The sequence below is a fragment of the Phytophthora infestans genome, genomic scaffold, assembly GCF_000142945.1.
Source record: "Phytophthora infestans T30-4 supercont1.2 genomic scaffold, whole genome shotgun sequence".
NCBI lineage: Eukaryota > Oomycota > Peronosporomycetes > Peronosporales > Peronosporaceae > Phytophthora > Phytophthora infestans.
In genome coordinates, this window is record NW_003303757.1 from 133,415 (window position 1) to 268,004 (window position 134,590).

Here is a 134,590-nt window from a genome sequence, read left to right on the forward strand (position 1 = left end):
ATCGAAGCGCTCAAGCTTAGGGAGCGCAAAGCACCCACATTTTGGAAATTGGGCAATGTCGGGTTCTAGCCCCCCCTCCCCGATATACTAGTAGCATCCTTTACATCGTCCAAAGGTGGCCCTTCACCGCGGGGCCCATCGGGAGGCTCGTTAAACGCAGCTTCGACTTCAGGCTTGTGTATATATTCGAAGTGCGTTCTTGAGGACCGTTAAGTATACCAGGAAGAACATCTTTCGTGAATCCGTACTCCCAGAACTTGTTCCGTAGTAGTTTGCTGCCAGCTCCGGTGATAGATGTTTCTGAATCTCTCGCCCTTGCGTACAAACCATTAAACGTGTAGCGTAGGTAAGAGCCACGCCAGTTAGACGGGTTTAAGCGAGGAGGTCGGCAGGGATGACGAGGCGTGGATAGCTTTGCTTTCTTTGAAGCGCTTTCTTACGGGTTCAGCGATTACGGGACGCGCCGGAGAAAAAGAGAAGAACACCCATTTTCTGCGTTGGAGCCTCGGCTTCCAGGCGATCACCGCCGCGATCCATTGCGAGCAGCAATTTCCCCAGCCAATCACTGCCTCGACATTCAGGCGATTGATAGCCTCACCACATAGGCTATTAAGGCAAAATCGAAGCGCTCAAGCTTTGGGAGCGCAAAGCACCCACATTTTGGAAATTGGGCAATGTCGGGTTCTAGCCCCCCCCCTCCCCGATATACTAGTAGCATCCTTTACATCGTCCAAAGGTGGCCCTTCACCGCGGGGCCCATCGGGAGGCTCGTTAAGCGCAGCTTCGACTTCTGGCTTGTGGATATATCCGAAGTGCGCTCTTAAGGACCGTTAAGCATACCAGGAAGAACATCTTTCGTGGCTCCGTACTCCCAGAACTTGTCCCGTAGTAGTTTTCTGCCAGCTCCGGTAATAGATGTCCCTGGACCTCTCGCCCTTGCTGACAAACCATTAAACGTGTAGCGTAGGTAAGAGCCACGCCAGTTAGGCGGGTTAAAGCGAGGAGGTCGGCAGGGATGACGAGGCGTGGATAGCTTTGCTTTCTTTGAAGCGCTTTCTTACGGGTTCAGCGATTACGGGACGCGCCAGAGAAATATAGAAGAACACCCATTTTCTGCGTTGGAGCCTCGGCTTTCAGGCGATCACCGGCTCGGCTTCCGGGCGACCGCCGCTCTGGCTTCCAGGCGATCACCGCCGCGATCCATTGCGAGCAGCAATTTCCCCAGCCAATCCCTGCCTCGACATTCAGGCGATTGATGATAGCCTCACCACATAGGCTATTAAGGCAAAATCAAAGCGCTCAAGCTTAGGGAGCGCAAAGCACCCACATTTTGGAAATTGGGCAATGTCGGGTTCTAGCCCCCCCCTCCCCGATATACTAGTAGCATCCTCTACATCGTCCGAAGGTGGCCCTTCACCGCGGAGCCCCTCTGGAGGCTCGTTAAGCGCAGCTTCGACTTCTGGCTTGTGGATATATCCGAAGTGCGCTCTTAAGGACCGTTAAGCATACCAGGAAGAGCATCTTTCGTGAATCCGTACTCCCCGAACTTGTTCCGTAGTAGTTTTCTGCCAGCTCCGGTAATAGATGTCCCTGGACCTCTCGCCCTTGCTGACAAACCATTAAACGTGTAGCGTAGGTAAGCGCCACGCCGGTTAGGCGGGTTAAAGCGAGGAGGTCGGGCAGGGGATGACGAGGCGTGGATAGCTTTGCTTTCTTTTGAAGCGCTTTCTTACGGGTTCAGCGATTACGGGACGTGCCGGGAGAATAATAGAAGAAAACCCATTTTCTGCGTTTGGAGCCTCAGCTTTCAGGGCGATCACCGGGTTCGGCTTTCCAGGCAATCACCGCCGCGATCCATTGCGTGCGGCATGTTCCCCAGCCAATCACTGCCTCGACATTCAGGCGATTGATAGCCTCACCACATCGGCTATTAAGGCAAAATCGAAGCGCTCAAGCTTAGGGAGCGTAAAGCACCCACATTTTGGAAATTGGGCAATGTCGGGTTCTAGCCCCCCCCCTCCCCGATATACTAGTAGCATCCTTTACATCGTCCAAAGGTGGCCCTTCACCGCGGGGCCCATCGGGAGGCTCGTTAAGCGCAGCTTCGACTTCTGGCTTGTGGATATATCCGAAGTGCGCTCTTAAGGACCGTTAAGCATACCAGGAAGAACATCTTTCGTGGCTCCGTACTCCCAGAACTTGTCCCGTAGTAGTTTTCTACCAGCTCCGGTAATAGATGTCCCTGGACCTCTCGCCCTTGCTGACAAACCATTAAACGTGTAGCGTAGGTAAGCGCCACGCCGGTTAGGCGGGTTAAAGCGAGGAGGTCGGCAGGGATGACGAGGCGTGGATAGCTTTGCTTTCTTTGAAGCGCTTTCTTACGGGTTTAGCGATTACGGGACGTGCCGGAGAAAAATAGAAGAACACCCATTTTCTGCGTTGGAGCCTCGGCTTTCAGGCGATCACCGGCTCGGCTTCCAGGCGACCGCCGCTCTGGCTTCCAGGCAATCACCGCCGCGATCCATTGCGTGCGGCGTGTTCCTTAGCCAATCCCTGCCTCGACATTCAGGCGATGGATGATAGCCTCACCACAAAGGCTATTAAGGCAAAATCAAAGCGCTCAAGCTAAGAGAGCGCAAAGCACCCACATTTTGGAAATTGGGCAATGTCGGGTTCTAGCCCCCCCCTCCCCGATATACTAGTAGCATCCTCTACATCGTCCGAAGGTGGCCCTTCACCGCGGGGCCCCTCTGGAGGCTCGTTAAGCGCAGCTCTGACTTCTGGCTTGTGGATGTATACGAAGTGCGCTCTTAAGGACCGTTAAGCATACCAGGAAGAGCATCTTTCGTGGCTCCGTACTCCCAGAACTTGTTCCGTAGTAGTTTTCTGCCAGCTCCGGTGATAGATGTTCCTGGACCTCTCGCCCTTTCTGACAAACCATTAAACGTGTAGCGTAGGTAAGAGCCACGCCAGTTAGGCGGGTTAAAGCGAGGAGGTGGGATGACGAGGCGTGGATAGCTTTGCTTTCTTTGAAGCGCTTTCTTACGGGTTCAGCGATTAAGGGACGCACCAGAGAAATATAGAAGAACACTAATTTTCTGCGTTGGAGCGTCGGCTTCCAGGCGATCACCGGCTCGGCTTCCGGGCGACCGCCGCTCTGGCTTCCAGGCAATCACCGCCGCGATCCATTGCGTGCGGCATGTTCCCCAGCCAATCACTGCCTCGACATTCAGGCGATTGATAGCCTCACCACATCGGCTATTAAGGCAAAATCGAAGCGCTCAAGCTTAGGGAGCGTAAAGCACCCACATTTTGGAAATTGGGCAATGTCGGGTTCTAGCCCCCCCCTCCTCGATATACTAGTAGCATCCTCTACATCGTCCAAAGGTGGTCCTTCACCGCGGGGCCCCTCTGGAGGCTTGTTAAACGCAGCTTCGACTTCTGGCTTGTGGATATATCCGAAGTGCGATCTTAAGGACCGTTAAGCATCTCAATAAGAGCATCTTTCGTGAATCCGTACTCCCAGAACTTGTCCCGTAGTAGTTTTCTGCCAGCTCCGGTAATAGATGTCCCTGGACCTCTCGCCCTTGCTGACAAACCGTTAAACGTGTAGCGTAGATAAGAGCCACGCCAGTTAGACGGGTTGAAGCGAGGAGGTCGGTCGGGATGACGAGGCGTGAATAGCTTTGCTTTCTTTGAAGCGCTTTCGTACGGGTTTAGCGATTACGGGACGTGCCGGAGAAAAATAGAAGAACACCCATTTTCTGCATTGGGGCCTCGGCTTCCAGGCGATCACCGGCTCGGCTTCCGGGCGACCGCCGCTCTGGCTTTCAGGCAATCACCGCCGCGATCCATTGCGAGCAGCGGTCTCCCCAGCCAATCCCTGCCTCTACATTCAGGCGATTGATAGGCTCACCACATAGGCTATTAAGGCAAAATCGAAGCGCTCAAGCTTAGGGAGCGCAAAGCACCCACATTTTGGAAATTGGGCAATGTCGGGTTCTAGCCCCCCCCCTCCCCGATATACTAGTAGCATCCTTTACATCGTCCAAAGGTGGCCCTTCCCCGCGGGGCCCATCGGGAGGCTCGTTAAGCGCAGCTTCGACTTCTGGCTTGTGGATATATCCGAAGTGCGCTCTTAAGGACCGTTAAGCATCTCAATAAGAGCATCTTTCGTGGCTCCGTACTCCCAGAACTTGTTCCGTAGTAGTTTTCTGCCAGCTCCGGTAATAGATGTCCCTGGACCTCTCGCCCTTGCTGACAAACCGTTAAACGTGTAGCGTAGGTAAGCGCCACGCCGGTTAGGCGGGTTATAGCGAGGAGGTCGGCAGGGATGACGAGGCGTGAATAGCTTTGCTTTCTTTTAAGCGCTTTCTTACGGGTTCAGCGATTACGGGACGTGCCGGAGAAAAATAGAAGAACACCCATTTTCTGCATTGGGGCCTCGGCTTCCAGGCGATCACCGGCTCGGCTTCCGGGCGACCGCCGCTCTGGCTTCCAGGCAATCACCGCCGCGATCCATTGCGAGCAGCGGTCTCCCCAGCCAATCACTGCCTCGACATTCAGGCGATTGATAGCCTCACCACATAGGCTATTAAGGCAAAATCGAAGCGCTCAAGCTTAGGGAGCGTAAAGCACCCACATTTTGGAAATTGGGCAATGTCGGGTTCGAGCCCCCCCTCCCCGATATACTAGTAGCATCCTCTACATCGTCCAAAGGTGGCCCTTCACCGCGGGGCCCCTCTGGAGGCTCGTTAAGCGCAGCTTCGACTTCTGGCTTGTGGATGTATCCGAAGTGCGCTCTTAAGGACCGTTAAGCATACCAGGAAGAGCATCTTTCGTGAATCCGTACTTCCAGAACTTATTCCGTAGTAGTTTTCTGCCAGCTCCGGTAATAGATGTCCCTGGACCTCTCGCCCTTGCGGACAAACCGTTAAACATGTAGCATAGATAAGAGCCACGCCAGTTAGGCGGGTTAAAGCGAGGAGGTCGGCAGGGATGACGAGGCGTGGATAGCTTTGCTTTCTTTGAAGCGCTTTCATACGGGTTCAGCGATTACGGGACGCGCCGGAGAAATATAGAAGAACACTCATTTTCTGCGTTGGAGCGTCGGCTTCCAGGCGATCACCGGCTCGGCTTCCGGGCGACCGCCGCTCTGGCTTCCAGGCAATCACCGCCGCGATCCATTGCGAGCAGCGGTCTCCCCAGCCAATCACTGCCTCGACATTTAGGCGATTGATAGCCTCACCACATAGGCTATTAAGGCAAAATCGAAGCGCTCAAGCTTAGGGAGCGCAAAGCACCCACATTTTGGAAATTGGGAAAAGTCGGGTTCTAGCCCCCCCTCCCCGATATACTAGTAGCATCCTCTACATCGTCCAAAGGTGGCCGTTCACCGCGAGGCCCCTCTGGAGGCTCGTTAAGCGCAGCTTTGATTTCTGGCTTGTGGATGTATCCGAAGTGCGCTCTTAAGGACCGTTAAGCATACCAGGAAGAGCATCTTTCGTGAATCCGTACTCCCAGAACTTGTTCCGTAATAGATTGCGGCCAGCTCCGGTTATAGATGTCCCTGGCCCTCTCGCCCTAGCGAACAAACGATTAAACGTGTAGCGTAGATAAGCGCCACGCCAGTTAGGAAATTGGGCAATGTCGGGTTCTAGCCCCCTTCCCCTCCCCGATATACTAGTAGCGTCCTCTACATCGTCCGAAGGTGGCCCTTCACCGCGGAGCCCCTCTGGAGGCTCGTTAAACGCAGCTTCGACTTCTGGCTTGTGGATATATCCAAAGTGCGATCTTAAGGACCGTTAAGCAACTCAATAAGAGCATCTTTCGTGAATCCGTACTCCCAGAACTTGTCCCGTAGTAGTTTTCTGCCAGCTCCGGTAATAGATGTCCCTGGACCTCTCGCCCTTGCTGACAAACCATTAAACGTGTAGCGTAGGTAAGAGCCACGCCAGTTAGGCGGGTTAAAGCGAGGAGGTCGGCAGGGATGACGAGGCGTGGATAGCTTTGCTTTCTTTGAAGCGCTTTCATACGGGTTTAGCGATTACGGGACGTGCCGGAGAAAAATAGAAGAAAACCCATTTTCTGCATTGGGGCCTCGGCTTCCAGGCGATCACCGGCTCGGCTTCCGGGCGACCGCCGCTCTGGCTTCCAGGCAATCACCGCCGCGATCCATTGCGAGCAGCAATTTCCCCAGCCAATCCCTGCCTCGACATTCAGGCGATTGATGATAGCCTCACCACATAGGCTATTAAGGCAAAATCAAAGCGCTCAAGCTTAGGGAGCGCAAAGCACCCACATTTTGGAAATTGGGCAATGTCGGGTTCTAGCCCCCCCCTCCCCGATATACTAGTAGCATCCTCTACATCGTCCGAAGGTGGCCCTTCACCGCGGAGCCCTCTGGAGGCTCGTTAAACGCAGCTTCGACTTCTGGCTTGTGGATGTATCCCAAAGTGCGATCTTAAGGACCGTTAAGCAACTCAATAAGAGCGTCTTTCGTGAATCCGTACTCCCAGAACTTGTTCCGTAATAGATTGCGGCCAGCTCCGGTTATAGATGTCCCTGGCCCTCTCGCCCTAGCGAACAAACGATTAAACGTGTAGCGTAGATAAGCGCCACGCCAGTTAGGAAATTGGGCAATGTCGGGTTCTAGCCCCCTTCCCCTCCCCGATATACTAGTAGCGTCCTCTACATCGTCCGAAGGTGGCCCTTCACCGCGGAGCCCCTCTGGAGGCTCGTTAAACGCAGCTTCGACTTCTGGCTTGTGGATGTATCCGAAGTGCGCTCTTAAGGACCGTTAAGCATACCAGGAAGAACATCTTTCGTGAATCCGTACTCCCAGAACTTGTTCCGTAGTAGTTTTCTGCCAGCTCCGGTAATAGATGTCCCTGGACCTCTCGCCCTTGCTGACAAACCATTAAACGTGTAGCGTAGGTAAGAGCCACGCCAGTTAGGCGGGTTAAAGCGAGGAGGTCGGCAGGGATGACGAGGCGTGGATAGCTTTGCTTTCTTTGAAGCGCTTTCTTACGGGTTCAGCGATTAAGGGACGCGCCAGAGAAATATAGATAAACACTCATTTTCTGCGTTGGAGAGTCGGCTTCCAGGCGATCACCGGCTCGGCTTCCGGGCGACCGCCGCTCTGGCTTCCAGGCAATCACCGCCGCGATCCATTGCGTGCGGCATGTTCCTCAGCCAATCACTGCCTCGACATTCAGGCGATTGATAGCCTCACCACATACGCTATTAAGGCAAAATCGAAGCGCTCAAGCTGAGGAAGCGCAAAGCACCCACATTTTGGAAATTGGGCAATGTCGGGTTCTAGCCCCCCCTCCCCGATATACTAGTAGCATCCTCTACATCGTCCAAAGGTGGCCCTTCACCGCGGGGCCCATCGGGAGGCTCGTTAAGCGCAGCTTCGACTTCTGGCTTGTGGATATATCCGAAGTGCGCTCTTGAGGACCGTTAAGTATACCAGGAAGAACATCTTTCGTGAATCCGTACTCCCAGAACTTGTTCCGTAGTAGTTTTCTGCCAGCTCCGGTAATAGATGTCCCTGGACCTCTCGCCCTTGCTGACAAACCATTAAACGTGTAGCGTAGGTAAGCGCCACGCCGGTTAGGCGGGTTATAGCGAGGAGGTCGGCAGGGATGACGAGGCGTGGATAGCTTTGCTTTCTTTGAAGCGCTTTCTTACGGGCTCAGCGATTACGGGACGTGCCGGAGAATAATAGAAGAAGACCCATTTTCTGCGTTGGAGCCTCGGCTTCCAGGCGATCACCGGCTCGGCTTCCAGGCGACCGCCGCTCTGGCTTCCAGGCGATCACCGCCGCGATCCATTGCGAGCAGCAATTTCCTCAACCAATCGCTGCCTCGACATTCAGGCGATTGATGAGAGCCTCACCACATAGGCTATTAAGGCAAAATCGAAGCGCTCATTCTTAGGGAGCGTAAAGCACCCACATTTTAGATATGCGGCAATGTCGTGGTTCGAGCCCCCCCCTCGCCGATATACTAGTAGCATCTTCTACATCGTCCGAAGGTGGCCCTTCACCGCGGGGCCCCTCTGGAGACTCGTTAAACGCAGCTTCGACTTCTGGCTTGTGGATATATCCAAAGTGCGATCTTAAGGACCGTTAAGCATACCAGGAAAAGCATCTTTCGTGAATCCGTACTCCCAGAACTTGTTCCGTAATAGATTGCGGCCGGCTCCGGTAATGGATGTCCCTGGACCTCTCGCCCTAGCGAACAAACGATTAAACGTGTAGCGTAGATAAGCGCCACGCCAGTTAGGCGGGTTGAAGCGAGGAGGTCGGCCAGGATGACGAGGCGTGAATAGCTTTGCTTTCTTTGAAGCGCTTTCTTACGGGCTCAGAGATTCCGGGACGTGCCGGAGAAATATAGAAGAACACTCATTTTCTGCGTTGGAGCCTTGGCTTCCAGGCGATCACCGGCTCGGCTTCCGGGCGACCGCCGATATGTCTTCCAGGCGACCACCGCCGCCATCCATTGCGAGCAGCGGTCTCCCCAGCAAATCACTGCCTCGACATTCAGGCGATTGATAGCCTCACCACATAGGCTATTAAGGCAAAATCGAAGGGCTCAAGCTTAGGGAGCGTAAAGCACCCACATTTTGGAAATTGGGCAATGTCGGGTTCTAGCCCCCCCCCTTCTCCGATATACTAGTAGCATCCTCTACATCGTCCGAAGGTGGCCCTTCACCGCGGAGCCCCTCTGGAGGCTCGTTAAACGCAGCTTCGACTTCTGGCTTGTGGATATATCCAAAGTGCGATCTTAAGGACCGTTAAGCATACCAGGAAGGGCATCTTTCGTGAATCCGTACTCCCAGAACTTGCTCCGTAGTAGTTTTCTGCCCGCTCCGGTGATATATGTCTCTAAATCTCTCGCCCTTGCGGACAAACCATTAAACGTGTAGCTTAGATAAGAGCCACGCCAGTTAGGCGGGTTAAAGCGAGGAGGCCGGCCGGGATGACGAGGCGTGAATAGCTTTGCTTTCTTTGAAGCTTTTTCTTACGGGCTCAGCGATTACGGGACGTGCCGGAGAAAAAAAGAAGAACATCCATTTTCTGCGTTGGAGCCTCGGCTTCCAGGCGATCACCGGCTCGGCTTCCGGGCGATCACCGCCGCCATCCATTGCGAGCAGCCATATCCTCAGTTAATCCCTGCCTCGACATTCAGGCGATTGATAGCCTCGCCACATACGCTACTAAGGCAAAATCGAAGGGCTCAAGCTCAGGGAGCGTAAAGCACCCACATTTTGGAAATTGGGCAATGTCGGGTTCTAGCCCCCCCCTCCTCGATATACTAGTAGCATCCCCTACATCGTCCGAAGGTGGCCCTTCACCGCGGGGCCCCTCTGGAGGCTCGTTAAACGCAGCTTCGACTTCTGGCTTGTGGATATATCCGAAGTGCGCTCTTAAGGACCGTTAAGAATACCAGGAAGAGCATCTTTCGTGAATCCGTACTCCCAGAACTTGTTCCGTAACAGATTGCGGCCAGCTCCGGTAATAGATGTCCCTGGACCTCTCGCCCTTGCGGACAAACGATTAAACGTGTAGCGTAGATAAGCGCCACACCAGTTAGGCGGGTTGAAGCGAGGAGGAAGGCCAGGATGACGAGGCGTGAATAGCTTTGCTTTCTTTGAAGCGCTTTCTTACGGGTTCAGAGATTCCGGGACTTGCCGGAGAAAAAAAGAAGAAAACCCATTTTCTGCGTTGGAGCCTCGGCTTCCAGGCGATCACCGGCTCGGCTTCCAGGCGACCACCGCTATGTCTTCCAGGCGACCACCGCCGCGATACATTGCGAGCAGCCTTATCCCCAGCCAATAATGGCCTCGACATTCAGGCGATTGATAGCCTCGCCACATACGCTACTAAGGCAAAATCGAAGGACTCGAGCTGAGGGAGCGCAAAGCACCCATATTCTGGAAATTGGGCAATGTCGAGTTCTACCCCCCCCTTCGGCCATGCAAACTAACTGCCGTAGTGAAGATTGCAAGCAGGGCCTGCCGCGGACAGTATCGTCGTGTGAAGAGCTGAGTGGAGCTACTTGTACGTCATATCGAGGATATAGCTACAATATGTAAAAAAGCGGCAAGACCATCGACGGGAAAAATAAGGCGTTTTGAGATCTTACATACCGGTATTAGGTGCCTAAGAGGCATCGTATATCTGAGACGCAGAAATTAAGTTTTGCGTGCCGAAAAACACGACGCCAAAGAATAAAAAACAAAAGAAGAATCAATTGGGGTTTAGAGGCAAGTAGGCAAGGGTTCCAAGGCTAGAGCGATAGAGAGAAGGACGGCCATGAAAAGCACCAAATGTCAATAAGTAGTTGCTGTACTTAGTAGCTATTTTATCAGGAGGCAGTCTAAACGAACGGATATGCCTGCACCTGAAGCTTCCTGATTATTTTCCATTTTAAAATCCACAACTCATGTTAGCGTTAACCGAATAGACGCGATAAAGAAAATAAAGATAAGTCGGCTGCCTCGCAGACGACCTTAAGCCAGTTGCTATCTACGAATAGCTTTCTCAGTACAAGGTACCCTTATATACTTCAAGTGTTTTAGTTGATCCGGTTTGTTTCGGCTTCGACACGCATCACCATATTTCAAATTTTCCTTTTGATTTGGCGTCACCCCTAATGGTAACCCCTACTGTTTGCACTTCATTTATAAATCCCAGGATCAAGTATAAACCAATAATCTAGATTCAGTCTGTGGATTTCCATTGCTTGGATGTCACGATAAAACTGACGTATGCTTTCGGCAGCCGTCGGCTGCCACATACGCTTATTCAGAGTTATCGTGTGGTCGTTACTATTGCAGCGGAAGCTGGCCATGTAGCGTTTACCGTATAAGTTGGCATTTCTCCAGAATATTTCGGCTGGCTCTTTAAGCTTTCTCCAACGATTTGATCGTAATATTTCTGTCGTCGACAACCACAACGTTGGCCAGCGCTAATTATGCTTCAATATCTTGTTCCAGCATCGCCCGAACGGATGGGTTTCCGCCCTAGATGTAATCGGTATAGTGCAGCTAAGCAGACACACACAAGTCGCGGTTTTGCTCAGAATCTAAGGGAGTACAGAGCTCGTTGCAGAGCTTAGCAGCGATAATGTCTGCTCTTGCCGGGGACCCAGGTATTCTACGCAGCACAACCGAGCATTTATTCAGCTTTCAAGTGCTCCCAACGAAGTCGCCAGCATCGTTTTAGGACTGCTTCTTGTCATTGTATTTTTTTCTCTCGCTAGACTCTATCGACTTTAGTAATGCAACAATTTCTGGGTGCTACCCTTCGTGAGAGTCTATTTGGATGAGATTTTAGTGGAGTAATGCCACAATTTCTGGAAGGCCTACCCTTCGTGAGAGTCTATTTGGATGAGGTTCTAGTGCTAGCAAACTCATTTGATGAGCATTTGCAACATTTAAAAGTCGTTCTCCCAAGACTGCATGAAGTTGAAATAGTGGTCCATCCAGAAAAAAGCAACTTGTGAATGACTGAAGTAAAGTATCTCGGATTTTTAATAAGCTCACGAGGAAAAGACCCTCTTCAAAAGAAGGTGGATGCAATTTTGAACAAAGATTGACTGAGGAGCATACGAGATCCCCGTCAGTTTATTGAAATAACTAGCTATTACAAGGGTATCTGGAGAGGGAGATCAGAAACACTAGCTCCGCTTACAGCGCTAACGTCTAGCAAGCGACCCTTTCAGTGGACAGCAAAATTCGATAAACCCTTACCCTATGACCGTTTGCACTACAGTACTCTGTATTCTTTTCTTCAACTTCAAGAGCGCCGATTTTCATCATCGTCGCCGTGCACTATGGCTAAGCACAATCAGCCCCGGGGTTTAAGAATAACAGGCGCGCCAAAAACCGTAAACCTTGCCGATGCCAAGCGGCGCAGAACACAGCACAGCTCACCCATGGACACGGGTACCTCAATCTAAACACCATAAGTACGGCATTCAATATGCCAGCTAGCACCAGTGGCGACAACACAACCACCACCGCAAACACCAATGTCAACAACAGCGGAGGTGAAGGAGGCTTGAGGTGCGCTTCATGCGAAGATGAAAAGGGACAGAAAGGTCCACCGTCAGTGGGGAGGCGATTGAAAACGATCCGTTCACGCTTTCCGACCGCAGAAGGGATTTTTCACTAAAACACACTTGGTCGCTCGTAATGATGAAATGACGTTCGATTTTGTTAGACTGTCGAATAGCTGTCACTTTATCGCTTTCGCCAACCATCCAGAAGTATTGGAAGTCGTGAAAGGGTCCATTATTGCTGATTGTCAGACGAAGCTGAATGAAAACCGCATTGGGAAGTTGAACGGCGAACAAATGACGAGTGAAGATTAGGCAGAGAAGTTAACTCAAATTGAGACACTCCGTGGACAACAGCTTGCAAAAAAAGAAAAAGAATTTACGAGTGCTGGAAAACAAATGCGCTACTTCAGAGAGTCTGGTGCGAGGTCTACAAGACCAATTGACGGAACTTGAAGTGTACATCCACCAGTTGCGTGAAAGTAGCAATCTCGATCTTCTACAAGCGGACCGAGCCACCAATCTCAACCAGGTGCCGGCTCGTTTTGAAGACAGATTGCGGAAACATCAGGTGTTTCTGAGACTCATGGAAGCAAAATTAATGATGCGATCAACCCGTTTAGACGCCAAGCAATTAAATCTACTAATACAAACGAACGAGTTAGCAAAAAAGCGCTTTCGGTTCAACCATCATATCAAATTCAACGAGATACTGAAGCAACGTTGTTAGGACACGTTAACACAAGCGCGAGATGAGAAAGAAGTTTGGGAGCTCCACCAGCGAGCAGTTCGAAAAAAATTGGACCGCCTCGTCAAGGCACTGGACAAGAAGAAAGCCTAAAACGGGTACGCCGGTAGTTGCGGATTAAATACACCAGCTCAGAGTTGCTGAAGGATCCCGCCTTGCGGCACAAGCGGCTCTCGAAGACGCTAGATGCACTAAATCGCAACAGGCAAACAAGATTAAGCTGGTGCAAACCCAGCTTGTATCCAACATGGTATGTGGATCGATGAAGCATCAAATCGAGCTGTTTGCTTGGCAGAAAGCAGATCCAAACTACGGTAAGAACGGCACAAACCTCTCTTCCATTACCGCATTCTATTTTTACAGCTGATACTTTACACAAGGACGATGTATCAACCAGAAGAAAGTATTTTTTTGCGGTGTAAATGATGAAACATTTTGAGGGAAAGTCAAGTGTTGAGCGATGACGCGCTGTTCGATTTTGTGCAAATCCGCAGTAAGCGATGTCACGGCCAAGAGGATTCCACTGCTGCCTGCATCGAGCACGAGGCATTTCAGTATATGTGCCGCAGGATTTATGATATTTTGAGCTTCTTGCAGGTGAGTAAGCATGTTATTTCGCTATATAATTGATTTTTCATAACACAGTGATTATTGTAACTATCACAGCATTTCGCCTTGAAATAATGAAACAACGCGATAGTAATAGTGTACGTACTTCTTTTTAGGGGTTTTAAATCTTAAAGACAACTTAACGGCAAGTAAACATTTTAGTAGTCTTCGTTATTCTTCATGATATATATTTCTTTCTCACTTTCACCCCACATATACATGTAGCTACTTGTAAACGTTTTACACATTAAATCCATACATTGGTCGAATAGTTTTGCTTCTCAACCGTAAACGCTGGATATAAACCAGCTAGGACTACTAAGTAGATTAGTGGATTTCAACGGCTGTGCTAGCCATCGCCACTCGTCCGTGTACTTATAACCAGACAACCAAAGCCCCGTTTTTCGCCATCGACTTACGCAAATTAGGCGCCGTAGTCGGTTAAGGATTCTCGCTGTCACTTCTACCGATCAAGCAGACTTTTTGCCACATCAGACTCACGTGGGCAAGCACAAAGTAGATGCTCATGTGCGAAGCAGCACTGGGAGTATAGGTTTTGTCAACACGATTAGATGTAGAGCTGCATCGCTATCTTAGGCAATGGAAATTCTTGATGCGAACGAAATGGCATGAAGTTTTCTGCATCCAGACCGATATCGCTGAATCATGCTGATATTATTAATGCCTCGTTCATGGTAGCCACTCGTAACCTGGAGGCCAGCCGTATTTTTAAATTTGTCTACGTGAACTGCCATCAGATGGGTTTTCATGATAGATTGTTAATATTCACAGTTGGATGTGAGAAACGGAATAGTGCACGCGAAGGGAAGCGAGCTGCGAATTATCATTTCTGAGGAATGTGTATGGATGTTGTAAGGCTTTTCAATGACGAAAATCAGCACGGTCATTCTCAGCGCGGTAGAGGGACAATCGTATCATAGCAATTAAACGCAATATTTCGTTCACGAGTCAGGTTGAAAATTATTTAGAAATACCAGGCTTATTATCTCAGTAAGTGTCAGTCCTGATAAGCTGACTGCTCATAATAGAGCGACACGGAATCTCGGGGCTGGGGAGCCCTTTACGACGAACGAGAGGTGTCACAACAACTCCATCTTGGCAAGTTTCCCCTTCCGTTTTCGGTAGTATATGCAAATGCAGGGGCCCTCGCAAATCGATCCACCGTTATAACGGATGCATGACAATACTTTTGGATCCACTGTAGACCGGATCCGTTGTATTATGACCCACGCTCGTACTCGCAGCAACGCAAAGACGATTACGCGCATTCGACGTAATATCCATGGATATTTATTATATTTCAAAGCACGCTTGAAATCACCACCGCAACGCGACGCCAAGCTCTTTCCTGATAGATATGGCTACAGCAATTGCTGATCGAATAGTTGGTCATCTGTGTCGTCTAGGACTGACTCATACATCGCTTACGCAGCGACCCCCAGTCTAACGCATCCCAACGTGTTTTCCAGTCACTTCGGTTTCAAATAATATAAACCATTGTCCGTTTCCTCCGTTGCACATCTGCATAACGATGCACTTAGTGAGATGCCTATCGTAGTATAGGCACATTATGGCGATTTAAATTCTCATAAAGACTTGTCACGCAATGGTAACCCAACGAATTCCTCAAACGATCCGTAAACGAACAAATGCATTAGCAGTTACACACAAAAAACATGCCACTCGAATCCCGCACGCACTTTACAAATTCTATCCGCTGGTAATATTTACATATCTCTGACATCGTGGCGCGTTTTCTTCGCTCCCAACGGGAGCATATAACCAAGTGCCTGCATACTCGAAAATATTTTTCCTCGCAATGATCTCTTCGCAGCTATTAAAAATCGATGTCACTAAAATCTCACACCGTCTCCAAGACTACTTCCGCTGATACAAATGTAAACGCCTTCATAATTGCATGTTTTCTTCTATATGTATGTATAAACACTATCTTATCGTGCACTTTTTCTTCTGTATACATGTATAAACTTTATCCTCGTTCGTCATTATCTCCGCCCCTAGCATCGTCACCTGAGACTCGTTCAGGTATGCTTGAGACGGCAAAGGCATTTCCCGCCAGCAGCTATGATCCTTTTCGACATCGAAGCTATCCTACTCACGTGTTCTCTAACTCGATCGCCATACTCTCAGCAATCCTAGTCACCGGGCTTGCTCGTCGACAGCAACGCACTGACCGCGATTCCAGCAGCTTGACACCGATTCCAACAACCATTATCACGACTACGACGGTTACACCTGCTCAACGTGCTTGGCTCAGAATATTTCATCATGCCCGGCTTCCGTATCGGCCCAGCGAAGTCAGCCCCTTGCTTTTCCCTACCGATGCCAGCATTCTCACCAACAACGTGCCTCATGTCGGTGTAGGCTACGTCTTCAAGGACCCTCAACCGTGGCCACACAAGGTGTGTCATCTAGATAACAATCTACATTGCCTCTCGCTCCCTTCCAAACTACGGAGAGAGCATCCAGTTGTCACTACCCGTATTACTGTGTTCGAGGGTCTGCATTCCAGATAACGGGACCCAACTAAAAAGTGACTGTGCGAATGCCGGAATGAGCCTGTGCGGCAAAACAACAGGCTCCGTTGGACCGAGCTGTGACAACCGCTTCGAGTCCCACTACACCCTCGACTTTAGTAAAACCCGAGTCGGCCTCCGTTTCGTTTGCAGCTCTTCCATTCCAAAAGGCACTTTCAGCATCGAGTATCTGGGTAAAGTTATGTGGGAATATGATGCGGTGCAACGAGACAGCCGGCGCTATCAAGTAGAGAAGAAAACTCAAGTTTTTTGGTGCGGCGCCTCGACCTTTTTCATCGACGCGGTTGACTATGGTAGCGAAAGTCGATACATCAACCATTCGTGCAAAACTTATTGTGAGCTGTACGACTGGGAGTGGGCTAACACAGTCACACTAGGTATTTTCGCAGCAGAAGACATCCCATCGGTTCAGCGCTGACATTTTGTTACTGCGACAGCAATTTGGAGCTCCTCACTTGCCAATGCGGTGGTACAAACTATGTGCCAGACGCCGGATAACTGAATTAGGCTCCGTTTGGGCTAGGTTGTACATGGTAGCTCTAGTTAAAGGATATCCAGCGCCACTAAACCCCTTCCATTTGGCTGATTTGCCGAGTTTTAAATGCATATGCAGGATGATTTGACTTGGTGTTTGTATTCCTTTGCTTGTTGCAGAGGTGGGCTACAAACCGTCTGGAAATATAACCTGTGCAAAATGCATATTAAACGGCATAGTTTGCAGCTATTTCACGGATCTAAACTGCATTATTCATGATACTGAGGTGTTATAGATGCTAGCCACCCATTATATGGTCATGCACCGCCAAGCGCGTATAGACGTGCGACTAGTAATAGAGAAAGTAACTCGTAAGTTTTTGGGGGATTTACAAAACTTCATACGATTAGGAAAAAAAAATGATTTCATAGCAGCCCGTCGCGATCGAACGATGTGTGGCCTTTGTCAATACGGAAGTCAAGTCTTCATAACATCGGGAGAGGGTACCCCGGCTCTGAAATTCTAACGCAAGAAAAGAAGTCTCCATATTGGGCTGCATTCGGATGCCATTGCCGCATCCCACAACACCTTGCCAGGGCTAGTACATGGCAGCAACGCGTCAAAAGAAATACGTAATTGAAAGCGTGCGTATTCAACCCGTATATGCACTTCGAAATGCGGAGTATCAATCCATTTCATGTCTTTGTCGTTCCAGAGCTCTTTCGTCACTCGCGGCGATAATAGGACGCTTTCGAGTACACCGGTCCTGGCCTGATGGACGCAGCTTTCCATTCTTCCTCTCCTTGTACCACACGTCAAAACAAGTCATCATTACGCGGCGGTTGCTTGTCTTTGTCGCAAGCACAGGTAAATGCACCCCTTGGCATCACAAACAAAGAAGTAGTATGCCGTTGTGCGTCTTCGTATCCTCGTTATTGAGCAGACTTTACATGCTCGTTGTCGACGATTGGGCTGAGTATCCACATTTTGCTACTCGTCTACTAGCGGTGATCAGTACCATCTTGCCAAGCAGCTTGTACATCAGAAGCTTTTATTGCTTCTCCAAACGTATTGCCCTCAACTACTTTCGACTCCTGTAGCAGGATTAGCTGCAAACGTAGTTTCTTGAAGAGCGGGACGTGCGTCAGAGGTTTCGATGACTTAAACTTGTGGAAAGCTTTGTGTATGATATATCAATTTACTATAGTCGTGTCAATCAACCCGAGTACGAGACCTATGTAGTGCTTGCGAAATACGATCGATGCAGTGGATAGCTCTACAAGCGCAGCTGGTCAAGCATATCGACGCCCCCCATAAAGCGGTGATAGTCTTTGATAGCCCTGGGGGTGATGACCTCGTTCTGCTCGCCACTTTTGTCTCTCCTTACTACGCTATCAAGTTCAGCACTGCCACCAGTAGCCACTTAATATATACGGCTTAGAATCCATCCACCAAATAGTTTTGAGTCCCGGGGCCTTTGTTGAATCCACAACCTTGCATACCTCTCGACATTCTAAGGTCTCGACTTCGACTTGCTCACTACTTATTGCAGTACCCAACGCGATTAGTCATGATTGTGCCAACACAAAAGAATTTCATAAGTAGCAGCCGGATAGTGAGGGCTCCCGACGTGTAGAAATGATCAATAATGAAGAGACGCTTGCCAGCGCCAGCAGGTTAATTTCCAAGAGCAGCTCGCAGATTGCGAGCAACTGCCGCAGGGCCCTCTTTCTTTTCATGTTTGTGCTGATCGTTTGAGGTTGCTTCTTTTCACAATACACTGCGAACCTGCATATATATATGAAAAGAAAGTTGCATAAGTCATCTGAGCTATGCAGCATAAGAAAAGTAAAGATTTCAATTAGTTGCCTGATGCAGTACGCTGTCTGTGTGCAGCGCAACATGAAGAGTTCGTGCCCCATTGGTGCGGTTTTGCCTTCATGTGCATCTTGTTCAGGCTGCTTTAAGAGGATGGCCTTGTCAAAGAAGAGTTCAGCAGGCGGGATATACCCTTCTCGAAACGTTTTCTGCAGGACCTCCACAATTTTCCTTATCTTCCAAGCTCGGTCCTTAACGGCACGCGGATTATCGTTGATATTGAAGTGCGGCTAGCGGCAGATTTCCATAAATCGGCCTCGCGACATCACAGAACCAAGGCATTCCACCCTCTGTGGTAGTTTTTCAATGACCTGCTAGCTCCTAACGATTTGGGGTGATAGTCCGAGCCATCAACATTCCGACAAAGCGGCACAGCTCACGACGTTTGATTGGAGCGACACCTAGTACACCCTGGTAAATGTCACGCCTTATTTTCTTCTTGAAGCTTAGGTTTGCACGACACCTCTTCTAGTGACGCTGATAAGCAGAGTCGGCACGCGCGGACAGCATGTCGCGCTGGTACTTGTTTGAGTAGACTCCGATATGCCAATATGTTGTCATAGTGTCACTGGCATGAAGAAGAAAAGGAAAGCCATTGGAGAGTCACCGCGAAGCAACGCATCCGACGTAGAGCCTGAATAGTCATTCAGCAAGCCAGGATAACTTCCAGTATTCTCGACTGGAATTTAGGGCTTTTGCGGCTCTTCGAAGACATCTGGTTCTTCAACGGATCCCCACCCCGCTGTAGCGAAGTTTTTCAAAGCTTCATTATTAAGGTAACCAGCCAGAACCGCATCTAACCCTCTAAACTCGCTCACAAATTCCTCTGTCAGCAAAAGGTTCACCACATCTTGCTCTTCGTCCTGTTCACTTTCGTCAATACCACTAGTAACTGAAGACGAGCCGTCAAGATTAAACTCCACTTCGATCACCACGTAGTCCTCGGCAGCTTTGTCCCCAGAATCCAGAGCTCCATAGTCCTCGATATTTTGGCACGCCATCGAATCATTCAGGTTGTCATCCGTATCAGCAAGAACGTCTAAGGCATGGACACAACACAAAATTAGCTTATTTTTCTTCTTTAGGTTTCGATAACGTGCTTTTGCACAATCAATATACTGCATATGCGGCTAACCTGCAGTTTCGTTTACCGATTGCTAGCAGTACCATCGGATTCACCAAAGGACCAGCGCTCCCCTCCCCACTACTCGACGTATCTGTAGGCGGATCGCATTTATCATCATCGGAATCATCGTTGGCATCTACTTGTCCCGTGCATTAACCGTTAGACTGCATTTTGACGACTTCATCTGCACTAGAATGTACCCGTTTGGCTAGATGAACCCGTTTGGCTGGATGAATCTTCACCATCGGAGTCAGGCGGCACGCGAGCTGCTGAAAACAGAATAGTGAATACAATTACGCTACATACCATAACGTGCATTTGTAGTATACTCACATCGTCGACAAGAACGGTGTTTTGGAGGGAGAAGGGGGGGGTGCTTTCCTGGTTTCCGGGGTCGTGTAGTGGTCGACGTCGAGCGCTGTATCGGTGTACCGGATTGGATGAACGAAGGCTGAGTCAAAACAGACTGAGACGCTGTGGACTGGGGTGCAGCAGACTGGTAAGACGCATTCTGAAGAACCGAGGCCTGGGGCCGGCTTAAAGCAGGCTGGAATGACACACGCGGAGGCGAGGCACGGTGGGGCGCAGTAGGGGTGATTTTGGACTGGACTGTCGAGGAGTGTGTCCCTCCCGTGTTTGCAGGACGGCGTGATTCTTGACATGAATCAGAATAGGCAATACTTATGCACTTTTACTTCTCATCAACATGTAGCATCGAACTTACCCGCAGCGAAATACCCCACCAGTTCTTCCGCGTTCAAAACGTAAGTGACTTCTTTTGTGCCGTCTGGGCTTCCACCCTGACGCACGTACTTCCATTTGCTGTCCAGTTGAGCCAAATTACGACTTGGGGGATGGACAAAAACCATCCGTCCTTCTTCACCTCACGGCACGCCACTCGAAATGGCACAGCTTCGTGGCTCACCTCCCCGTGGATAGCAACCATCGCGTGGTATCCTTTCAGCTTCTCTCCCCGCGGCGCAAAGTCTCGAATGAGTGGATGGCTGGGCAGGGGGAAACGGTACCTGCATAACATAATAGTAGTCTGATGTGTACTACGTAACCCTTCCTTCCTTTATCTCTACTTTGAAAATTATTAACTGCATCGTCGCTTGCTATGAGTACTGTCTACAACGGTGCATGCGCATAGCGTGGACGCACATAGGTTTATATTTATATTAATGTTTGTAAATATCGTGATTAGCAATAAAAAAAAGGGAATGCAAACTTAAAAATATTTTTTATATCCTGCATTATGCAGGCTAATCGTTTTGCCTATAGTGCATTGTACAGGCCTCCGCTATGAAGAGGTTAACCCCTTTAGCAGACTTCGTGTGAAGTAAGCATTTAACAAGCTCTATATGTGGGATGAATGTGAGATACGAGTAAGACCAAATACATTGTGAAGCTCTAAATGTGGGATGAAAATGGGATACCAGTAAGACCTAGCATATTGGGAAGAATAGCGAAGTCAAGTAAAGTACTTCGGTTGTTCTTTATCGCATTTTTTTTATTTCGATCAGCGCATTACTGATCCTGCCAAGTGTCTGTCTCCTATCGACTTGTGCCTGTCGCTTATCAACTCGTGCTAGCGTCTCCTGTAAAAATATTGATCGAGCCTCATCTTCGAAACAATCAGATCATTGACCAACAACGCCTCTGTGCTTGTCGACGCTGTGGTATCACACATAAAACATAGAAACATTTAAAACGCTAGAGAGGTACCAATAGTGTACTATTTGAAGTTTGTAGCCCAAGTTGAGCTTCGGAAAGACTTTTATAGTGAATACGAATGATCTCGTCATAGCAAGTTGCACCGCAATAGTCATATTTAGTGTTGTTAGATCATTGGACAAAAGGTAGTACATTGTTACCTCTAACAAAGTCATAGTGGATACTTAAGCATTTTTCGCGCAAATCATTGTATTGTATCACTGCATTTACCTTCAATTCTTAGATGACATTGATTCAGTGTGTGTTGCCTGCTGAACTTAAAGGAGAAAGTAGCGGTTTCCACAACAAATGAGGGGCAACTTCAACTTTATTAGTAGAACGCTTAATCGCTAGACCATCAGCTCGACTAGAGCAGGGGACGAGGAGAGGCGGGTCTTCGCTGGATGTCTTGCTGTAGGAGCTCATTCTCGAGTGCAAATTGACAGGCGAGGATGACTGGCGAGTGGAGCTCCGGTAGATTGAGCAAACTGAAGTGGAAAACACAATTTCTCCCGCACGCCTTACAGGCTTTGCGGTCAAAACATACCTTTTCACAACAAATGAGGGGCAACTTCAACTTCATTAGTAGAACGCTTAATCGCTAGACCATCAGCTCGACTAGAGCAGGGGATGAGGAGAGCTGCGCCCCCAATTTGATGGTCGTGCTTTCTGCGTTCACTAACGGAGGGTTGAGTCGCCCTTCGGGCCCTTTACCATCTTGAACGCTAGCTTGGAAACCGATTCACTATAGAGGTGTGTGTAGGACTTGAATGCATCGGACTTCCATCGGCCATGAAACTGGATGGTCATGGCGTCCGTTCCAGCTCGGTACATGTGCGTTGCGCCACCAGATCGAAGAGAGTGCGAGCTGTAGGAGCTAGCATCTTCGCCAATTCTTGATGCCGCCTTTTTGATTGTGTTCGACACATCGGCCGTAGACACGCAGGCGGGTAAACCCGAGCTGTCAAGGAACACGGCAGCCGGGATGTTTCCGGGAGATCCCCTCGCGCTCGTAGAAGTAGCATTGCTCCAAGCACTGGGCAGACGTATTCGTGGCCGGAACGTTCAAGCATCCGCGTTGTTAGTGGCCCGTTCTGGTTGGTTTTGGATCCTCGTAGCCGAATCGTGACGGAATGCGCTTCTGCTGGGTTACTTGTGTCGAAACCGTGGATGTCTGCTACCGAAATAAATCCGAGCCATTTGAAGGTAGTTCGTGTGATCGCTGCAATCTCGGATCTCCCCAGTAAGAAGAAGAAGGACATACACAGGACCCCCCCACAGAGCTTGAGCCGCAGCGTCGTCGAGCTGTAACGAGTTAAAGCATGCCTCCAGAAGATGAATTGAAACGGGGGCCTTACGCTGACGGAAGGGGTCGATGCGGCGGATGCCTTTGAGCAGCATGCTGATATGTGGGTGGCCGATTGGAAAGTCATGACCTTCGGCCGCGAAGAAGTGCTTAATCCCATGAAGAGTGGAGAGGATGGTGGAGCTCTGAATCGGTTTTCCAGACCCATAACCATGCTGGAATCCATCAACCACGAAAATAGAGATGATGCGTACTTGGTCGCTGACGTGCAGGTGCGTGAGTCGGGGATGGATACCTCGTCGAGCGGTCCAATTGGTCCATTTCGTCATGGCAGCGGCGTACTTGAAGAACGTGGAGTCGGCAACGGAGTGAGCTCGGCGATACGTAGCCAAAGCTTGGTCAGATCCTCGGAAGTAATGGTTGGTGATATCTGTGCCCGTGGGTATCGGGATGCCAGCTTGGTTTGCCATGCCACCGCGGACGTGTTGACGATCCGGAAATGGATGTGCAGCGGCCGGGGCATCGTGGTTGTTTGCTGGGCCCAGCGCTCCCCCCACGCATGAACGGCGAAAGCACACGAGAGGAGCTCGCGGAAGTTGATATCGAAGCCATTGCCGCCCGACGACTTGAACTCAGACACTAGGTGCGCCTCGGCGGGGCTGAATTGATACGTGAGGGCGGAACGAAAGGTTACATCCAGCGCACAGAGACCAAAATCGGATGCATCCGTTTCAACGGTGATGTCAGAGCAGGGTAAGGCGTGGAAATACTCCATGGCAACGCCGTTCAAACGGGGGGAGTGTAGTATGAGCCACCACTTGAGATCAGACTTCATTTCTGCCGAGATGGATACCGATTGGAAACGATGGAGCCGGGCCATACGGACGCGTAGCCGTTGGAGAAAAGGTTTGGCTGGCCGGATGCACGTTGCCACGTGACGGAGGCTGCCAAGGAGGGAGCGATACGACGGCCGAGAGAGTTGCGCAGAGTGAAACGCCGAGGCCACAAGCCGACGCGCTTTAGCAAGTTTGGAATCTGGCATTGATACGATTCTGGCGGCGCAGTCAAATCTCAGTCCGAGGACCTTTTGGCTGCTGGGCCAGTTGGTGAACTTGTCTTCGTTATCAGCGGTCGCGCCCAAAATTGCTGTCATTGCGTAGCGCAGCGATCGCTCGGCGTCGCTGCAATTGGAGCCGACGTCTGCGGCGACGTTAACGTGGTCATCGACCCAGTGGTAGTTAAAGAAACCCGTCGGGTTGGCTTTGTTTGTGTGTGCACCATGTACATACGAAATTGCTCCACCCACAATTTCGTAGGAACCAGGGGACCCGGTCCATCCAAACGGGGCACAGAGCTTGATTATCAGCGCGTCCTCCTCGTCGACGACGCCAGCAAACCATTGTACGCTGTCGCTGTGCAAACTGATATTTCGAAAGGCGTAAGCGACGTCGCCGGCCATAATCATCACCTCGTGACTGGGATGGCTCTCAGCCACGCGGAGGACTTCTTTAGCGACAGCATCACAGTGGGTGTACTCCGGTGTTGGTATGGCGGCTGCATCGGTATGGTCGTTAATCAAGGCTCCCTCAGGAAATGAAAGGTCATGAATGGTCCGACCAGTTGAGGCCGGGTCGCCACCGGACTTATCCACAACGCCAAACGGGCTAACGACGATCTCCGGCCAGAGATCGAGAATATCCTTGTCGAGAACCAGGCACCGCCATGCATCTTGTTCCTTGCGGATGTTTTTCCGGAGGACGTTGATCCTTTCACGAGCAGATCCATGGTTTGTAGGGCGAAACTACCGGGCGCGTAAATGAATCTCGGATGTGAACACGGACGCCTTCTGCCACAATCTGTTGAAGTCGCTGTAGCTGCGGATAACCGGCACACGCTTTCTCAATTATAACCGGGCTCATGTGCTTGTTCGGGCGGTAGTTTTCCGTGGTTTGACCTCGAATCATTTCGACAAATTCAGGCAGCGTCGGCCTTGTTTGGCGGACAAATCGGGACAATGTCTTCTGAAGTGGTCGATTTAGAAGATACACGGCACCGTCGTTGGACGCGCAGGTGAGGGGATATGCCTTGGTCGGGAACTGCAGGCCGACCGCGCGCAGGCGGGCAGAGATCGTGGTGATACGGGTCCATTCAATCAGCTGCTGTCGTTCGTGTGCAATGTTCTTCATCCGCTGCGCCTTGGCTCTCGTGATGACCGGCCGGAGAATTCGTTGACTCCTCCCTTTCGGAAGAGGGCTGGCCTTGGAGCTAAGCTTTCCGTCTGACTGTTGGGCCTTTTTTAGAAGATGCATTGGTCAAACAGAGCTTGTGCCACCCGAGGGTCTCCTACAAGCAACGTTGCTGAAGGGGGGCTGTATAGCCGGAGACTGTATGGTCAATTGGTGCTGTCTAGCGCGGAATGGCTGTATAGCCACAGGTAGCTGTATAGCTGAAAGTTGCAGGCCGGTCGACAACGGGCGCAAGGCTGCCGTGGGATCTGCCTGCTTGGTATCCGTCGTCCTGGCTGGAACTAAGCCAGTACACGATGAGGGTCGACTTGACTGAGCAGTTGGACCGGAGGAAGTCTTCCGGTCAGATGTGTGGGTGCTCGGTACCAACGCAGCAGCAGAAAGTAATGTATTTGTCTGCTTAACTGGGTTTTCTTTCCGAAAGGGACTCGAGCTGTCGACCTCTCGGCACCATCAGCGGCGATGGTTGATGGAGCGCGCGCCGTAGGTCTCGTTGACCCACTCTTGAACAGGGGCAGGGATACCGTCCTGCCAGTTGTGGGCGCGGCGAGGGTTTCCGCAGCGGTCGCGCGTTCCTCCGGAGCATGGTAGACCAGCGAGGTTGCGTAAGCAGGGCTCTTGTCCGCGACGATTGACGGAAAGCATGCGTCGGATGTCTTCCGGCACCGCCGGGCCTCTAGCTTGGTCGCGCGAATTGCGTCGGTCGGCGTCGGCGCGACGCTGTGGCAGCTGCGGCTCTGTTTGGGTCAGAGTGCTCACCAGAGCCAGTGTCCACTCGCTGGAACGGTAGTCAATGGCCCAAAGGGCCTCACAGTAGCCGTGCCACCACTGAGGGGAGTCCGACTGCAGATGCCCAATGGCATTGCCCAGGAACTTATTCGCGTAGCGTAGAGTCATCACCACTCGCTGCGGCGTATTGCCTGGGTCCGCCGATTTGTTTTTGGAGACAAAGACTCGAAGGCGCGAAGTGATCTTGCGTACGTGATCGTACCGAAATTCGTTTCCGAAGCTGGCCAGGCCGTGGATTCCGTCGAGAATATCATCGTACGAGGCGCAAGTAGTCGTCGCTGGAGGCAATTGAGCTGAAGGGCTAAAGTCGCTACCAATGTTGCCGTTGTTCGAACCAATCACAAGAGATTCCATTTCTGATACCTCCCTGAAATGCAAGAGGGTGAGACCACGGGAGCCCAGGCGACCGCTAAATAATGCCATGAGCACAGCCGGGTTGACCAGGAACTTGATACACTCCGCTTCTCTAATCCACAGGACGAAAGACATAGCAGATAGGGGCTTACCTTCTTGAGAGAGGAGATTCTTGAACATCCGACCGCCGGCAAGCAGGTGCGCTTGTGGCGGGTTGTATTCTCCTTTGGCCTTCTTGGGTCGTTCTGGGAAGCTGGTGCATGAGCGGTAGCACACGGCCCTTGGTGGTAACTCGCCCCGAGCGTTAGGGGCGGTTCTGACCGAGCTGGCCGGCAGCACGCATTGCGAAGTACCCTGAGCGTCCAGCATGCGGAGCAACCGAGCATTCTCCTCCCTCGGTGCAGCCATTGCAGCGGATTCACCTTCCGAAAGTGCGACGGCGGGTGCAGCGGCTGCACGCGCAACGGCAGCTGAGGAGCCGCTCGATCCATAAGCACTCATGAACTCTTCGAGATTGAAGCCGCTCCTGGACGACGGTGCCGCATTCGGACGCGCCAGAACCGTGGTCGGGAGGGGCGATGACCGGCCGGCCTGGCTGTCTTCAGCTGTGGAGTAAGGAGTTGCTGCAGCCGTTGGGTCCACTGCAGCCTTGCGTGGCGCTGACACTGCCACTTGCTCGACCGCTGACAATTCTTTCTGCGTGGCCGTCGCCGCCGGCGGTAATCTGGCCTCCGTCATCAGTGTCGACACAGGCGTCGGAGCCTTCTCCTCGAGGTCCAAGTCGTCGATCGTCGGGGCCGTGGTGCGTGCCGACTTCCGCCGAGGGGCTGTGACGGCACCAGACTTTGCGCTGCGCTTCGTGGGCTTTTTGATTGTCTTCTGGAGCGTTGGAGCGGACGGCGTCTTCGCCTTGGCCGCATGCTTACTGGCCCGGAGTGGAGGAGGGTTCGTCGTTGACCGGGCAGACGATGCGGTCCATGGCTCGTCTCCACCTGTCACGTCGACGACTTGAGCCATTTCGCTGTTCGCGATCGTCGCGGCCGTTGCCGTTGCCTGGGGCGTTGATGGTGCGCTGGTCGCAGAGCTGCTGTTCTCCTGATTGGTGTTCATGGTGGAGTAGGAAAACCCCTCTTCGCTGGATGTCTTGCTGTAGGAGCTAATTCTCGAGTGAATAATGACAGGCGAGGATGACTGGCGAGTGGAGCTCCGGTAGATTGAGCAAACTGAAGTGGAAAACACAATTTCTCCCGCACGCCTTACAGGCATTGCGGTCGAAACATACCTGCTTCTGATGAGGTATTAATCGCGTAACCCAGAGAAAATTATGGTCATATTCTTAAAGGCAACGCTTGTCCCATGCGACTTTTGCTCACATAGAGATCAATCTTACATAAATATAGAAGCGTGTAGCCCCCTTATTCTGGGAAAGCAGTGCAGTGTGCTGCTGGGACAGCTCAAACACATTAATTCGGATGAAGCCGGTAACTGAAGCCGGTAGCCGGAACCGGTACATTAATGAATCTGATTCCCTCGGCAGAAGCGTCTGTGAAACGATGCCATTAGATTCCCGCTATTGGTATGTCTAATGCACGGCTGAGAAACATGTCAAAAACATGCCTAAAAAATATTATGAAACAGTATCCAAAAAGCGGTAGATACATGAGTGTGCCGTACTATTCAAATGTTGTAAGCATAAACTTAAATATCAAAAAAAAACGAATTAGGGTATATTGGCTTGCCTATCTTACTCAGTCTATTCATGTGCTCTTAGAAAAGCCTGCTTCGCAGTCGCGTAAGTATTATAGATGATTAAAAACCTACAAAATGTTAATATTATGAAAATTAGACTTGCTAACTTAGCACAACCTAATCATGTTCCTAAACAAATTTATAAGAATAAAGTTTTACATCACCACGGTAGCAAAATAATATGCCGTAGTGAGTCCAAAAGTTAGGACTTCTTGTGCGTAAGCATCTCCTGCGCTTGCCTCGCAGCCGCTGTATCTGCCGCGTCGAAGCTACTTTATAAATATGACTTTCAATCAGTTTTCAAAATATGCATTTGACACTTTTACATGCCCGAGTAGTTTTAAAGATGGTGCGCAAGCGACCCAATTGAAGAATGAACCCGACGACAGTTGTACAAGATTACAGACAGTCCCATCGGTAGCCATTCCTATACTTTGATAAAGTATGGTTTCCACAACCCTTTGGGGTCAAACGAACAAATACATTAATGAGAGCTTATGTGATGAACACATCAGCTCGAGCCAAAAAGAAACGAGACGAGTTGACAGGTCTTTCTTGTCTGCTTGCAGCTTGTTCTTCCACATGTAAAGTGAGGGAACGCCACGTGTGGATGGCAGCAAGCGAGGAGAAGTACATACCAGTATGTAGTCGGTATACCGGTCTTGATAAAATGAATTGGAAAACACATTTTCTTTGCTTCGCCTTGCTTCACTATGGAATACACATTTCCACAATGTTTTGGGGTCACAGGAGCAAAACAATAATGAGAGCTTATGCGATCAGCTCGAGCCGAAAACGGGACGAGGAGAGCGGTGCCCCCAATTATGGTCATGCAGTCTGCCCCACTAATGTAGAGTCGTATTCCCCGTTGGACCTGCCACCATGCTCGCCGATAGCGTGGTGACCAACTCCTTGCAGAGCCTGGAGTAGGTCTTGTATGCGTCAGAAACTCAGCGACCGTGGATCTGGATTGTAAGTGAATCTGCACTAGAGCGGTACATGTGTGCGGCACCTCCAGCGCGAAGAGAATGCGAGATGAGTCGGCGGGGTTCTTTGCTGGCGTGAGCTGCAGCGCGCTTGATGGCTCTGAACACGTCTTCGGTCGATATACATGCTAGTCGCTCACAGCGGGACACGTACACAGCGGCTGGAAAGCTGACAGGGAGGCTCTTCCTGGCTTGAAGAAAAATGAGAGCCCCAAAGATGGGACAAAGAATTGATGGCCAGAGCGAGAAAGCATTCCTGTTGTTGAAGTTTCAACTTGGAGCCGATTAGACGCATCCATACGGCCTGGGCCAATGCAGAGTAGGTTGCCCCGAATAATCCACGACCGCAATGTCTTGAGCTCGTAGCGAGAATCACGTGAAGGACCCACCTCGACTGACCACGACCTTCGAACGTCTTAGTAGAAAGAAGAACGCCAAGCACACCTCCCCAAGGGCTTGGTCGCTAGGATGAACTATCGACAGGCTTCGAAAGCAAGCTTGCGGATTTGTGGGTGTTCGATCGGAAAATCATAGGCAGATGCAGCAAAACCATGGCGATCCGATTCGGATGGGGCCACCGAATACAAAGCAAACTGGAAGACCGAGTTCCGATATGTACTGCACTTTGCTAGGGAGTCGGGCGTCATAGAGATAGGGATAAATCTCTCTGCGGATAGTCCAGCTGCTTCACTAGCTCAGAACCACGCGGAATTGATCAAACGTGGAGTCGGTAACGGAGAGTTCGCGGAGATATGTTGCCAGATGCTCATTAGGCCCTGGAGAATTACCGTTGAGGACGCCTGTGACCAGCCAGGGGTTCACGGAGCGAATTAAAGATGCAAGCGATGGGTTAGCTGTGATACGACAGCCGCTGTCGGCGTGGGTATCGTCGGTTCCGGAGATGGGATCCTGAGAAGCGAAGCCGGTATGTCGTTTCTTACCAGCTGAGCAGGCGAAAAAGACCTTGTGTCTGAGGGGTGCGTGAGACCAGCTTTGTTTGCCCTTGTGACGGCAGATAGGTTGTCGATACGGAAATGCACTTGTCTTGGCCTGCCGCCAATTTGGCTGTCCGAGACCCAGCGTTCTTCCCATGCGTGTGCATCAAACGCACACGATAGGAGCTCGCGGAAAATGATGTCGAACCCGTTGGGCGCTCCGGATTAAATCCGCGACCAGCTCGAGCTCGAATGGAGTGAATACATAAGCCAGTGCCGACTTTACAAGCACGTCGAGCGCGCATTGCCTAAAACCAGATGCATCCATTTCTATCACAATATCTGGCGGAGGAAGAGCGTTGAAGAATTCTAAAAATATACAACGCTCAAGTTGGAATTGTATAGACAAAACCACCACCACTGTAAGTCCTCTCGCATCGCGTCTGCCACGCCGACGTTCTGGAAACGGTGGAAGCTGGGACTCTTGTCGGAGTCGTTGCACGAACGGTCTCGCTGCTCGATTGCATGTCGCTACGTGACGTAAGCTTCTCATGCGGAATCGATATCCTTTCCTAGTCAGCGACATCAGATAGTAGACAGAGGCGACAATCTTGAGCTTTTTTACCTTGGTAGAGGGAAGCGCCACCAATTCATCGACGAAACCGAACTAGATCCCAAGAACGCGCTGTCGCGTCTTCCAATCGGTAAACCTCTCGATGCTTATGGCATCCGCACCCAGAATGGCTGCCATTGCGTAGCGGAGAGAGCGGTCCATGACGCTGTGTGAAATACCGATAAGGTCCATGTCGAGAACCAGGCACCTCTAGGCATCTTGCTCCTTTGGGGAATTCTTGCGCAGAATGTTGATCCTGTCTCGAGCGGAGCCAAGATTCGTTAGCCGAGATAGCTGCCGAGGCGGAGTCTCGTTAAGGTGAACTTCGACGCCTTCCCAAGTGATCTTCTCTCGCTGGTCCAAGTGTTTGTATTCCTTGTACAGTTCGTCAGGGATCACCGGAGCTAAGTTATTGTTTGGACGATAGTCGCCTTCTTCCTGCCGTCGGACTAGCTCCAAGAAAGCTGGTAACGATGACGCCGATTGGCGTGCGAGCTCTGACAGCGCGCGTTGTAATGGCTCGTTGAGCAGGTGCACAGGGCAGTCCGGTCCCTCTCGCGCTGTAGGGTAATCAATTTCTGGTGCCTAAATGCCCAGTCTGGCCATGATTCTTGTGAGCTCAGCCCCTTGAGCTTCTCGATTTAGGTTTCGTCGCCGACGTGCATCTCATGCAACCGGTATGCGGTTTGCTTCGATACGACAGGACGAGCATCGATGGCCCTGGGTCGGGGGCTAGGTACCGTATATCCGTGATGGCCTGCGATGCATATATCTCGGGACCGCCCGCTTGATTAAGCTGACTTGAGGTCGGCCTTGATAAGATACGAAGGGTGTTGAAGGTGATTTTGGGCTTGGAATTCATTGCGTTATCGTACCGGCTACGTCATGTTATCTCGTTGATAGCACATACCTTATCCGATACTGACTGAGTAGCATCTGGGCACCGTGTATTCGCGGGCGAGCGTATAGTCAGTTCCGACTGTATAGGCTAAGGCTGGGTAGCCGTGGGTGACTGCATGGTCGCTCCGGACAGCATAGTCAATGAGGCTGTACGGCCGTGGGCGACGGTATGGTCGTCCCGGACGGTTTTGTCAATGGAGGCAGTATAGCCCAAAACCGCTTCTGTTTTGCGGTAGTACCGCTGAAACTGGCGATGCCAGGCGGCTGGGGATCGGACATTTTGGCCGGCGGGGAATGGGTTTGAAACGCAAAGCAGCAGTCTTCGGAGAAAATGTTCTCACTTGCGCGGCGAAATCCCGGATTATAGTCGCGCTTCGTCTTCTTTTACCCTTCTGGGAAGCTTGCACTCGACAGGAACCGTACGTCTAGCGGAGAAAGCACTTTCTTCGAGTTCGATGCCGTCTTCACGCATGAATGGATCCGAGAATGTTTCCACTGGAGGGGACTGTTCAAGAGTGTGCAACGATATGTCGGTGAATGCGTGGTTAGTGAGACAGGCAAAGACAGGCCCACAATCGAGGGGGGGATCTCCAGGTAACGTCCAGGCGACTTATCCGCTCCAAATCATAGCAATGGGTCACATCCCCTCTCTGCTAAAGTCATTCAAGGGGAACACCGAGTTGTTGATCTGGCTGGATATGCTCATCGGATACGTGATAGCCAAGGCTAGCGCATCCAGAACTGCACAGACCATCGCCGAAGCGTACGAGGAGTGTGTCTTTCGCAGATTTGGAGCTAGTGAGATGATTCGTCATGATCGGGAGCCAGGTTTTATTTCCGATTCCTTTCGAGCCTTCAACAGGATCCTTGGGCAAAGACAGTGGGCAACTATGGCATATCGTCCTCAAGCCAATGGAGCTGCCGAACGCATGGTACAGACGATCACAAGGGCGCTCAAGATGTAATTCGAGGATCTGGATCAGCGGGAATGGGATGAGTACGCAGAACGACTTACCTTCGCAATGAATACCGCACAGGACAGGATCCGGGGCGATACCCCGTTCTACTTGGTACATGGATGGGATCCTAGGTCCACTTTGGAAGCGGTCATTCCGGTGGGCAGTGCCAAGAGGTGAAACCGAGACCCAAGACGATGGCGATACCAGGTCCAGAAATACTACCGGCAAGCCAGATCCCAAGTGAACGAGCGGTTGCGAAGTACGATACAGGATCGAGCGGATCGACACAACGAAGATGCCCGTCCACATAAAATCCAGGTTGGATCGCAAGTATGGCTATACTTGGATCGGGTAAGGTGTAACGGGGTACGTATCCCTCAGTGTACCCCAAGTTACATGGAGTGTGACACGTCACACTTCGGGATATTTGGTACAAGGTACCAAGGTCGTCCAAAGCCAACCATTGGCTGACGACATTGCTTTTCTATAGGTGACTAATAGTTTGTATACTTAACCCAAGCTTAGCCTACCTATAAATATACTCAGCTTACAACCTACCTAAAATTGGTTACCTCGCTCCCTTTAGGTAAAGGGACCTGTGAGCTGCCGTTCACTGAGAGTTTGTAAACTCTCGGAAGCCAACTTTCTCTAGCCCAAGGTGCTGTGTGACCCCGTCACACTCGGTAGCACTTGTAGTCAATCCACGCCAACGCGGGCAGACTACCTGAACCTCTCTGAAGCTCGTTGCCATGGATAGGAACGACTTCTCCCATCTGACCGACTCACAGGTCGAGTCGGTTCGGAAGATGGCAGGCATCTTCGTGATGCAGGCCCTGCAGAGCCTGGTGGCGTCAGCACCGGCCGAGCAGCTCGAGCGCGTCAATGCGTTTGACGCTTACGAGCAGGGGCTCATCGCGCATGTGCAGGAGAACCTGCAGGCTCCGGCGGCGGAAACAAATCCGCCACACCCGAAGCCAATACGGCTGAAGGTTAAGCCGTATGAAGGGAAGGAAGGTGAGAGACACTTCAGGGTCCGAGAGGTAGAGCTCGCGATGGACGCGGCTCTGGTCTCGGTCGAGCAACTTCGTGTTGTTTTCGCACTCTCCAACCTACGCGGTCGTGCTAAGAGTTTGGTGTACACGCGGGAGGCAACATCCCCTGGATGTTTCACATCCTAGGCTCAGCTGTGCGAACAGCTCCGAGCCGCGTTCCTCCCGGCGAGCTACGAGTACCGCCAGCACTCGCACTTCCTCTCGTGCAAGCAAGGGAGGCGTGAGCTGCATGAGTACGTCCAAGAGATATGGGAGCTCACGGCGTCTTTAGTGGGAAACCCACTCAACGAACACATCAAGATGACTGTGTTCATGGACGGCCTTCGAGTGGGCCCAGCGCGCACTCAGCTGTTCCGGGTGCAGTCAAGCACCCTTGAAGGGGCGATTCAATGGCTCTTCAGGAAGAATACAGCCATCGCCAGGCGCGCACGCCGGCCTCAGCATGGCCTGGGAGTTCTTTGTCGAATCCCGGTCGAGCGAACCCCAACGGACCAGTTCCCATGGAACTCGGGTCCGCCGAGCAGCGCGGCATTCGCTGCTTCGGCTGCGGGGAGATGGGCCACTTCAAACACGACTGTGCCGCGGAAAGACTCCGCAGACGGACTTTCCCCAAGCCCGTCCTCAATACTCGCCGGCATAAGCCAGGATCCCGGGGAGGGGAACGCCGGAAACCAGTAGTGGCGGGGGCCCTACTGGGGAGGAACTAAGTCTTCGTGAGAGGTACGCGGGTGGCGCGTACCACGGGGACTTAGTCTCTGGGAGGCTTCGCACTCTCGAATCGGCGAAGAGCAGCGGCGGGTTGCTCATAGTACACGGATGTGTACGAGGATACGATTACCCCTTTAGAATCTTGATCGATTCTGGGGCGTCGAAGAATTTCGCACGCCGCCAGACGGTTGCTCGTAATAGCAACAAGTTGTCCGATGCTTTGAGAGAAAGCAAGGGCAACGGGACGGTCTGGTCGACGGGAAGGTCGTCACTGTCACCAGCGTCCAAGTGGATCTGGCCGTCAAGTTTGGAGACTTTGACAGCCTCGAACAGCTCACTGTTCTCGACATGGATCCCTACTATATGATCTTGGCCATGCCCTGGCTTGAGGAGCACGAGGCAAGGCAATCGGTGCCAGCCGCCCTGTGAAGTCCGACAGAGCATTGATGAGTCATGTTCCCACCTCTGTCAGGACCCGGGGTGCCCGCAAGGGCTGCCAGGGTACCGAAGCATCCAGCAGATGCTTGGGTGTGGTCGACGTATATGACGGCTCCGAGGACGCTTCGATGGTGGCGGCGCCCAGAGGAGGCGCTAGCCAAGTGGGTAACTTAGGTCCACAAGCGGGTAACATAGTTCCGCAGACAGCTGCAGCTGTCACGAACGCTGGTAATAGCGTGTTCAAGGTGGGTAACAGAGCTCCACACACAGTCGTCCAGACCTTAACTGAAGAGAAAGACGTCGGACACGCTTACTGTGTGGGTAATACAGTACCACACGAAGCCTCGAGTGTCTCGGATGTCGGTGCTCCGACATCCCCAGACGCAAGTAACAAAGCTCCACGTCACGGTCGCCGTCGAATCTGAACCTCGTTCAGATCGACGTCGCTTCAAGCAACTCGGAGTCCGAGCCCAGGCCCCTCCGACACGGCCGGTGGGCGAGTGTTATCACATCTTCGATGGCGAGTCCGGTTTACCCGTCAAGGCATCTGGTGTCCACTTGGAAGTGTTGCCAGAGGTTGCAGAGATACTGAACCTCGAGGAAATGACGGTCGAGTCTTTCCTGGCCAATCTTAGGTCTGGGAAGGTTTCCGAGATGGTGTTCATAAGACCTGAGACCACTCAGGAGGAGCTGAACTCCTCCTCTGTCTTGGACGAGGACGTCCTGGAAGACCTGAACAAGAAGCGTCAGACGCGCTTGGGTTCCAAGATCTTTAAGAACCCCAAGGATCCGGTGTATCCTTTGGTGACGGAGTATGCGGACGTGGTGAGCAAACACCCACCGACCCAACTCCCACCAGATCGAGGTGTGCGACATAAGATCGATCTCGTGCCTGGAACAGAGTACTGTGTCACGAGACAATGGTCGTTTCCACGCGAACAGTGCGAGGTCATCGATGCCTTCTTCGCTGCGAAAGCGAAGGCAAAGGCATGGTGCGGGAGTCGAAGTCCCCGCACTCGACGCCAACTTTCTGCGTTCGGAAGCCGAACGGAAAGTGGCGTCTAGTTCATGTTTATACCAAGCTGAACAACGCGACGGTGCCGGCCCAAACACGAATCCCGCGAAAGGATGTGTTGTTGAACAACATGGCTGGAAGTGTACTGTACAGTGCGTTGGATTTGGTAGACGGATACTACCAGATCCTGATGCGAGAGAGCGACATCCCGCTCACCGCGGTGAGCCTTCCAATCGGCATGCTTTGGGAGTGGCCCGTCATGCCGCAGGGATTGTCTAATGCCCCGGCGACGCTCAACCGCCTGGTGATGCAATTGTTCAGACCACTACGTGCCTTCGAACAGACGTACTTCGACGACATCTTCGTCCATAGCCGTGCCGAGGGAGGCAAGGCGGGCATGGAGGTGCATCTGGGGCACCTCCGTCGAGTGTTGGATGTGATGCGAGCGAACAAGCGCTACGTTAACACCGACAAGTGTGTCTTCGCGTCACCAGAGATAAAGGTTCTCGGTTTCTTCGTAAGCAACGTGGGCGTTCGGGCTGACCCAGACAAAGTCAAAGGACATAGCAGCATGGCCAACGCCCCGATCTTAAAAGGATGTTCGAAATTGGCTGGGCTTGACTAGCTACCTGCACAAGTACAGCGCAGGGTACGCGGGCTTCGCTAAGCCCTTGTTGGGCCTTCTTCAGAAGGACGCCGACAGGCATTGGGAGCAGGAGCACCAGGATGCATGTGACAGCATTAAGGCCGGTCTCCAAGAGGCATCTGTCCTGGCCCTGCCGGACGAGACGAAGTCGTTCAGCGTCGTCTGCGATGTCTCCGACTATGCCAGGGGTTGGGCACTGCTGCAGGCCGACACGGGTGGACATGAACGAGTCATCTCGTTCCGGTCCAGGCAGCTCAAAGCCGCCGAACGGAACTACCCTACCCACAACAAGGAGCTCTTTGCAATGAAGTATGCCTTTATGAAGTTTCGAGTTCACCTTCTGGGCTAACGGCCCTTCGTGATCTACACAGACCACGCATCCTTGAGGACGGCGACAAATTCGCCTCACCTCTCCCAACGTGGCTGCCCTTCTTTGCGGAGTACAACTTCCGCGTCGAGTACAAGCCGGGCAAGCTCAACGTGCTTGCAGACGCCCTCTCTCGGCGTCCAGACTACGAGTCGGCCCACATCACACGGGTGACAACGGATCTATATGATCGGATACGTAGGGCGTATCGGGACAATGAGGCTGTCGCACCTATCGTCAAGTTCATCGCAACAGGAACGAGCGCGGAGTCCGACTGGCTTTCGTCGCGACAGCGCTCCCGGCTCCACCGATATGAGTTGAAGGATGACCTTTTCTATTACCAGGTGGAGCCCAATGAACCTCCACGGGTGGTCGTACCCAACGACGAGGATCTGAAGTTCGACATCCTCGCGGAGGCGCACGACGCGCCCTCCAGCGGCCACTTGGGCCGCGAGGAGACTTTCCTGTCGGTCTCGCAGGACTTCTGGCGGACCCACATGTACAAGTGGGTCGCCCGATACGTGAAGACATGTGAAACATGTCAGCGGGTCAAACCCGCAGGGCACGCTTCGGCTCCACTACAGAGCCTGCCTGTACCGGCTGACTGTTGGAAGTCGATGAGTCTTGACTTCATTTTTGGGCTTCCCGCGACGGATACGGCAACACGGAATTTTGGTGTTCGAGTGTCGGCTGAGCAAGATGGTACATCTCGCTCCAGTGTCCGTTACCGTCACAGGCGAACAAACCGCGAAGTTGTTCGTCGATGGCGTGTTCCGCTATCACGGTCTCCCGGGGACGATTGTCTCGGACCGAGACCCGCGGATCACGGCTGCATTTTTGAAAACGCTGTTTCCTTTACTGGGAGCTCGTCTACAGATGTCCACTGCGGACCATCCACAGACAGACGGCCAGACAGAGCGCGTCAATCGAGTGCTCGAGGACAATCTGCGCAGTGTGCGCGAGGAAATACCACGTACGTGGTAGACGCAGCTTCCAGCTGTTGGGTTTGCGCTCAACAACGCGGTGCACGCGTCCACGGGGCTCACGTCGCTCTACTTGAACGGCTTTCGTCACCGCAGAGGGCATCTCACTCTTGGAGGAGACACTGACTCCTCTATTCTAAGTGGGGGAGAGGCTCGGAAAGCTCTTTCCTTCCAGGTCTCAGATGTGAGACCAGTTTCGCTGCGGAAACAGGTGGAATCCTTTGTGGATACCAAGCTGAGCGTTATCAGCAGGGTCCGCGATGCCATGGCAGCGGCCCAGGACAGACAAAAGGAATACTCTGACAAACATGGAAGAGGAAACTTTAGTGTATTTAAGGTGGGGGCTTAGTGCTACTAGACACTAGGAGCCTACCGCTAGACACTGTCAGCTCTGTCGGCAGCAACAAGCTGAACCACCGCTTCATTGGACCATTCGCAGTCCTGGTCAGGCCTGGTGCGTCGTACACCATCGAACTGCCTAAGTCAATGACGACACACCCGACGTTCTACGCTGGACGTCTTAAGCGGTACTATGATCCGCAGGGGGTTGCTGACTCGCAGACCCACCTTGGCTCAGCTCCTCGAAGCGAGGGCCGGTCACATACTTCGACGAGGGCGTCGGAGCTGGCACCCAAGCCTCGGGCGGAACAGCAAGGGACCGTACGCTGGAGGGCCCCCGTACGAACGGACCCAGGAGCCATACGCCGAGTACGCCGGTACGACGTCGTACGGGAGTGCGCCAATTGCATCTCCGGACGTGACAGCAGAGCCTCGATACGTCGGATCATGCAGAAGGCTTCGTCAAGATCGGACGAAGAGGCCCGCCGGTCCACCCGCAGATGCAGGATCGAGACCTCACGGTCCAACAGGCCCAGGCGACCCGCAAGACGAGCGAGCTCGCCCTGATTCCCGGCCTGGGCGGCAGCATCCCCGCCAGTCCCAAGGCCAAGTGCAATCCCAAGCACGAGGACGTGTTGACGAAGGCGGTCAACCTCAGGGCCCTGGATCGGACCCGCAGGAGAAGCACTCGGACGAGAGTAGCGTTCGGGAGGCGCCGAGTACTCGTACTCGTACGAGGGCACCTCCGCCCCTGCTTGACCGGAATAAAGAAGTCCAATAACACGTGGAGCTGATTCTCCAGGAGCAACGGCGTCGCGGTAAGCGACAGCTCCTCGTGAAGTGGAGGGGTTATGTTCACTCCGAGAACTGGTGGGAGCCGATTGAATGGCTCCTGATTGGCTGCCCGAAGGCTGTCGCAATCTGGGAACAGAAGCGGCGGCAGCTTCATAAGTAGTCCGGGGTTTCTTGCTCGAACGGGGAACGGACGTTGACGACACTCCGTACCCGCGCTCATCGTGAGCGCTACACTGCGCGACAAAATCTTTCGGACACTTACATTTTTATCTATAGCTTGGCTTCTAGAACGAGTTGAGACGTGCAATTTAGATATGTTTAGCCAATCCAATAGGTCTATAGCTGGCATGTGACACGGAGCTAGATTTCCGAGTATGTCGGTAGGCTGGCATACAAGGAACTAAGATTGGGCTGCGACACGATTTTCGGACACACTTTTATCTTATTTTTAGTAAGGGCAAGAATGATTGTCCTAAGCGGTCATCCAATCAATCTCCCTTCTGGCTTCATATTAGTATGGGACGCGGACCACCCATCACCGACGAAGAGCGAGGGAGGATCAAGGGCGTCCACGAAGCAAACGTGGGGGTGAGAGAGATAGCTCGCCGCCTCAAGAGGTCGCCGGACGGCGTGAGCTACGTACAGTACTGCGCACTGAAGACAAGCGCGCGGCAAAGCCGGGTAGGTCGAAGAGCCTCACCGACCGCCAGATTCGGCATGTCGTACGTGGGGCTGCCACGGGAAACTATTCGGCAGCGCAGCTGAAGGCTAGAATGCTCTGTTCGTACCGTTCAGAGGCTGTTGTCTAAGGTTGATTTTTTAGTCTACTCATAGATGGATAGAGCGCTCCCACTCACACAGGAGTACATGGATGCACGCTTAGAGTTCGTGGAAAGGCTTTCGTCTGCAGCCCAGAAAGAAATTGTTTGGCCTATGATTATTTTTTCTGACGAGAAAAAAATCAATCTAGATGGACCTGATGGCTATAAACACTGTTGGAGGGACCTGAGACGTCCTGCTCGGCGTTATTTGACGCGCCAAAATGGAGGAGGGTCGCTAATGGTGTGGGGCGCTTTTGGCGCTAAGGGAAAGTCGGAATTGGTTGTTCTGGAGGGGCGCCAGAAATCGTCGAACTACCTCTACACGGTGTCTGAGTATATGCTTCCGTTCGCGCACGCTAAATACGGTACAGACTTTGTGTACATGCAAGACAATGCGTCTATTCACGCTTCCTACGAATCCAAGGCGCTCTTCAAAGAGCAAAGGGTGACGGTGCTCGACTGGCCCCAGACCTGAACCTAATCGAGAACGTGTGGGCAATCCTCGCAAGAAAGGTGTACAGTAATAATTAGCAGAATGCGTCTGTACCTGAGCTAACAGTTGCTGTGAGGGCTGCATGGGATTAGGTTACGATGGACGAGTTGATGAAGTTGATGGACTCGATGCCATCGCGATGCTTTGAAGTAGCACAAAAGAACGGTTATAAGACGCATTACTGATAGTTTTTCGCTTAGGACAATCGTTCTTGCCCTTACTAAAAAATAAGATAAAAGTGTGTCCGAAAATCGTGTCGCAGCCCAATGTTTAGTTCCTTGTATGCCAGCCTACCGACATACTCGGAAATCTAGCTCCGTGTCACATGCCAGCTATAGACATATTGGATTGGCTGAACATATCTAAATAGCACGTCTCAACTCGTTCTAGAAGCCAAGTTATAGATAAAAATGTAAGTGTCCAAAAGATTTTGTCGCGCAGTGTAGAAGCCACGCGCTTCAGAATGTCCCTTGGCAGCATGCGCTTGCTGACCGAGTGGGCGAACCGAACACGAAGATCCCGCTGGTCCAGGATGCAGGACAGTAGCTGATCTTCATGGAGTTCCCGTAACTCCGATGGTGAGTACTTGAGAGACTCCACCCAAGCCCAGAACATGTCCTCACATGAGTTCCAGTTAGGACGGTTCTCGGGAAGAACCCAGGGATAGCCCCAGAGAGGGTAGAGACCACCCCGGTTCTCGGGCTTCTTACGACAGGTCGTGAAGTCCTTAAGAGGGATACGGTGTGGCGCAAGAAGCACACACATCGAGCCGCCTCCAAGTTGTCGACAAACAACTGCATCTTCTGGACCAGGGTACATTCGTAAACGTCCCTAGAGGTGTGTCCACCAACAAGGCCACGAGAAGCGACGAGAATCTCCAGGAAGGGGTCAGCCCCAGAGCTCTTCTCGGGGGGCCAATACCCTCTTGAGTTGATGGCAGCTACCTGGCTGACTAGTGCTACCAACGGACCCCCACGCGTACGTTGGGCAGCTTGGTAGTCCTCCTGCTGCTGGTCGAGGTCGTTAGTGATCTCCCGGGGCTCAGGAATAGCACCCTCATCCGCTTTCACCTCCCCTTCGTCCTCTTCATCCGAGGAGCCGAAGAGGTTCCGATTGGAGTACCCAGTCTCCTTCTCCTCGTGGAGTGGAGACTTCGAAGCCGTACGTTCTTAGAAGGCTTGGCGCCTTCGGCTTTAGCGGCCTTAGCACGCGCAAGACCCGGCAAGCGAGTGATGGCGAGGCTTCTTCTCCTCGTCGTCGCCAGCTTTAGGAGTGCCATTAGCCTTGACGGCCGGGCTCTCAGAGCGCACCGACGTCCTGGGGCAGTGGTCGCCGTGATCACTAGCGAGCGACTGCACGCTGTCGTCTTCGTGCTCGCTGGACACTGGGCTGTGCCCTCCCGTAGGGCCCACGAAAGCATCGTGCGTGCTCCCGTACTTGACTTCTTCCTCACTGCCCGAGTCGAACTCACGTTCAGCGAACCGAGGGCTCGGGCGGTTGTCTGGAGTGGCCGAGGGTGACGGACTGCGGCGCTTGCTCGCACGCTTGCCCACAGCCGCGTCACCAGCTGAGCCGCTCGCCTCGGAGGCTACCTTAGTAGCCCCCTGGCGTGCGGACATTTGCCGCGAGGCTAAGTGCTCTTGGCTTGCACCTTTCTGGCAGCAGCCTTGGAGTGTACTTTCGTCATGCTCTTCGCAGTGCCACGGGACATGCCAGAGGTCGAAGCGGGGACCGAGAAGAAGAGCGCTCAACCGCTGCTCGAGGCTCTAACTGTGAAGTGAGCCTCCGCCGCTCTTGCGCGGCCAAGTCGATGTATTTCGACTTTGAGAATGAAAGTTTGTGACGTACACTTCTTCATTCTGATTGGTCCGTAAACCGAACCTAAGTGGGGGGTAACGGGGTACGTAGCCCTAAGTGTACCCCAAGTTACATGGAGTGTGACACGTCACACTTCGGGATATTTGGTACAAGGTACCAAGGTCGTCCAAAGCCAACCATTGGCTGATGACATTGCTTTTCTATAGGTGACTTATAGTTTGTATACTTAACTCAAGCTTAGCCTACCTATAAATATACTCAGCTTACAGCCTACCTAAATTGGTCACCCAGCTCCCTTTAGGTAAAATGACCTGTGAACTGCCGTTCACTGAGAGTTTGTAAACTCTCGGAAGCCAACTTCCTCTAGCGCAAGGTGCTGTGTGACCCCGTCACATGAGGGAAGGATATGCCCGTAAGTGGTCCATCTGTGGCACGGACTGTTCCGAGTAAGCGAAAAGATAGGGGAATACGCAGTGAAGTTGGAGACGGCAGGCACCGAATATCGCGTGCTCCCTGTAGTACACGTGTCCAAGCTAAAACTGGTCAGAGAATATCCGGAGCGGCCTAAGATCCATCTTTCAGTGGATGAGTCCAACCGAGTGGATTTCGACGAAGTCTTCCTACCAGAAGATAGCTGGAACGTGGATCTGTAAGCGGATGAGTTCGAATTCGAGAAGATCGCCGACATGAGATCAGGGAAACGGACCAGATTCGGACGAGTTTACCGTGAATTTCTGGTATATTGGCGAGAATACGACGAGCCCAGCTGGGTAGACGAGGCAGATCTGAACTGTGGGGCATTACTCTATGATTTCTTGCGGGGTCGTACGAGTCGGTATCGATTTGGCGTGATGCAGGCTCACGAAGAGGATGAGGGGGAGGGTCCATGGATTAGAGCTAGTCATGTCGGTGGGAAAGTGAAGAAAGACTCACATGTAGGGTGTGGACCAGGAGGAGGAGAATCACTGATGTGAGCTGGTCATATTAGAAGGGAAGAGAAGAGTCCACAGAAAGGGTGTGGATCAGGAGGAAGGGGTGGATGTCTTATGCATAAAGAGTGGCGTTTAACGTACAAGGATTCCCGGACCAAATTCGGTTTCAAGTGCTCGGACCATATTGGTCTGATTATGACTCGACTTTATGAGGTGGATCCGGCTCGGATCCGTGCTTGGATCCGGTTTAGATCCCAGGGTGAATCCGGCTCGGACTCAGAAGTTGGCCCAGATCCAGATATGGATTTAGCTTGGACCCCAAGGTGGATCTAGCCCAGATCCAGGTGTACGCCGAGGGTCTGACATGGCCTCTATCAGACAAACGAATGTTAGGGAAGACGCAATCAAGTAGCGAGAAGTGGATTAGGAGAGCTTATACAAACAGACTAGATCGATCCAGTTTCCAGCCGCTAATTGCTACTACGAGACGGATCCACGAAGACTGGAACTGACGGCGTGACATGGAGGAGTGGAATTGATCAGGTAGTCTTGGACTGAACGTTGAAGAACTTTTCACCAGACGTGGGATCCGGTGTGCTGGATGTTGGCTGGGATCCACCCGAAATTGGTTGCGCCAAGGTTCTGTTTCGTCAAACTCTCGCAAAGCCTCCAATAAGCGCGCTGGTTCGGGGAGGTGAAGGTTGGGATCTTCCAAGTTAGCTCGGCAAAATATTCAAAGAGGCGATTAACATTTAACATCATCTTCTGGATTGTGTCACTCACATAACCCAACTTCACACTCAAGAATCTTGAGCATATCTTGTGTCAAGATATGCTGATCAATCAGGAGTGTATGTTGCAACTTGCGAGGGATGAAAACAATTTGCAAGTTTGGAGCGGCCTGGGTACAGCCTTTAAAACGATCAAACGGGGTGCAGCAAGGTGCTGTCTCTATGGAATGGCCTCCAGCCCATTTTCACCAGGTTGAAGTGACAATCACTCTGTTGTTGAAGTTGACAATACCAATCCTAACTGTGATTGTCCTTGTAGATTGACTGGTCCACGTTAATCAATACGCTCTTCTGGAACTTCAACGGTGCCGTTGGCATGTGGTGAAGTGAGGAACCCCGGACAAACATACCCCCGGGCAATGTTAATTTCAGTGCTGTTGATCGCCCTCACGTACCTGATGCCGCTGTTCGGTGCGATTGTGTTCAACTCGCCGAATTGGACGACATGGGACGACGGATCATTCTCGAGCATCGCGTCGGCCATTGGAAGCACTGTCCTTTCGACGTGGATCATGTTGGCTTCTTTTGGGAGTAATGCAGGCATGTACATCGCGGAGCTGTTTTGCGAATCGTTCCAGATCATGGGAATGGCTCAAAATGAGCTTGCGCCGGCGATTTTTAAAGCGTAAGTTCTGGTATCTATTATATTGTGCTCAATTTACTAATACGTGTTGTCCATCTACTGCAGACGCAACAAGCGATTCAACACGCCGCACAATGCCGTATTTGCGAGTCTCATCGTCATCTTGATACTTATCGAGCTCGACTTCAGCGACGTCGTGAACATGACCAATGCGCTATCAGCCTACTACCAGATGCTGATTTTTGCAGCATTTATCAAGCTGCGCTACACACATGCGGAACTCAAGCGTCCATACAAAGGTACGCTAACGGTGTTGTTTGGAAATAGTGCTTGTGTATAACATGACTATTAATGTAAAACAGTTCCTGGAAGCATCCCTTTGCTATTGCTTGGTCTCTTGATCTCGACGGCCTTGCTGGTATACATTGTTGTCGACGTATGCTTCACTCTGGCACCGGCGATGATCGTAACACTGGCGGGGTTTGCGTATGCAAATTGGAAAAGATTCACTCGCGTGCAATTCGAGAACCTGAGCATGAATGGAAAGTAAACACTGAGCGTACCGGTCAATGTAAATAAGTGTAATAGGAAGCAAAACAATTCACGGCAACAAAAAATGAAATTTGGTTACGAAAACTTGAAAAACCGGCTCAACCGAAGACGTATCAATCGTGTCACTATCATGGCCGGATGCCGCTTCTCATGAAGCTCGATGAAACTCAGCCCTTTACACTTAAAGTAGTCTCATGACGCCATCACGCAGCAACTGCCGCATCGACCATCCCGTTGGACGGTTGTGTCCATCGTCAGAGTGGCGCCAGGACCCAAAAGATCCATCCCGAGTGCGCCTTGCTGAACGCCTCGAGTTGCGCCGATGCAAATTGTTGCAGTCCGTAGCGGTCTTCACTCGGGAATGCACATCCTGTGCCCCCAGACTCCACTCGTCGATGAGAAGCCAATTGCCGCCCCACGATGAGATTTGGTCGCCATAGCGACGCACAGCTTGCATCACCTTGTTTCACGGTTCTGACCTTCGTAGCCCCAAATAAAGTATGGGTGCCCACTCGTGCCACACGTTAAAGTACTTAGGATAGCGCATGAAATCCTCCATAAACGGAGGACTCTGCTCCGTAAGCAACGGCGCCACAGTCAGCACGCAGTCGTTGCCAGTTGCACGGATCTCCGAGTACGCGCGCTCATAGTAAGCACGAAGAACATGCTGCTTCGTTGGGTGCTCTGGCTCGTTCAACAGACCAATGCCGAGGAACGAGGGGCAGAAACGGTATCGCGAAGCCAGGAACTTGGCTAGATAAACCGTGTTGTCCACATTCTCCGGGTACTGACTCCAGAATTTGACCCCGCTTTCCACTGCAGCGCTGTGGTCGCGCCCGTTCTGGGACCCTTTGGCCGCGTGGATGTCTACGATCACGGCCATGTCGTATTTCACACACCAATGGTTCACCAGTTCGTCCAAGCAGCGTAAGGAATGAGGAGCGAACACCGTCCAATCTTGCTTGTTCGGGAAGTCTGTGGGGTCGAAACCCATGATCCAGTAGCCCACAGGCACTCGCACCGTATTGAGACCAAACCTCTTCATCTCGGCGATGTCGTACTCGGTGATCCACGTACGTCGGTGCTCATCGAAGCGTCGAACACCTTCTTCATGACCTAGAAACTTCATCGTGGCGAACTCTCCTTGATTCTTGATCGCATCAGGCACGCCATGCCACAGACACGAGTCCCAAGTCATCCAGTGCTCAGCGACGAGCCAACCGCCGAGGTTGACACCGCGGCACGGGATCTCGCCGCGGCGCAGTCGCGCTTGGAGCGAGTCGGACGCTACGCAGGACATCTTAAAAGATCGGATGCTTAAATGCCGACGAGTTTCAAAGTGAGCTGAGAAATTGATTGAACTGCCAAGCCTGTTTTTGCATCGGGGACAAGCGACGGCAACGTGAGTTTACCCACGTGCGTCGGTAGGGACCAAAAGGTGTCTCAAGGTCAGACACAACGCCAGGTTAGCAACTAAATAAAGGTTGATACCATCGCAATAGAACTTACCGAGTGATGAAGTGGTTGATCGGTTTAGGAACTGCGGGTCCGAAGGTCTTTTGCATTTGCAAGAATAGCGCGTTCGCAATCTCCTCGTCAGTGAACGAAGCCGAAACGGCGCTCGCATTATCACCGATAAGGACACCTTCCAGGATAGGCACCCCTTTGGCGAGGTGGTGGCTGAACACTAACGGGAAGAAAATGCGGCGACCATCGCTCGTGTTCTTTTGCTGAATCTGGCCCATGAATGTAGCGTGCTTGGGCCAGAAGACCTCGGGGAATTGCACCAGCACCTTCATATACTGGCCCACCTTCGACCGCTTGAGAGCTTCGGTTTTGACGGCGGGCAACTCCGGCTGGAAGTGCAGTTTGCCGCTCTGAAGGTGGCCCAGTGAAGTGGTAACAACGACGCGGTCGGCCATCACGCGGCGTCCGTCGGTGCACTCGATGAGCACTCCATCTGGACTTTCATAGTTAATTGACGTTACCGACACGTTCGTGTGAATAACGTCACGGATCGGATCAGCGAGGTGCTCAATGAAACCTGACGGGACGATGCAATGAGCACCAGGGTCGTCGCCCATAAGGTCGGTACCGATAAATATGTCGAGGTTGAGGTCGTCAGTGGTGAGACCGAACCAAGCCTCCATTAACCGAAGGAACAGGTCGATTTTCTTTCGCGCCTTGCCATCGGTCACGGCCTCGACCAGCTCTTGGTCAGAGACGAGAAGGTGCTCCATAACGGCAGACAATGTCTTCTCTCGGTGATCATCACCCAGGTCCGACCTTACCAGCGTCTGAAGCTTGCGCATTAGTAGATCTTGAAGGTCCCACGCGTCCTTCGCGTGCTGCTCGCTCAATTGGTGACTGTCATTGAAAAGCAGGAAGCTCGAGCACGAGCCAGGATGAAGCCATGGATTCCTCGAGCTGATCTCTTTGAATGAGATGCCGAATTGCTTGGCAAGCGCGGCGAACGGGCTGCCCTCCGTTCCATGGATCCAGGCGGCCCCCACCTCCACGTTCACAGTGAGCGAGTCGCTGAAGGACTTCGTTTGCACGCGCCCGCCAATGCGGGACTGTGCCTCCAGTACGCACACGTCGCTTGAATCGAAGTGACCCGATGAAAGGAGTTTGTTTGCGGCACCTACGCCGGCAAGCCCGGCGCCGATCGCTACCACGCGATAGTTATTATCGAGTGTGGTCTTTGTCGTTTCAAGAGTGAGGTTGGGGAATTTTGTTGCTTGGCAATTTGCAGAGTGAGCTTCGCTTTGCTATCATAACTTTGGGTTTCCGGACGATCGTTCGAAGTCCCACAGCATGTGTTACACAAGTTGTGTAACACAACGATCAAGATGACGAGCTCGATGTCACGGACAACGCACGTCATGTGGCGAAATCGAGGCCTCTCTTCACATCTTGAAGTGCATTTTGACCGAGCACCCAGCCTCTGTGTTTGCAAGCGACTACCGTACAAAGTCTCCGTCACGTTCCTTAGTCGGCCGCTGCAGTTTCCGAACGATGAACATGATACCACCTCGCATTGCATGATGCCGCGAAACATCATCAAAATGGTACGGCTTTCGCCATGAGCCCCGCCAAAGTGTTTCCTTACGAAAGCACGAGCAGTTAAAGCTTACGTTACGCAAAGATGACCACCGGATACTTCTATCGTCAACAAGTCCGTGACATCAACCGTCGCCCCCCCCCATTCTACTTGTAGTACATGTATTAATACCTTTAACAGAGTTAAAAAGGAGTACAGTAGAAGTTCCACCGGGAAGGCTACAGCGGGAAAAATACGATCGACGCGAGCATTTCCCTTAACATAAGCTGCCGAAACTGGCGCGCCATCTTTTTCCTTCTACATGTACACTTCACTTCACTTTGAATATATTACAACTTAAAAAAAGCAGTTATTAAAACTTAACATGCTTCGTTCTTCAACTGTTCACCAATGCAGACTTAGCCCAGAATTGACGCTGCAGCTCTTACACCTGCATGGTGAAGTAAACAATCATTAGATCTCAAACAAAACACTTCGTGCAGACGACTAGTACGCACCGGAGAGGTACGCCGCTTGCAGTTCGCCCTGGTACTTGTAGTCCGTGGCCTCACCGGCGAACAGCACGGTTCGCCACAGTCTGGCGTAGGATCGCTGGGTCCTCATCCGTACTGTCCACTGTAAGAGAGCTGTAAGCACCAATCGACCACGGATCCTGATCCCATCTGCAGCTCAACCAAGAGGGTAGTGTTAGAAATCACAGAGCCACACGCAGATAAAGACACACCTTACCTTGTAATGAAGTGGTCCACTGGACCTGGGATGCTCGGACCAAACGTGTCTTGCAGCTGTAGAAAAAGCGCATGCGCAATCTCCTCGTCCGTAAATGTAGCAGAGACTTTGCTGGCGTTCTCGCCGACCAAAACTCCTTCGATGATAGGCACACCCTTCGCAAAATGATAGTTAAAAACTACCGGAAAGTAGATACGGCGATCCGAGTCGACTTCATCAGCCGACGATTCCTTGATCTGTGCGATGAAAGTACAGTCCTCAGGCCAGAACACTTCCGGGAACTGTACGAGGATCTTCATGTATTGACCCATCTTGGAGCGCTCGATGGCGCCAAGTTTTGGTGCCGGCAGCTCGGGCTGGAAGTGCAGCTTGCCGGACTTTAGGAGCCCGAGCGATGAAGTCACAACCACGTGGTCAGCCGACACACAATTGCCATCACTGCACTTGATCACAACGCCGTGTGCACCTTCATAGTTGATGGAGGTGACGACCACGTTCGTGTGGATCGAGTCCTTCACAGGCTCCACCAAGTGGTCAATGAAGCGCTCCATTCCTTCAGGAACGATGCAATGAGCACCAGCGTCATCACTGTGTGTATCAATACCGCAAAATTTAGTTAGCATTAAAAGAAGCAATAAAAAATAAAAATTGTGCACATACCCGATCAGTTCAATGTCGATGAACTCGTCGAGCTGCACTTCGTCGCCATCCACCCCCATCCAGAGCTCAATCAACTTCAGACATATCTCCAATCTCGCGCGTGCATTCGGGGCCTTCATCACGTTACGGAGTTCCTCGTGCGACTCGATAAGGTGGCCGACGATACCCCAAAGTGCCTTCTCCTGGTGATCAGTAGCGTCCGGCGACGTTGCCAGCGCCTGCAGCTTGTGCATAAGAAGATCTTGCCACTTCCACGTCTCGTCGACTTGTTCTTGCGGTAGTTGCTCGTTGCCGTCGAAGAAAATAAAGTTCTTGCACGCACCAGGATGCAGCCACGGATTCCGCGGAGCGACCTCTTTAAGCGCGATGCCAAATTTTGTCGCCATATCGGAGAACGGGTTGCCTTCGGTGCCGTGGATCTACGCGGTGCCCACCTCCACATTGACAGGCAAAGAATCACTGAATGGCTGCGTCTTGATACGCCCACCGATGCGCGACTGCGCTTCAAGCACACAAATGTCGTTGGCTGCGAATTTGGGTGGAAATTTTGAGTCGGTACTTTTATATTTTGAATCGGATACTTGCGAAATTATATGCTCGATCGGACTTATGAGTTGGTTACCCTGGTTACTAGTAACCTGCTCAACCGGCAAAAGTGACCAACATAGTTCGAAAAAGAGGGTAGAACCGGCAAAAGTGACCAACATAGTTCGAAAAAGAGGGTAGTACGGTATATTCGTTTTCAATCGGCTAGTTCTGAATGTTGGGGTTGGTAACCTCCTGGTTACTAGTAATGTAACGGGGTACGTAGCCCTAAGTGTACCCTGGTTACATGAAGTGTGACACTTCACACTTCAGGAGTATGACACGTCATACTCCGAGATATTTGGTACAAGGTACCAAGGTCGTTCAAAGCCAACCATTGGTTAAATGACATTGCATTTCTATAGGTAACTAACAGTTTGTATTAAACCCAAACTTAACCTACCTATAAATATACTCAGTTTACAATCTACCTTATTTGGGTCACTTCGCTCTCTTTAATAAAAGAGGGGACCTGTGAACTGCCGTTCACTGAGAGTTTGTATACTCTCGGAAGATAACTTCCTCTTGCGCAAGGTGCTGTGTGACCCCGTCACAAGTAACCTGCTGAACCTGCAAAAGTGGCCGATCCAAAACAAAAAAACCGTCAGTAAAATCATTCTGAAGCGGTTAGTTGTGCATTTTTGAGCGGGCACTTATGTATTCTGATCTGGGTTCCTCATGTAGTGACGACTAACCTGTTGAACCAGCAAAACGACCGATTATAAAAGCAAATGCAGTCAGTAAAAAACAATTCAACCTACCAGTTGTGCAAGTTTAGTCGGTTTACCTTCGGTATCGTGCTGGACCCCTCCTGAACTGTCGGATCTGCAACGCCGGCGAACATTAATGCAAACAAGGCAGAAAAAACATTTCTAAGCTCTCAGTTGCGCAAGTTTGTATACCTTCGTCGGACCGCTAGACGATCTGAAATTTGTTGAACGTGTAAAAATAATGTGGCCGATCAAAACGTCAGATTAAGTCAATACCAAGGAAGTAGAGAAAATCACCACGAACCTTTAAATGTGGCGGCTGGTAGCCATGGTAATGTCCGTCACGAGCTCATCCACTTCAACGTCATGACTATCAGCATCGGTAAACGTGATCGTCCAAGTAACTGGCTTATTGTCAGCCTGAACGGAGGTCACTACACCACTGAAGCAGCTGATCTGGAACTCCTTTGGTGATTCAGGTAACGACGTTTTAAAGCGATGCAAGGCTTTGTATCCGATAGCCTCGCTTGGGTATTTTTCCAGATGTCGTTTCAGCCGAGCCGTCGGTCCAGTCGAACGTGTGTCGTCACCTTCAGCAGCTTCGAGACTATCTCGAACAAGGCAGCTGAGCTCCTTGCGTGGCCGTCCAGGGCGACGGCGGTGGGGGATTCCAGCTTGAATTTCGTCAATATTTAGGTGTTGCTTGATAGCCGCTGCTGCCAGTACATGCGAGCACACCCAACCCGACATGACGTAAGCCTTGCACTCACAGGAATATTTTTTACGGAAGAGTTGAGCCGTGTCGCTGTTCACCTTTGGCAAAGCTCGCAGCTTTTCAAACTTGATCTTGGCGCTTACACGGACACGATATAGTGATTGGTCTTGTGCCTTGTCGTACCTTCAAGCAAAATCTCAGTTTGTAAAAGTTTCCGTACTAGAAGTAGAACTTAAAAGCTTGAGTACCTTTTTGTCAGAGCTTTGGTTACACGCTGATCAAAATGATCCTTTCGGTTGATGTAGAAAGTCTGAAGACATTGTGTTTGCACAACGTAGAACTTCGTGGTATCCAGTGTAATTGCTTTGGCCTTCGTAAGCTGTGAGTGAAGCAAAGGTGCTTCAGCAAAAGGCCGTATTTCCTCTGGTGCCCTGTGCGCACAGCAGAAATGAAGAATTTGGCCCATCGAGAACTCCAAGAAGTAGACCATAGCGGCACGAAGGTAAAGGCCCATATGAGCCCTTATACTCTTGTGAAATGACTCAATTCCCTGTTGCTGTGGCAGGGATCCAGGTAGTGTCGAAGCTCCAACGAACCAGGAATCAAATGGAGCCGTCAGATAGGTGTCTGTGAACCAATCGGCATACCGGGCTTCTCCTTTGTTGCGCCATTTTGTCATCAGCTTTGCCGAAAGAGCTTTAAAGTGCTTGTAACTTGTGCATTTGTAAAGGCTGTTGATGTCTGTTTTCACAACAGACACAAGAAATTCTTTATCTGATAGCATGCTCTTCTTTTTGGTGGCGAGGCACTTCCGGCTTACATGAGGCCAACACGTGACAAAGACCATCTCGGGCCATGCTTTTCCAAGAGCTGCTGCAATGCAGACAGCATGGTCTGCGACCCCCACGGTCGGCTTTAACTCCATACCCAGGCAGTTATAGACGCAGCGATTCACAGACTCGAATAACGCTTCATACGCCAACTCGCACTCCGTACGAACAAATCCAAACGCACAGGGGTAAAATCGCTGGTGGAACTGGCGTTCCTTTTCATCGTAAATCACACCAACTACACCGAGATTAATCAAAGTCCAACCAGCGTCTGTTAACCGATAAGTGCCGTCGCAAGAGATCGAAACTAGGTCTCCGTAAGCAGCAGCCGTAAGAAAATTACGCAAAAGCTCCTTGCAGCTCAGGACCATACCAAAAGAAGCCTATTTTGTTTTGTTCACCTCCTTGGACTCAAAAACCTGAAGTACCACAAGTTCTCGTTCGCCAACAGCGTCAAATTCGTCTTTTGTCGTGCACAATCGTGACGCTGCCCATTCGAACAGCTCGGTGTGTGTGCCCAGTTGTTTCCATTTGCCCGTGAGCTGCTTTTTTTCCATCCGGCTTTACGATTGCGGACTTGGCCGATATCAGGCAGCAGTTTTTCCTTTTCACTGTCATCTCCATAAATGCGGGTCAACTGGTCAAGAGCGCCAAGTGGCGTCTGTCCACTTGCAAACATCAACTCAAGCTCTTTATCGAAGCACTTGTGAATACCCCTCGAGGCTTGAACTTCTTCTGCTCCTCCGTCGTGATCACCACAAAGTTCACACACGAACTCCATCTGATGCGGGCGAATGCGAACGAAAGCATTGCAATTCTCGTGGCTTTTACATCTGTAGGTTTTGGAATCACCATACATTGTCCGAGAATGACCAGCAATGACAAAATTGAACTCCAAATTCTTGCGAAATGAGTTGGCTTCATCGAAAGTACAGCACGTCTTCAGCAGTGACCACTTTCGGTTGGGAATGCCACGGCGAGACCGCTTTGGACGCTCTGCGTGACTATTGCCGATATCCTGAGCTGTGTCGTCTTCACGTGCAGTCTGCAGATCGTCGCTGTCGTGGTAGGTCTGAGCAAGAGCAAGACCAGTCAGATCCTGTTGCCTTTCTCCGAGCTGGCATTCTGTGAGGTGCGTGACTGGTGATGCTACTGCCGCTGGGGCGCTCGAGTCGTCGCTGCTTGAAGCGTCTTCGCCTCCTTCGCGCATTACATTGTCGCTAGCAGCAGCCAGCCGAGCGCGCTTTCTCATCTGCACCATTGTGGTTGTACTGGCGATTTGTAGACTGAAAGGCAACACATAAGAAAGGAGGAATGACATAATCATTCAAACCAACGCAAATGGTAACAACAGGTGGGGCGACATCAATATAATGCGGGCAAGAGTGATGGTCGTTGAAGTGCGACATGAACAGCAAGTGGTCCTCAAGTCCAGGAGACGGTCAACTTATCGTCGTACAGCTTCATACCGGCGAACATTAACTTGTGCCATCCACTCCTTCTTCTATTTACCGACGTACGCAAACCTACCTCCAGCTCTGTGCACGTAAACCAAGGTAGTCTTCTCAACTTGAAACTGTCACCAAACTCGCGCTACGCGCAGACCCAAAAACCCTTAGTTGCTCGCTGAGCTCGCTTCGACAAAACCCTAAGCCCGCTCCGGCTTCGCCTTCGCTTGTCCACTTGTACAACTGGGTTTAACCCCGCGTGCTACGCACACGGATCTTAAACGCCAGCAGGATGTTCATGTCGTGTAAACCAAGGTAGTCTTCTCCACTTGAAACTGTCACCAAACTCGCGCTACGCGCGGACCCAAAAACCCTTAGTTGCTCGCTGAGCTCGCTTCGACAAAACCCTAAGCCCGCTCCGGCTTCGCCTTCGCTTGTCCACTTGTACAACTGGGTTTAACCCCGCGTGCTACGCACACGGATCTTAAACGCCAGCAGGATGTTCATGTCGTGGCCTGCTACGGCTTCGCCTTCGCTCGTAATTCGCTGCTCGCGGTGGTCTTCTTCACATGAAGCTGTCACCATACTCGCGCTTCGTATCCTAGGTTACACGTGAGGGGTACAGGGATATCTCTAGAATTAAAAAATATATAAATATATATCACATATTGCAAACATAGCCATAACTGACAAGTAAAGATTCAAAAGTGCCCGATTGGTTACTTATTTTTTTCAGTGTCCGATTCAAAATACAAAAGTACCCTTGTCAAAATTAAGTCTCTGCGAATTTGTTGGAAGCCAGCAGCGCGTTGGCAGCACTTACACCAGCCATTCCAGCGCCAATGACCACCACGCGGTACGATCGCTCCAGTGCAATTGCAGACTTGACGGCCATGGCGAACTGGCGGGGGTTTGTGGTGCCCTTCAAATGCGAATGACACTGTGCCATTGACGGAATAAGCTTAATAAAGCCCCTTTCTCTAATAATTGTAGGTCTGATCCATAGGTCTGATCCTTACAAATCTCTTGATCATATTCGTGAAAATATCAGAAGCCTAAAATGTTTCTGATATTTTGAGGTAGTCGAAATACTTTTTAATTTAGGCGGTTTAATTCATAATTAGTACTATTATTTTAATACACATTCAAGTAGTATTATCACACAATAGTACTACTTGATTATTAGAATTATTTTAGTTAAAATAAATGAAACGCAAAAAATACAGTATTCATTAAAGTATTCTACTAGTTTTGTCAATCCATCCAACGTACCGGTCACCAAAATGCCAGCCAAGCACGCCTTCGTGGCGCTGCAGGACCGCTTCGTGAGCTCACTGGTGATTGCCTGCTGCCCCACCATGGACTTAGTGGCCGTATTGACACTCGACCACCATCTCCTCGTTCATGTACGTCTCCATCATCCTCCTTCTTTCACTAAAAAGTAACCTTACTTGTTCTTTTCACGGTAGCGCACAACGTCATGGCAGAAACTGCTGCACGTCAAACCATCAGACGTCGGACTGGAAATGGTGACACTGGCGTGGAAACCTGACGGTCTTCAACTCGCAGTTGGCTGTGACGAAGGAGATGTGGCAATTTTTGAGATCGAATCGGGAGAAATAATACCGGAAAGACGGAGCAATTTACGTCACGAAATCTGCATCACCGCGATGCACTGGGCCCAGCTTAGCGAGGTAGGAGCTTCAGTGTGTACTTCTAACAACAAACGACGGCGTCATAAGCGCTACGGGGCATTGGGTGAACATTGGAATGCTCCAGGTTTGATTTCCCAGTCGAAACTTCAGTTTCAGCATCGGTCAAGTAGATTTTTAAGAGGTTTCAAAGAAGAAGGCCTCGTTGATGACTCGGTGCTACTTACTGGCGATGAACGAGGATTTATCGCACTGTGGTGGATGGGAAGAGTGTTGCTGACTCGTATTGACGTGAGTAAACATTTTACGGAGGAAGAGTTTGAGACGATGGAGTCGATGGGCTATGAACGTGGCGATACCAGTGGCTTCCGGATTGAGCGAGCAGACCTTGCGCCGGATTTTTCTCTTCTTTTCGTTCTGGTTGTTTTCTCTAGTAAGAAAAGTAGCCACAGTGTTGACAACACAATTAAAGTGCAGGAAGACACGAAGGTGCATCGGCTACTGACTTTGGATATGACAACTGTTCAGTACATCCATGAGGACGTGACTTTGGTGGCGAACACTATCGACCGCGCACACGAGATACTTGATCGGATTGCTACAACTGGCAGACAAATGACGACGGAATGGAAGAATGCTACTCGTATTTTTGAACTGAAGATGGGACTCATCGGGTCACTGTACGAGAAGTACGCGTGCGAGGATCCACCGCAAGTAGACATGCTGTCGGTGGTAGTGACTGGCATTACAGCACCTGCGTTGGCCCAGTACTTTGCTCAAGATATCGAGGAAATGGTACGTTCATTCTCTATGGTAAGCTAGCGAAGTATTGACAATGTGTGTGTCGCTGCATCGTGCTGCTAGAGCGTACATCGCATGCAGAAGGCCTTGTTCAGTGGATGCGACACGCTTCGAGCACTCGTTGACGAAAAACTGAAGCCAGACTTGGTCAGCTTTTTATTTCTCGTGTCGGAGTTACGTGGCCATGTCAAGTGGAATCCCCAGACTTACTCAAAGACAATGGGGATCACAGTAGCGGTCCTCGACGAGCTTGTCAAAACAACGCAAGATACTCTCGTGGCTATGGAGACACTTACGTTGGCGCTACACGAGACTCGTCAGGACTTTTCGTTATTTTTCCAGTGGATCCTCGAACGTATACGCATTCATTCGAACTCATCTCGATCTGGAGGGGCAATCGGTCGGGACGCCGGTGACGCTAAAGGCACAAAGTCGCTTCTGAACTTGCGAAGACTATGCGATTTCTTACAGCACGCAGCAGAAGTTGCCAAGCAGTTCAAAAAGCAGCAACCGGGCCACAATATTTACCGAGTTGAGACTACTTTCGGGAATCCAGTGTCGCATCAACTTACTATGGGGCCAGGTTTGTTGAATGAGAGCTCGAAGAATCAGTCGGAAGGCTGTCTTGATCTCATTAAGAGCCTGCAAGAAAGGTGGACGGCCATACTCGACGCAGTAGGTGGAACGCTGGCACAGTCCATTGGGCGTAAAGAAAGTGGGTGTTTCACTGTCGGCGATAGCGTGGAGGAGTGCCATGTTCGCTTTCGACAACTTGTTAACACGAAGAGGTCAGAGGATATTGATGCTATTGGCGTTCAAAGCGAGGATGAGGACAGCGATGAGGCGGTTGATTGGGATGCCTTGAAACACTTTGGATCAGTTCAAGATGGTCCTGCCAATTGTAGTATGATACTGATTGGGTTTCGATTACAATCGGGTGTTCTACGGCTGCTGCGCACATGCCAAGACACGGATTCTACACAGCTACGACGAGATCATACCTCTCGTTTGCATTGGGAGGCTGCAACTGTGAACTTTTCACACGAATCTTCTTCAAGTCCACTAATCTGTCAGGGTTTCGACTTTTACGGGGATATGTCAACGAATAAAGTCGAACAACTTGCGTTCGTACTGGGTCGTGCTGGGGAAGGCCAAGTGCACCAAGGTACTCGCTGTCGTATCACATAAACTTAACTGTGTTGTCGACTGAACTGACAATTTTCTGATGTAGAATGGCTTTACCTCCAGCAGTACGACCGCATTGAGTTCACAAAGCTTAACCCTTCCACCTCGTTCGAGGTAAACACGCTTTTTCTGATGTTCGAATGGGGATGATGTACTGATGTAATCCGCAAATGCTTGTTGTTGTCTCCAGGCGGCCGTAGCTGACCCGATCCACACCTTCAGACTGGATCAACTCCGTGGAAGAGTGATCGCCTCGTTACCAACAGCCAACCACGCCAGCAAAAACGCAACGTCCGTCATAGCGACTGCTTCTCGAGGAGTTTTGTGCGTCGTCATCCCACCCAGTCGCTTGAGTGTCTACGATGCAGAAGACAGTGAAGACGAGGAAGACGGCGACGACGACGACGACGATTAGATTTAAAAGCATCTTACAGAAATCTCTGAAGCCCTCAGTTTGTCACTCTCGGCTTCTGTGTTCGACGTGATGCAGTACGTTGGATGTCGAATCCTTCCCCGCTTAGTAGCTCGTCAACAAGCGCCGTCACGTCACTTTTGCGCATAGATAAATATCGTTCCGACGGTCGTCGCTGGTAGCCGCCAATATCTCGCATGGAGACACTGGACCTGTGACTATTGTGGAAAGCGTCCATCTTAGCAGCCCCCTCAGGTCGCAGTCGAAGTGTAGTCGTTTGGTCGGCTCCTGACGGATGTACAGTAGACAACGACGTGGCACTGTTCGGCCGTCGAGCAGCACGAGTAGCTGGGACGAACACTGTACCGGCGGTAAATGAACTCAGCTCACTTGGTAGCGGTCGAGTCGGCTCCACTACACCTGGTAGCAAAATAGTCCTTGATAGTCCTTTTTGAGGCGACGGGTTTGAGCGCCGTGCCAATTTTAGTGCGCGTTCATCGGAGACGTGTTCCAGCACTTGAACAGTTGTTTCTTCTCCCTCTATATCGACAGAACCAGGTTTCGTGTGAGTAGCCAACGCTGCTGTGGCTGCAGCTTGGACTATATTTCCCAAGGAGTATCCCGTTGGCGCCGCAAACGATGAGTGTTTCCTTTTAGGCATGGATGCTCCACTTACACTTGCTCGGATGGTGTCGTGATCACAACTACGGCGTGCAATATTGATCTCTGCCACCCGGTCTCTGTCTAAGGCTGTGAGGCAGATAGGATCGTTGTTTTGCCATCCAGGGACTATTTTCTGCTGTCGTGTGATCGACTGAATGATCAGCGATCGAATTTCGTCCATAACTCGCGGATATTGGGTCTCGAACTCGTCCAGACACTCGCGTGGCAGTAAATACGTCCCTGTAGCGCGCATCGCAAATAAATTGTATCGTGCTACGGTTTCCGTCAAAGTTTCCTTATACCCGAAAAATTCGCCTTCAAATATCTTCGCAATTGTGCCCTGATGATCCGCAAAAATAGGGTCCGCCGATGAATTACTTCTACCGCTTGTCATAGTGGCATGTGTGTTTGGTATTGGCGCGAAATGCCGCGTTTTCGCTATAACAGCGCCCGTCATGATGAAGTAGATTCCACTTACGGGGTTATCCTGGTAGATCAAAATGTCCCCCTCAAGAAAAAATTGCGGTACCAATCGTGGCAAAATTAATGTCAAAAACCATTTTGGCTTCTTGTCGAAAAACCGAATTTTCGACACGACGCCTCCGTTAAGTAGCAAAATGAGTTCGCTGCGTAAGGAATAACTGAGGGCATCAAATAGTGAGTTTTCGACAAAAAACGTTTTCTCAGCATCCACAAATCTCAAGTGTTCCTGACAAGCCACGATAAATTCGGACGACACTCCGCGTTCTTTGATATACGCATTCACTCGTTGGACCATCTCGTGCTCTCGATTCATTAAGCTTTTCGAGTTACTTGCCACTTCAATGACCGTACCCACCACATAGGCAAACAACGTAGTGCCTCCGATAAGAACAAGAATGCAGAAGCCCTTCTCAAAGTCATTCACAGGGTAGATATCGCCAAATCCGACAGTGGTCATTGTCGTAATTGCCCAGTAAATACTGGCAATATACTTGGAGAGAATGGACTCTGGGTCTTCAAAATTGAGATTTCGATTCCCCCACCACGCATCGTCTACAGCACGATCGGCTGAAATGTAGTACCAGAAGCAGCCTACGTAATGGGCAATGATCATCACTGGGGCGAGTAATTTCAAGAGTCGAACGGTATCAACGTTAATATCAAACTCGGCCATCCATTGCGAGTTCATTTTGAGTAGCTTTGATAGTCGCATAAGTCGAAGCAGTTTGATAAGTTTAAGAGTACGAATGAGACGCAAGGACCGAAAGATGTTGCCTGTCGCCGCCGCCTCCACGAGGAAGTCGAAAGGGATTGTAGACGCGATATCGACGAAAAACGTGGTTTTCAGATAATGCCGACGAATTTCGTAGCGATCGACTATTTCAACTCCCGTGTCGTCGACGTATGTGGTGCAAAAGCTGAGAATGACGTCTATCACGAACAAAACGTCCGACATTCGATCAGTAGCGTAAAAGACGAGTACGTCCTGCACGTCGAAAGCGATTCGAAACGGCACCGTGATTGCCGTAATAGAAACCATGATACCCATTACAATATCCCAAGTAATTCTCAACTTGGAGTAGTGCCGAATTACCGACCAGTGTGTCACAACTTCATCACCAACAACGCTCATGTCCATTCGAGTAACAACGTCCGCTGGCATTGTGTGGGTATTTGCCGCTGAAATGGATTTGCGATGTCGTTTATGTAAATATGGCTCTCCTCCTCTTGATAAAGACTCTCGTCGGACCGCACGTATGGAACGTTGTCGTAGAAGAGCACGCTTTCCTCGTCTTGCGGACTCTTCGTATCGCTCTCCTAAAATTACAGCCAGATCTTCGAGATACTTGTGCGCTACGGGACATTTGTTAATCGCTTCGAGTAAATCAGTGCTGTACATTGAATACAACTCTGTCTTCGAGACAGAGCGGTACGTGTGGGTATATCGTCTCCGAGCGTTTACAAGATACTCAATGCCACAAATCTCGCCGGGTGAGAGAGACCCTACAACCAGATTAGATTGCACTGTTTCCACTGTGCCGGCAGTCAGGAAGTACAGTTCTTCCCACACGCTTTCCGCGTCGACAAGCACTTGACCTGGCCCCAAAACGATGGGTCGAAGTCGAGGTATTGCGAATACGAAAAACTCCACCGAAGTCATACCGAAAAACGGAAACTTTTTCACAAACGTCTCCATCGAGGCAGCTAGAATTTCGTACTGTAGACTTCTAGGAAATTGGTTCAGCAGGTAATTTTCATCAAACACGGTGCGATGACTCCAGTGAAATTCGAATTGCGAGATAACGCGTTGCCGAAGACGACGTGGGATACTGCGTTTGATCAGAAACTCTTTGGTGTCTTGGAGTTTTTGCTTCAACATGATGCCACGAGGATTGTAGTTTTCGGTGAGCATTTGAATGTTTGCGATGATCATACCAACGCAAATCGAGCCGAGACAAGCCACGAAAATCGAGTACAGCCGCTCTCCATCGGTGACCCCATAGATATCTCCATAACCCACGGACATCATTGTGTTTGACACCCAATAGAAGCTAACGAGATATGGGTTTTTGAAGCCTTCTGGCTCGATATTCGTGACCCAATTCTTTCCTGAAGGATCCCAAGTGTAGAACATATACCACCCACAAGCCACTAGATGGATGATGAAGATGATCGTGAGTAAACTTTTGATTGTTTGCAGCACGTGCGCGTTGAGCGCATCCACCTGAACTGCTTCCATGGTCCGTTTTAATCGTAATAATCGCATGAGTTTTAGCAGTCGAAACAATCGAAACACGCGGATGAGCTTTAGTGTGAGCAGTGAAGATGACGCGGTGGTTACCACCTGCAAAAATTGATCTAGAGGAACTGTCGATGCCACATCGAAAAGGAACCAACTGCGAAGATAGCGTGCCCGAATTCTGCGTAGTTCATAAACCAAGATGTCTTCGTCGTAATAGCCGGTAAAGAAATTGAATATTACATCCACGGCGAAGCTGCTATCGAAGCAATAGTTCAGAACTTGTTCCCACCCCTAGAAACGCAGCACAATATGATTTAGGATACACATCATAAATGCATTTTAGAAAAAAAAAATCTTACCGCAAGCTCGATACCGAAGCCAATTCGATAGGGTATAAGGACGACGCTATAAGCAATAATGAACCCAATCCAGAGATCCCATCTTACTTTCCACGTGGCGCGAGGCTGGATAAACCACCGACTGTACTTTACTTTTTCCGTCTGCACTACCGGTACGAGGTCATTTCGTCGAGCTCGTCGTGGTGCGGTAAATAACGTTGAATCCGGTAATGATTTCCGCTGATGCAGCTTCCGTTTTCGCGGTAATCCTTTGACGACGGAGATCGCGTTGCCATGGGCGAAACTTGCCATTGTAGCTGCTCGATGGAAAGTGTGTGAGCCAAACGAGGATTTTCTTTGTGGACTGCTGGTGTCTGTTGATGATGTTGTACCAGTACGTGAGCCTTCGATACTCGATCGTGTAGGTGAGTTTGCAAGCGGACCCAGCTGCTCCGTCGCAGAGTCTTGGACTTTCTTTTGCCAGGGATGGATCAATGTGCGTGTCATGACCGAGGGTCCGCCCTTGAACTTGTCTAGCTGGCGGCACGCCAAGACCCTCTCACGACACAATCAAACAGCATACAGCAGTCCAAGATACCAGCATCCACTGATACGTTCGATCACGTGCTGCCCACGCCTCGTCCGTCTGCCAACTTGAGCGCAACGGGATGCAGGTAAATGGAAAGACAGACCTTCGGTGGGCTGTTGCTCAGGAAAGACCTGGCAAATGTTCGTTTCGTGTTGCAAGCGTGGCAAGTTTAGACCCCAGCAATCCGCCACTATTTTTACCATAGTTTTTGTCATCCTACCCACAGCTAAAAAAGTGAGCAAAACACACTTTGTCAATGTGAAAAAGTGAGTGAGTATTGTCGTTCTCAGTGTCATCGCATGACTCATTTTCTTCCTCTCTAAAAAGGCATCTTCATACCCATATTCTGAGCCATCTTGGCCATGTCGCCTAGTGCGCTGGGGTCCATTCCTTGCATCTGCTTCATCATCCGCATCATGTTCTGCGGACCGCCCATCTGCGCCATCATCTTAGGGTCCATGACCTTCGAGAGTTGTTGCATGACCGCGTTCGGGTTGCGGGCCATTTGCTTGCCGAGTGCGGCGTCGCCCGTCTTCATGAGGCCACTCTTGCCCATACGACTCACAACAGTCGCAAACTGCTTGTGACACTTAAGCAGAAACTCTACCTCATACAACTGACAACCTGAGCCACGCGCCACTCGCGTCTGGCGCGACTCAGACAGCGGTACAGCACCATCGAGCTCGGCATCCGTCATACTGTCCATCATAAAGAGGAATCGTCGGAGTCGCTTAGAGGCCTCTTCCTCTCCTCCTCCCATGTTCATCATCTCACTCATGCCCTGTGGTAAGCCAGGGATCATAGACATGACTTTGCTAAGCGGTCCCATCTTCATCACACTCTGGAACTGCTTGTACATGTCCCGCAGAGTGAAGACTCCTTTCTGGAACTTCTCGACCATTTCTTCTTGGTTGTCGAGCATGCCACTGGTCTTGACCTCTTCCATGAGTCCACGGATGTCTCCCATACCCATAAGACGACTCACAAAGCTCTGTGCGTTGAACGACTCAAAGTCTGCGAAGTGTTCTCCCGTACCATAGAAAATAATAGGCGAGCCTGTAGCAGCGACAGCACTGAGTGCACCGCCGCCCTTAGCGTGACCATCTAGCTTGGTAATGATCACACTACCGACATCCACCGTCTCACGGAAGGCGCTGGCCTGGTCGAACACGGCCTGGCCGATAGTGGAGTCCATTACGAACACGACGTCATCGGGCTGTACGGCAGCTGATACCTCTCTCATCTCGGCAAACAGATCAGTCTCTTGTTTGTGACGACCACTGGTATCCACGAGGATGAGCTCGTAGTTCTCAGCTCTGAACTGAGCCACACCTTCCTCTGCGATGCGGACCGGGTCGGCCTCTGTGTAGCTACCGTAGAAAGGGATGCGTAGTTTGGTGGAATTCTGCTTGAGCTGGTCAAACGCACCGGCACGGAAAGTATCGGCACAGACCATACAGGTTTTCCAGCCTTTGCGCTGGTAAAAGTGCGCGAACTTGGCGATACTTGTGGTCTTACCGCTTCCCTGAAGTCCGACGAACATGATAACGTTGCTTTGGCCCTTTTTCATCTTGTAAGGCTGCGCCTCAGGCTCCAGCATCTGCACGATTTGGTCCACTACCGACTTCTGGATGAGGCGACGGCGATTCACGCCCGAGCTCGCGTCCTCGAGGTTCACGGCCAGCTTGACATTGTCTCGTAGTTGGCGCACGAGTTTCACCTGCACGTCTGACTCGAGCAGCGCGCCGCAGATTTCCTTAAGCAGCGCGTTGAACACCTCGTCATCCACTACAGTCGTGCGGTTAAGTTTGGCCAGCGCCCCCTGTAGCTTCGATCCCAGCTCCGCTAACACCATGGTCGCCCCTGCTCTGCCTTCTTGTTGTCAAGAGGTACTTTCACTTGTATTTTGTATCGATCAGGACGGGTTTGTTAATATTAGATAGTGTATGCTTGTTGCCAAGTGAACCCGCAGCCCATTGTGAGCCCGCGGGTTTAGAAAATTACTTACCGGTACCGTACCGGTAGGTGATCTTCTAAACTGCGTCAACTGACCTTCATTCTTCAATTTGCGAAGTGGATGAGCAAGTGGGTGCGCTCGTTTCTGTCGCTTCCTGTGCGTACACGCTTCCTGCCCCCGTCCGCATCCAGTAGGAGCTCTCCAGCTTTTGTTTCCGCCTTCGCGTCCAGCAACATGTCCAGCAGCAATGACGTCGTGAAACTCTCTAATGAGGAGTGGAAGCAGCGTCTGACACCCATGCAGTTCCAGGTGCTGCGTCTCAAAGGCACGGAACGCGCAGGCACTGGAGAGTACAACAAGAACAAGGAAACTGGAGTGTATGTATGTGCCGGCTGCAAGACGCCTGTGTACACATCCACCACCAAATTTGATTCGGGGTGTGGCTGGCCTGCGTTCTACGACGCCATTCCCGGCGCTATCAAGGTGCGTTGCAGTTTGTGGACTTTAGAGAAAAGTAAAGTGGCTTATTCTGATGTGAGCGCTTAATTGGGTGCTGTAGGCTGTGCCTGATGCCGATGGACGTCGCACAGAGATTATGTGTGCCAAATGTGACGGGTGAGTAGAAATAGATGGTGCTTTTGGCCATAGTTTTAAGTGACGAGTTGTGTTGACGTTTTGATGCAGTCATATGGGTCACGTGTTTAAGGGCGAAGGCTTCAAGACTCCTACCGACGAGCGTCACTGTGTCAACAGTGTGTCGCTCGTGTTCCACGCCAGTGAAGTTCCTCCTCAGTAAGAGATCAGGAAACTTACGGGCTTGGTTACGTGTTGCTAGCTGGTTGTACGAGCTTGGAAGTAAAGTAGTGGCTAGCAGGGTTGAGTTCGTAATGATAGCAAAGCATAACACACTCCAAAGTAAAGTAAACGAATCGGTATTGGGTAAGATCTCTACTATAGCAAACTGTCGTCTTCTTGGTCACTGGAGTCGCCGAAGCAGCTGTCTGCAGTGAGATGCTCGAGCTCTGCTGGATGCAAAACGTAGCGTTGCTTCCGTGCGGGTGTTGTGGGTAGTAACCAGTCTCTTGTGGTGTCTCCAAACACGTCATTAAAGTTTTTCCGCCATCCTTGATTGAACGGGAAAGCACGGCCGTACTGGTGGCACTCGATCGTGGTGGCTCCGTGCACCAGGAGGTACGAGTGAACTGCTATGAATCCCAACAAACTGATAGCCAACGCACCGCCCAATACGAACCCGACAACTGCCATGGCAGAGAAGTTGGACGCTCCACGAGGTGCGTCTTCACTGAAGAGTGCCGCTTGAAAAGGCCCCGATAGCGCCCTCACACACATTGACAGTGCTAAGAACGCGTACACGACGAAATGAAAGAAGAATTTGTAGTTGCCTTCGCCGACGCAATTCGCGACCCATGGGCAGTGGTGATCTGCCCTCCATACATGCGACGTGGAATCAATACCAGGATGCAGAGAGGGACTAAAAAAGGATGATACTCACCCATTTTCAGCACACAACGATTACAGAAGCTGCAGTGGTGTGCTCGGAAAGGTTTGAGCAGTTTGCACCTCCGACAGGTGTTTATTATCGGTGGACTTTTGCTTCCTGCTTCCATCACTTGTTGCATGGCGTCTTTGATGTGTTGAACAACTGTAGGCGTGACATATCCAGGGTCTGCAAATTCCAGCAGCATCAGCTCAGAGTCACCTCTCTCTCATCTTTTGTTGCCACATCCGTACCTGTGAACACCACCTTATAATACGCCACCAGCATGCATCCAACCACAAAGTGGAAGATTATTGCTTCCAGTATCCGCAGCGGTACGAAGAACCCCACCGACCTCTGGAACTCTTTTACCCAGTGCTCCGTCATAAACACATAGTATTCCAACGTTATGATCGCTGCTACCATCAACACAGGCAGCACTGACACCGAACGAAGCAGCGCACTACACAACACACCGTCGTTAGCGTCCGTCTATATTAGCACACCTGCAGGGCTACGCACTTGTCGTGAACACGCAGCATTCGCTCTTTCGATATCGTCGTAGCCTGTGTTCCAGACTGGTTGAACCTGTCATAGATCATACACGTGGCAAGCCAGGCGCCGACGTCGGACGTTATTACCGTATTAGCTTTCGAGCATTAGCGATCCCCCGCAACGGCCATGGGGAACACCGTGACGCTGCACAGCGCGTGCGAGTATGGGGACCTAGCGGAGGTGCATCGTCTGCTCGAGACAGCGACAGCCGAGGAGCTCGAAGCCACGGACGACAGCGGACGCACACCATTGCTCCTGGCCGTCGCCAGCTTGAAGCATCTGCGCGAGCATCACGAGCTGGTGGACGACTTCGACGACCTGCATGGATTTGGGGACAGTGACGAGGAAATAGAGACCACCGCTCGAACTCAAGAACATAATGTGGCTGAAAGTAGCAACAGCGAGACCGAGGAGGCCGTGAATGAGGTCAGAGATGACGCAGATCTGGAGCTCATGCCTAAAGAAGCCGAGATCCTGCATCTGCTGCTGCAGCGGAGAGTTAACGTGGATCATAAGGATGAGAACGGTTGGACAGCGCTACACCACGCGTGCTACGTGCAGAACGCAGTGGCCATCAAGATGCTGATCCATGCAGGGGCGAAACCAATGAGAGAAAGTTACGGCTTGTTACCGCAGGATTTACTACAAAGAGGACACATGTCTGAGTGGGTCGCTCAAGCACAGGAGCTGAAAGAAGCTCTGGACCAGATCACAAACAAGACCGCCTACGCGATCAAACTCCTGGCATTTCGACCAAGCGGAATAGTGCAGCTGGATATGGGCGGACAGGTCGAGAAAGGGTCGTTTGTTACATGTAAGGACATTGATGTTATCAGATTGAAGAGGTTATTGCTAATTTGAAGCTTTTTTTTGGTATGCAGTGGAGTACGACGTACCGGAGAGGCATTCTGTGAAAGATTATATTCAGGTGCTCATTTCGGAAGAAGATTCGGCGGAGATTGAGACAGGGTCGTATCATTATGTACCCGTAGGAGCACACGGCCAACTTACTATTAGCACCAAGGATATTCCACCAGCGAGTACAGTTCGTTTCGTGTACGTGAAGAGCGACATCAACACAATGTCCCGAGAAGTGGTCGCCAGTGGCTGCAATGCGGTGGTACAGGCTTCGGTGGGCGAGATTTTCCAGTACGAATTGTTCCTATATGAACGTGTGGTTGAGGTGGAAAGCATCCCGGAGTTTGAGTTTATAGACCAGCCTTTGATTGTGCTCAAGCGGATCGGTATTGTCGTTGGAGAGGACATTGACTGGGTCACTATCCGCCCAGACAATCATATCGTGGCAGTAAATGACATTCGCATCGATGCGATGGAGTTTGCAGAGGCTGTGCGTGTATTGCAGGAGAATAATGGGCGACAATGCACCAAGCTCTTGATGCAGAATTACTCGGCATGTGGTGACTTCATTCCAGAGAAAATTCTGGGGGTGGGAGTCGTTGGCAAGTACGCTTACTTGCATCCTGTTGACGAGGATCAAGATGGTGAGGGTGACGAACAGACATACGAAGAATGGGTGCGGAATAGCCAGAGTGAGAATGGCGATGGCAATGGTGAAAGTGACTTGAGCCTGGGTCCGGTTAGTGCACAATTGTCAGCGATCCAGATGTCGACAGATACAGCAGAGGCGCCAGCACCGCCTTTCGTATTGTCACCGATGCTTCATGCAGAGGAGCGTCGGGTGGTTAGCAAGGTGGTTGCTGATGAACGTGATGACCCAGCGACGATGGACAGGGAAGAAAAGATATCCGCTTCTTCAACTATAGAAACGGTCGTGCCGCTCCACAACTCGTTACAACTCGTAAGTGAAAATCTGTTGTGGGACTAAATTGTGTTGGTTGACTCACGTTTTGTTAATCGCTTGTGTTTGAAGGTGGCACAACTTCAACACGGTATTTCGATTGGTCATGCGAATAGATGAACACGTTACTGGCATGCCGCAGAAGATTGGTCGAGGGGAGTTTAATGAAGCAGTTGTAGACACAGTGAAGAGTGGTGCGTTAAGCTAACCGTTGTTCGAGAGTGAACCCCAAGTTGAGGGAGGTTTGCTCGACATTTTGAAGACACACGCGACAAGAGCTGGATCAGAAGAACGCGAAGAAAGTTAAAACCAACAGGTGATTTATTGGCATATGATACGATAATTATTTGTTGCGGACTTTGAAGTCAGCGGCGATGATACTTATCTTTTGTGAGACGTTGCTTAATTTAGTAGAGCGCGCAAGATTAGAGATAAGCCTGTTGCTGTATCTGACGTACATGTAAACAGGATTATTAGTGCATTTATGATTTCCTAAAATGGCAGACATTTGCTTGATTCCCATGTCCAGCATCTTGCGCTGATGAACATAACCTTTCTACGCCAGGAAATAGAGAAAGTGAAGGCATTAGTTGTTGTCTCTATCGCTGCAAGAAGCATGCATCAGTTTTTTTTCTCGTGAGGTCGAGTTTTCTTTGGCCGGTCCGAATGCTTGTACATAATGTGTAAATAGTATTTTCTAAACACCTAAGTGTTCAGTCAACAGAATGCAGCGTAGTTGGTGATCACAATGCACTGCTTGACGGCAGAGAACAAAAATCATGTTTTACATGTGTGAAACGAATGGCAACCAGGGCAAGCACGGTTCTCTTACAATAAACTTATATAATCGCAAAAAAAGCGGTAGGAAACGACATAAAGTCGGCTTCTACAGCCAACAAATTATACTTCCAAATTACACAATCAGACGTTTAGAAATTCTATATTCTTGAAAGCGAAGATGTCATGGAAAGCTTGTTTTTCAGTAATTCTGACAAATAGGGAACACTGTCAGGTTGAAACTCTCATGGCTTTTACAATGTGTCCATCCTGAGTACAAGATCCTTAAAATAGGACTGGGTTTTACGTGGGCGTCAGAAATCGTTGGGTTCTTATTATCGCCAAGTACAGTACCAGTATTATTAAAACGGAACTGTTGGAGGCCAGTATTATAGTTATGGAAGGGCGCAGTCATGGAAGTCCATGAGTTGTAAATAAAATTCATTACCTTCGGCTAGGTACAATCGATGGCCCCCAACCTCCAATCTCCTATTATCACTTGTCCCGTTTCCTGGTCAAATGGATGTAGGACTCGGCGGCGGCGACGCAGACGCGGCCACAGCGCGCGCAGCCAGACGTAGTACATCTCTACAGGGTCGGGGATCCGGCCTCTCGGACACGCTGGGTGTTGATGCAGCACTTTTGGAAGTCGACGAGCAGCCAAATGACGATAGCATTGAGCACAGTAGTAAAAAAGATGACAGCGGCACTGATCCCGTTAGCCAGGACGATGATGACGGACGTGACAGTTCCGGCACCACTGATGACAGAGAGGAGGAGGATAGAGAAGCAGGACGTCACTCGGTATCAGATGTTAGCGGTGCATAGGTTGAGGTGAGAAGTGACGTCGGTCTTGTGGCTGTGGATCCGCCGGAGTTTAGGCACAGTAGCTGGGAGTCCTGGCAGGCATATTTCGCTCTATATTGCCAGAGGATGATGCAGGTGCTTCTGGTCAAGGAAACGATGTCGCGAGCGGAGAGGAACAAGCGTCTGAAAAGGACTAAGAAGGGCGAAGACGACTCGCAAATGGTGCCGGAAACAACGGACCCTTATCAGCGCACGTACATCTGTACGCACGGTTGGAAGAAGCGCAAGTCGCGTAGCGAAGGTAGACGTCCGAGACAGCACATTCGTCACACGAATTGCCCCATTCGGTTCATTTTACAATGGAATTTGGCTCGTGGTGAGCTCTAAGTGAAGAATGGCAATTACTCACACAGCCAAAGGGTTTCTGTCATTACGTATGCTACGTATCCCACGTCTAGGGGCATCGCAGATCCATTGGTTGGTGCCCATGTGGATGGAATGCTAGCAGTTGGTGCAAAGCGGTCGCGCATCTACGACTACCTTCTAGATCACGATAAAAACGTAATCCGTCCGACGTTGACAACTTAGTGCGCAGCCACTCATCTTCCGTTTCGACATTGGACGACAACGACGCCACCGCTCGGGAAATCGACTTTTCGCAGCAGCAGATCTAGAGAATGTGTCGTCCGTGGCTGAGACGGATGAAGGAGAAAGCGGAGCGATCTCTATTGCTACCACTCACATGAGACGCGTGTACGGTCGATTTAGCGAGCTTCTTTTGGTCGACTGCAGCCACAAAACGAACAGTTTAGTTTTCTAAGTTTACATGATCAATCCTGGATTCTTACAGAATTAAACATGATTTTTTTCAGATACAACTATCAGTTGCTGACGTTCATGACGATGAACGAGTTTGGAGAAGGAGCCGTGGTGCAACAATCTTTGATCGAGGCGAACGGGGATTGGCACATGGAGCAAGCCATCTCTCATTTCAAGCGACTGCAACCTACACGTATAACATCGCTACGTGTTATTATCGTGGACAAGGACCTCAGCGAGATTCGAGTTCTGGAGACCAACTTTCCCGACGCTCGCGTCTTGATTTGTCACTTTCACGTGATAAAGTATTTGAAAGAGATGCGTGCTAAGCCTGAGTTCGGAAAGTTGTCGGCGGAAGATGCGAGCCATATAGACGGAGCGGTGCATCAAATGGTGTACGCATTATCCGAAGAGAAGTATAAGGACGCTTATGATTCGCTCAAGGGAATCTGTGATCGAAGTTTTATGCGTATTTTGAAAAGAACTGGGACGCTTGTCAGGATCGTTGGGTGTTATATCTACGGTCTACGCTTCCTCACTTTAAAAACCACACGAATAACTGCCTGGAGAGCTTTTTCGGGAAGCTGAAGGAGAGTGTAGACGGATCTATGAGCAGGGCTCAGTGTATTAGGACTCTGGTTGCTTTTGATCGTCGAAAAGAGAACGATTACCAGTACCGCGTATCTCGCATTGGTCAATTCGTGAACAGCAACTACGATGAAGAGATGTGTAACGTTCTGCGCTTCACAACTTATAATGTGGCTCGACAAATCGATTTTCAATATATTGCAGCAATGAACAAGGCTTTGATGTACCAGGACGTCATTGACAAGGCTGACGCTTTGTTGGTCATTGTGCGCGGCATTTTTTCGGAACACAAACTACGTCTCGACACTTAGGTCTGCGATTGTGAGATCGCTATCGCCATGTGCCTACCCTGCCGTCACGCCATTGCCTATCGCAAGAAACATGATGTATCTGGAACGCTAATTCCGTGGAATCGTATTGACGACAAGTATGTACTATGATCCGAGGCTGCTTGTGGTTTCCCAGGATTTTAAAGATAAACAGGATTTGTCCAGGATTCATTATAATATGGATATTGTATCTTGTTTCTAACTTGTGCATGTTGAACGAATACATAGGTATACAACAATAGCAAACCGCAATTTAAAGAGGGTCAAACAATTCACTTACGAAAGATTTTCAGGCGAATCACAAGGCGCATCAGCTCAAAGGGTGCGAACGCATTCGGACAGGTATCGAGAGGCAGTACGTGCGACTCATTTGATCGCAAATGAGCTGGCAGACATCGAAAACAATGACGAATTTGACGAGATGCTACGGTGTGTTACAAATCAGTGGAGAAATGTTCGCCTGCGGAAATTGGCGGAAACAGATATTGTCACGCAAGAAATGGAACATGCAGATGAAGTAGCGTCTCAAAGCTCAATTCAAGACAGTAATGATGACGTGAAACGAGAATTTGGGATAAGTAGCAGTGTATCCGAGGAAACCGACGATAACGACGAAGAGGAGAACGTATCATTTGGAGAAAATTGAGGAGTTAAGATAAAGCTGAACCCTTAAGTCAAAAAGGTTGGAGCTCCCAGAAAATTGAAGAAGAAGATGCTAGCAGATGAAAAAAACGACTGGAAGTGGTATGAAGCGGCAGAAGAAGGCAGAAAAATGGTGGTGAAGTAACGCTGACGACGCTATGTAACGCACTCGATCGAGAGCAGCCTGGGCTAGTTGAAACGGAGAGGCGGTTATCTGGTGTTCATGTCAAATATGGAGACTTTGAAAAGAAGCCAAAACGCAAAGTTTTAAAGAATCCTGTGGTGATCCAGGATCCATTCTACATTCTTCCTGCAAAGCTTCTAGAGGCATGTACGAAGCTACTTCCTGTTGGCAACACCGCGGCCGATGCAATTTCAATTGACCACTCTCAACAAAGTCAGTCTCAAGGTGTTTCTCGCACTGAAGGTCAAGGAAAAGTGGAGACACTGATCATCAAAGACGTGGGTACCTTCTCACGTAAACAGATCAAAACTTTTATGAGAGTCCAGAATATAAAGACTCCGGTACAGCTTAGTCTAGACCTGCACAAGTGACTTAGGCAGGATGGACTACCAGCACTACCTGCCGAATACCACGATCTAGCGATCAAAGCAGCTGAAGACGTGGTTAAGACCTACCCACATAAACGCATAGAGACTCTCCCTAACTACCCGGACTTTCGGTACGCGATGCTGTATCGAGCGGCGCCTCCAGTTTGGCTAAACAATGCTACGATAAGGGCGTTGTGCTTGCGACTCTGTGGAGATTACCCCACGTGCAGATTCGCCGGGTTCCAGTCCGCCATAACGAGGTCCAAACGTACGCGGAATTGAGACGATTAAGTTGTAGACGCTGATATACGCGATCCGGTTCTCCATCAAGCGGGCGAACAATCTATGGAGACGATTTTGCTGCCCCTGAACTTCATGAGCTTCCATTGGTGCTGTGTTACGGTAATGGAGAGTCAAAAACGGATATTTTACTATGATCCACTAAATCAAGGCCCCTACATGAATGCTGCCAAGGCTGTGGCGACCCACCTCAAATTAGCTGGGCTGCAAGGGTACGATTTTATTTCGCAGAACAACCCTATGCAGTTTGATCTGTTCAGCTGCGGAGTCTATGTGTGCTGGATGTTCATTCGGCAGGTGTGTAAGAGTGTACATCCGGACATGAGCAAGACTGCGCTTACTCGCCGACGATTTGAATTGTTCTACTACCTACTGACGGCCCGTCTACTCCCTGTGGAAGCCTCTACTTCGATGCCATATGCTGAAGATGATGGTACGGAGGAGAAATTGTCACCTCCGCGCAGCGACGACAAGAGTGATGGCGACGAAGAACTTCCCCCAACTCAAGTGAAGCAGTAGGTCGGCGGACCATATTGTGCTGAAACTTTGGAAGCGTACGGAAGTTTAACAGCTACTAATACATATTTCTTCTTCTTCACAAATGTTGTTTCTTCTTTGTTTCACCTCCTCGAGAAAGAAGATCTTCAAAGAGTCACTTCCGTCGTCTCCATACGCAATCTGATAGCTGCAGTCTTCGCATGGTTGCTACGTTATTTACACAGGATTAGTCCTGTAACGAAGTACACTTCCAAGATTAATCCTGGAAATTTTTAAGCCACACATTACGTATCTTACGGCTCTTGCTACTGCTATCGAAAAACATTGAAGTCAAAGCCATGTGTTTTATCTTGCTCATATTATGTAGTTCTATCCATGCTATGCAGCACTCACCGCTAAGAGTGCATGTCTAAATTTCGAGATTTATCTTCCATCGCGGTTTTGGTCGATGTAGTTCGTGCACATACCCAAGTATCGAAGGCGAAGATACGGCATCAGCTTGTAAAGGCCCTTGTGCCACGGAGTACGAGCAAGTGTCAGCTCCAGTACGATCAAGCACCACAGTCCACAGTTGTCGCTGTCTTCTTGAAGACACGAGGTAAACTTGCAGTAGTTAAGCTCGGCGTTCATCGGTAGCAGCGGCTCTACAACCTCCTTGATGGTATTCTCCAGCCTTTTGTAGTTTTATGTGCCTTGCTGGGGATCAAACAGTCAGCAGGCTCGGATCTATGTGGTAGACTAACCAGTGCGCTCCCCCGAAGTTTATCATATCGATTATATCCGTGTTTGCTTGCGAGAAAGCATTGTACGCGCTCGCCACTTTGCGCTTCCTATCAGGCTCCCTTTGTTCCACAAATGATGGACTAACAACGCCAGTATTTCCATCCTTGACAGCGCGACTGTGCATGGATGTTAGTATAGATGCTGTAGAGAGCCAATGACAGTAGCAAAAGCTAAGCAGTCGAAAGCCATCGATGGCCTCGGTACCAACAACCGACAAGCACAAATTTAAAGCCTTCACTAGATCCTGTAGCGTTTCCTATCAGCGTACTGCTCTCGCTTCTTTCTAACGAAGTCGGTCACCTCCGTTTGAGTCATAGATGCATGAATGAGCTCAAATGTAGCGAGCTGTGTAGCCGCATGCAAGGCTCGAGAGTCTTTTGCCTCCGTTCGTCGTGCTGTTCGCTCAATCTCTCGTCGCTGGGCTCGAAGCCCAAGTAAGCGCACAACACCCCAGCAGCGCCTCTCCACCGCAAGATCCTTCGCTCTCGTCGCTCTAAGCTCACGGGTAAGCACAACAACATGTTCATTCAGGGCTCAGCACCACTCGAACCAAGCACGGATGCTCCACCTACCGATTACGGGTCAATTTGGGGGTGACGGGAAAATTCTAAAACTCTGAAAACAGGCTTCTCATCTCGAATTTGCTCACTTGTCTCATAAACACACTGGTGCTACCGCAAAACACACTCCTCCTACCGCATTGCGGTAGGAACAGAACTTCTCGTATCTTACTCGTCCTCAACAAATTTGGGGGTAAATCCCTACGTTTCCACTCGTAGCGCACCTATGAATGTGTAAAGCGTTTCTCTAGCTGCCACCGCCAGCTCGCCAGTCTATAAGATTGCAACAAATTCGGGTATCAGAATGCGAAAGAATTTAACACTAAGTAGTACTTGAAATATTACACATGTATTAATTGAAATTTTAATTTCAACCGAGTACAGTACAGTACAGTACTGCATCCCGTTTTCGCAGGGGTGAACCATATAGGATTTGCAAATAAATCAGATTTTAGCATACAAAGTTAAGTTCATTTGGATTCAGGATCATATCATCCGGAAGTTTATCAAGGGTCCAGGGGCGCGAAAACGGGGTGCAGCACTGTACATGTATTTTATTGTGCGATAAGGTATGAGAAAGCAAAAGTACATGTACCGGTATGGCCTTTGTGAGCATCACCAGTACTGGCAACCAGTGGCGCGAAAACGGGGTGCAGCACTGTACATGTATTTTATTGTGCGATAAGGTATGAGAAAGCAAAAGTACATGTACCGGTATGGCCTTTGTGAGCATCACCAGTACTGGCAACCAGTGGCGCGAAAACGGGGTGCAGCACTGTACATGTATTTTATTGTGCGATAAGGTATGAGAAAGCAAAAGTACATGTACCGGTATGGCCTTTGTGAGCATCACCAGTACTGGCAACCAGTGGCCCATACTTTTAAGTACTGTGATACTACTGTACATGTAGTAGTATCTGTATAACAGCAGTAGAAGTACGATAGGCAGTACTACAGTAAATATATACTGCATATTATGCAGATTCAGGTCATTCCATTGAGGCCAAAAGTAAAATGCAAAATTGGAACGATGCATTTCAAGATGTTTCGTTTTTATCCTATCAATGACTCACGTCCAACACGTTTCTAATCTCGTTTAAATGTTGCACTCAACCGCAGCAAGTTTTCTACTTTGCGATCTCATCGCCATGAACCTCTTATATGCTGCGTGCGCCGCAGGATTGCGCCCTTCTCTCGTATTCTCCATTGCTTCTTTTGGCTCATTGTCTTCGAGGCACCATCTCGTGAACATTTCTCGGATGTGGTGGTGAAGATGGACAAATTCTTCGAGTTCTTCGGGCCATTCAAGAAAACCAAGTTGGGCTCTCAGGTTGCGCTTGCCTGTAGTGCCGCCTGTAACCAGCTCGGAGTCCCTGTCTTTGGAAGGGTTTGCCGAAATAACAGCGTCGCTCGCAAGAAAGGCTGCCGTAGCAACGGCGAAGACGTGGCACACACGCATAATAGTCCCGGGCAACTTGAGAGAACTGCGTTCTGCGAGGAAGATATCGGAATGAAGGCAGTTTGGTTACCCGCCATCCCATCCACACACGGTTGTCTTCATGCACCGTGAGAGCAGCCGCAAACAGCACATCCCAAGCTGAGCGATGAGCAACGGCAGGCGATGCGCTCTCCTTACAAAAAAACACATCAACCTGAGACGGGCTGCACTTTACGGTACGGGAGATTAATCCCAAATCGTAAACAGCACGAAACCATTTATTAATCTTCTACATGTACTTCGTATTAATTTACGATTTTACGATTTCATCGTCTTCTGGCCTTCTTGTTATCTTGCTCAGAGTTTCTATATGTATAGTACCGGTACTTACAATGTCATGACATGACAGACATTGTCCTGTACGACACCAGTAGCAAATGTACTGCAACTACATTGTAGGCGCAGTATACTCGAGAAAAAAACGTAATCCACCCTTTCATTCTTCACTACCATGGTACAGTATCCATACTCGCTGACATGTAGATGAAGGAATCTTTGAGCCAATATTCATATCCATAAACCGGTATGCGATTCTGAGGCTTGGTGTTCTTCTTAATACCGGTACTTCGAATATTACTCATGTTTTGTGCCGTTTAGGTTGATACGAGATTTTAAATCCACAGAACGGCATATGTATTCACTAAGGTCTTTCTAAGTACGAAGTAGGATTTCATTTAAGTTGGAATTCGTACTTGGATACGAAGTGGCGGAATTAACAATGTAAGTACCGGAGTTGTAATTGTTAAATACTTATAAGATTGTAGCATTTGATTCCGGCTTTTATCATAATTTGTGGCTCTCCCGAGCAGGTGGTACCGTAAACTGGCAAAGTTCCCTCCTCTACCTGCTCATGAGCACTTCGCTCTTGCTCCAGTCTCGTCGAGCGGCGTTGCTCTCGGCTCGTCGTTCATTGCCGCTATTGCAATCTGCGCGATGGATGCACGAGCCCAGCGCCGCGCTCGATTCTGCGAAACTCATTGGGAACAACAGCGAAGCCTCGTCCCCAGCACCACGGAGGGCATCCAAGCGCACCAGTGAGCGGCGGAAGCGGTCGACGCCAGCAGCGCGAGCAGCTGCACCTTCCAAAGCTTCTGCTTCAACAAGTTCCAGCTGTACAGAAGGTGCGGACAAGGAGGAAGGCAAGAAGCGCCCTCTCGTGTCGTCCTTCAAAGATGGCAAGCCTTGGATCACAGTCATGGGACTCGGTGGTGCAGGTAGCAACGCTGTCAACAACATGATCGCGTCGCAATTGGAAGGTGTGGAGTTCATTGTAGCCAACACAGACTGTCAGGCTCTGGGACGCTCGCTGGCGCCGCACAAGATCACGCTGGGCAAAGATATCACCAAGGGACTAGGAGCTGGATCCAAACCTGAGCTGGGTAAACGCTCTGCGGAACAGCAGAAAGTGGATATCCAACGGATGTTACAGGACAGCAACATGCTGTTTATCACGGGCGGAATGGGCGGCGGAACCTGCACAGGAGCCGCACCTGTCGTGGCCAGTGTAGCCAGGGAGCTGGGGATCCTAACGGTCGGAGTAGTAAGCACACCGTTCCGATCCGAAGGACCCAATCGCACTCGTCTGGCCAATGCTGGAGTAAAAGAACTGGCCAAGTACGTCGACACCTTAATTGTCGTGCCCAACCAGAACTTGCTGGCTTTGGCAGACAAGAGCACGACCATGTTGGAAGCCTTCCGGTATGCCGACGACGTGCTGCTTGAAGGAGTTAAAGGTGTCACGGACTTGATCGTTCGCCCGGGACTTATCAATTTGGACTTTGCCGACATCAAGACGATTCTGTCGAATGCAGGTCGTGCCATAATGGGATCAGGCATCTCGAGTGAAGAAGGTCGCGCTCGGAAAGCAGCCGAACAGGCTCTAGTGAACCCTTTGCTTGGCGACTTGCCTACGGAATCTGCACACGGACTTTTAGTCACTATTCGCGGTGGTGAGGACATGACTCTGTTCGAAGTGGATGAAATCATGGAGATCATTCGCAGTCGTGTACACGACGAAGCCAACATCATCTTCGGTACATGCTATGACCAGTCTCTAGAGGGCTCTGTGTACGTGTCCATTATCGTCAGTGGTATCCAGACGGACGTCATCTCCCCACCTATCGGAGGTGCCCATGTCCCTCTACAGGAAACCCACAAACGCGTAGAAACTGGCGAGTTCATCATCAAGCCCAAGCCGGATAATGATGACAAGCCAGTTGAACAACGTAAGGGATTGTTCGGTCGCTTTTTCTCACTTTAAAGATTAAGTTTTCAAAGAATAAAAATTGAGCACTTCGATTTTTAAAAAAGGTGGAAAAGAGCATCAAAACGAGCTCTAATCGTGATGTTATTTATTCTCCTCAGTTCGAGAGCTCGGCAATTGCGCCTTGAAGTTGGGTGCGAGCGTATTGCAACAGCTCCACGTCGCGGTTTTCCACCGACAGCTTGAGATTGCCGTCCGCTTCATCCTTCTCGTACCCGAGACTCTTCAGGAAAGCCACACCGCCAACAAGGCTGGCAACACGCTTACGGAACGCCGCGTTCTCTAAATTGATAATGCGGAACTTCTCCTCCTCGGGCTTCTCAACCAGGTTCTTCACATACACATTCAGCGTCTTGAGAGCCGTGAGACCATCGTTACCGACGCGGTATTTCTTCAAGATCCCCACGTTCTTCACGATCTGCTCCTTGGGGGTCAAGACGGGACTCTTCTTCTTCTCTTCCTCCACCTTCTTCGAGCTCACATCGATGGGTGCTACGTCGATAGGTGGACCACCCAACCGACCGCCACGAGCTTGACGTTCACGTTTGTCCATCTCGAGCTGCTTACGCAGACGCTCACGCTCACGCTTGGCGTCTTCCTTGTCCTTCTTCATCTTCTCCGCAGCGATCTTGCGCTGGATGGCTTCGATCTCTTCGCGGGACTCCTGCATGCCCTGTCCCTCGGTACGACGCTTCAACTCATTGGTACGTTGATCCAGCTTCTCCTGCTCCTCCCGTTCCGCACGCTTCTTCTCAATACGAGCCTTCAACTCCTCCACTTTGGCAGCCTTCTCCTCTGGAGTCAACTCACGTGTCGGAGCCGTCTTGGACAAATCCACAAACTTGATTGGCTCATCGATATCCGCATCGTCCTGATGGTCGCCTAGCCAGTTGATAGCCAGCTCAAGACCCTGGTTATCCGTTGCAAGCAATGCCTTGCGGGAGCGAAGATCGTCGAAGCCCATTTCTTTCAGTTGCGTCAGTAGCTCTTCGTTTACAGGCGGAGGCCCCAGTTCACCACTTTCTTCCTTCATTTCCTCGTCGTCGTCTTTAGGACGGCAAATACCGGTAGCTGGATCGCACACCGTGTTGGAATCTGGTACCGCCGGCTTAGCTGCGACCGGAGCGGCAGGAGCTGCCACAGGAGCGTTAGGCACCAAGCTCACGTTGTTGAACCGCTTCAGTCTGGCCTCACGAGCCTCGGCGGCTGACAGGGGCGCGGCTGGGCTGCCGGAACTGGCACCTAGTGTCATACCGGGAGAAGCGAAAGGATTGAAAGCAGACTGGCGCCACTGCTCGATCTTTGCACGAAGCTGGTTCGGGTCGGCGCCTACGAGCTCGTCCACTTTGCTCTGGTTCACGTAGAAGTGGAAGGTGGGGAACCCGCGGACGCCCAAAGTGCCGATGAGCGAGCGGTTCTGCGCCTCGTCCACTTCGAGAAATACCACGTCATGGTACTGGTCGCTCAACTGATGGTACACGGGCTTGATGTGCTGGCACGGGCCGCACCAGACGGCTGAGAAGTCCACCACTACCAGCTTTCCACCTGCGTGTTGCATCTGCGCGTTCCAGTCCGAGTCGCCGTGCACCGAAATTACGCCCATGATCACTCTTCTCGCAAGCTTCTCAAAGATCCCGGGCAAAATATCGTTTAAGCGTGAAAAGTTTACATAATTTCACATTTTATTGTGAAAATGTTAAAACTTACTTCGAAGAACACTTTTTAAAAAAAACTTTACATTTTGATAAGAATATAAAATTAAAAACCAAACTTTGCGGACAGAGCCACAAATACTGCAAAGATCATCCTGTTCCAGTTGTGAGCAGCTTTCACAATAGTGAAAAATTTCATACTGTGAATTAGGCATATCCGTTGCGCACGATTTTCGTCAGAACGCGCTTCTTCGTGTTGAGGCAAATCGATCAGAGCTTTGATCTTGGCCAGAGTTACCTTTTTTAGCGAGCGAGACTTGTTGTGTAACGGGGTACGTAGCACTAAGTGTACCCTGGTTACATGAAGTGTGACACTTCACACTTCAGGAGTATGACATGTCATACTCCGGGATATTTGGTACAAGGTACCAAGGTCATTCAAAACCAACCATTGGTTAAATGACATTGCATTTCTATAGGTAACTGATAGTTTGTATTAACCTCAAACTTAACCTACCTATAAATATACTTAGTTTACAATCTACCTTATTTAGGTCACTTCGCTCTCTTTAATTAAAGAGGGGACCTGTGAACTGCCGTTCACTGAGAGTTTGTATACTCTCGGAAGATAACTTCCTCTAGCGCAAGGTGCTGTGTGACCCCGTCACACTTGGTAGCACTTGTAGTCAATCCACGCCATCGCGGGTAGACTACCTGAACCTCCGAAGTTCGTTGCCATGGATAGGAACGACTTCTCCCATATGAACGACTCTCAGTTCGAGTCGGTTCGGAAGATGGCAGGCATCTTCGGGATGGAGGCCCTGTAGAGCCTGGTGGTATCAACACCGGCTGAGCAGCTCGAGCGCGTCAATGCATTCGACGCGTACGAGCAGGGCCTTATCGCGCATGTGCGGGAGAACCTGCAGGCTCCGGCGGCGGAAGCAAACCCGCCTCACCCGAAGCCAATACGGCTGAAGGTAAAGCCGTATGAAGGGAAGGAAGGCGAGAACCTTCACTTCTGGGTCCGAGAAGTAGAGCTCGCGATGGACGCGGCTCTGATCTCGACCGAGCAACTGCGTGTTGCTTTTGCACTCTCCAACCTTAGCGGTCGTGCTAAGAGTTGGGTGTACACTCGGGAAGCGACATCCCCTGGATGTTTCACATCCTGGGCTCAGCTGTGCGAACAGCTCCGAGCCGCGTTCCTCCCGGCGAACTACGAGTACCGCCAGCGTTCGCGCTTCCTCGCGTGTAAACAAGGAAGACGCGAACTGCACGAGTATGTGCAGAGATACGGGAGCTCACGGCGTCCCTAGTGGGAAACCCACTCAATGAACACATCAAGATGACTGTGTTCATGGACGGCCTTCGAGTGGGCCCCGCACGCACTCAGCTGTTCCGGGTGCAGGCAAGCACCCTTGAAGAGGCGATTCAAGTGGCTCTTCAAGAAGAATACAGCCATCGCCAGGCGCGTACGCCGGCCTCAGCGTGGCCTGGGAGTTCCTTGTCGGCTCCCGGTCGAACAAGCCCCAACGGACCAGTTCCCATGGAACTCGGGTCCGCCGAACAGCGTGACATCCGCTGCTTCGGCTGTGGGAAGATGGGCCACTTCAAGCGCGACTGTCCCGCGGAAAGACTCCGCAGACGGTCCTTCCCCAAGCCCGTCCTCAAGGGTCGCTGGCAGAAGCCAGGATCCCGGGGACAGGGGAACGCAGGGAACCAGTAGGGGCGGGGCGCCCTACTGGGGAAGAACTAAGTCTTCGTGATGGGTCCGCGGGTGGCGCGTACCACGGGGACTTAGCCCCTGAGAGTCTTCGCACTCTCGAATCGGCGAAGAGCAGCGGCGGGTTGCTCGTAGTACACGGATGTGTACGGGGGTACGATCACCCCTTTAGAATCTTGATTGACTCTGGGGCGTCGAAGAATTTCGCACGCCGCCAGACGGTTGCTCGTAACAGCAACAAGTTGTCCGAAGCTTTGCGAGAAAGCAAGGGCAACGGGACGGTGTCAGTGCGACTGGCCGACGGGAAGGTCGTCACTGTCCCCAACGTCCAAGTGGATCTGGCTGTCAAGTTTGAAGACTTTGACAGCCTCGAACAGTTCACTGTTCTCGATATGGATCCATATGATATGATCCTGGGCATGCCCTGGCTTGAGAAGCACGAGCCCTGGATCGACTGGCGAGGCAAGGAAATCGGTGCCAGCCGCCCTGCGCAGTCCGACAGAGCATTGGTGAGTCATGTTCCCACCTCTGTCAGGACCCGGGGCGCCCGCGAGGGCTGCCAGGGTACCAAAGCATCCGGCAGATGCTTGGGAGTCGTCGACGTATATGACGACTCCGAGGATGTTTTGATGGTGGCCGCGCCCAGAAGAGGCGCCGGCCAAGTGGGTAACTTAGGTCCACAGGCGGGTAACTTAGTTCCGCAGACAGCTGCAGCTGTCATGAACACTGAGAACAGCGTGTTCAGAGTGGGTAACAGAGTTCCACTCACGGTCGCCCAGACCATAACTGAAGAGGAAGACGTCGGATACGCTTCCTGTGTGAGTAACACAGTGCCACACGCGGTCGCCCAGACCTTAACTGAAGAGGAAGGCGTTGAACACGCTTCCTGTGTGGGTAACACAGTGCCACACGCGGTCGCCCAGACCTTAACTGAAGAGGAAGGCGTTGAACACGCTTCCTGTGTGGGTACAACAGTACCACACGAGGCCACGAGTGCCTCGGATGTCGTAGCGACGACATCCCTAGACGTGGGCAGCAAATCTCCCCGTCACAGAAGCCGTCGGCAAAGACGCCGCCGCCGCCTCAAGTCGGATCCGAACTTCGTTCCGATCGACGTCGCTTCAAGCGACTCGGAGTCCAGGGCCCGGGCTCCTCCGACAAGGCCGGTGGAAGAGTGTTATCACATCTTCGATAGCGAGACGGGTTTACCCGTCAAGGCATCTGGTGTCCACTTGGAACCGTTGCCAGAGGTTGCAGAGATACTGAACCTCGAGGAAATGACGGCTGAGTCTTTCCTGGCCAACCTCAAGGCTGGAGAGATCGCTGAGATGGTACTCATGAGACCTGAGACCACTCAGGAGGAGCTGAACTCCTCCTCTGTCTTGGACGAGAACGTCCTGGAAGACATGAACAAGCAGCGTCAGGCGCGCTTGGGCTCTGAGATTCTCAAGAACCCCAAGGATCCGGTGTATCCTTTGGTGACGGAGTATGCGGACGTGGTGAATAAACACCCACCGACCCAACTCCCACCGGATCGAGGCGTACGGCACGAGATTGATCTCGTGCCCGGCACAAAGTATTGTGTCACGAGGCAATGGCCTCTCCCGCGCGAACAGTGCGAGGTCATTGATGCCTTCTTCGCCGCGAAAGCGAAGGCAGGCATGGTGCGGGAGTCGAAATCCCCGCACTCGACGCCGACTTTCTGCGTTCGTAAGCCGAACGGAAAGTGGCGTCTGGTTCACGCTTATAACAAGCTGAACAACGCAACGGTGCCGGCCCAAACACCGATCCCACGAAAGGATGTGTTGTTGAACAACATGGCCGGGAGCGTACTGTACAGTGCGCTGGATTTGGTAGACGGATACTACCAAATCCTGATGCGAGAGAGTGACATCCCGCTCACCGCGGTAAGCACTCCAAGCGGCATGCTTTGGGAGTGGCTCGTCATGCCGCAGGGCTTGTCTAACGCCCCGGCGACGTTCAATCGCCTGGTGACGCAATTGTTCCGCCCTTTGCGTACCTTCGTACAGACGTACTTCGACGACATTTTCGTCCATAGCCGTGCCGAGGGAGGCAAGACGGCCATGGAGGTGCATCTAGGACACCTCCGTCGAGTGTTGGACGTGATGCGAGCGAACAAGCTCTACGCCAACATCGACAAGTGCGTTTTCGCGTCACCAGAGATCAAAGTTCTCGGTTGCTTCGTAAGCAACGTGGGCGTTCGGGCTGACCCAGACAAGGTCAAGGCCATAGCAGCATGGCCGACGCCCCGATCCCAGAAGGATCTTCGAAAGTGGTTGGGTTTGGCCAACTACCTTCACAAGTACAGCGCTGGGTACGCGGGCTTCGCTAAGCCCTTGTCGAGCCTCCTTCAGAAGGACGTCGACTGGCGCTGAGAGCAAGAGCACCAGGATGCTTTTGACAGCATCAAGGCCAGTCTCCAAGAGGCCCCTGTCCTGGCTCTGCCGGACGAGACGAAGCCGTTTAGCGTCGTCTGCGATGCCTCCGATTACGCCATCGGGTGTGCATTGCTGCAGGACGACACGGCTGGACAGGAACGAGTCATCTCATTCCAGTCCAGGCAGCTCAAAGCCGCCGAGCGGAACTACCCTGTCCATGACAAGGAGCTCCTGGCAATGAAATATGCCCTTGTGAAGTTCCGTGTTCACCTTCTGGGCTCTACGCCCTTTGTGATCTACACAGACCACGCGTCCTTGAGGACGGCGACTAACTCGCCTCACCTCTCCCAACGGATGGCGAGGTGGCTGTCCTTCTTCGCGGAATATAACTTCCGCGTCGAGTACAAGCCGGGCAAGCTCAACGTGCTTGCGGACGCCCTCTCTAGGCGTCCCGACTATGAGTTGGCCCACATCACGCGGGTGACAACGGATCTATATGATCGGATACGCATGGCGTATCGGGACGATGAGGCTGTCGCGCCTATCGTCAAGTTCCTTAAGGCCGGAACGAGCGCGAAGTCCGACTGGCTCTCGTCGCGACAGCGCTCACGGCTCCACCGATATGAGTTGAAGGAGGGCCTCCTCTATTATCGGGTGGAGCCCACTGATCCTCCACGGGTGGTCGTACCCAACGACGAGGATCTGAAGTTCGACATCCTCGCGGAGGCGCATGACGCGCCCTCCAGCGGCCACTTGGGCCGCGAGAAGACCTTTCTGTCGGTCTCTCAGTCCTTCTGGTGGACCCACATGTACAAGTGGGTCGCCCGGTACGTCAAGACATGTGAAACATGTCAGCGGGTTAAACCCGCAGGGCACTCTTCGGCTCCACTACACAGCCTGCCCGTACCGGCTGATTGTTGGAAGTCGATGAGTCTTGACTTCATCTTTGGGCTTCCCGCCGACGGACACGGCAACACCGGAATTTTGGTGTTCGTGTGTCGGCTGAGCAAGATGGTACATCTTGCTCCAGTTCCCGTCACTGTGACGGGCGAACAAACCGCAAGGTTGTTCGTCGATGGCGTGTTCCGCTATCACGGTCTCCCGGAGACGATTGTCTCGGACCGAGACCCGCGGTTCACTGCTGCGTTTTGGAAAACGCTGTTCCCTTTACTGGGGAACTCGTCTGCAGATGTCCACTGCGGATCATCCGCAGACAGACGGCCAAACAGAGCGCGTCAATCGAGTGCTCGAGGACACTCTGCGCAGTGTGTGCGCGGCACGCACACATACGTGGTTCGACGCAGCTTCCAGTTGTTGAGTTTGCGCTCAACAACGCGGTGCACGCGTCCACGGGGTTCACGCCGTTCTACTTGAACGGCTTCCGCCACCCCAGAGTGCCTCTCACTCTTCGAGGAAACACTGACTCCTCTATTCTAAGTGGGGGAGAGGCTCGGAAAGCCCTTTCCTCCCAGGTCTCGGATGTGAGGCCAGTTTCGCTGCGGAAACAGGTGGAATCCTTTATGGATACCAAGCTGAACATTGTCAGCAGGGTATGGCAGCGGCCCAAGATAAACAAAAGGAGTACTCGGACAAACAAGGAAGAGGAAACTTAAGTATATTTGAGATTGGTGACTTAGTGTTACTAGACACGAGGAACCTACCTCTAGACACTGTTAGCTCTGTCGGCAGCAACAAGCTGAAGCACCGCTTCATCGGACCTTTTGCAGTCCTGGCCAGACATGGTGCGTCGTACACCATCGACCTTCCAAAGTCAATGACGACGCACCCGACGTTCTATGTCGGACGTCTTAAGCGGTACTTTGACCCGCAGGGGGTTGCTGACTCGCAGACCCCCCTTGACCCAGCTCCTCGAAGCGAGGGCCGGTCACAGTCGTCGACGAGGGCGTCGGAGCAGGCACCCAAGCCTCGGTCGGGACGGCAAGGCTGCGGTCAAGACCGTACGCCGGAGGGGCTCCATACGAACGGACCCCGGCGCCATACGCCGAGTACGCTGAGTACGCCGGGTACGCACCATACGCGTACGTCTGGGAGTGTGCCGCAGGCGGCTCCGGACGTGGCAACAAAGCCTCGATCCGTCGGATCATGCGAAAGGCCTCGTCCAGATCGGACGAAGAGGCCCGGCGGTCCACCCGCAGGTGCAGGCTCGCGACCTCTCGCTCCACCAGGTCCAGGCGACCCGCAAGACGAGCGAGCTCGCCCTGATTCCCGGCCTGGGCGGCAGCATTACCGCCAGTCCCAAGGCCAAGTGCAATCTCAAGCACGAGGAGACGTTGACGGAGGCGGTCAACCTCAGGGTCCCGTGTCGGACCCGCAGTCGGAGCACTCGAACGAGAGTGGCTCTCGGGAGGCGCCGAGTACTCGTACTCGTACGAGGGCACCTCCGCCCCTGCTTGACCGGAATGGAGAAGTCCACTTCCACGTGGAGCGGATCCTCCAGGAGCAACGGTGTCGCGGGAAGCGACAGCTCCTCGTGAAGTGGAGGGGTTATGCCCACTCCGCGAACTCGTGGGAGCCGATTGAACGGCTCCTGATTGACTGCCCGAAGGCTGTCGCAATCTGGGAACAGAAGCGGCGGCAGCTTCATAAGTAGTCCGGGGCTTCTTGCCCGAACGGGGTACGGATGATGAATACATACCGTACCCGCGCTCATCGTGAGCGCTAGAAGCCGCGCGCTTCAGGATGTCCCTTGGCAGCATACGCTTGCTGATCAAGTGGGCAAACCTCACACGAAGATCACGCTGGTCCAGGATGTGGGACAGCTGCTGATCTTCATGGAGTTCCCATAACTCCGTGGGCGAGTACTTGAGAGTCTCCACCCACGCCCAGAACATGTCCTCACAAGAACTCCATGTGGGACAGTTCTCGGGCATAACCCAGGGGTATCCCCAAACAGGATAGAGACCACCCCGGGTCTCGGGCTTCTTACGACAAGTCGTGAAGTCCTTAAGGGGAATGCGGTGTGGCGCGAGAAGCACACACCGAGCAGCCTCCACGTTGTCGACGAACAACTGTTCTTTCTGAACAAGGGCTCGTTCATAGATGCCCCTAGAAGTGTGGCCGCCCACAAGGCCACGAGGAGCGACGAGAAGCTCTAAGAAGAGGTCAGCCCCAGAGCTCTCCTCGGGAGGCCAATACCCTCTTGAGTTGATGGCAGCTCCCTGGCTGACGGGTGCCGCCACCGAACCCCCACGCACACGCTGGGCAGCTTGGAAATCCTCCTGCTGCTGGTCGAGGTCATTCGAGACCTCCCGGGGCTCAACAATGGCACCCTCCTCTTCCTCTTCTTCCTCCTTCTCCTCCTCTTCATCCGAGGAGCCGAAGAGACTCTGATAGGAGCGTCGAGTCTCCTTCTCCTCGCGGAGTGGAGACTTAGAGGCGGTACGCTTCTTTGAGGGCTTGGCGCCTTCGGCTTTAGAGGCCTTAGCGCGCGCAAGACCCTCGGCAAGCGAGAGACGTTTGCGAGGACTCCCTTCCTCATCGCCACCGGCTTTGGGAGTGCCCTTAGCCTTAACGGCCGGACTCTCAGAGCGCACAGAGGTCCTGGGACTGTGATCACCGTGATCACTAGCGGACGACTGCACGCTGTCTTCTTTGTGCTCACTGGGCACTGGGCTGTGCCCTCCCACAGAGCCCGCAGGAGCATCATGAGTGCTCTCGGACTCGGCATCGTCCTCACTGCCCGAGTTGAACTCACGTTCTACGAACCGAGGGTTCGGACGATTGTCTGAAGACGAGGGCGACGGACTGCGGCGCCTGCTTGCGCGCTTGTCCGCAGCCGCGTCACCCGAGGATCCGATCGCCTCGGAGGCCACCTGAGTAGCCTCCTTAAGTGCAGAGCCTTTGCCGTGAGACTTAGTGCTCTTGGCCTGCGCCTTACCGGCTGCAGCCTTGGAGCGTGTCTTAGCACCGCTCTTAGCAGTGCCTCGAGGCATGTTAACGGTCGAAGTGGAGACCTTGACGAAGAGCGCACAGGTTGCTGCTCGAGGCTCTAACTGTGAAGTGAGCCTCCCGCCGCGCTCGCGCGGCCGAGTCGATGGTTTTCGACTTTGAGAATGAGAGTTTGTGACGAACATCTCTTCATTCTGATTGGTCGGTAAACCGAACCTAAGTGGGGGAGGATGTAACGGGGTACGTAGCACTAAGTGTACCCTGGTTACATGAAGTGTGACACTTCACACTTCAGGAGTATGACATGTCATACTCCGGGATATTTGGTACAAGGTACCAAGGTCATTCAAAACCAACCATTGGTTAAATGACATTGCATTTCTATAGGTAACTGATAGTTTGTATTAACCTCAAACTTAACCTACCTATAAATATACTCAGTTTACAATCTACCTTATTTAGGTCACTTCGCTCTCTTTAATTAAAGAGGGGACCTGTGAACTGCCGTTCACTGAGAGTTTGTATACTCTCGGAAGATAACTTCCTCTAGCGCAAGGTGCTGTGTGACCCCGTCACATGTTGAATATCAGTTGGTATGTCAGCTGCGACACAAAGTCATTGAAACTGACTTTTTTGTCGTCTGTGGTATCGTAGCGATACACTTGAAATGCATCAGCGACAACCCTATCGATAAGGTCCTAAATAAAAAACGATTCCAATTTCGCGCTAACCACTGCCGCTGTAGTGCAAGGTTACCCTAGTGAAAATGGCCGTGAACGTCGGTTGTAGAAAATTTTAAAGAAAAGAGTTTGATCATGTGTGGGTGCTGAATTCGTTTTTCATAATGAAATGTTTCGACAATACCGTCACGTTTGATAAGGCCATGGAGAGGCCGAACAATATCACTGCCAGAAGGCGTGGTTCCGCGGCTGGAAACTATCGTTTTCAGTCCTCGATCAGCCCAGCACATTGTATACATTGGATTGCCTACATATGTGCTGCTCTTTAGAGCGATAAACAACCATCTTCATCGGGAAGAATCAAACCACTTTGTCAAGTGCTTTGTGGGGAGCGCCTTTGTAGCACTTTTTTATGCCAATGAAATAGAAACCCAATTTTATTCCAGCTGAACTAGCGTTTTGATGAAGCCAATGCACTGTCGGCGACAATAGCTCTGCCTGTTCCTCGATACGACTCTGTCAACCGTAGCACAATCACGGTTCCTTGGCCATTATTCACGGGCGTACAGTTTTGCCCGTTAACGTGCGACCCACTCAGCTAACTCAAGCTTCAGTAGGACCCCACTTTCACCGTCAGCGATCGATTTCAGCCCTGTACCATTGCCTTCACGTTTTCTAACTTTTTTAGTCTTATGGACAACCTATCGTGGCAGTATTTGGCCTCATTGCCTTTCCAAAAGCTCATGCACTTGTCAACACACAGCATATTCCCCGGAAAACCCCCTTTGGCGACGCATGTTAAAGCTATCGATAAACGGTCGAGTTGATTTCTATGGGTTGTTTCTACAAGGGCCATCAGAAAATGTCATACAAGACATAATTTCTTAAAACAGTAACGAGTCATGCCGAGCAAAATCCGCGGGAGTTTCAATAAAACTTTCCCTACCCTCGGTATTCCACTTTGTCCGTAGAAGAGACTCAAATGCCAAAGCCACTGAAGACCAATCCAGACAAACCAATCTCCTTCCTGTACAGCACGGTGCTTCTGGTGGGCTAGATTTGAATTCGTGCAATCTATGGTATTTTGTACTGTCTGCATTGGGCACATCAAGTAAAAGTAGTCTGCAAACGTACGCTCTCCAAGGACACCAAGTGAAAACGGGGTAGAGCGAGGATGAATGTGGAAGCCTCGATCCAGCAATACAGATGAGCATGGCTTCCCCGCTCTATTACAGTGCTGACGGTTAGTATACTGCCACCCTTGTTTTTTTTTACAGATTTACCCAATAGGAGGCTTAATTGCATGTGGTTGGGACCAATGAAAAGCGCGCAATAAACCGAAGCGGGCGCCACTCGATTCAGATCAATCGGCCATTTCCTCCCCCCACCACAGAAAAAATAACGCCTCCCTTGCTTGAGGAGGCAGGTGGTTAGTATACTGCCGGTGCGAATTTTACAGCCAAGGACGCGTTGTTTTGGCGTGTTCTTCTAGTATAATGATGTCCAGCATCATACAAGCGTACTAGCATTTTGTGTGTGCATGTATAGGTAACAAAGAAGCACAAGGAGGCTCGTCTCAAGTGGGCTCGTGACAAGGTGACGTGGAGTGCAGACAAATGGGGAACCTGCGTCTTTTCAGATGAAAAGAAGTTCAATCTCGACGGACCGGATTATATGCAGAGCTACTGGCACGATTTGCGCCGCGAACCTCAAGTCTACTCTACTCGCCAAAGTGCGTCATGGTCTGGGCTGCATTTTGTGCTAGTGGTAAGTCTGAACTGGTGATTTTGGAGGGCAATCATAACAGCGAGTGGTACATTTACACGCTCTCTAAAAATTTGCTGCCTTTTATTGACCGAGTGTACGGTCGGGACTGCGTTTTTTAGCAGGACAATGCGTCCATTCACTCCTCGGCCGCCACGAAGGCGTTTTTGAAGGAGGAAAAAGTCAATGTGATGGACTGGCCAGCCAAGTCACCGGACCTAAATCCCATTAAAAACATGTGGGGAGTAGTGCCGTCTACGCTCAAGGACGGCAGTTTCAGACGAGAGAACGCCTCATTAAAACAATTCGGGCATCTTGGGCGACGATCAGAAACGACCTCAATAAAAAGCTGATTCAGTCGATGCTGAGGCGCTGCATCGCTACGCTAGAGTATCACTGTGCTAAGACGAAGAACTGAATGCAATACTAGCATCTAACTAGCTGTCGATCTCGATTTAGTCGAATTTGCAGCACAGTAATCTTACCCCTCTAGTGGAGTGTGTTGTCTGTCCGTCCGTACGTCCGTCCGCGGCTAGGGTTAATTCATGTAACGCAAATGCGGGCGTTCTACTGGCTGCCGAGCGCAGCGAAGGCGGCCTCGATTCGCTAAAAAGCTGTCGAGCGCAGCGAAGGCGGCCCCCATTGGCTATAATCAACATTGTGTTTCTTACACATTACATGTGGTCTACACATCGTACTTAAAAGCACTGCTTAAATTTCATTTTGCTCTCATTTTCAGCGTCGGTATGCAAGGCCACGCAAAGGGCGCTGCCTGTGTACGCGTTAGTTAGCATAATTAAAAGGCGCCGATGAGCACATACGTACTATATCGTCGTAGGAGCTGTTGAAAAAAATTGTAGGCTCTGGTGACACATATTTTGGCCTCAATCGAAGCTTTAGTACTTATTAGTTTTAGAATGATATTTAGGCTTCGTAGTACTTTTCTAATAATTAATCTAACAAAACTGTTTTGCGTAGTACTATTATCAAGACATTTCATATTTTTGCTTGCAGCTATTTGTAGTAGTAGTCCATATAATTATTATATTAGCGTTAGATAGTAAATCACAATTTTATTGCTACTATCAATAATGTGAAAACTAAAAAATAATATTGTGGCTTACACCCCTGCACCCCACACTGCCTCCGGGAAAAAGTGTCATCTTCCTTTGTATTTGCGCGCGTAGTGTGCGACCTTCAGATATTGTGCGAACTTTCCAACACTATATGTAGCGTACATCAAACAAAATGGGAACAGCTATTGTGTTTACGGAGGCACGTGACTAAGCAAGAGCACGAAGCCCGAATAAACATCGACCCACCCTATGTAGACGATGGGATAGAAGAGCAACACGATGCACGAAAGATAGAAGCCTTAGCCGATGCAAACCACGAAGTGTTTTACGTAGCGTGAAATATGGAAGTGCACGCAGCCATGAACAGGACAGAACGACAAGAATATGACGGGAGCGTACGGGCGACAGAAGGGAACTAAATCCATAGACACCCCAGCATGCTGAAAAGCACGGGCTACGAAAGAGCATGCAGCGGTAAGAGTGCACTAACAGCAATTCTCCCATAGCATCACGGTAGAGCACGGAGCACGGTCGACGGACCAGGCATAAAGCCGCGGGAGACCATAAACGGGAAATCACCGAGTATTTGAGCACGATACCAGGGTAGAACCGGATCTTACCGAGCCAGGGAGCACGATACTACGGTAGCTCATAATAGAACGGACGGCAGACCAGCGCTGACACCACAAAATAAAACGATGACTTGGACGGTGGCCAAGACACTAAGCCATGATAGAAATGCGGCCACTGGAGCTGTAGACGCGAAATCACCGAGCCACGGAGCACTATATCAGCGTAGAACCTGAGCTTACCGTGCCACGGAGAACAATAGCGCATTAGAATTCGATTGCACGGACGGCAGACCAGCCACGAAATGGAAGGGGGCTCGTGGTGACCACGATTGTGGAGGACGATGCCGTTGTAGAGCACGATAACATGGGCAATGCAGATGCAATCCGCGAGCACAATACCATAGACAGCAAAACCATATCGCAATTACACGATGGCGTTATAACGCGGTCGATGGAGCCTCACCAAACGAGCCCGATACACGGGTGCTGGAACAACACGACTGCGTGGAGGCTCCAAACCACGGAAAAGCACCCTTCGGCTAGAGTACCAGCTATGGGAGGCGAACGGTCACGAAAGACTGAGTATCAGGAAGCCGGTGCAGCCCACGAAACGTTTGAGAGCAGGAAATAGTTAGCAGCCACGACGCAGTACTAAAAAAACATGAACCCAAAAGAGAGAGCTCTTAACTACTAAGCAGCGTGTGCCACGGGTGAGCAGGGAACCACGAAGCCAGGAAGATCACGGAAGAGCGCCGGCCACTGTAGAACATGAGATCTAACCTGTAGTACGGGGTAACGGAAGCGTTCCAAACCACGATATTATACGGGGCCGAATGAGACTACGGAAACGCAATTGGTTAAATACACGATGCCAAGATCTACGGGGTGAACCACGCTCTCAAAACACGCGACACCAAGAAGCACTAAGGTTGCGGCCACCTCATCTCCAACAAACCATGCCACTCCGCCGCGTAGCGGCGGCGAACGGCTAGTCGCCAACGAGGCCAACTTCAGCTTCACCTTTTTCACGATTGCAGCGAGATTACATGACCGATTAATCTGAATCGAGTGGCGTCCGCTTCGGTTTACTGCGCGCTTTTCATTGGTCCCAACCACGTGCAATAAAGCATCCTATTGAATAAAAGCTGTCAAAAGCAAGGGTGGCAATATACTAACCGCCAGCACTGTATGGACAATCACTACACCGTCCTCGTCGTTCTCATACGTGTCAGGATTCATATCGTTTTCCTCAGAAGACGAATTAGGAGCTTCCACCCTCGTTTGGCACCGTGCTTGATGGCTGCACTTTTAACGACCGTAATATCGTCGCGGTATTCGCCGTGCTTGATGACGCAGTGCAAGACCGGCTCAGGATGACTCTGAGTACTACGACAACACGGACGGACTGCTTCACTCGCCACTTCCTACTTCTGACCTTCTGCCTCCTCGAAATGGAGGGAAATGTCGGAGCTTAAAGCCTCATCGATCTGATCCACAGCCGCCCACCTCGCTACAATACACCCTGGGAGGCTGTGCACTTCATGGCTACCGACAGGTGTAGAGTTAACTAGTTAGCAACCCTAGCGTCGGCAGATTCGAAGATGCCCATCAGATACAGCTTCACCGTCTTCTTGCTGGTCGTAGTAAGACACGCATTCTTTTCTCGTCATGTTGCGCTCGACAAAACGCAAAGGCAAACAGTCACTCACTACCCATTCCACCACCGGATGATGGCGAGCGTCTCGTCGTCAATGACACGTAGATGGAGAGCATTTTGGTCATTGGTGGCGTCTTTGAGATGCGTTGGGGAGTAGGATCGGAGATGCTATATCAGATTGGTATAGCCATGTAATTTTGCTGGTTTTCGTGCAGGCCGAGCACACGTAACCTCTTCCGACGTTTTGGTGAACATCATGAACATCATGGTGCACGCGAGCGTATTGGTGAGGGGATTGTTATTGAACGACATCGTAGGTGGAGAAAATGAGTAGAATGTAAAAAAATAGATTTTAAAGAAAGGTAAAGCAGGCTAGCAAGATACACGTAAGACCTCAAGCTATTTAGCTCCAAATTGCATACACATGCTAGGTCAAAACGATTGATGACGTGAGTTTGAATGGTATAACGAGTACAAGTAAAAAAGAAAGGCATAGTATACGCTGGTCTAGCGGGACCGTGGCCTTTTATGAATCACTTAAATGTGTACCAGTTTCTTTTGGCTGAATGATTCCGCTTTTCAGCCAATCAGAATTAAAAACACACGCAGCACACGTGCTTTAGTCCCTGTTTTTGTAAATCAAACTTAGATATTTATTGTAGACTACATATAATTTGAATGCGGGCCGTCACAGCTGCAGCCCCAAGGACAGCGACCTGCATGTATAGCGCTCGAGGGTAGGCCATAATTGTATTGGAGTTATATTAGATAGCTAACCTCCTTTCCAATACAGTTTGGTTTGATATCATTAGCTCATAATTTTCTATTCTTCGCTGCCGAGGTACAAGCTCGTGGTTGCGAGTTGGCTAAGGGTCCACAGGGACGATACGTACGACGCGGACGCCTCGAGTCATGCTTTAGACGGTGTAGAAAGATCCACTAGGGCACAAATCATTTCAAACAAAGTCCAATATATTTGGTCCACTCGAAGTGACACAATCACTCTCAAGCCGTCTGTTCAACAATTGACGTCTAGAGCCCAGATACCGGATCGCCGCTCTGATAAAAAGCTGTTGAGGTATTGTTATTGCTCGCAGGATACGAATAGTGCTCCACCAGCGGTGATGCCAGCTGGCAGATTCGGGAAATTACACATGCGTCAAACAGTAAGAACGTTATAGAGGGTAAAACAAGGAGCATGTATCATATGTACTTGAATTGATTTCGATCTAATCCTTGATGTACTCGTTCTGTAGTTACTATCGCGGTTAAGTTGTTGTTGCAGTTCCAATATTGAACGATATTACGCCGTATTTTTTATATCTATCTTCCAGGTCCAAAGCATATCAGTAGTCAAGCCTCTGGTCGACCGGTAATAGCAGTGCGGGGCTCAAGCGTCCAAGTCCCATGGTCTCGCAAGGACTGCGGTTCATCCAGCATTGCCTGTCTTCATTGTGGCCAGGGAGATGATGCTCGAGCTTGCTTGTAGGTTGTATGCACAACCACGTCCTCGTGGACAATGACGTTGTTGATGACTAGTCTCGAAGACGCACAGACGGCTCTCGCTGTCGTTGGAGTCGAAGTGCACGCTCTACTGTAGTGGCTTCCGCAGATGGGGGGGGGGCACCAAGTCTTCATCAACACACGCGTCACGTACGAGCAAGCCACGATCCACTTCGGATCTCTTCCGCTTCTCTTGCTTGGGATTGCCATTCGACGAGTTCGGCGTTGCTGCCGGTCCTCTCGACGACGTGGACGCTTCGTCCACAATTTCAATCGGTGTCGTCGGCTTATCTTTCACCACAGCCATTGTGTACGTGCTCGTTCCAGCCTTGAAGCGCACAACAGGTACGTTCGCAGGTAGTTCGTAGTCCCTACTGAAGAAGCGGTTCAATAGGAGCGTCTCCATGTATCCGCTTCAACAGTACACGACTCGTGAAATCTAATGTTCTCCTTTCTTGCGGTAATCACAGATTCGGACTTCACGTTAAGCAGCATGTATCCTTTGTGATCCGTAGCATAACCCTGAAGAATACATGTCCTCACACGAGTGCCCAGCTTTCTCTTTCTTTTGTCGTGAGCTGCCGTTGATTATCCATGCGGCGCCACATACGTAGTCATCGTAAGTCAAGTTTCTCGCCGTAGAAGACCTGGTAGGAGCTTTTCCCCTTCAATAAACGGGACTGCCAAACATTCAATGTATCCACCGCGTGCAGGAGTGCTTCACCCCACAGCAAATTTAGCAAGCGTATCGATTCCAACATCGATCTCACTCGAGTCACCATCACACCATTTACCCGCTCCACAATTGCGTTTTCTTCTGGACTGTCGGCATGGATAAACGGCATCTCCACTCGTTGTGAAGCACATAACGCCTCGAACGCATTGCTCACAAGTTTTTACCTCCATCAGCATGATATACGAGAATCTTGTACTTTGTGTCTTGCTTCTCTAGCTTCAACATCAGGTAACGTAGATGTCTGCAGGCGTCCGCTTGGGACTACAGCAGAAACACCAATCTGAAACGCGAGAGCTCGTCCATTTCCAGTAGGAACATCGTAGACTTGTCAGCAGCAGTCTCGCTGATTGAGCAATCCGCTGAGATCTTCTGTAACTTCTTTGTTGCTCGGCGGGAATTCCGACGATAACTCACCTTTTCATCTTCGACTCAACACAAGGAATACAGTCATAGAGGCTAAAATCATTCGTGCTTACCTTAACTCCAAACCCAACGTTGTCAACCACCATCTGCTTGATAGTGCTCATGCTCACGTGGTTTCGGCGCGAATGAAGCAGCTCCGTTCCGCTTGGCACATCGGTTCGCTTCTGAACGCCCAATACTAGCTGGTGATGGCGCAGCACCCCCAGGCGGTACTGTCCATCACGTAGCACAAACTTCAACTTCAAGTTGGACTTCACCAACCAGGTCACCTACTGGTCGTCCGAGATGACCAGCTTGAAGCCACACTTGAGCTGCATGTAGTTTTGCGTGATCATGTTCACCCTAGTCCCAGCAGAGTAGCGCACTTCTTCTCGTAAATGCATCTCCACACGACCATTGAAGTTATTCACAACAGGCATGATAACAGCGCCAGCTATCCCAACACGCTCAATGGAATCGATAGCTCTTTCTAAAAGCTCTGCATATTGCAATTCCATCACGTTGCTCAATAGCTGCAGCTCTCCTGCCACGATCACTTCGCTCCAGAGTGGAGGATCCACTTTATCTCGTCGACAGGCACCGCTTCGGCACCACCGTTGGAAGCTACCGCCAACACACGAGGAGCAACAGGTAAGCTACTAGCCCCACGCTCGTCTTCATCCTCGCCGTCCTGCGGCGACGTCGGTGAGTGCTAAAAAGACTCCTCATCTTGTTGCGCGTCGTGTGCACGTTCGAGTCGCTCTTCAACATCTCGACCAACTAAAGCAGCAAGTTCATGCTGAGTGTATATCTTTAAGTAACTATGGGCTTCCTTGTGTTGGCGTTTCGGGTTCACAAGCACGGGGTGGGTGTTCACAATGCCCGCTTGAAAACGTTCTCCACGAGATTCTTCGCTGACAATACTGCCACTGCCTCCATCTTTTCCACTGCTCTCGACGTGACGCAGCACAGCATTCGACATGGAGCGGATCTTCATACGGTTCATCAACTGACGCTCTGAGCACGGTTTCCACCAGTGCCCACGCTTGTGGCACGACTTGCCCTCCGTGGTGCGCTTCAACCCCTCGATCTCTGCACGTCATTTCTTGCTCCGTCATTACTGTGCTTTTTCTTGGAGTTACCGTGGCCGTTGTTACCACCGTGGCAGCGCTTGTTACCGCGTGACTGCCTGTTGCTGCCTTGGTGGTGGTTCACGACATTGACTTGGCATTGGACTCCTCGTCCACCATCATGGTTGCCACGGCCTTTCTGCGCTTGAGCAGCTCGTTCGGCGACGAGTAGAAGGTTGACGGCATCTTGAATACGTGGTCTCTGCCGTAGTCTCCGCGTAGGCGAGACACACGCTGCGTGAGCTCATTGGCAATTACAGGGTAAACATTAACTGCATTTGACAGCACTACACTAGCCCTTTTTCCTTCAGGTAGCGATGATACATTCATGCACTCCAGCTCGCATCGCATGCGCTGAAGGTCCTTGATGTAACCCATCACACCCTCTCCTTGCCTCAGGCGACGGTCCTGCTTCAGGTACGCTGAGTTGGTACCCTGAGTCTCGTCGTAGTTCCGTAGCAACGCTGTCCATTGCTGCACAGGATGCACGCTTTCGATGTCGCTCTTGAAGCGATCCCACAGCTCGCCATGCAGCGACAACGCAATCTCCGTGTGTGCCTCGCGCTCACGAGTTTCGTAGCAGCTCTTCCACTCTTGACTACGGTCGGTGCGCGCCTGGTCGTACTCCTCACGCCCTTAAACAAGCTGCAGCAAGCCCTGTCAGCAAAAGACCGTCTGCATCTCCGTCTTTCAGCGATTCCAGTTCTCCACCTTGCCGTCAAACTTCGTCGAGGCCAGCTGGATCTGGCTTGCCTGCCGAGTGTATATCGTGTCGCTCTTGGTGATCTTGCCGTCCGACGATCTCGTGCCGGTTTCGAAGGCACTTGGGGGGGGTCTTCGAGGCTCGAACGGCACGCTCGCGCTGGTGCCGAACGGGGTGAGCGAGGCTAAGAGCTCGGCGTCCACGTTTCTTTGTGGTCTGGGAGAGGGAGGTCGGTGGTTTTCTTCGGCGGATCACTCTCCAGATAGATTTTAAGCGACTTGCTGTGGGCCCGTCCGGAGCACAGTTAATGCACGGACGACGGCGGTCGCAATCGGCTGCACTAGCGTCTCGTCTGTCGAGTCTGGCGCTGGCTGCTGCTCTGCTGCAAATCTTACAGTGCGTTCTTCGCTCTCCGAGGCCCGTGCCCGCGTTAAACACAAACCTGTGAAGGTGAGTAGCGGCTCTTTCTCGTGCTTCCCATACTTAAGTACTAACAGAGGATTGCTGAACAAAAGGCCGAGCAGGAGGGCACGGGATCAGATTCAAGAAGGCTTTGCGGCGAAAGCAAGAGTCCTCCTGAGTGTATACAAGACTTAGGAGATGATTGGCTGCAGTGCGACTACCTTACAAATCCCACCAGCTGGTCTGGAGCCCAGCAGCGGGCGACGGCTCAGGTGAGCTTTCAGAGTACTTCACAAAAGCTTCCGTTACACGCACTCGCAAACGCAAGAACGTACTTCGAGCGCTGCAATTTGAGGGCGAGTTTTATCTCCAAAAGCCGATGCTTAAGCGAAAACCACCGACTCGAACTGACCAATCAGCAGACACATAAAATCAATCTCAATATTATGAATCAAAAAGATAGACTTCGTCAGCTGAAGAATGTCGATGGTGGAGAAATTGTTCTCTGAATTAGTAAAGGCGAAGGCTGTCAAGTGTAGTTTTGTCAATATTTGCTGGCTTTGGAGTCGTGTTGGACCCGTAAACCACTGCTGAATAATATGGCCTTGATCTCGGAGGAGAGGGCGCGACAGATTGTCTTCCACTTGGCTAAAATATAGTATCCGCGACAGGCATAATCATGGATGTATTTTATCCAATAGAACTATTATTTGTCTGTGTACGATACTTGAAAGATCCGATCGTCCTTTTGAAGTGGACAAGAGAAGTATGGCTATTAACAATTGTCTGATCTACCCGTCCTTATAATTGGGTGTAAAATAGCTAAATATTGACTGAACTGCGACAAAAAACCTAACGACCCTCAAAATGCGGAGGGTTTAAGTGCGGCGTGCTCACACATATCTAGCGTTCAGACAGCGAAAAAAATATGCCCGTGTGCGGTATGCCGGGGGCTTTGTTGTGGTGCGCTTTGAGTCCATCCTTGAGCTCTAGTTGCAGATATATCAGTCAAAATACGAAATCGTCATCTTGAAGTGGGCCAGGGAAGTAGACATAAAAAAAATCATATTGGGGGATGGGAAGTCTAAAACACTTTGCCCATCGCTTAATAGCCGTACCACATTGGTACATATTAAAAAAGGTTGTGCTAAAGTTCTCTGGATATTTATATCCAGAGTTCTTTCCAAGATCGCAGACCCTCGGTAAATTTGAATAAAAGTATAATTTGGCTTATGTAGTAGTAGCTTTATCCTAGCATATTGATTTAAACGTAAATAAGATGATCGAAAAACGTAATGAAATGCGAAACCTTATCTCAGAAGGGTGCATGCTGACCCAGTCGGACAAGAACGACATTCAAACAACATTATGTGTAGCCAAGTCTCACAAGTGGCGAAAACACTCTGCAGTATCTTATCGAAATGAGTGTTTATACTGGAGATGTCTCACAGAGGTATGGATGAATATCATCACTTATCCGACCTTACTTAAGTTTTGTATGCTCCTGAACTACCTATTACAGAATTTAAATTTATTTTGGCCAATGGAAATACAGAATAACGTGTATTTCCACCTCTAGAATTGCGTAGGGGTAGGGGGTCATCTTAACCAGTCAATCCGACGTATCGGGTCGGAAGGATACGAGAAATATGTGTATGCCTATTCTAAAACTAAGTGACGGACGTATCACTTGCATATTTGCAATACATCCGACAGGATGGGACTGGACGAGCTTAAGCCTGGAAACACAAAACGAGCTAAGGCAACCGCCATCGCAGCGTTCAAGGCTTTTGTAAAGAGTGAGTCTGTAGACTTTGAGTATGTCAGGAGCTGCATTGCGAAAGATGATAGTGGAAAGTCATTTGTGTCTATATTGGATATGTTTGGCATGTATCTTGCCTTTAAGGAAGGCAAGAAGGGTAAACAGCTTGCCCGCAACACTGCCATGCAGTATTATCGACAGACTAAGATGTGGCTTTTCGAGCTCTTCCCCACGCAGCGGCACATTGTCGAGGCAAAGTTGCTAAGTATGGGGAAGACGCTGGAGAACTTTTGTATGAAAAGAGACGGCAAGGTAGTGAGCAAGGCGCCACCATGCACGAAGGCAGATTTGCGTAAAATGATGCTATACTTGTATCAGAATGCGACTACCTCAAGCGATTATCAAGATGCAGCGCTACTATGTATGCTGAGGTATCTGTTTGGACGCGCTTTCGATTTCTCTCTCGTCCAGAAGCAGAATCTCACCATTGACGCTGCAGACATCCTGTTCGTGCGCTTCATTCGGCTCAAGACTTCTGAGGAGCAAGGCTTGTCGCTGTTTCCCGACGAAGACTTCATCACGTGCCCAGTGTACGCTATGGCTCTGGCACTCATGGTGCAATACGCTCCGTGCGTCGACTTGCTCGATAATCTGCCGCCGCTTCCTGTTGAAGCCTCTGTCTCCTTGTCCCCCGCGACGCCGCTCCTGGAGGTACTCGACCATCCTGATGACTACGCTGCACTTGGTGCTGTGGCTGCTGCAGCGGACGGAGTAGTCGTGACTGGAAAAACGCCAACCATTTACTCCCACGTTAACAGAGTTCTTGACCGAGTCGCTGTCGCTGCTGGTATCGAGGTCGCCCTCTCTTCTCATTCCTTTCGCCGAGGCGGAGCGCAGCACGTCAACGGTTGTGACGGCCTCACGCATCGCTGGATTTTTGACCGTGGTGCCTGGAACATGAGTACAACAAACAAGGGGTTTAACTACATCTTCAACACAAGCCGCGAAGATCACAAGGTTAGCAAGACTCTCAGCGGATACAGCACAGAAGCGAAGGTACCTTTGAAGGACTTGAAGCCCTTTGATGCACACACACAGGAAAAAATCGCAGCTGTCCAGCAGTATCTCTTCGCGACGTGCCTGAGGCTAGAACGAGTCCAATACAACGTGAGTCACCGTGTTCTGGACGTTCTAACAGCTTACCTGTTGCTGCATTATCCCCGGCTAAAGAAACTTCATCCTGATGGACCAGCTGTAAAACGCATCGAAGAGTGCGTGGTTTTGGCAGGGTCATCACGCGCAGACTTGTTGGTTTGGGCGTCCCACCTGGCTGCTTAGAATATTGCTGCGAAGACACGTCTGCCAGAAGACAAGGAAGAAATATATCCCACATCAAACCGGCAACCAAGGCAAGAATGTGATATCATTGAGCACCAACGCCGTGTCATTGACCAGTTAGTTCTACTTGTTAAGAGGCAGGATGAACGCATGGATCTTCTAGAAGCGAAGGTAGGAGGTGCTGTGCAGCAACATACAAGCAGCAAACGTCAACATGATCCTGAACCCGACCCAGTCAAGCCAACCAAGCGTCGACGGACTTCTGTGACCTACCTGCACGCGACATGGTACGCTTGGTACGCTCAGGAACCCCGTTTTTTTGCCGCTGCAAACAAACAACAACGATCAAGCGCGATGCAGCTCGTCGGATACCTGAAATTGTTTCTTGGGGACGGCTTCTCCCTCAATCCAAGCGCATGCTACTATCGTGAGCAAGTTTTGGCGAGAGGAAAGCAGGCTGAGACAGCGGTAGTTACCTTCCTTCGTGAGCGCAATATCATGTCACGTGGGTCCACTGCTGTTCGAAAGCACCTTCATGGCCTACACGCTGCTGGAGAACTAAACGACATGATCACACGCTACCATCGTCTGGTTAATGCTGGTGCTGTTCAAGATCCTGATAGACAGGACCCCCTTCAACCTGTAGCGGCAACATCGTGAGACACAAGCATTAGTTACCGTTACAATATCGGGAATTTCGTACACGTTCTTACTGCGAAAATGCGCACCCTGTTTCAGCACCACAACCACCATGATAAACCCGCAGTGGCCGTACTGGTATGCTAGCCCAATGGTGTCGTGTAACCCGTACACGTGTCGTGTAACCCGTACAACCCATACAAAGGGTGTCGTGTAACCCGTACACGTGTCGTGTAGCCCGTACGACCCATACAAAGGGTGTCGTGTAACCCGTACACGTGTCGTGTAGCCCGTACAACCCACACCAATGGTGTCCTTAACCTGGGTACACGCCACGTAGCTCTCACGCGGTGTCGTGTAACCCGTACACGTGTCGTGTAGCCCGTACAACCCACACCAATGGTGTCCTTAACCTGGGTACACGCCACGTAACTCTCACGCGGTGTCGTGTAACCCGTACACGTGTCGTGTAGCCCGTACAACCCACACCAATGGTGTCCTTAACCTGGGTACACGCCACGTAACTCTCACGCGGTGTCGTGTAACCCGTACACGTGTCGTGTAACCCGTACAACCCACACCAATGGTGTCCTTAACCTGGGTACACGCCACGTAACTCTCACGCGGTGTCGTGTAACCCGTACAACTTATACAAAGGGTGTCGTGTAACCCGTACACGTGTCGTGTAACCCGTACAACCCAGATTAATGGTGTCCTTAACCTGGGTACACGCCACGTAACTCTCACGCGGTGTCGTGTAACCCGTGCACGTGTCGTGTAACCCGTACAACCCACACCAATGGTGTCCTTAACCTGGGTACACGCCACGTAACTCTCACGCGGTGTCGTGTAACCCGTACAACCCACACAAAGGGTGTCGTGTAACCCGTACACGTGTCGTGTAACCCATTCAAGTTGCCTTTACACAATTCAAAACGGGAAGATGAACTATGCACGTCCGTTTTCCGACTTGCAGAAAGTGGAGGCCCTAGCGCTCATGGAGGTACAAGGCTGGAGTACTTCGGAAGCGTCGCGTTATCTGAATATAACCCGAACAACCTTGCTCGGGTGGCTCGCAAAACAAGACCAGCTTCACGTTCGAATTGACAACGGCATTGCGGTCAATCCTGGCCCCACATCCAAGACTTGTAAATTTGAAAAGGAAATTGTTAACATGATCAAGTTGTTCAGTGATTGTGACTCTAAATTGACTCGTAGTGCTATTCTTAAAGACTGTGACCAAAGAATTCCTGAGTTCAAGAGATTGTCGTATGGGGCTCAACGACAGTGGCTGTCTCGGTTTTTGAGGCGCCATAACCTTGTGGGTCACGTTGCTCCTCATAATTTTCGGCAGACACCACCTGAGACGAAGAACAGTGAATTCCAAAAAGTGGAGAGAATTGTGGACGAACCAGCATTTCCTGGTGTGATTAATGGTGATTTGCCAATCGTGGATTTTGGTGGTAACATTTCCGAGTCACCGCTTGAAATGCCAGCAGAACTGTTGGAAAATCCCGTTGCGCAGTCTGCCCCGGCGACTGCTCCATCTGACATTGTTTCACTACTTAATAATGATGACGAGGTGGATGATAGCGCAGAATTTGTTGTGGCGTCTCAAGCTGTGTGCGAGACACAGACTACATCCTTTGCACCAGGCAGAAAGCAAATGCGCCTCGTCGTTCAGGAAAAGGATATTGAGACGTTGGACAGGGACATGTGGCTTAATGACGTGGTTATTACGTACTACATTAGGGAGCACATTCCTGCGTACGGAAGAATTTATGTTTTGGACGCGAATGTATTTGAAAATATATTTTCTGCGTTTAAGAAGATGGGTCGGAATATGTCGGAGGCTCACCCAACCGTTTGTGGGATCACAGCTTCGTTTCCTTACGAGGAATATGACCAAATCATCATCCCAATTTGTATGGGCTCACACTGGACGTTTGCAGTCGCTCAAAATCCAGTTCTCGCTGTCGAACATCTAAAGCGTTGCATGGTTCACGTTGACTCTTACGGTATTACAAAGGTTGAAACTGTACAAAAGGTTTTGTGCGGCTACTTTGATGAAGAAATAAAGCTAAAATATCCTGAGAAGAAGCCGGCTGAATTTAGCGTCCGTGGTGTTAATACAACTCCGATGCAAAAAAACTCCGACGACTGTGGTGTCTTCGCAATCTACTTCATGAAACGAGTAGCAGATGAGTTTATGAAAGGAAATAAGCTTCGACTTTGCAATGTAGAGAAGATCTGCACGATTCCAAGATCGGCTCGCTTCAGCGCATCGTCGTTTAGGAAAGAGATCAAAATGTTGCTGACTGAAGGTAACAAGGCAATATGCACTGCAAACATTTAAGTCTAAATAAATTCAGTTCAAAAGTGAGTGAGTTATACTTATGGTCAGTTCGATGAAAGTGTCAACCAGCCAGTTCTCGCACTCGAGGGATCAGCAGAGGCCTGACACCGGCGCTTCGCACTGGCGAAGCCTAAAAGAGCGACACCAAACCAGCAGCCTGCCGGCCGCCCTGCCGGGCAAGCCTCAAGCTGATCCGCGCCGCTAACCGCATGCTGCCGCTCCTCTTCACCCGACTGCTGCCGCTCCTCACCTCCTGTCGCGTCCAGCCGCTCTCCACCTTCCCCACGCACGCCGCCACGCCGCCATGCCGATGCCGGCGCCTCTGCTCGCTTCTGTGAAAATAAAGTGTGTGACCGAGTGTGATCCAAAGCACCTAATGTGTGGTCCACAACATAAGGTATAAATAAATATATTTGTTTTAGCAATTCAAATGATATGATGTTCCCTAGTTTTGGTACAGGTCGGAGCCAGTCGGAGGTCGGAGATTTTATGGTATGGACAGCCCAAACCGGATTATTTCCAAGGTACTGTGTAGATCGAAACGCATATGTAATCTGGGTCAACATTCGTGTCACCGGCAATCTGGGTCAACATTCGTGTCACCGGTAATAAAAGTTCTAACTGCAAAAACGTATTTCTCAATGGATGAGTATGATGCGTTCGAGAGTTGTTGACGAAAAGATTTTCGGTCTTTGCTGTTGTTTTGTTCGTTCATGTAGTCTGGCGTTTTGTTCACACGCCCATTAAAACTCGGGCATTTGCTCACAAACACAGAAAATGGTGGCAAAACGTCGCGTGTTGTACGCTGAGCGGGCAGATTGTGCGAGAAAAGGAAACAAGCATTTGAGCGCGGCCGGTAGACACGAGCCATAAAGCTGATCTGATGAAAGGGGTATTCTATGTTGTCTTACTTTTCGTTAGTCTAGAAAAATGTTTATCTTTAATTTTAATAAGTGTCCACTGCCACCGAGAATTCCTGAGGCGTATTGTTCAAATTCGGTCACTGAGCACGCGTGCTCACAACTATTCGTCGCTGCGGATCTGAAATAGTCGTCAGGCTATCCTTCACCAAGTAGGAGGGTGTTCTCAGCAATTTAGCAGCAAAAGAAAAAAGAGGCAGTTGCAAAATCAACCAAAAAAATCGGTTTGTGCTGCCGACACAGCTTCTGTGGACCGGATATATTTATTTGAGAGCTGTATTCAAAGAAAGAATGCTTATACTCACTAATTTATCCAGTGAATCCAGGCACAAGTTGTCCAGTAGTGCGTCTCTCGTATTATCAATGAGCGATTGATATTTGATACAGACACCGGAAAGACTTTTAATTTTTTTTATCTATTAACCCTTTCGTGATTCACTTATCTAAAGTATACCGTAACATACAATATATTAATTTCCCCGAAGGCGCCCCATGCGCCTTTAAGCGAAATCAATGTACTAGTTTGGTACAATCTCTTGTAGCAAATCATTGAAGATGCATTGATGATACATCATGATATTGGAATACATCTTAATTAAAGTTACGAATCGCACAGTTTGTCGTATGTTTTAATAGACGGATCATAATTAGTTAGATGTTTGCAAAAGGGCACATCAGGCGCCCTTTGACGACCTGATCCGACCCCTTCGTTTGCAAAAACACTTAAAGAGCGCACCAGGCGCCCCTATGCCACGAAAGGGTTAAACCTCGAAAAGTAAACAGAATAATACTGTATTCGCATTGCCAGTGTAGGCGCAGACGACCAAGTTAAGGAAGACTTGGAGAATGACTTCAATAATGAGGAAGCGCAAATACTTTGCATAATATCGAGATCTTCCCGGGCAGCCCACGGCATTAGTTGACAAAGTACCCCGAAGCGGTGTTACAGAGGGGTGGGCCAAATATCTCCAGTAGGGTACTGGATTGCTAAGTGCTACTGGTATACTTCAAGGCGGACTCAAGGCCTGCAGCAAGCACGCCTGGATTCTGATCCGCGCTATCGGAGACAGCAGCAGCATTCTCCGACATCAGAGACAGCGGATGACCCAACGAGCCCACATTTATGAGGTCTCTACTATCGGTGCAGGCGGGTGGTCGATCAACTCACAGTGCGGTCTTGGCAGCACCACTACGATAAGCTTAACAAGATAGCTAACAAACTAGACACTGGACGCCTATCGCAGTGTGCAAATACGTTTCGATGGAATGGGTAGTTCCGATGGAGATACACATAATCATTTGGCACTTTTGCTGCACATTCCGTGCACTGATCATCTCGTGCACTAAGTTAAGCAGTATATCGGAACGATTGTTGGCATCGTGATAAGAGGGGTATCAAGGTGCAAGACGCGCTACCTCCATGAATCACTGGGGTCGTTGTAAATGCCAGTGCTGCGGATTAGGTAAGCGCACATGTTGCCAGTGACGTAAGTCACTGGGTGCACAAGAAATGAGATGATAACGTTTCGAGGCTCACAGTATCCGTGCCTTAAGGGCACGGAGCAACCCGGGCCATGTCGGTTCCAAAACAGGACAAGCGAGCTGAGACGCTTGCCAACAAGGTCATGGTTGGTCGTTAGCTATTTTAAAGCTAGGTGTCAAACATGTGTCATTAAACAGATTTCTCAGAGGCCACCTGTCAATCTGTGACGACACGGTAAACATGCTTCAGCTCAAGCTTGCGACAGGTTAATTCGACGATGGGCGCAAACCTAGTTGACCAAAAGTAGGGAACCTGGCGTGCGGCGTTCCCACCTTCCAGCAATACGCGTTGACGCAAACCCTCAGCTATGGTGCGGTCGCTACGCGTGGAACTCTCCCTCGCCGGAAGCATAGGCGGTCGCCTGGTCCTCTCTGATTGGCTCCCTCGTCGACTTGTCTCCTTCAACGTGGATTGCAGAATCCAGCGCCAAAGAATATCTATCTACTAGTGAGTTATTCACCAACCGTCATATCGCTCTCCAAGATTTGAGTGAGCTCAGCGGGGTTCTCATCCACATACGCCAGCCCACAAAATCTTTGTTCTCGGGAAAAAGGACGAGCGTTAGTAAGTGAATCTCTACACGTAAGTACTGACATGCATCTCGGTTTATTGCGCTCAAACAGCGCTATAATCATTGAAGGGCAGTAGTCCATAAAGGTACGGAAGAAGTCGGAACTAGCAGAAGAAGGAAAAATACAAGTATTTTGCATTATTATAGAGCGTACGTGGTTTCTACGACCTAACAGTTTCGATAGTGTACACCCCCCACATGGCCTTGTTGAACATTATGTGCACTAACAGCTTCAACGGTGACGGACCCAGTCGCTTCCGCAGGTGATCGTGAAACGACGGAGACAACGCCTTCAACACCTAGGTCGGAGCTTTCGTTGGTACAGCAAACCTTCAAGAAACGCAAATCGCGAAACACTCACTATACGATAATGTATCGTTCGTCCCACTCACGTCCAACGACTGTGAACGGTTCTTTTGTCGGCTCGGGAGCGGTCAAAGTCTCCTTCCGTTGACGCTGGACTTTGACGATCTCAAGGGACACGTTTTTGGCGATGACCACGGTCGATGAGAGGCAAGATTTGAGCTGTGGGTAGACTGGCATACGAGATCAAACAGGAACGAAGCAAACCTGCATCAGCACTCACTTCTCATTAACTGCAGACTGAACTTTCCACGTAATGCATTTGCTATCCAATTCTAATGGCTATATAAATTGATCTACCCCGTTCTAAAGGGATTACCTGTCGCTGGGTGTATGCTGTGAAGAGAAATAAACATGGCAAGATCAAGCGCTTCAAAGCTCGACTTGATATTCAAGGGTTTAAGCAGCTACACGGGCTACAGTACACAGAGACGTCTGCAGCGGCTCTCCCGCCAGTTTAAGTAAACAGAGCTTGGGCTAGTGAAGTACTCACTTGGAGTTGAGATCGTGATTGACCTTGTGCAGCAGCAGGTGATGTACTGCCAGCGCCAGTATGTGAAGAACGTGTTGAAGCGGTTTAGTATGGCTGAGTGCAATGGCTACATGACGCCTGAGGTGACGTCACACCAGCAAGTGAGAGTGCCAACTGAACAAGTCTATCTACCCTACCGCGAGCTAGTGGAAGCACTACAGTGTTTGGTTTCGGCGTTCAGACCTGACATTGCCCATGCTGTTCACAATCTGAGGAAATACCTGGAATGCTACACCTACGAGCACTACCTCATCGCGAAGCGGGTGGCCCGCTACCGGGCACATACCGTAAGCTACGGGCTAGTGAATGACATTAGTGATGGCTCAAAAGTGCGGCTGACGTGCTTTACAGATGCAGACTACGCTAATGATGAGGATAATCGCAAAAGTGTAAGTGGGTACGTTACGATGGCAATGTTGTATCGTACGCTTCAAGGAAGCAGGAGATCAATGCTCAAAGTACTACCGAAGCGGAGTACGTAGCGATAAATGAAGGGACAAAGAATCTATTGTGGATGCTAGTACTATGTGTGGGGCTGAAGTGGGAAGTTGAGGGTCCTGTGTTGTTCGGAGACAATCGAGGAAGTATCTACCTATCAGCTAAAACAGTCAAAGACGAAGCACATGGAGAGCAAGTATCATCTCGTTCGCCATCTCGTTGAAGATAAGCGGTTGAGGACAGATCATGTCGGGACGAACGACATTGTGGCTGACGTGCTGACCAAGAAAAGCGATTGTTCATGTGAAGTTTGAGCGTTGGAGTGAGATGTTGAAGGCCCTCCCGCTACCGGAACATTGAGAAGCTAAGTGAAAATTTAATGAGAGCTACTACTATAACTCGACGAAAAATGACTTTTGCCAGGACAAGCGCTGCCCTGCTGGACAGAAGGCATGTTAGTACTACACCTAGCATTGTGAGATGATCACGGACTGCATTCAAGATGATGAAGCAGCCGTGTTTGAGTAGGAGTGTGAAGTGCATGTACATGTGTGATGGTTCTGGAAGCTCGCCTGAGCCGTCACCCGCTGCTGGCCTCCAGATTAGCTCATGGGGTCTGTAAGTTAGTGGTACTGCAGCCAATTATCTCCTAAGTCTTGAATACACTCTGGAGGGATCTTGCTGTCGCCGCACAGCATTCTCGAATCTGAGCCAGTGCCCTCCTGCTCAGCCTTTTGTCTAGCTATCTTCTGTTAGTACTTGAGTAGGGTAAGCACGAGAATCAGCCACTACTCGCCTTCATAGCTTTTTTGGAAAAGCGACCAATTACACTATTTTCCTTGCGCTTTTTTAAGTTCGGTGTACAATGTACAGTATGACTTTCGACTGTTTTTTATGAGGTGCTTTTTTTCGACTGTTGATTGGTTTAAGATAATTGATGAAGTCTTTTCTGAAATCAAAGAGCATCTATACTGGTAGTACAATGAACTATTTAGTGGACATCCATTGCACGATTTGCATTTTGCCGGCTTTACCGGCGTAGTGATAGTGATTGTAAGTAACTCTAAAGTAACGTGATTGCGTATGATTTTCCACTATTCCGTAGTGAAAACGACCCCGTTATCCACTAGCTCCACAGTAGCTAGTACACAATCCCCCCCCTTCCCTCTGGTACCAGCCCCAACAGAACCAGTCATAACGAAAGCAATAGGGTTGGGAGCGAGGTGAAGAAATTCACCTATGCCAGGCGCAGGTGAACGTCACAGAGGACCAAGCCATTGGCACCGACCAGTCGATGGCCACCTTTTGGGGGCGCGTTCACGCTATCGTGGAGCTCGAAGGGGGTGCAACTTCGCGCAACACCTACGCACTCAGACCCACTGGTCAAGCTTGATTCGACCTGACGTCACTTTATATACCTCCCTCCATGCTGCTGTACGTATCATTGGTAGCTAAATAGATAAAGAGCTGGCCTAACGTGGACTCTCATTTTAGGTACTGGCGGAGCAGCGTAGTGGTTGTACGCTTCAAGGAAGCAGGAGATCAATGCTCAAAGTACTACCGAAGCGGAGTACGTAGCGATAAATGAAGGGACAAAGAATCTATTGTGGATGCTAGTACTATGTGTGGGGCTGAAATGGGAAGTTGAGGGTCCTGTGCTGTTCGGAGACAATCGAGGAAGTATCTACCTATCAGCTAAAACAGTCAAAGACGAAGCACATGGAGAGCAAGTATCATCTCGTTCGCCATCTCGTTGAAGATAAGCGGTTGAGGACAGATCATGTCGGGACGAACGACATTGTGGCTGACGTGCTGACCAAGAAAAGCGATTGTTCATGTGAAGTTTGAGCGTTGGAGTGAGATGTTGAAGGCCCTCCCGCTACCGGAACATTGAGAAGCTAAGTGAAAATTTAATGAGAGCTACTACTATTACTCGACGAAAAATGACTTTTGCCAGGACAAGCGCTGCCCTGCTGGACAGAAGGCATGTTAGTACTACACATAGCATTGTGAGATGATCACGGACTGCATTCAAGATGATGAAGCAGCCGTGTTTGAGTAGGAGTGTGAAGTGCATGTACATGTGTGCTGGTTCTGGAAGCTCGCCTGAGCCGTCACCCGCTGCTGGCCTCCAGATTAGCTCATGGGGTCTGTAAGTTAGTGGTACTGCAGCCAATCATCTCCTAAGTCTTGAATACACTCTGGAGGGATCTTGCTGTCGCCGCACAGCATTCTCGAATCTGAGCCAGTGCCCTCCTGCTCAGCCTTTTGTCTAGCTATCTTCTGTTAGTACTTGAGTAGGGTAAGCACGAGAATCAGCCACTACTCGCCTTCATAGCTTTTTTGGAAAAGCGACCAATTACACTATTTTCCTTGCGCTTTTTTAAGTTCGGTGTACAATGTACAGTATGACTTTCGACTGTTTTTTATGAGGTGCTTTTTTTCGACTGTTGATTGGTTTAAGATAATTGATGAAGTCTTTTCTGAAATCAAAGAGCATCTATACTGGTAGTACAATGAACTATTTAGTGGACATCCATTGCACGATTTGCATTTTGCCGGCTTTACCGGCGTAGTGATAGTGATTGTAAGTAACTCTAAAGTAACGTGATTGCGTATGATTTTCCACTATTCCGTAGTGAAAACGACCCCGTTATCCACTAGCTCCACAGTAGCTAGTACACAATCCCCCCCCTTCCCTCTGGTACCAGCCCCAACAGAACCAGTCATAACGAAAGCAATAGGGTTGGGAGCGAGGTGAAGAAATTCACCTATGCCAGGCGCAGGTGAACGTCACAGAGGACCAAGCCATTGGCACCGACCAGTCGATGGCCACCTTTTGGGGGCGCGTTCACGCTATCGTGGAGCTCGAAGGGGGTGCAACTTCGCGCAACACCTACGCACTCAGACCCACTGGTCAAGCTTGATTCGACCTGACGTCACTTTATATACCTCCCTCCATGCTGCTGTACGTATCATTGGTATTTAAATAGATAAGGAGCTGACCTAACGTGGACTCTCATTTTAGGTACTGGCGGAGCAGCGTAGTGGTTGGAACGATGACGACGTTGCACACGAGGCTGCTCTTCGTTTTGCAACAAGAAGTGAGCAGTCTAATGAGAACAGCCTACGTGAGTACACCCCGAAGAGACTTGCACCTGCGAGTGTTGGTGGAGAAGGCATCACTGAAATAGAAAACTGGCATTTTCAGGTTTATTGCATGTACAGAAGTTTCCCTCAGTAAGCGTAGGGGGCGACTTGATAAAGTTTCATAGGAAAATCACAGGTATTTCGCGATTTGTCAAATTTACCTTTAATCTATGTGATCTGATATAAAGGGGTATTTGAGGTACAGGCTACGCTTATTTAGGGGAGCAATCCAGCCACTTCCACTCTACAGCCAGTGGCAGACGTAGTGCACCAATCTTGCATTTTTATGTTCCAAAATTGTCATTCACTACGCTATTAAAAGGGCTAACTACGAACCCATTGCACTACCGGTACAGTCTGTACTACTAATACAGTCACACCTCCTTATTTGAACCTCTATAGCCGACCACTAGCTCTTAACTTGAATGTAGTATCTCAAAGCATATGAGATTCATTATACCAGCCCCTCTAATTGACTAAAACCCTCTCTATTCGCTAAATGACAGTCAATTCCGAAGATAAAACTCTCTATCTGGACAGGTGACCGTCCACCAGCCATAGAATCCTTCTCACTTTTAAATTCAAGCTGAATCTCGTCAATATTCCTTTTATAATCCCCGCTCGCACCATGACACCGCCACACTCAGCAGACATTGGCAACTATGAGCAGAAAAGGAAAGGAACGCGATAAAGCTCGTATCACAATAGCATTCTGTTGTAATGCAACGGGTACGCACAAGTTAGACCCGGTCGTGATTGACACAGTAGAAAACCCACATTGTTTTATTGGCGGGAGTGCTCGTGCGCTAAAAGGCAAGGCTGTACAATACTACAATAGCAAAAAAGCATGGATGACAGCCCGAATATTCTCCGAGTGGGTACAAAGTTTCAACTTAAAGATGGCTGTTCAAAATCGCAAGGCCCTGCTGTTGATTGACAATGCCTCGAGTCACAAGATTACCCGGTCATATTCAAACGTCGAGGTACGCTTTCTTTCTCCTAATCTAACGTCGTCTGTCCAGCCTTTGGATCAGGGTGAGCTATATGAATCTGTGTAGTTACAGTACAACCAAGAAGATGACCCACCTGTACCTGCATCGACAGCCCTTGCTTATTGCGTGGAGCTTTCAACATTTCTGTTTCAGTGCGAGGGGGACACTAAAGACCAGCAGAGCATGCTGCAATCTTTGACAAAGCTAGTGCGAACGCAAGTGGTGAAGCGTAGGCGACAGCGGACACTCGATAGTTACTTTCAGCAATATGGCTACATGTAGTCACTTCTTTATGTGACTAATTCTATAAATGAAAAGACATTTTTTCCCGAGCCAATCGGGCGTCATTTATGGAGGTGTGACTGTACAGATGCTCTATTAATAAGTGTGAAAAATATGGTGGTCGAGCTTGCACGATACCGGTACATAGTACATACCGGTATCGAGTTTATTTTACAGATATTCAGAGAGGAAAAATGGCGTAATCAGCCAACATTGTGAGAAATGGGAAAGACCGTCAATCGCGCCGACACAAATGGGCGGAACTCTCATGAACTCTTGTTTAAGTATTGCTAGGCTCTTCAAAGGCTAGTTTTATTTTGTAACATAAACTTACTTGGTATTTCAAATTGCAGAATCAGAGAATTCCTTTCAGTTTGAAAAAGACGTTGCTCAATTAGAGTCTAAATGAGCGACAAAAACGGGTCACCTTCCCCTCGTCAACCGCTTCAGCAGTTTTCATCAGCCACTTACCGTCTATCTCCTTTTGCGGTCACTGCTCCGCTGCGGCAGCACCAGCGCGTGTATCTGCGCTTCCCCGTGTCCGTTGCTCTGTTCAGTGCAATCCAACGCGTTTCCTCTCTCTTGTGCTACCTTCCTGGTCTCTATTAGCCTCGTATCCACCGAGTTATCGCCACGTAAAACTCCGTATTCCCCATGGCGCGGTCGAGTGAAACCAAACAAGCTTTGCTGCTGAATCCCGAGTTCTGGACGCCCAAGCAGCTCGAAGAGTGGCTCAAGCGTTTTGAGGATGGTCGATATGCGCGCTTTGTTGGTCCTTTGAAGGGCCGCAAGGGCGGAGAGGTCGTGCGCTTTACGCCCGCGGACTGGGCAAAACTTAACCCGCAGGACCTGGCTACGAGCCTCCGCTTCACACTGCTGGGTATGGTACAAGTAGCTTCGAACGACGATACGCTGGCAATCGTGACGGACTTTGTGCCGCTCGCTAACTCGCCTGGAAAAGTCAAACGGGAATCACCCCACAAGACTGTGCCGGTAAAGTTCCCGCCGATGGTGGAGCTTCCCTCCGTCCCGGTACTGATCTGCACTATGCTCTTTGTTATCCTGGCAATTCTTTGCTTTACGGTACTGCGTGGGCCTCTCGCTGACATCGGGATTGACTCGGAGAATCTCGTGAAGTATGGATCGATCCCTCTCGTCAGTGTGGTGTTCACGTACTTCCACATTTGGGTGGCACTCTGGATGACTTTCTACCCACTCGAATACACAGGCTGCTTGCAGATTCCGGACACCAATACGGGCTTCGGATGGCAAGGAATCGTCCCGAACAAGGGAGAAAAGATGGCTCGACAGGCGGTGCAGATCATGACTCATCAGCTGTTGCAGGTGTCGGAAGTGTTTGCGAAGATTGAACCGGCACAAGTGGTCAAGGAGCTGGAGCCTATTTTGTTCAGCACAATTCATACGGTTGTGGAAGACATGGCACTGAAGTACAGTCCCGAGCTGTGGGCTGTCCTCCCGGCCAAGGTGAAGGAAGAGATCGTCGAGAAGGTGAAGGAGGAGTCACCTGCCCACATTGAGGCGCTTATGGACGAAATTCGCAACAACATTGAAGATGTATTCGATCTGGAGGACATGGTAGTGACCAACATGTGCAAGGACAAGCAGCTTCTCGTCAACATGTTCGTAACCTGCGGCTACTCGGAGCTGGCCTTCATCCGTAACTCAGGTGCCTACATGGGAGGAATCTTCGGTCTTATGCAGATGGGTATCTGGTTCGTGTACTCGGATCGTATCGTGGTGTTCCCGGTAATCGGCTTACTCGTTGGTACTATCACCAACTGGCTTGCTCTCAAGATGATCTTTGAACCGGTGAACCCCAAGAGATACTGCGGTATCACCTTCCACGGTCTGTTCCTCCGTCGTCAAAATGAAGTCGCTGAGGTGTACGGAAAGATGGTTGCTAGTGATGTTTTAAACTCGCGCAATATCTTCGAAGCCATTCTCAAAGGCCCGTACTCCGATCGCCTATTTGAGCTCGTGTACGACAACGTGCAAGAAGCTGTTAACGCTGCCACTCAAGCGACGCAAAAGATCATTAACTTCAGTATTGGCGAGGAGATGTACGCCAATATCAAGGAAGATGTCACCAACCACATCGTGGAGATCTTCCCGGATAGCCTGCGCCAGATCGAGAGCTACGCTACTGTCGCTATGGACCTGGAGGTTACACTCCGCGAGAAGATGAAGCTGCTGAGCTCGGAGCAGTTCGAGAACCTGCTCCACCCCATCTTTGAGGAGGATGAGTGGAAACTCGTGATAATGGGCGGCGTGCTGGGCGTTGCGATCGGCGTTGTCCAAGCTTTCCTGATCAATCACTAAGCAAGCCTCTTGGAGTAGTAAACGCACGAATTGTTGGCCGTTGATGAACAATCATTCGCAGATCAACGAGTCGTGTAATGACAACTTCGTACAAGGCTTCTCTTGATGCTTGAGATGGATAAATTATCAATTCACATGTGTATTCATTTGGTTGCACCCTTTCACCGTTGTGAACGTCACAGCTTTGTGCCTCTTAGAGCTGCGTTTGGTCGACGCTGAATTGGCAGACTGGACACACCTTGTTCAGCGACAGCCACGAGTCGACACAGTCGGAATGATACGAGTGAAAGCACGGCAGTGATTTAATCTCCTCGCCGACTTCGAAGCTGCAGCGGCAGATCAAACAACTACACGCAGAAGCAACCAGAACGTAAGTGGAGTGCACGCGAAATTGTGTGAGTGCTGTTATGAAACAAACGTACTCTGGATTCCCTTGGTCGTTGTGTTCTTTGGCCGTACTGAAGGTGTACGTTGGAAGCTGGTGGATCAACGAAGCTGACGCGCCGCGGCTGAAAAAAAAAGACGCACAAGTTAGTTCGTCAGATATCCCTTGCATAAAGTGACAATGGATTTCGCGTTCCGACGTACGCTTTCGTGGTGTGAGGACGGCGGCCTTGCTGGTCTCGAGCAGGAGGAGGCGGTTCGTTCACTTCAGTCTCAATGCTCACTGCAAGACAAGAAAAAATACTCGTGTGAGTGGGGCACTACCAACTGCACGATAATGAAGAAAGGATTTCTCACCGATACGATAGTCTAAGCTAGGCTGAACGTCAGTCACTGGAATTCCCCTCACAAACTGCAAAGGAATTCAGCATGTCAGTCGTTATGCATGTGAAAGTAGTCAAATCACGTAGTTTGTGCACACCTCATCGTCGTTATTATTTCCTGGAGTATCTTCGTTCACAACAAGAACAGCCAGCGAGGTTAAAAATGTGATTAACAACAGCATATTCACAAAAGCTATACGTACCCAAATCAGTTTCATACAAGTGCTGCAGCCATCGTGCGTACTCCTCGTCGAAGGGCATTATTCCTGTAAACTCATCCCGCAACACGTTAGAAGTCGACTAGCCAACAGACAAAAGTAAACCACGTACCTGCAACGACGTCAAAAGAAGATGGCACGTTCTCGTCCAATGATTCTTCACTCGCTCCCATCGTGACGACTTTCTCTCGAACAGCATCCGGAAGAGCAAAGCGGAACAAATGACGCAGTGGCAAAACTTTCGTTTGGCCATGGCCAGCATCCACGTGGAAAAGAAGATAAATGTCCACACGGTTTCGATGCGCCTTCCGGATCACATCAATTTTCTCTAATGTGAGGTCTCCGAACGGCGTCCGGACATCACGTTGGCCCAACAGGAAGGTGACAGCACTCGGGCCATCGTACCGCAGAGCCTTCGCACTATCGCGCCGTCGTTGCGCAGCAAATGAGCTGCTATGAGATGCGGTACCGTTTGCTGCCGCCGACGACGCACCAGCCGAGGTGATCTCTTCCATTTGTCGAATGGGCAAAGGTGATTCCATTGCAGGGAACGCGCTAGAGTCGTGTGAGTACAAGATGCGGACCGTGAACTGTTTGGGTAGTGAGAACGTCGAGGAGATGCAGTCGAAGTCTCCCTTTTCGAGGCTTAGAGTGACGACACCCTTGTCGTCTTCCTTGAGTCCCGCTTCTCCCTCGACAACTTGTAGTTCTAGCAAAATACTGGCGTGTAGTCGACACTCAAAAATCAACTCCCCTTGTCGCCCAAACGGTAAATGATACATCTTGAGCATTAGGTCACTGCAATCTTTGAACTGTCTTCCCACCCGGTACATGTGCAGTCCAGAGTGAAGATCCACGTTTCTGACTCCGTTCACCATGCTGGAAAACAGAACGCCCTTTTCATTCTGAATAACGAAATACGGTCGACAAATGTCTGCCAGCGGAGACAGCGCAGCAGGAGATGAGCTGGCAGCGTCATCTCCACAATTCGGGTCCGACAATAAATCAATCTGGCGGATGTAGATCGGCCGAGCGGCTGGTGTCACGGCGATTCCCGTCAGCTTCTGCTTTTTCTCCTCCAGAGCTGGCAAGTCGGCGCACTCTGAAAGTTTCCGGTCACGCATCTCGAGCAACTTGCCAAAATCCGCAATGTACCGCGCTTGAGGCCGCGGCAATCCACCAGTGTATGCTGCGTTTTTCGGGTCATTCCCGCTAAATGTTCGCTGAAGCTTAGCCGGCCACGTTTCTGCGAGTTTGATATGATGCAGATACGCGCTGAGCAGCTCATTTCCAAAGTTCTCAGGGAACGAGGACGCATCGTTGCAGTAGAGCGTACAACACGTCGCAAACACGCTCATTTGCTCGTTATTTGGCGCCAGTAAAATGGCAACGTTCGATGGTTTTAAGTCCAGCCATGCCGCCACCGTCGAGGTTACCACGAACCCGGAATGCATCGATGGAATAGGTCCGCGGCAGTACGAGATGGAAGCAATCCGTCCATCTATCGTGCCAAGCAATTAATAGCAGAACATGTTAGCCCAATTTCATTATTTAAATGCATTTACAACCAGGTCAACGTACCGCAAAACTCGTCAAACACCAGCGACTTGTGGTGCATCCTCTTTACTCCGTCAAACAACCCGCAGTCAAATACACACGCGCCGTCTTCGAATCTTCAGCATCAATAATATTTAATAATTGTACGAAAATTAACCATTATCAGCTTGAAGTAGTTCCGTACCTCTTCGACATCTGAGAATCTAACTGCTCCAACACCTTCACCGCCGCGTTCCAATTACGCGCTGACGAGTACGCACCCAAAAGCCGACTGAACGTTGTAATATGTGGCGGCGCCACGCAATAAACCCTACCAATCGTAACAATTAATCGCGTTCAGTACCAAACAGCTCTCCGTCTCTCCTCGAATGTCGCAAACCTTGGGGCTATTTGAATGAAAAATCCGTCCTCGCTGGTCTTGGCGAAGAGTGCGTATTGTACGGCACTTTGTAGCGATGCCTGCAGTCTGTAGGTCCACAGCAATACTCTGTATGTGTTGGAAGCTGTGTTCTCGCTCTCCTGCTTGATGTCGTTGGCATCCTTGGCTGCCTCAATGGCCTCAAAACTCTCTTGGGCATCCAGAAGCAGAGATGGAGGCGGTGAAGGTACCGGCATCTTTTCCTCGTTGTCGCCATTTGCATTTTCCTCTGCAATCGCTTCCATGGCCGTCACCTCGGTGGGCGACGGAGGCAGCGACAGCTTGAGCAGAAAGCGACGCACACGCGGATCTTCAGCGATGCGCTCCGAATTCATGCGGCGAATGAGGACAGAGCCGCGCTCCACCCACGCCAGACTCTCGGGAAACTGCTGCTCGCTCATATTCAAAAAGCTGGAATGTCGTTCGAGCGAGGCAAGTCCAGTTGAACTCCTTCCGACGCTTTGAATTGTGAAGGATAGAATGGGATAGAGCAGTTTGAAGTGGTGGAAGAGTTATCTGTTTTAATTCACGGCATTCTTAACCTTTGTATGTCTTTTTTAGGTTACGCGCCTGATAAAGTATACAATTTGAGTATTTACGCTAGATAATGCGCCACTACAGCACCGTCTGGAAGATCGGGAAACGTAGCGATGTAGAAGATTTATTAGCAACACGCTCGTTGTGATTGTTGATGTGGGTGACGAAGCAGCTTAATGAGCACTTCGAAGTCTTGACACGAAAGAATACCAAGGCTAAAAACATGAACTTATTACTACCGGTAGATGCATTCAGGAAGCTCGACAACCTTTATTAACGCCATGCTACCTACTTGCGCGGAGGCGGAGCCACGTTCTGCGGCAGAGCCTTACCGTATCCGGAGCGGAACGTAGTGCCCATACTGCCAGCATCGTCGTTCGCGGGCTTGTTGGAGGGCTTGGCCCACTCCAGCTTGAGGATAAGGTGATCGTAGCCGTAGCCCTGCAGCTTGTTCAGAGCCTTCTCGGCGTCCTCGCGGTACATGAAGCTAACGAAGGCAAAGCCACGAGACTGGAACGTCTCACGGTCCTTGGCCAGGTACACACGCGCCACTGGACCGAAAGCGCGGAACAGCTCCTTAAGGTCGTCCTCGCGTGTGTCGGGCGACACGTTGGTCACACGCAGCGTAGCGCTGTCATCACGTGAGTTGTCGCCACCAGCGTCTCCACCAGCGCTCGCACGGCCACGAAGACTAGGAGGGACGTACTTGCTGGAGCCAAAGGCACCGTCCAGAGCAGAGCCGCGAGCAGCAGGCTCGGCGGACGCGGCAGCGGGGGCAGCCGCCTCGCCAGACTCGGCGCGCTTGGCCATGTCCTGCTCCAGCTCCTCCTTGGGCGTGTCCTTGTAAGGACACTTGAGCGTCCAGTGATCTCCAACCATACCACAGTGACGACAGACCACAATGGACGAGTTCTTGACACCAGCGAAGATGTTCTCCTCCTCCTTCTTCTCACCGGGCAGCACCTGGTCAGCGTTGGGGTCCTCGAGCGTCACCTCCTCATGCGGCATGTAGGTGACGTTGCTTCCATCGCCGTCGTCCAGCGCGTCGCCGAACTTGGCCCATTTCTTGCGTTCGAGGGCGCGCTTGCTGATGCGCTCCACCTCCGTCACCTTCTTAACCTTCTTGGTGACCTTGACCTTGTCGCCAGCCTCGTTCACCTTCCACTCTACAATCTGGCGCACGCCTTTCGAGTCCGGCTCGCTCTCCACGCGCTGCGGCAGCAGGTCGTCCTCCTCATCGCCCCATCGCATACCCGAGATCGCCATGGTGTCTGCAGGAAGCTTTAGTACTGGGGGGATGACAGCCATTGGTTGGACCAAAACCGATGGGATAAACCGGGAACATTAAACCCCAGTTTTTTTCACCTGGGTCAAATTTCATCTTTCCAAGATAAACCTTAAAAATGTTGAAGAGGCGAAGTTGAAGAGACGATGTTGTCTCGCGAGGGCTTGCGGCGTGAACTTGAGCGTGAGTGGACACTGATCGAGAGCGCGGAGAAGAAGGTCAGCTGCAGTGACTAATGCAGAAAGGCTTTAGCGGCTGAGGCTGGTGCGTGTTGCGCTTTTAGCTCGTAGAGGAAAAGAAGAAGGTGGTAGCCGAGTGGGTGAGCGTGGAGGATGCACAGCGAGAGTTTGACGCCAGACGCAATGAGTATGTACATATCTATGGCACAAGGTAGCCACTATTTAGCGACGTAAAAGCTCAAGTGCTGCTTCGTATCTCCTGTAGGTTTGAGACGAATGTGAGCAAGCATTTTTGCTTTTTGCCCGAGGAAACAGTGATTGTCTTCAATGTGGGTGGCCAGGTGCGTTATCTTTTCGTTAGTTGCATGTGCGCTGTTCCCGTCTAGCTGACTTGGGCTCATTTCTGGTGCAGTTGTTCAAGTCGACTGTGAAGATTTGGACTCGAGATCGCTTCTCGATCCTTGCTCAGCTTTGCACGAAATCTCCGAAACTTCGCCCTGACAAAGACGGATCGTTCTTCTTCGACCGCGATTTTTGGGTCTTTCGGCTAATTCTCGCATTTTTGCGAGATAACAAGCTGCCAGATGCCGTCGAGGAATTGCGTGAGCTGTACTGTGAGGCGAGTTTTTACCGGTTGGGGCTTCTTTGACACGCCATCGAAGCTCGAATGATCGGTGAGGATGCCATGGTTGCCAACGTATTGCAAACACACCCTGCTGTCTCGATAAACATACCTACTGCGGCTGTCATAGAGGAGAAGGATGGTAAATCTGCTTCATCGGTAGGTGAAAGCTCGGACTTTTCAATTCTGAGCAAATACGGCCAGCTACCTGACCCGTTCGGGTTTACGTCGAAGAAGTAAGGTGAATAGAATGCCATCAATTGGTGGTGCCCCTAAGGATAAGGGATCAACGCACCTTATTTCTGACACCCATGTCGGTCGGTACCTCATCTTTGAAAGTCCTGTGAGCTTTGGCCCAAAGTTTGGGGCTGATTCCATCAGGACAGTGATGGCTCTGTGTTTGTGTGATCAAGTACTTCATGCCATGATGAAGTTCATGGGGTACTTTCTCCCATACCTAAGTTCTGTGTTGATTTATTTACCACAACTGATGCACTACTTGCAGTACAGTAGTACAATACTAGATGTAAAAAAGTTGAGTCAGCATAGCCTGCCAGGCTGCCTGGGCTCCAGGCACGCTCCAGGCTGGAGCGTGCTCCTCGACATCAGCGTTTGATTACCACGTGTACAGTAGTATCGGGTGTCCATTGAAGATGAGACTCTATTTTCTCGGTGTGTTTGCGTTCTTTGGACTTGCTCCAACTGCATCACAATGAAGTCTGCATACGACGATATATGAGTCCAGGCCAACATCTTCGGTGAGCTTTTTGTGTAGACCCCAGGCTGCAACGCGTTTTCAGCCAAGCTCTGTTATCCAGGTACTGTACTCGCGTCATCCTGGTGAGACCCTATGAGCGGTATGTCAAGCTCTTTTGAAGTATAGGTAAAGTCGAAGGTGAGTACAACACAATTCACTGAATAGTGTAACCGCGACCAGATGATGACAGGTGCACAATTCATGACAACTCCATTGCAAAGCTTCAACTTGGACAAGTAGCTTCAACATCCCTCTGAGTGTTTGGCCCTGACTCAGGACTCTGGACCGAGAAAGAAACACAATTCAATGTCATCCTTTTGGTACTATTCGAAGATGTAGCACGTGCAACTTGCGCATTGAATTCCAGGGATCAGTCTGCGCATTTACATGGATTTACTCTTGGCTCAAACAGAGGCAAGTGCATTTACAAGAGCATTCTCACTCTGAAATTTACTTCCTCAAGACCTCTGCTTGTCAATCATCGTCCATCATGCGTTTTCAAGCTCTCGGTGTGCTACTTCTGAGCCTTGTGCTTCTGCTGAGTGTCACCCGCGCTACGGAACAAGTCGCGCTTGTCCAGGAAGCTAAGATAGCTGCAGCGGACCCAGACGTGGGAAAGTCCGTCGTGGAGATCGTCAAAGCCCGTGGCTACGCGATTGAGACGCACCAAGTCACCACCTCTGATCGCTACGTGCTCACGATGTATCGCCTCCCGAAGACCTACGCCGAAAGTCAGTCGGGTGCCGCTGCCGCTACCAGCAAACCCGCTGTCCTCGTGCAGCACGGACTGCTTGACAGCAGCTTCACGTTCGTCTCCAACTTTCGCAATCAGAGTTTGGCGTACGTGCTGGCGGATGCTGGCTTTGACGTTTGGCTCGGTAACAACCGCGGTACAACGTGGTCCCGCACGCACCTCGACTACTCCACCGACAATGACAAGTTCTGGGACTTCACATGGGAGGACATGGGTCTGTACGACCTGCCGGCATTCTTGAATCGCATCCTCGACACTACCGGTCGATCGACAGTGAGCTACGTCGGTCACTCGGAAGGAACGACACAAGCTTTCGTGGGGTTCTCCAAGAACCAGGAAGTCGCGAAAAAGGTCGACTACTTCGGAGCACTGGCCCCAGTTGCCTGGACTGGCCACGCAACTGCTGCACTCTTCGTTGCCCTGGCCAAACTTAAGGTCGACGTGTCCTTCCTCAATCTGGGTTTTGCCAGCTTCCTGCCACACAGTGACCTGCTCACCGTGCTCTTGTCGGACGTTGTGTGCAGCAACGTAGCCGAGTTTTGTGACTCCGCCATCGGTCTCATCGCTGGGCCGTCCAATAATCTTAATGCTACGCGCATTCCCGTCTATCTATCCCAGACTCCTGCCGGCACGTCGGTGAGGAACATGGCTCATTATGCGCAAGGTATCCGCGACAACACCTTCGCGTCGTACGACCACGGTTGTAGCTGTCTGCGTGCTCTTGGCATCAACCTCTGCTCGACACTTATCTGCAAGAACAAGGCTGTGTACGGCAGCTTCGAACCGCCTGCCTACCCAGTCGGAAAAATGGTTTACCCTCGCACAGGCTTCTACATCGGCGCGACAGACACCTTCGCGACAGCCTCTGACATCGCTCAGATCCGCTCCGGGCTCCCGAGCGGCACCATCGTGCATGAGAAGACTATCGACGCATTCTCGCACTTGGACTTCACGTGGGCCCAGAATGCGAACGAGCGGGTGTACCAGGACCTGCTGGTGCAGCTTAAGAAATACGCCGGCCAGGCGTACTAATGGTAACATGTCGTTGAAGTGGGAGCGTGTAACCGAAATGTTGCGTAAATGAAAAATGAATGTTGAGTTTGAAAATGTGGTTATATTATTGAAACCTGATAATTTGACTTGCAAATTATTCCAAACTAGGGTGCTGGTATGCTCAAAGCAGCGATCGAGAGTCGCCGCGCTCAAGTGGCTGAGGCGCTGGTGCTGTCGCTGACGGCTGCATGGGTCACACACCTAGTTCATAAGGAAGAATTACAGGAGAGCGCGGCGGCGGTGTCGCTCCAGGCGGAGCATTGGCTGCTTCAATCCGCAACGATGTCGCACGTGCTGTTCGTGCTGCATGTCCTTGGCTTCTCCGCTATCCTATGGTCTATCTATCGACCTCAGGCTCCGTCCAGATCTCTAAGAGCGCCTTACAGGCAAGATCGCGACGCCGGACTTGTTGTGGGCTGCATGCTTCCCCCTCTGGTGCTGCTGAGTCGCCTTCTGGCAGGAATCTACCTGGAAGATACTTTTTCGTGTTTTACTTTCTTTTACGCGTGGACCAGCATTTCCATCGGTATTAGTCTGCTCTTCAAGGTTATCGTTTTTGGGACAGTGACTTCGTTCAGTGTAAATATTCTCGTGGACGTGGTGCTGCTACCGGTGGTGCTCGGCTTACTCAGTCCAGTTGAGGCAGAGTGGAGGGTTTTGTTGGCGACGGGTGGCCGAGCCTTGGTGGCAGCTGTGCTGACTGCAGGTTTCAAGCTTCTGCCTCGCTCGTTTACCGTCGGAGAGGCACTTCTCGTGGCACAGGGCATTGGACTTTGTGCTTTCGATCTGCTTCTGGTCACCATAAACAGAGTACGTTCCAGTATCTGGATCCACTGAACATTTAGGTTGCACGAGTTTGTAACAGGTTTTTCGTGTTGTTATGTAGCTAAATGAATATGACGTGGTCAGTTTACCACCGAGCGTCCTGCACTCGTGGCTCATTTTCGACGCAGACCGACCGGACTTTGTCTTAGCGTTGGAAGCTGGAATGCTCGGATCACTGTTGGTGTGTGTTGCTTTAATTCCGCTCTTGCAGTCTCATGGAGCGCCGTCGCCTACCGCAATCATGCAACCGCTATCTGTTTACGGAAGTGCCAAGTTTGTGCTTACAGCTGCAGTTGTGGTGGGTGGTGTGGTGTATCCGTGGAGCTGCTTCTTGTTGCAGACGTGGAATCCATTTGCATGGCTGTTTGACTTCCTCACTGAGTCAAGCAGCTCGTTGTCACTTCCGCTACCGACTCGATTTGCGCTGATGGGATACTGGACAGCTTGTCTGGTCATTTTGGTCCCGTTGTTTGGGTTTATCTCGAACAAATTCGCGCTTCGCAACATTGTGGCAAGAAAATTATTCCACCTTTTGGTGGTACTGATGTTGGGACCAGCATCACTATTTGATGCCCCCATGCTATCGCTGAGCTACGGCGTTGCTCTTAGCGTCTTTTGCCTCGTGGAGTGCGTTCGTGCGTTATCATTACCACCTTTCGGTCGCACAATCGCTAAGTTTATGAGGTCGTTTATCGATCATCGCGAAGCTGGACGTGTCATCTTGACCCATTCGTATCTGCTACTCGGATGTGCATTGCCATTGTGGCTTGTACCTTCTTCAAGCGCGTCTTCTCCACTTGTAATGAATGCTGGAGTTCTGGCGCTGGGTATCGGAGATGCAATGGGAGCTGTAGTGGGTTCACGCATCGGTAAACACAAAATCTTCGGCAGCAAGACCGTGGAAGGATCGGTCGCAGTATTTATTACGATGGTACTTGCGTCGATATCGCTTCAGAACTATCACACGCGTTATTTCGTCAACGGAGACTACACGCAGGTACGAACATCAACTTTGTCACGAGGCCTTTCTTAGCACTTATGATTGCATTGTTTCTTCGATCGATATAGGTGATTCTGCTTACTGCTGCAGTTTTCTTGACGACCGTGTTAGAAGCGGCAACTGCACAGATTGACAACTTAGTGCTGCCTCTCTTCCTCTACACAACGTGCAATCTGGTTGATTGCTATCGAGTGTGAGACGAACACTAAGCAGTTTTAAGGAACTACGTAGTAAATCATTTGTAGGATTCTTGCTAGAATTTGAATGCTTTTGATTTTGATGTACATGTAGTAGCATGGGGCACATGTCTGGAATCATAGCGAAGGCTTTTTTGGTAAACAAACTACTCGTAGCTTAGCACCCGGGTCGATGGTTTTCCAAGGACGACTCTCAATTCGATTTCACGAGACCGAAAGGTGCTCAACACTTGGTACACAGTTGACCGTGATATTGCTCGACGCATAAGCAAATGCGAGCGACGTTTTGCACGCTGTTGTCTTCGACGGAACTTCCGCTGGCGTGTTGGCTAACAAGCAGAGCCTCGTGCTTTTGTCCACGGTATGTAGGTCGCTGGTCTCATTCCAACATTACTACAGTCGCACACGATGAAACGTTGAGGGTGAAGGTGGTGTATTCCACAGCCCCTTGTCCCCAATCATGTGTCGACTGTGATGGCTCCCGTACGAGCTACTTGTACTAGAGCCATTGAACTAAATCAACACACCGTGTTATCCATTGCCTCCTTTCTATCTGTATACAGTTTTATCACACGTGAGTGTCAGCCTACTTGAAGGTCAATGACTTCAACGCAACGTCCAAGCCATCCATGGAGTGAATCATTGTGTCCATAGAACCAGCGTATGAAATCCGCAGCCCGTGAGGCTCGCCCATGTCGGATCCGGGTCCCACTGCGACTCCATTCTTGCGGATCAAATAGTCACAGAAGTCGTCGACATTGTGAATCTCCTCACCTTCGGCAGTGTAGGCTTTCTTGCCCTCAAAAAGCAAGCCAAGGTCTACGAAAACGTAGAATGACGACGTCGGATATGCAAAGCGCACGTTGGTCATCGCTTGGAGGCGCTTAGCGATGTACTGACGCTTCAAGTCCAGCCCGTGCAAGTTTTCAGCAACACGAACTTCGCCCTTTTCAATCGCATCCAGCTCCATCTTCATGGCCTCGATGGCCATCACTTGACCCACACTGTTTGCACAGGATGTCAGCTGTCCTTGCATCAAGTAGCAAGGCTCAATAAAGTGCGAAGGACCAGCCATGTAGCCAATTCGCAGGCCAGTCATAGCGTACGCCTTGGAGAACCCATTGATCAACACCGTGCGCTCATACATTCCGGGGATCGTAGCAAAGCTCTTGCAAACTCGCTTAGAAGCGCCTTCGTCCTGGTACACAAGTTGCTCGTAGATTTCATCCGAGATGACAATAACATGACGGAACTGAGGCTTACGCAGAACTGCAGCAATCTGCTCGAGTTGCTCGGGACTGTGAAGAGTACCTGCAGGGTTACTCGGGTTACATAGGATGAGAATTCTGATCTCAGGGTTCGCAGTCAATGTCTCCTCGAGCTTCACCGGGTTAATCAGGTAGTTTTCTTCCAGAGTGTTGCGTAGTTGAACCATCTGCGTTTTGACCTGAGCGAGGATACCTTCGTAGCTCCCCCAGTACGGCGACGGCAGTAAGACCTTGTCACCAGGACGTAGAATGGCAAGAATGACATTGTATAGAGCCTGCTGAGCACCACCGCACACCTGGACCTCCTTGGGGTCATATGTCACACCCTTTGCAACTTTAAGGTACTTCGCAATGATCTCACGCAAGTCAGCCATGCCGCGCATATCGCAGTACTTGGTCTTGCCCTCTTGAATCGCTCGGATTCCAGCGTCCAAGACACGCTTGGGCGGCTGGAAGTCAGGCTCGCCCACACACAGCGAGTAGACAGACTTTCCCTCAGCTTCCATCTGCTTCGTCACGCCGAATACTGCAAGAGTCTTAGCAATTTTTGTGGTATCAAACACTGGGCTCAGGGGATACTTCTGTGCCATGGTTAACTCCTGTGTCGAAGCGTTAGGAGCACCGTTTGTCGCTTCCAATACACCGCTGGCGTAGCATCCAAGCACGCGGACGTACGAGCACATGGATCTCAAACTTGCGATGGCTTCGACAACCTTTGCGTCACTCTGACGAGCCTTCAGATCCACGTAGAAGATGAACTCAGCCTTGCCAGCACTCGGATGCGCGCTACTCCATGGACGACTCTCGACTTTGGTCAGGTCGATTTCGCGCGACGCAAACATGTCCAACGCACGGTACAACTGGCCATGAGCATTGCCCGATGCAAATGCGAATGCAAGCGACGTCTTGCACGCTGCAGCCTTAAGTGAAGGCTCCACAGACGTCTTGGCTACCGTCCAGAACCTGGTCGGGCCCGCAGATTCGCCCACAACCGCCAGGTCGTACTTGAGCAGGAGATCATACGTCTCATAGCAACTACCGCGTGTTGCTGTCTCCACAGGAACAACAACGAGCTCTGCGTCGTCTTTCTTCACGGCAGCAATGGCAGCCTCGATGGTCGCAAACCCGAGGGTCTTGAACTCGTTTACGGTACTTAGCATCTCGGTCACGGCATCATTTGCGCCAGAGAAATCGGCATTTTCAACGTATGCCACTCGGGTCAACGTTCCTACTGCCATACTCCGGAGTATTTAAATGCTGAGCTTGATGGTGCTAAAGCGAATTCTGGAATGAAAGACTGTGCAGTGCATCATGGCGAGCATCGAACCAGTTGAAGATAGGTACAGCGACGTCATTGGCCTCTGATTGGCTGACGAACATTCCCGTCAAAACCAAGCCGACAGATTGGATGACCAGGATTACCCAGATAAAAAGATTAGATGACAACAAGAGCTGCAAGCCACCACCGCCACACGAACGCTTCCATTATCATTCGTGTGGCGGTGGTGGCTTGCAGCTCTTCAAGATAACATGTTACCAGGATTATTGCAGGAAGACCGTTATTAATTACCGGTACTGAACTAACTGAAAAGTACGGTATCCCTTTCAAACCTCTACCGGTATTGCACTTTTTGGAGCCTACTTTTGTGAAGCTTACTAGGAAGTATTGTCCACTTCATTGATTTTGCGCGCTCTATTCGCTGTCTAAGTCGTTGTTGCTATTTACATAAATCGCTTTCCATAAAACGACCAACTCGTTGTTTCTTTATTCAGACGAAAAGTTTCATCATCGAGAGCAACTAGAGAATAGAGGCTGCTCTACGCGAGCTTCGCCACGAGTGCGACGCAGAGGTGACTATTAAGATCGGAGAGCCTCTAGCAGACTGTAGAGCGGTTCACGGATCGCGACGTGCTATGACTTTTTCGGTTGAAGAAGGGTACGCAGTACTTAAGGAGAAGCTGCGACTCTTGGTGAAGGACGACTCGGCTGTGACTTGGCCAGCGGATGCTGGCGTCTACATTAAAGCCACTGTGAACGCCCGACAAAGTGACTACAAGCGTCTACCCGAGGACGCAGAAGCGTTCTCACAGCTATTGCGGAAGGTGTGGGGTAGAAGAAAGAGCCCAAGCCAGCGGCTAGCTCTGTTCATGTACGTCAACCGGGTCAAAAAATCAAACCCAATCCATCGGGCAACAGCTGTCCGTATGGCCCAGGCCTCTCGCAATATAGCGGAGACCTTGAGAAGTGAAAACCGAGAGGCCCCAGGGCCAGCATCGCTCGAGTACTGGGCAACTGTACAAGCGCGGCAACATGACGATGCTCCAGTTGTTCAACCGAACAACGAGACCTTCCGTCAGCTAAACTACATTGACGCTCGCGCTCGACAACACCAGCACGAAGTTGCGGCGGCGACAAGCGCAGCAAATGCGGAGACTCGTCGTATCCATATCATGATTAACGGCGTGCTAGTACCTATCGACCTAAACATCCAAGAGGTTCGGGCAGTTTTGGGTTTACCAGGATATGATCTCCGGCCGCCGTTTCGCGAACGAGCAGTACGTACCGTTGCCGTACCCGAAGATGCAGTCGATTTAGATCATGCTGACGTAGAAGATGACAGAGCGGACGACTTCGACGAAGACATAAAAGAAGACGGAGTAGACGATGATGGAAGGCAAGCTGTAGTATAACTTATCTAGTACTATCTGCTCTATCGTCAAATACATACCTAACTAAATCTATTGAATATCCGCATTTTCGATACAAATTTTTACCTATAGAATCGTTAGAACGAGTGCAATCTCGTAATGCAACCTCTAATACGGCCTCGGGGTTAGTTTGGAATGCCATGTTGGCGTGGTTGATGATCCATTGCTTGAGTAGAGAGAATGACACCTCTATAGGATTTAATTGTGGGCAATACGGAGGTAGAAAGAAGAGTAGAGCACCCGTTGAGTGTACTAATTCCTCCAGTTCACGATAGATGTGTATCTTTGCGTTATCAAGAACTACAATACTTCTAGGAAGAGGCCACCGATTTAACAATGGTGCAATCTTTTCACTAAAAGCCTTGTGGAACTCTCTGCGCGAGAACGTCCCCCTCGTCATTTCCCAAGCAAAAAAACCTGTTGTATCCATTGCAGCCAGCACGGAGACACGCTCACCCCGTCTAAACGGCAGGTCCACCACGGCAGGAATACCCCTCGGCGACCACGCGTACCGACGCATACAGTCACGACCGGCTTTCGCTGTCTCGTCCAAGAAGACGAGCTGCTCTGGTCCATTGTAAAATGGAAGTAGCTTATTGTAGTACACCGCAATTTCCGCCGGAGCTGCCTCCCTTGCCCGTTTGCTGAGCACCTTGCGCGTGAGGTGCAGGTCGAAGCGGAGAGCTCTACAAATAGTAGCTTCGGATGTATTTCTCAGTGTAGGGAAGCGAGCTCTCAGTGCTGACCGCAGCTCGTCGATGTAGAAACACGGGTGAGACTGAGCATATTCACGAACAAATTGGCACACGTTTTGCGGCCATCTTGACGTGCGTTGCTTCCGACCCTTTCCTTCGACAGTACCTCGATTGAGAAACCACCCATACCACCTCTCTATGGACCTTTTCGATACACCGAGAATGCTTGCAACATGCGCGATATCAACGTCGTAAACATGTATCAATGATACCGCCCGCCAACGAAGATCACTTGACTTGGTCATGCTTGTCAGAGCCTTGAGCAGTTGATATCAGAGACTTTAATGCGTTTAGACAGCGAATGGCGGTTCGAATGTCCGCCATTCGTTATTATCTGAGCCCAACTCGTCCTCAAAGTCGTCAACCCCCTTAAATATGTTACTCGTCAAGTGACTAAATCGCTGTTCCAACTTTGATAAGTCGTTGAGATAAGCAAGGTCTCCGCCAAAATGCATGAAACGTACAATAAGATAAACTCGTTTATTTTAACCCAGCCAAGCGGAGTTCTGTCAAAAAAGCCTTTTTAAAAAAATGAATCAGTTCTGTCGCTGGGTAGGGTAGATAACAAAAGCACGTGGTTAACCCCAATACCTTGACAATAAAGGACAAAAAGAGGACCAAAAGCTAGCGCCTTGGCTTGGTAGAAATACCATCATTTACACGGTTCTCCATAAAGCCCTTTACGGATTCTATCCCGGGTATGCTCATCATGATGTCTACCGTTTTGCGAGATTGGACGCTCATGTGTACCATTAATAACAAATCATTTGTTTGTTTTGTCCTTTATCCTAGACCAGAAATCACAGTTTAGCCTGAGTTCAAAAGACAAACGAAGCCTCCATAGTTCGGTAGCCCTATCTGAAGAAATATGTGTTTTTTTATATCTGACATTTCGCACTTAAGCCGGAGCGCATCACCCTCCTTACAAACCCTGAGTCTTTTATTTTGCTTTTTTCGCTGATTCATGGACACCTCTCCTCGTCCCTCGAGCTGTTGGTCATCGCTTAAGATCTCATTAATGTATTTGTTTGTTTGTATTTAAATGAATGTGGAAACCATACTTTACCAAAGTCTAGGGATTACTACCGATAAGATGGTTTGTAAATCTCTTACAGTTGTCGTCGGGTTCATTCTTCAATTGGATCACTTGCGCACCACTACTCAGGTATATAAAAGTAAAATGCAAAGAGTCACGAGCAAGTCCTGACCTGAGGACCTGGTATCTGGATGTACAGGTGGGTTTGACTTAATATCTGCACGTACCAGCACTTACAGTAGGTCATGACCTAAATACGATGTGTTCAGTGGAAGATTTGTCACAAAAATTGTGGTTAGCTTTGCCGATAGAGCAAGCAGTAGTAAACACGGCATGACAAGCTGCCATGTGGACGCAGCGCGGAATACGAGCTTGAGGCTGACTTATGAGGTCTATCAGAGCTACAATCAAGGCGTGCATGTGGTGGCATGCAACGGTGCGGCAGCGTCCTTCTCCAACGCCACGACAGAAGATCCTCCTCGGCCACCGCCACGCCCAGATTCACGACTTCGACGCAAGCTCTAGCCACTGCAGATCCAACCCAAGCAGCGTCGGTACGAACACCGCCCGCGTCTGAGATGGCCACTGCCATGGCTAAGGCGCCGACGAGCACTGCGTGTACTGATACCACAGCGCCACCGGTGTCATCACCGGCGTCAGGGGTACCCCAGACACGGACGTCTAGACGACTTCGAGCGCTAAGTGGATTCTATCACTGCTGTGGTGCTCGGTCGCGCAAGGAGCACTGTTGCTGCAAGTTCATCACGCACTTGTACCCCAGCCCAGACGGCGGATTCGTTTTTAGTGCAAGCCCATACGTCCGCCGTGATACACAGCGTCGTTTTGCTAACTCCGATGTATCAGCTTCTATCATGGCTGCATTATGATCTAAATTTTCCGAAGCAAGCTGCTAATTTAAACTCAAGATCAGTTATGGTCCACGTCAAGGTAAGCATTGTACTTTGTTTAAACCAAATAGAAACTTATTCTTATTGTCGCGATCATTATTGCGTAGCCATTTCGAAAATGCGTCGATACTTCTCCGACCACGTTCACAATCAGCATTTTCGATGGAGGATTGGACAGACCGCCCGCTTCGCACACAACGTTGGACGTACTGGATGATCAACAAGCGTCTCAAAAAGAACTGTGATTGTTTGCAGAAGATCGCCACTTTGTTCCATACGTGCGCTCTAGCGTTTCAATAGAAAACTGGTTTACCAATTATTCGTGCCATTCACCCCATGACTTGCGTACATTGAACAGGGTGACAGACCGACGGTGACACTTGCTGCTGAGTAAGTTCTACTTTGATGCTGAATGTACCCTCACGTACCAAGGTACATGCATCACTGTTCAGTGCTGCACTGTTATTAGGAAGCGGCATTAACCGGAAGGCTACCTCGCCATGAAGAAATGAGGTGAGCTGTCCTTGCATCTGCTGCATTTGCTTCATCGCATCGAGATGCCTTGCTTCTACTTTATCCATGACTGCTGCGTGTTGGGCTCTAATTTGCTCAGAGAGGTGAGGCAAAGCTATTATAATTAAGGTTGCGACTCGATGAGGTCCTGAGCTGACTGGATGGCAGCCAAAAGTTGAGTTCGATACTACTGAAAACGTTCACCAAATAACTGATGTTGCTGTATTCTAGTAGGGAGGTTCTGAAACAGTACCGCTGCGTCTTGAATCAGTACTACGCGTAAATACTTCAGTAATTTAATGAATCTTTGAGCAGCCAAGCTCTGCTCCCATTCTCCAGAAAGTATTCTAGATTTAAATGTTATGACGGGTATCGTAGAGAGCGTAGGAGTACTTGAGAAAAAGACGAGAAAAGAAGAAGATATATTAGAGTAGCGAGCAGCGGTGGTGTCATGCCGCTGCAAGAATGGCTGGTGGTACCATAATTAGACTGCCTCCTGGTATACCTTTAGTGAGCTACAGAGGTATTTGTATAGGGAGGTTTGCTGTGCTCTGTTATGTGAAGTGCTATACACTAACGGCCTCCCTGCATATTTACATAACTCACAGAGTATACGGGATAAGAGGTTGAGCATAAAATCAATCAAAACGAAGTTCGCCAGGGAAGCGCTAGTTGCTGCCCTGCCTTGACCTTACGGCGGACGCTCGTCTTGGAAGGCACGGGCTCTAGTGCAGGCCATCGTGGACGGTCAAGCGACTTCGGCGGACGCGGACAGCAGGCCATTCCCTATGGTGAAGAGAAATCGGTCCACGGCTGCCAAAGTTCGAGCGCGGAAGCGGGCAAAGGCGCGCTGGCGTGCAGTTCAGCAGACTCGGCGGCGGGATCATCGACGGGAGAAAGTGCCAGGGACCCCAGCAGCGACAAGGCGCGCGGCGGGGGCGGCGTGGCTGCGGGAGGACGCGTGGCTGACGATGGTGCAGCACGCGCCGACGCTGCACGTGTATCCAGTGTCACTAAAGAGGGGTACTATAGTGATATGGCTGTAGCCATAAACAATGTTTCTCATGTGAGTGAATTTAGTGACAGTGCTGTACCCACTTTCAATCCGGCAACAGCACTTGATGTGCTAGCGGCAACTGTGGTGTAGGGATTTCCAGATTCGACCATACGCCGACCTACTTTAGGTCAAGAATCGGCTCGGTCTGATAACCCAGAGCTTAGGAGCCAAGGATCACGGTAAGTACTCGGCGATCTGTCCGGATATGCTATCCGGATAGCCGCTGAGCTCAACGGCCGCCGGAACTCAGCTGAAGAGTCGGTAGAGATCCGAAACGACTACATTTCACTAGATATTTGTATGAGAAGCATAGGATTAAATAGGAGGAGCCGAAAAGGCTCCCAGAAGATAACAGAGCAGAATTTTCCTAGTCCAAGACACGTGTACACTTTTCCGGTAAGTCCCTGCATAGGGCTGGATTATGCCTGCCGTCAATACTCGAGAGGCATAGCTTGTAGGGTATTGACTGGTAGCGCCAAGAGATAAGGTCGGTCCGGGTAGGACAAAGTCTCGCTACGCGCGAAAGAAAGTCCCGCATACTCAGCGGGCCGGTACGTCGGATAGCCCGGGTGCCGTAACACTTCTAGCTGAGCTGCCTCTGCGCTCGGTGACCTGTAAAAGCGCTCGCGCGCCGTCGTCCATCCTTTGGTGGAGGGCACAGGGTTGTGAACGAGCTCAGCCGAACCAAACTCGGCGGAGCCTCGGAAGTGATCTGACTTGGTTAGTCGGAACCGAGTGGAAGCGAGCCACTCGTCTGTCCCGGAAGGGCCGGGACCGCGAGGGGACCACCCTCTGCGCAGGCCATACAAACCGCCGACCTAACTCGGCGATTCGTTGTGGTTTGTGTAAGAATCCACATCTGACGATATTTGTGTGTTCTACTACACCACATACTGCTGTCCTCCGTGGCTCGGTAAGCTCAGG

At 50.5% G+C, this 134,590-nt stretch overlaps 26 protein-coding genes across 26 annotated transcripts; 11 read left to right on the forward strand and 15 right to left on the reverse strand.

The window, feature by feature from the left end:
- Nucleotides 1–16,023: 16,023 nt before the first annotated feature.
- PITG_01162 (uncharacterized protein) lies at nt 16,024–16,425 on the forward strand (the record flags this gene model as incomplete). Its single annotated transcript, XM_002907796.1, has 1 exon — nt 16,024–16,425. The coding sequence occupies one exon, from the start codon at nt 16,024–16,026 to the stop codon at nt 16,423–16,425; it is 402 nt and encodes a 133-aa protein (XP_002907842.1).
- A 27,168-nt stretch (nt 16,426–43,593) lies between these two features.
- On the forward strand, nt 43,594–44,157 carry PITG_01163 (Amino Acid-Polyamine-Organocation (APC) Family; the record flags this gene model as incomplete). Its single annotated transcript, XM_002907797.1, has 2 exons — nt 43,594–43,859; nt 43,923–44,157. The coding sequence occupies 2 exons, from the start codon at nt 43,594–43,596 to the stop codon at nt 44,155–44,157; spliced, it is 501 nt and encodes a 166-aa protein (XP_002907843.1).
- Nucleotides 44,158–44,550: 393 nt separating this feature from the next.
- On the reverse strand, nt 44,551–45,669 carry PITG_01164 (glucan 1,3-beta-glucosidase, putative; the record flags this gene model as incomplete). The annotated part of the gene is made up of 3 exons (XM_002907798.1): nt 44,551–44,669; nt 44,754–44,829; nt 44,893–45,669. The coding sequence occupies 3 exons, from the start codon at nt 45,667–45,669 to the stop codon at nt 44,551–44,553; spliced, it is 972 nt and encodes a 323-aa protein (XP_002907844.1).
- Nucleotides 45,670–45,874: 205 nt separating this feature from the next.
- PITG_01165 (uncharacterized protein) lies at nt 45,875–46,784 on the reverse strand (the record flags this gene model as incomplete). Its single annotated transcript, XM_002907799.1, has 2 exons — nt 45,875–46,720; nt 46,767–46,784. The coding sequence occupies 2 exons, from the start codon at nt 46,782–46,784 to the stop codon at nt 45,875–45,877; spliced, it is 864 nt and encodes a 287-aa protein (XP_002907845.1).
- A 1,135-nt stretch (nt 46,785–47,919) lies between these two features.
- On the reverse strand, nt 47,920–49,306 carry PITG_01166 (lysine-specific histone demethylase, putative; the record flags this gene model as incomplete). Its single annotated transcript, XM_002907800.1, has 4 exons — nt 47,920–47,964; nt 48,008–48,095; nt 48,163–48,750; nt 48,823–49,306. The coding sequence occupies 4 exons, from the start codon at nt 49,206–49,208 to the stop codon at nt 47,920–47,922; spliced, it is 1,107 nt and encodes a 368-aa protein (XP_002907846.1).
- Nucleotides 49,307–50,423: 1,117 nt separating this feature from the next.
- PITG_01167 (uncharacterized protein) lies at nt 50,424–51,511 on the reverse strand (the record flags this gene model as incomplete). Its single annotated transcript, XM_002907801.1, has 2 exons — nt 50,424–51,015; nt 51,081–51,511. 2 exons carry the CDS (start codon nt 51,509–51,511, stop codon nt 50,424–50,426), a joined length of 1,023 nt encoding a protein of 340 aa, XP_002907847.1.
- Nucleotides 51,512–51,747: 236 nt separating this feature from the next.
- On the reverse strand, nt 51,748–52,219 carry PITG_01168 (uncharacterized protein; the record flags this gene model as incomplete). Its single annotated transcript, XM_002907802.1, has 3 exons — nt 51,748–51,751; nt 51,810–52,022; nt 52,074–52,219. The coding sequence occupies 3 exons, from the start codon at nt 52,217–52,219 to the stop codon at nt 51,748–51,750; spliced, it is 363 nt and encodes a 120-aa protein (XP_002907848.1).
- Nucleotides 52,220–52,340: 121 nt separating this feature from the next.
- On the reverse strand, nt 52,341–52,586 carry PITG_22674 (uncharacterized protein; the record flags this gene model as incomplete). Its single annotated transcript, XM_002907803.1, has 1 exon — nt 52,341–52,586. The coding sequence occupies one exon, from the start codon at nt 52,584–52,586 to the stop codon at nt 52,341–52,343; it is 246 nt and encodes an 81-aa protein (XP_002907849.1).
- A 1,807-nt stretch (nt 52,587–54,393) lies between these two features.
- PITG_01169 (uncharacterized protein) lies at nt 54,394–56,428 on the forward strand (the record flags this gene model as incomplete). Its single annotated transcript, XM_002907804.1, has 5 exons — nt 54,394–54,516; nt 54,580–55,185; nt 55,252–55,575; nt 55,627–56,312; nt 56,407–56,428. 5 exons carry the CDS (start codon nt 54,394–54,396, stop codon nt 56,426–56,428), a joined length of 1,761 nt encoding a protein of 586 aa, XP_002907850.1.
- A 769-nt stretch (nt 56,429–57,197) lies between these two features.
- PITG_01170 (potassium/sodium hyperpolarization-activated cyclic nucleotide-gated channel, putative) lies at nt 57,198–61,393 on the reverse strand (the record flags this gene model as incomplete). The annotated part of the gene is made up of 4 exons (XM_002907805.1): nt 57,198–57,410; nt 57,762–60,839; nt 60,908–61,206; nt 61,300–61,393. 4 exons carry the CDS (start codon nt 61,391–61,393, stop codon nt 57,198–57,200), a joined length of 3,684 nt encoding a protein of 1,227 aa, XP_002907851.1.
- Nucleotides 61,394–61,794: 401 nt separating this feature from the next.
- PITG_01171 (signal recognition particle, putative) lies at nt 61,795–63,330 on the reverse strand (the record flags this gene model as incomplete). The annotated part of the gene is made up of 1 exon (XM_002907806.1): nt 61,795–63,330. The coding sequence occupies one exon, from the start codon at nt 63,328–63,330 to the stop codon at nt 61,795–61,797; it is 1,536 nt and encodes a 511-aa protein (XP_002907852.1).
- Nucleotides 63,331–63,551: 221 nt separating this feature from the next.
- Nucleotides 63,552–64,350, forward strand: PITG_01172 (methionine-R-sulfoxide reductase; the record flags this gene model as incomplete). The annotated part of the gene is made up of 3 exons (XM_002907807.1): nt 63,552–63,915; nt 63,992–64,047; nt 64,117–64,350. 3 exons carry the CDS (start codon nt 63,667–63,669, stop codon nt 64,226–64,228), a joined length of 417 nt encoding a protein of 138 aa, XP_002907853.1.
- Nucleotides 64,351–64,383: 33 nt separating this feature from the next.
- On the reverse strand, nt 64,384–65,472 carry PITG_01173 (palmitoyltransferase, putative; the record flags this gene model as incomplete). The annotated part of the gene is made up of 4 exons (XM_002907808.1): nt 64,384–64,874; nt 64,946–65,119; nt 65,185–65,393; nt 65,453–65,472. The coding sequence occupies 4 exons, from the start codon at nt 65,470–65,472 to the stop codon at nt 64,384–64,386; spliced, it is 894 nt and encodes a 297-aa protein (XP_002907854.1).
- A 114-nt stretch (nt 65,473–65,586) lies between these two features.
- PITG_01174 (uncharacterized protein) lies at nt 65,587–67,733 on the forward strand (the record flags this gene model as incomplete). The annotated part of the gene is made up of 3 exons (XM_002907809.1): nt 65,587–66,299; nt 66,367–67,304; nt 67,719–67,733. 3 exons carry the CDS (start codon nt 65,612–65,614, stop codon nt 67,731–67,733), a joined length of 1,641 nt encoding a protein of 546 aa, XP_002907855.1.
- Nucleotides 67,734–73,039: 5,306 nt separating this feature from the next.
- Nucleotides 73,040–73,523, reverse strand: PITG_01178 (uncharacterized protein; the record flags this gene model as incomplete). Its single annotated transcript, XM_002907810.1, has 2 exons — nt 73,040–73,289; nt 73,360–73,523. The coding sequence occupies 2 exons, from the start codon at nt 73,521–73,523 to the stop codon at nt 73,040–73,042; spliced, it is 414 nt and encodes a 137-aa protein (XP_002907856.1).
- A 1,532-nt stretch (nt 73,524–75,055) lies between these two features.
- Nucleotides 75,056–75,418, reverse strand: PITG_22675 (secreted RxLR effector peptide protein, putative; the record flags this gene model as incomplete). The annotated part of the gene is made up of 1 exon (XM_002907811.1): nt 75,056–75,418. The coding sequence occupies one exon, from the start codon at nt 75,416–75,418 to the stop codon at nt 75,056–75,058; it is 363 nt and encodes a 120-aa protein (XP_002907857.1).
- Nucleotides 75,419–76,307: 889 nt separating this feature from the next.
- Nucleotides 76,308–77,752, forward strand: PITG_01180 (cell division protein ftsZ; the record flags this gene model as incomplete). Its single annotated transcript, XM_002907812.1, has 1 exon — nt 76,308–77,752. The coding sequence occupies one exon, from the start codon at nt 76,308–76,310 to the stop codon at nt 77,715–77,717; it is 1,410 nt and encodes a 469-aa protein (XP_002907858.1).
- An 18-nt stretch (nt 77,753–77,770) lies between these two features.
- Nucleotides 77,771–79,357, reverse strand: PITG_01181 (uncharacterized protein; the record flags this gene model as incomplete). The annotated part of the gene is made up of 1 exon (XM_002907813.1): nt 77,771–79,357. One exon carries the CDS (start codon nt 79,321–79,323, stop codon nt 77,818–77,820), a length of 1,506 nt encoding a protein of 501 aa, XP_002907859.1.
- A 34,047-nt stretch (nt 79,358–113,404) lies between these two features.
- On the forward strand, nt 113,405–115,407 carry PITG_01182 (uncharacterized protein; the record flags this gene model as incomplete). Its single annotated transcript, XM_002907814.1, has 1 exon — nt 113,405–115,407. One exon carries the CDS (start codon nt 113,566–113,568, stop codon nt 115,249–115,251), a length of 1,686 nt encoding a protein of 561 aa, XP_002907860.1.
- A 37-nt stretch (nt 115,408–115,444) lies between these two features.
- PITG_01183 (uncharacterized protein) lies at nt 115,445–118,612 on the reverse strand (the record flags this gene model as incomplete). Its single annotated transcript, XM_002907815.1, has 11 exons — nt 115,445–115,598; nt 115,674–115,760; nt 115,840–115,918; nt 115,993–116,047; nt 116,117–116,145; nt 116,222–116,284; nt 116,349–116,956; nt 117,236–117,737; nt 117,818–117,909; nt 117,978–118,103; nt 118,173–118,612. The coding sequence occupies 11 exons, from the start codon at nt 118,610–118,612 to the stop codon at nt 115,445–115,447; spliced, it is 2,235 nt and encodes a 744-aa protein (XP_002907861.1).
- Nucleotides 118,613–118,955: 343 nt separating this feature from the next.
- Nucleotides 118,956–120,023, reverse strand: PITG_01184 (eukaryotic translation initiation factor 3 subunit G, putative; the record flags this gene model as incomplete). Its single annotated transcript, XM_002907816.1, has 1 exon — nt 118,956–120,023. The coding sequence occupies one exon, from the start codon at nt 120,012–120,014 to the stop codon at nt 119,037–119,039; it is 978 nt and encodes a 325-aa protein (XP_002907862.1).
- Nucleotides 120,024–120,365: 342 nt separating this feature from the next.
- Nucleotides 120,366–121,074, forward strand: PITG_01185 (uncharacterized protein; the record flags this gene model as incomplete). The annotated part of the gene is made up of 4 exons (XM_002907817.1): nt 120,366–120,403; nt 120,478–120,553; nt 120,625–120,826; nt 120,875–121,074. The coding sequence occupies 4 exons, from the start codon at nt 120,366–120,368 to the stop codon at nt 121,072–121,074; spliced, it is 516 nt and encodes a 171-aa protein (XP_002907863.1).
- Nucleotides 121,075–121,684: 610 nt separating this feature from the next.
- PITG_01186 (lipase, putative) lies at nt 121,685–123,459 on the forward strand (the record flags this gene model as incomplete). Its single annotated transcript, XM_002907818.1, has 2 exons — nt 121,685–121,691; nt 122,023–123,459. The coding sequence occupies 2 exons, from the start codon at nt 121,685–121,687 to the stop codon at nt 123,375–123,377; spliced, it is 1,362 nt and encodes a 453-aa protein (XP_002907864.1).
- A 927-nt stretch (nt 123,460–124,386) lies between these two features.
- Nucleotides 124,387–125,420, forward strand: PITG_01187 (dolichol kinase, putative; the record flags this gene model as incomplete). Its single annotated transcript, XM_002907819.1, has 2 exons — nt 124,387–125,220; nt 125,292–125,420. 2 exons carry the CDS (start codon nt 124,387–124,389, stop codon nt 125,418–125,420), a joined length of 963 nt encoding a protein of 320 aa, XP_002907865.1.
- A 508-nt stretch (nt 125,421–125,928) lies between these two features.
- PITG_01188 (aspartate aminotransferase, putative) lies at nt 125,929–127,962 on the reverse strand (the record flags this gene model as incomplete). Its single annotated transcript, XM_002907820.1, has 1 exon — nt 125,929–127,962. The coding sequence occupies one exon, from the start codon at nt 127,924–127,926 to the stop codon at nt 126,007–126,009; it is 1,920 nt and encodes a 639-aa protein (XP_002907866.1).
- A 3,283-nt stretch (nt 127,963–131,245) lies between these two features.
- PITG_01189 (uncharacterized protein) lies at nt 131,246–133,793 on the forward strand (the record flags this gene model as incomplete). Its single annotated transcript, XM_002907821.1, has 7 exons — nt 131,246–131,248; nt 131,588–131,624; nt 131,723–132,013; nt 132,275–132,374; nt 132,844–132,888; nt 133,339–133,632; nt 133,757–133,793. 7 exons carry the CDS (start codon nt 131,246–131,248, stop codon nt 133,791–133,793), a joined length of 807 nt encoding a protein of 268 aa, XP_002907867.1.
- Nucleotides 133,794–134,590: the final 797 nt, after the last annotated feature.